Source organism: Hordeum vulgare, chromosome 1H, assembly GCF_904849725.1.
Source record: "Hordeum vulgare subsp. vulgare chromosome 1H, MorexV3_pseudomolecules_assembly, whole genome shotgun sequence".
NCBI lineage: Eukaryota > Viridiplantae > Streptophyta > Magnoliopsida > Poales > Poaceae > Hordeum > Hordeum vulgare.
The window spans coordinates 478,579,368-478,723,546 of NC_058518.1; the positions used below are offsets into that span (position 1 = coordinate 478,579,368).

A 144,179-nucleotide genomic window follows, 5' to 3' on the forward strand; every position below is an offset into this window, starting at 1 on the left:
GCCCCAAGTATCTGGCGGATAAGAAGGCGGGCAAAGAAAAATCAGGTATATTTGATATACATGTTATTGATGTGTACTTAACCGGCTCTCGTAGTAGTGCCTGGGTATTCGATACCGGTTCTGTTGCTCACATTTGCAACTCGAAGCAGGAACTGCGGAATAGACGAAGGTTGGCGAAAGACGAAGTGACGATGCGGGTAGGAAACGGTTCCAAGGTTGATGCAATCGCCGTCGGCACCGTGTCACTTCAACTACCATCGGGATTAGTGATGAACTTAAATCATTGTTATTTAGTGCCTGCGTTGAGCATGAACATTATATCTGGATCTTGTTTATTGCGAGACGGTTACTCTTTTAAGTCTGAGAATAATGGTTGTTCTATTTCTATGAGTAACATCTTTTATGGTCATGCACCGAATGTGAGAGGATTGTTCATATTGAATCTCGATAGCGATACGCATATACATAACATTGAGACCAAAAGAGTTAGAGTAAACAATGATAGCGCCATATTTTTGTGGCACTGCCGCTTGGGTCATATTGGTGTAAAGCACATGAAGAAACTCCATGCTGATGGACTTTTGGAGTCACTTGACTTTGATTCACTTGACACGTGCGAACCATGCCTCATGGGCAAGATGACTAAAACTCCGTTCTCCGGAACAATGGAGCGTGCAAGTGACTTGTTGGAAATCATACATACCGATGTGTGTGGTCCGATGAGCGTGGAGGCACGCGGCGGATATCGTTATTTTCTCACCTTCACTAACGATTTAAGTAGATATGGTTATGTCTACTTGATGAAGCACAAGCCTGAAACATTTGAAAAGTTCAAGCAATTTCAGAGTGAAGTAGAAAATCATCGTAACAAGAAGATCAAGTTCCTACGGTCTGATCGTGGGGGTGAATATCTGAGTTTCGAGTTTGGTACTCACTTAAGACAATGTGGAATTATTTCGCAGTTAACACCGCGTGGAACACCATAGCGTAATGGTGTGTCCGAACGTCGTAATCGTACTTTGTTAGAGATGGTGCGATCTATGATGTCTCTTACTGATTTGCCGTTATCATTTTGGGGTTATGCATTAGAAACAGCTGCATTCACTTTAAATAGGGCACCATCAAAATCCGTTGAGACGACACCATACGAACTGTGGTATGGCAAAAGACCAAAGTTGTCGTTTCTTAAAGTTTGGGAATGTGATGCTTATGTCAAAAAGCTTCAGCCTGAAAAGCTAGAACCCAAAGCGGAAAAATGCGTCTTCATAGGTTACCCAAAGGAGACAGTTGGGTACACCTTCTATCTCAAATCCGAGGGCAAAGTGTTTGTTGCTAAAAACGAAACTTTTCTCGAGAAGGAGTTTCTCTCGAGAGAATTGAGTGGGAGGAAGATAGAACTTGACGAGGTTGTCGAACCTCTCATCCCTCTGGATGGTGGTGCAGGGCAAGGGGAAACCTCTGTCGTTGCGACGCCGGTTGAGGAGGAAGTTAATGATGATGATCATGAAACTCCAGTTCAAGTTTCTGTTGAACCACGCAGGTCGACGAGATCACGCGCTGCTCCAGTGTGGTACGGTAATCCCGTCTTGTCAATCATGTTGTTAGACAACAATGAACCTGCAAATTATGAAGAAGCAATGGTGGGCCCAGATTCCAACAAATGGCTAGAAGCCATGAAATCCGAGATAGGATCCATGTATGAGAACAAAGTGTGGACTTTGGAGATACTGCCTGAAGGCCGCAAGGCTATTGAGAACAAATGGATCTTTAAGAAGAAGACGGACGCTGACGGTAATGTGACCGTTTATAAAGCTCGACTTGTGGCAAAGGGTTTTTCGCAAGTTCCAGGAGTTGACTACGATGAGACCTTCTCACCCGTAGCGATGCTTAAGTCCGTCAGAATCATGTTAGCAATAGCTGCATTTTTCGATTATGAAATCTGGCAGATGGATGTCAAAACGGCATTCCTTAATGGTTTCCTTAAGGAAGAGTTGTATATGATGCAACCCGAAGGTTTTGTCGATCCTAAAAATGCTGACAAAGTGTGCAAGCTCCAGCGATCCATTTATGGACTGGTGCAAGCATCTTGGAGTTGGAACAAGCGCTTTGATGAGGTGATCAAAGCATTTGGGTTTATACAAGTGGTTGGAGAATCTTGTATTTACAAGAAAGTGAGTGGGAGCTCTGTGGCGTTTCTAATATTATATGTGGATGACATATTACTGATTGGAAACAACGTAGAGCTTTTGGAGAGCATAAAAGGTTACTTGAATAAAAGTTTCTCTATGAAGGACCTAGGAGAAGCTGCTTACATTCTAGGCATTAAGATCTATAGGGATAGATCAAAACGCCTGATAGGACTTTCACAAAGCACATACCTTGATAAAGTTTTGAAGAGGTTCAAAATGGAACAGTCCAAGAAAGGGTTCTTGCCGGTGTTACAAGGTACAAGATTGAGTAAGACTCAGTGCCCAGCAACTGATGAAGATAGAGAGCATATGCGCTCCGTCCCCTATGCTTCAGCCGTAGGCTCTATCATGTATGCAATGCTGTGCACTAGACCGGATGTTAGCCTGGCCATAAGTATGGCAGGTAGATTCCAGAGTAATCCAGGAGTGGATCACTGGACGGCGGTCAAGAATATCCTGAAGTACCTGAAAAGGACTAAGGAGATGTTTCTCGTGTATGGAGGTGACGAAGAGCTCGCCGTAAAAGGTTACGTCGATGCAAGCTTTGACACAGATCCAGACGACTCTAAGTCGCAAACCGGATACGTATTTATTCTTAATGGGGGTGCAGTAAGCTGGTGCAGTTCCAAGCAAAGCGTCGTAGCAGATTCTACATGTGAAGCAGAGTACATGGCTGCCTCGGAGGCGGCTAAGGAGGGTGTCTGGATGAAGCAGTTCATGACGGATCTTGGAGTGGTGCCAAGTGCACTGGATCCAATAACCTTGTTCTGTGACAACACTGGTGCCATTGCCTTAGCAAAGGAACCAAGGTTTCACAAGAAGACCAGACACATCAAACGACGCTTCAACCTCATCCGCGACTACGTCGAGGAGGAGGACGTAAATATATGCAAAGTGCACACGGATCTGAATGTAGCAGACCCGCTGACTAAACCTCTTCCACGGCCAAAACATGATCGACACCAGAACTGTATGGGTGTTAGATTTATTACAAATGTAATTCACATGGTGATGTGAGGGCTAGATTATTGACTCTAGTGCAAGTGGGAGACTGTTGGAATTATGCCCTAGAGGCAATAATAAATGTATAGTTATTATTATAATTCCTGTATCAAGATAATAGTTTATTATCCATGCTATAATTGTATTGAATGAAGACTCATTTACATGTGTGGATACATAGACAAAACACCGTCCCTAGCATGCCTCTAGTTGGCTAGCCAGTTGATCGATGATAGTCAGTGTCTTCTGATTATGAACAAGGTGTTGTTGCTTGATAACTGGATCACGTCATTAGGAGAATCACGTGATGGACTAGACCCAAACTAATAGACGTAGCATGTTGATCGTGTCATTTTGTTGCTACTGTTTTCTGCGTGTCAAGTATTTATTCCTATGACCATGAGATCATATAACTCACTGACACCGGAGGAATGCTTTGTGTGTATCAAACGTCGCAACGTAACTGGGTGACTATAAAGATGCTCTACAGGTATCTCCGAAGGTGTTAGTTGAGTTAGTATGGATCAAGACTGGGATTTGTCACTCCGTGTGACGGAGAGGTATCTCGGGGCCCACTCGGTAATATAACATCACACACAAGCCTTGCAAGCAATGTAACTTAGTGTAAGTTGCGGGATCTTGTATTACGGTACGAGTAAAGAGACTTGCCGGTAAACGAGATTGAAATAGGTATACGGATACTGACGATCGAATCTCGGGCAAGTAACATACCGAAGGACAAAGGGAATAACATACGGGATTATACGAATCCTTGGCACTGAGGTTCAAACGATAAAGATCTTTGTAGAATATGTAGGATCCAATATGGGCATCCAGGTCCCGCTATTGGATATTGACCGAGGAGTCTCTCGGGTCATGTCTACATAGTTCTCGAACCCGCAGGGTCTGCACACTTAAGGTTCGACGTTGTTTTATGCGTATTTGAGTTATATGGTTGGTTACCGAATGTTGTTCGGAGTCCCGGATGAGATCACGAACGTCACGAGGGTTTCCGGAATGGTCCGGAAACGAAGATTGATATATAGGATGACCTCATTTGATTACCGGAAGGATTTTCGGAGTTACCGGGAATGTACCGGGAATGACGAATGGGTTCCGGGAGTTCACCGGAGGGGGTAACCCACTCCGGGGAAGCCCATGGGCTTTTGGGGGACACACCAGCCCTTAGTGGGCTGGTGGGACAGCCCCAAGGGAGCCTATGCGCCAAGATAAGAAAATCAAGGGAAAAGAAAAAAAAAAGAGGGAAGAAGTGGGAAGGGAGGGGGACTCCTCCCACCAAACCAAGTCCAATTCGGTTTTGGGGGGAGTCCTCCCCCCTTGGCTCGGCCGACCCCTTGGGAGTCCCTTGGACCCCCAAGGCAAGGTCCCCCTCCCTCCTCCTATATATATGGGGCTTTTAGGGCAGATTTGAGACGACTTTCTCACGGCTGCCCGACCACATACCTCCATAGTTTTTCCTCTAGATCGTGTTTCTGCGGAGCTCGGGCGGAGCCCTGCTGAGACAAGATCATCACCAACCTCCGGAGCGCCGTCACGCTGCCGGAGAACTCTTCTACCTCTCCGTCTCTCTTGCTGGATCAAGAAGGCCGAGATCATCGTCGAGCTGTACGTGTGCTGAACGCGGAGGTGCCGTCCGTTCGGTACTAGATCGTGGGACTGATCGCGGGATTGTTCGCGGGGCGGATCGAGGGACGTGAGGACGTTCCACTACATCAACCGCGTTCTCTAACGCTTCTGCTGTACGATCTACAAGGGTACGTAGATCACTCATCCCCTCTCGTAGATGGACATCACCATGATAGGTCTTCGTGCGCGTAGGAAATTTTTTGTTTCCCATGCGACGTTCCCCAACAAGGGGAAGGTTGCGTAGTAGACATCAAGCTCTTTTCTGGCGCCGTTGCCGGGGAGGTTAGCGCTTGAAGGTATATCTTTAGATCTTGCAATCGAATCTTTTAGTTTCTTGTTTTATCACTAGTTTAGTCTATAAAAGAAAACTACAAAAAATGGAGTTAAGGTTGCCTCATATGCTTCATATTTTCAATGTATTTCGTGAAAATGAAAATTGTGCTCAAGTGCTAAAAGAAGAATTACATAGAATTATTGGCATAAAATATGTGAATGATGAGCATGATTGCAATGTCGTTAGTATGAATTCTTTGAATACCCATGATGCTAATGATATGCAAAGCCACAAGCTTGGGGATGCTATGTTTGATGAAGATGATCTTTTTAGTTCCCCCACTTTGAATGATCAAATTTATTTTGATGAAAACATGCCCCCTATTTATGATGATTATTGTGATGATACTTATGCTATAAATAAGAGGGATGATAAAACTTGTCATACTCTTGAGTATCCTTTCACTGAACATCACTGTTTTAATGTGGAAACAAGTTGTAGTGCTCAAGTCTTTTACGATACTCCCACTATTAATCATGAGGATAAATTTGCTATTGTGGAGAGTAGTAAAATTTCTATGCTTGTAGATCATGAAAATAATGCTTTAGGTGCTGGTTATATTGTTGAATTCATTCATCATGCTACTGAAAATTATTATGACAGAGGATCATATGCTTCTATATATTGCAATAATATCAAGCTTCCTCTCCATGTGTTGAAATTTTTGAAGCTATGCTCGTTTTGCCTTCCTATGCTAGATGATTCTTGCTCCAATAAGTTGTTTGTTCACCAAATCCCTATGCATAGGAAGTGGGTTAGACTTAAATATGTTAGTCATATGCTTCATGATGCTCCCGTTATGTTTCAATTCTTATCTTCTATGTGAGCATCATTGAAATCATCATGCCTAGCTTGAAAGGCATTAAAGAAATGTGTTTGTTGGGAGACAACCCAATATGTATCCTTACTGTTTTTGTGTGTTTAATCATGTTTTATTGCTTTAGTTTCAATAAAGTGCCAAGTAAAGCCTTTATGATTAGTTTGGGTGATAGTTGTTTGATCATGCTGAAAAAGACAGTGCGCTCACGAAATTATTTTTCATTACTATCCAGAGAGAGATATTGAGCTGATTATTTTCTCTGCTGATTGATATGCAAATTTCCCTAATTTTCATAATTGTTTCAGAATTTTTGGAGGTGCAGAAGTATGGTTAGCATTCATATCATTACAGACGGTTCTGTTTTTGGTAGATTCTGTTTTCAATGCATAGTTTGCTTGTTTTGGTGTTTCCATAGATTATATTGAGTAATATATCTTGTGTAAATAGTAAGGTATAGTAGGCATTGTGTGAAAATAATTATGAGTCTTGTTTTGACAGTACCCAAGTGATTGATTTGCTCGTTATCATACTAACCCATCTCACGAAGTTCCGTTAAGTTTTGTATTGTGAAGTTTTCAAGTTTTGGGTAGAGTTTCGATGGACTATGGAACAAGGAGTGGCAAGAGCCTAAGCTTGGGGATGCCCAAGGCACCCCAAATCCATATTCAAGGACACCAAAGAGCCTAAGCTTGGGGATACCCCGGGAAGGCATCCCCTCTTTCGTCTTCAATCCATCAGTAACTTTACTTGGGGCTATCTTTTTATTCACCACATGATATGTGTTTTTCTTGGAGCGTCGTGTATCATAGGAGTCTTTGCTTTTTGTTTTGTCGCAGTCATCCTTGTTGCACACCTTTTTGAGAGGGGCATGCACTCATCGTGAATTTGCTAGAATACTCAATGAGCTTCACTTATATCTTTTGAGTTAGGCAATTTAGCTCGCATGTGTTTCACTTATATCTTTTGAGCTAGATAATTTTGCTCTAGTCCTCCACTTAAATCTTTTTGGAGCACGGCGGTGTCATATTTTGTAGAAATAAAAACTCTCGATCTTCACTTATATCTTTTTGAGAGTGCTCTCTCTGAGTAACTTGGTAATTGGCGTGTGCTATGAAATTAGTCCTAAATATGATAGGCATCCAAAGAGGATATAATAAAAACTTCCATATTCAAGTGCATCGATTAGTAAGAGAAGTTTGATTCCTCACAATTAGTTTTGATATATGGATATGGTAATACTAGAGTCATGTTAGTAGGGTGTTGTGAATCTAGAAATACTTGTGTTGAGGTTAGTTATTCCCGTAGCATGCACGTATGGTGAACCGCTATGTTAGGAAGTCGGAGCATAATTGATTTATTGATTGTCATTCTTTGTGTGGCGGTTGGGATCGCGAGATGGTTAACACCTACCAACCCTTCCCCTAGGAGTATGCGTTTAACACTTTGTTTCGATTACTAATAAAAACTTTCGCAATAAGTATATGAGTTCTTCATGACTAATGTGAGTCCATGGTATAGATGCACTTTTACCTTCCACCATTTCTAGCCTCTCTAGTACCACGCAACTTTCGCCGGTGCACAAACCCACCATATACCTTCCTCAAAGCAGCCACCATACCTACCTATTATGGCATTTTCATAGCCATTCCGAGATATATTGCAATGCAACTCCCACTGTTCCGTCTCATGACATGTGCCGTCACTTTCATATTGCCATTGCATGATCCTAAGATAGCTAGCGAGATGTTTCAACGTTATACGCTAAGCTAGACCGTTGCACATCCCGGTGCACTTGTGGAGGCATTTCATATAGAGTCATCATTGTTCTAAGTATAGAGTTGTGAGTAAATAAAAGTGTGATGATCATCATTATTAGAGCATTGTCCCATGTGAGGAATAAAAAAAGAGGCCAAACATGCCCACACAAAAAAACACACCAAAGAGCCCAAACAAAAAAAGAGAGAAAAAGAGAGAAGGGACAATGCTACTATCTTTTTCCACACTTGTGCTTCAAAATAGCACCATGTTCTTCATGATAGAGAGTCTCTTGTTTTGACACTTCCATATACTAGTGGGAATTTTCATTATATAACTTGGCTTCTATATTCCAATGATGGGCTTCCTCAAAATTGCCCTAGGTCTTCGTGAGCAAGCAAGTTGGGTGCACACCCACTAGTTCTCCTTTTGAGATTTCATACACTTATAGCTCTTGTGCATCTGTTGCATGGCAATCCCTACTCATTCACATTGGTATCTATTGACGGGCATCTCCATAGCCCATTGATACACCGAGTCGATGTGACCATATCCTCCTTTTTGCCTGACAACCTCCACCATACTCTATTCCACCTATAGTGTTATATCCATGGCTCACGCTCATGTATTGCGTGAGAGTAGGAAAAGTTTGAGAAAGTAAGAGTGCGAAAACAATTACTTGGCCAATACCGGGGTTGTGCATGATTTAAATTCGTTGTGTGGGGATGATGGAGCATAGCCAGACTATATGATTTTGTAGGGATGACTTTCTTTGGCTTTGTTACTTCAAAAGTTCATGATTACTTTGCTAGTATGCTTCAAGTATTACTGTTTTCATGTCAATAGTAAACTATTGTTTTGAATCTTATGAATCTGAATATTCATGCCACAATATATGTTAGGTAGCATTCCACATAAAATTTTTGGTCTTTATCACTTCCCTACTCGAGGACGAGCAGGAGTTAAGCTTGGGGATGCTTGATACGTCTCCAACGTATCTATAATTTTTGATGGTTCCATGCTATTATCTTGTCAACTTTGGATGTTTTATATGCATGAATATGCTATTTTATATATTTTTTGGTACTAACCTATTAACTCAGTGCCAAGTGCGAGTTTCTGTTTTTTCCGTGTTTTTGACCCTTTTTCAGACGGAGTCCAAATGGAATAAAACTTTCGCGATGATTTTTTTGGGACCAAAAGAGACCCGTGAAGCTTTCGAAGAAGCCCAGAAGAGCCACGAGGGAGTCACAAGCCCAGGAGGCGCCCCACCCCCCTAGGCCGCACCTACCAGGCTTGTGACATTCTCGTGGGCCCAACTGACGTAATTCCACCGCCATAAATTCCTGTAAATACAGAAACCCCCCAAAAGAAACCTAGATCGGGAGTTCCACCGCCGCAAGCCTCTTTAGCCACCAAAAACCAATCTGGAGCCCGTTCCGGCACCCTGCTGGCGGGGGAATCCATCTCCGATGGCCATCTTCATCATCCCGGCAACCTCCATGACGAGGAGGGAGTAGTTCTCCCTCGGGGCTGAGGGTATGTAGCAGTAGCTATGTGTTTGATCTATCTCTCTCTCTCGTGTTCTTGAGATGTCTTGATCTCGATGTACCGCGGGCTTTGCTACTATAGTTGGATCTTATGATGTTCTTCCCCCCTCTCCCTTCTTGTAATGAATTGAGTTTTCCCTTTGGAGTTATCTTATCAGATTGAGTCTTTAAGAACACTTGATGTATGTCTTGCACGTGTCTATCTGTGGTGACAATGGGATATTCATGTGAGTACTTGATGTATGTTTTGGTGATCAACTTGCGGGTTTCGTGACATTGGGAACCTATGCATATGGGTTGGCACACGTTTTGACTCTCCGGTAGAAACTTTGGGGCACTCTTTGAAGTTCTATGTGTTGGTTGAATAGATGATTCTGAGATTGTGTGATGTATATCGTATAATCATGCCCACGGATACTTGTGGTGACAATGGAGTATCTAGGTGACATTAGGGTCTTGTTGATATGTGTCTTAAGGTGTTATTCTAGTATGAACTCTATGATGGATCGAACGGAAAGAATAGCTTCGTGTTATTTTACTACAGACTCTTGAATAGATCGATCAGAAAGAATAACTTTGTGGTGGTTTCTTACCCGACAATAATCTCTTCGTTTGTTCTCCGCTATTAGTGACTTTGGAGTGACTCTTTGTTGCACGTTGAGGGCTAGTTATATGATCCAATTATGTTATCATTGTTGAGAGAACTTCACTAGTGAAAGTATGAACCCTAGGCCTTGTTTCCACGCATTGCAATACTTTTCGTGCTCACTTTTACCACTAGTTACCTTGCTGTTTTTGTAATTTCAGATTACAAAAACCTATATCCACCATCCATATTGCACTTGTATCACCATCTCTTCGCCGAACTAGTGCACCTATACAACTTACCATTGTATTGTGTGTGTTGGGGACACAAGAGACTCTTTGTTATTTGTTTACAGGGTTGCTTTAGAGAGACCATCTTCATCCTACGCCTCCCACGGATTGATAAACCTTAGGTCACCCACTTGAGGGAAAATTGCTACTGTCCTACAAACCTCTGCACTTGGAGACCCAACAACGTCTACAAGGAGAAGGTTGCATTGTAGACATCACAGTTCGCGGAAAAACGTCTTTGCGGGCCGGCGCGGACAGCCGTGGATGCAGACCCTCCATAACGGACTCGTAAACAATCATATTCGTCGAATATGCTTTTTCCGACCCCGCGCGGGCTGAAATGTCCCTCCCACCAACCGCTTCCGCTTATATGCAGGGCACCGCACGGGCGAGGGGGAAACCCGCGAATACGCAGGTTGGGGCCGAGATTTTGCAGCACCCCACAAAAATATTTACGGGCCGGGGCGGGATGCGGGGTCTGATCGGGCAGGTTTTTCCGCCCCAACCCACATTTTAGCGGTTATTTTCCGGATCGGGACGGGATGCGGGGTTTGCTAGAGTTGCTCTCAACACCGGCCATATACAGGCATATTAAGGCACGATGTGGTGAATCCAACCATCCATGCGTATCTCGATACGCATACCCAGTAGCACCGAAAAACAAAAGGAATGTCATGCATATTAAGGCAGAACTCACTAGTCTCTCCTTAATAATAAAGCAGCTATTGCTTCTGTCGTCCGTCATGAGATTGCCCCCGAAGTTGTAAATAATTACCCACCATGCCACGGGTAAGTAGAAAAACGGTTCGGGTTGAAACATTAGCCATCCTCTGTGGTTCATATACATGAAAATTCCATAGAAAATCACACGGGCAGCCTGGTGGCTAACGCCTCTCTCTCCTGCACGGGAGAGCGCGGTTCGATCCCACCTACGACAATCTTTTTTCCTTCACTATTTTTTACCCCCTTTTCTCTACGAATCCATAAGACTGTATTGGGCGAGTAATTCTTTGTTTATTTTTTCGGCAGATTAAAATATATTTTTAAATATTCATATCTTTCAAATATCAATTCTAAATCTAAAATATTACATATAAAAATCCATGAGAAAAATTTGTAGATTTTAAATATGCTATTCAAATATCAATTCTAAATCTAACATATTACATATAATAATCCATCAGAAAAATATGTAGATTTTAAATATGCTATTATCTTCCATGTTACTTGTTTTTGAAATTACATTTAGGTTGCCTATTGTATATATTTCCTTCGCCATTTATGTAAACAAATGGCTTAATTTGATTTTCATATTGTTTAAAATTGTGTCCATAAAGATTTTTAGAAACACCTTGAGCACACAAACAAATCACCCCACCTTTATTTTTTGTGCAACATCATTTATCATATTTTTCTTTACGAACAGGCCCACGAATCTATTAATAAACCCAACAAGATACAAAATAGCTCCCCACAAAGACAAATAATTACAACGAAGTACCTAAGGGGCCATTGAACTGCCGCATCCACCGGAATGATCCGAGGACGCACTGTCGTCGTCACCGCTACACATGACCGCGTGCGAATCTCCATAGCATACGGGAAGTCTCCCAACTTAGGTCTTGAGGATCAGCACCCCGACATAATGTGATCATCATCATTACAGATTATAATTATTTTCTCCCGTTGCAACGCACGTGCCCTTTTGCTAGTTTAAAACTAACAGACCGAAGCCTTTCCCGTATCGTCTGAAAACAAAAATCATGTCAGTCATGGACAACGCAAACACACGAATCACTACCACACGAATAGACACGGCTGCAGATTAGACCGAAGGACAAGCAACACCAAAAAAATGTTTATGAATTCAAAAAAACTATACAATATTTAAAAAAATGTTCATAAATTTCAAAATAATATTCACGACTTTCAAAAACAATATTCAAAAGTTTGAGAAAAATGTTCACGAATTTTAAAAGTTGTTAGTATCAAATTAAAAAAATGTTCACAACTTTTCAAAAACATTCACACATTTGAAAATAGTTTGCACTTTAAAAGAAGTTCATGAATACAAAATGTGTTCATATTTTTTTAAGAAAGCTGGGATAGAAAAGGGAAAAAATAGAAAAGAAAAAGAACAAAAAAACAGTTTAAGAAACTACCCGAAAATGGGGCTAATAGTCAAGGACGAGGCACGCTGGAGGTACATGTTTGATCTCTTTCCCCCGCACAGGGAATATGATCTTCCTACTGGTTGTCCCGCATAGTTGTATCCTCTTTTTTTCAAAAATCATTAGTTAAAGGTTACCCTTTAAAAAGGTCACTCACCCAATTTCTCAAACATTGATGAAGTACGCCATTTGTCGCAAAATAGGAGTTTCTCCGTTTTTTCATAAATTCATTTATTCAAAATATTTTATCTCTTGAACCGTGCATCTAAATATCAAGTATTTTTCATCGTTGAATTTCTCGCGTTGATCTTTGAAACAACTTCCATGTTAACATGTTTTAACAAACTTTTTTTTCTCAAAAGAAAAACCAAAATAACTGGATACCTTAAAAACTCACAAAAGATGCAAAGACCAATAAAAAGAAAAACCACAAAAGAAACAAGTACAAAAAGAGGAAGAAAAAATCAGAAGCCCAAAAGCACGATTACGTTTTCCCCCATTTTCGAGAAGCATATTTCTTCCACGAGAAGCAAATTTGTACATTCGACTCGAGGAAAGAAAACTTGTTGAAAACATACACCGTAGGACGCATGGTAATATACTTAGCCAAGGTGTGGTAACTTTTGATTAAAAAAGTCGTCAAACTTACCAACATGATGTCTAATTTTGAAGGTCTCACAATGACTAATTCTTCATGTGAAAACGGATTTTGAATCAAACTTATGATTTTAACTATAAAACATTTTAAAATTTCAAATTGGGAGAGGATGACGTTAGCTTTTATCTCTCGTGCATCGTGCATGTATGTGCATGTGGGAGAAGTTTGGAGAAATCATTTTTCTCCTCGGTTATTTATGTGTAGACAAAAGATGAGATCTGCCTTTGAAAGTCTCGTGACGATGAATTTTTTATGCGAAAAAGAATTTTGAATCAAACCAACGGTTTGAGTCACAAGACATTTTGAATTTCAAAATAAGGAAGAATGACATCAATTTTATTATCCTCTAGTAAATGCATGCTGATAAATATTGGGAGAAGTGCACGAGGAGAAGAGTGAGTCACTCTATACATGCATGTAATTAAAGGGAATAATGTTGCAATCTGGGCTGTAAAACTGACTCTCTGTGGCTTCATTAGCAATGATAATGGAGCAATGGGGGAACCCCTTTTATTCAAAAATATATATATTAAAGGGGATAATTTAAAACATAACGTCTGGCAGTTAGTTTAGTCTACTTTATTAAAATGTCTTTCCTGCAAAAAAATTGTAATATACTCTGTAGATTTAATATTTATCATTAAGAAACGGTATGCACATTATGTTTTGTACTCCCTCTGTACCTCAATATCAACAAGTATTTAAGAATGGATGGAGTAGTAAATTTAAATTTTGAATACAAAAATTCGAAATCGAAAGAAAAAGAAAAGGTATATGCTTCCATTTCCGCTGCCATTCGCTATCGGGCTTCGGCACACAAACTTCCTGTCACACGCGGCATAGAGCCCACCACTGTGCCGTTTTCACCATGGCCGCGACGAACGGCGACGGCCCTTACCTCGCGCCGGCGGTCGGGCGGCGGAGGTCGCGTCGCACCACCAGGCTTACGAGTGGTCACCGAGCTGCTGAGGTCGCGGCGCGCCACCAGGCAGCTAAGCGTGGGGCCGAGGCTGCTCGCCGACCCGCCACCGCGCCCGCGCCCGCGCGTCGGTCTCCGTGCGTGTCTGCCGCGGCGGCAGAGCTACCACCTTGTCCAGTAAGCGAGTGCTTGATCGATTGATTCAATCTTCTGCTGCCCTAGACTCTATTTCGGCGGGGCGCATGAGGCTGTCCAGCTCTCTGAAATTCTGAATGTCTGAAAGTGGGAGTGCAATTTTAGCTCACAAAGGTTCAGGCGAAGTTGTTTGTTCTCTTAGCTCATTCCACGGATCGATTCCCGTGATCTACGTGAATCCGTGTCTGCGAGTATTTTCCTTGTTAAGATTTCCCGGATCGCCGGTCAAATCGATCTGAGTTGGATTCAGGCATGTGAGGCATCTCGTCCATATCAAGTAACACTGTTAACGACACCCTAGTAGGCAAGAAATAGACAGCATGATATGGCCTGTAATCAGTGCCGGATGGAGTACCAAGCAATGTTTGGGGCCATTGCTTGGTTGATTTCGACTTTGCGAAATGATGTTATCTTCTAACAGCATGTTCCCTCTTCTCCGGTGCATAAAAATCATCGCTCTTTTTGTCGCAGTGGATGCTTCTCTATCCGGCAAAGCGCAGGGAGGGAGGCATGCCCCGTGCAAAGAGACGATTCAGAATAGGGTGAGAGAGCTTCAGCTTAATTTAGGTTGCTATATCAGGGTGGTTGTCAGTGGAGTGTCTTGGTAGTGCCTGTTGTGTAGGCTGCTTCGGCAGTCTCGTTGCTGCCTCTTGATTAGTTTTTCCAGCTTTTATATTGTGACGCTGGTCTTCCCACTGAATCTCCTGCTTTTCCATATAAAGCAGATCATTTGGCCTTTTTTCTGAGAAAGTAGATAACCTGATGTCCCAGCTAGAAAATGTTCTATATTTGGGGTGTGAGAAGCGTGTCTTTTTTTTAAAAAAAAAAAGAGGAACGGAGCCTCCATCCTCTGCATCAATCGATGCATGCAACCATATTATTAAGAAATTCAAAGGAACAACATAGGTCCAGAGAGGTTTGTAAGTCTGAAATAAAATTTGAAGATAATGAAATCTTAAAAATTTGCCACACCCGGGGTAACTAATATCAGACTACGATGCCTATACACCTAGTCTATTACTAGCACGCCATTCAAACCAGTTGAAGATAACCCGTGCGGCCATCTCCCATCAGTTGCATTCAGTATCCATAAGCTCCCTGGAGTCCACATGACTGAGTACGGATCCAAGAGGTTGCTCTGTATATGACCTGCAAAAAGTTATGAAATCTCTTGCCATTAAAAATGATGTCATTCCTGGTATTCCATATAGCCCAGAATAAAGCAGATATCCCAATTCTAATAAGTTTTGCAATTTTAACGTCCACTCCATTAAGCCACGTTGTAAATATTGAGCCCATACAAATAGGTGGGATCATATTAAAAGCTATATGAACAGTGCGCCAAAGTAGTTTTGCCAGAGGACATTCCAAGAACAAGTGTCTTATTGTTTCATTTTGATCACAATAACAACAATTAGATCTACCTCTCCAGCTACGTTTAATTAAGTTATCTTTGGTTAATACCACACCTTTATGTAGAAACCACATAAATTTTTTAATCCGTAGAGGTACTTTGATATTCCAGATATGTACTGATCTGGATACTGGTCCTATGTTGATCAGATCCATGTACATGGACTTTACTGAGAATACACCAGTGACAGATAAAGTCCAACGAACACTATCTGGTTGATGAGATAATTGAACCTGCGTAATTCTTCTAACCAGATGCAACCATGCCTCCCAACGTACTCCTACTAAAGCTCGCCTGAATTGCATATTAAGAGGTATTGATTGTAAAACTGTGGACACATAGTCCTGTTTACGTTGCGTAATATTATAGAGCATGGGATACTGTAATGCTAGCGGTGTGTCCCTCAGCCACGTATCTTCCCAAAATCTTGTTGAGGCACCATCCCCTACTATAAATTTCACCCTCTGGAAAAAATTATTCTTTATCTTCATTAACCCTTTCCAGAATGGTGAGTCATGTCGTCTAGTAGTAGCCTGGGCTAATGTTTGTGAAGTAAGGTATTTATTTTGAAGTATTTGAATCCACATTCCTTTTGTCTCTGTGGATAACCTATATAACCACTTGCTAAGCAAGCATTTGTTCTTTACTTGTAGATTTTCAATTCCCAATCCCCCCTTGTCCTTGGGTCTGCATATAATATCCCAACGTGCTAATCTGTATTTCTTCTTATCCTCGCTACTTTGCCAAAAAAGCGAGATCTATAAAAATCTAGTCTTTTCCGTACCCCTACCGGTATTTTAAAAAAAGACAATAGGAACATGGGTAAGCTTGTTAACACGGAGTTTATTAATACAAGCCTCCCTCCATATGACATAAGCTTGCCCTTCCAGCAACTTAGTTTCTTTTCAAATCTCTCTTCAATACATTTTCATTCCTTAATTGTTAGTCGCCTATGATGAATAGGAATCCCAAGATAGCTAAAAGGTAGTGATCCCATTTCACATCCAAATAGCTGTCTTATGCATGTTGCTCCTCTTTTGCCTTCCCAAAGCACAAGAGTTCGTTTTTGTTAAAATTAACCATGGGATAAGATAGCTGTTTATATCACAAACCGAACTCATGCACACGGAATTGCTCTATTTTCTTAATGTGTGTAATTTGGTAGCTAGTACTCCCCAAGGAATAAAATTTACTGCCAAGTGATCATTTTTCTTGTTTAACTATAGATTTTTACGAAGCAAAATATGTGCAACCATTTCATTAGGTGTGGCAAAAATATCTCTTCACTTCCACTGTCTAACAGAACAAATTTGAAAGTAGGGCCTGATATTTTAACTTTTAAGAAGGTGGGACTCAAGTAAAATGTTTGAAAAAAAGGGAGCGGAACTTAATATGAAGAGAAAACATTTCAAAAAGTATCATGTCTATAGGAATTAAACTGATAGCTACCATTCACATTGATTCTTGCCTCCCATGTGGCAATATGTATATTACTACTGTAAGTTTATCTCAGATACTTTCACAAAATCGTGCCATGTAAATTTCTCATCATTCTTAAATAACTTATTCCCCATGGCCCTACCTTGTGCCTTAGCAAGTCGAGTTTGTGCATATATAGAACAGCCTCCAAGTTTCCAATCCGACTCATAACCAAAGAAAGCAAGTTCAACAAAAATGTCACCCACTCAAAGCAAGAATAGCTCTCAGGATTTGCTCCAGGCTCAAGTTGACCTTTGGCACCATGCATTGGGATTTGTCAAGTCCATGGCACTCAAATGTGCAATGGAACTGCAAATCCCCAACATCATCCATCACAATGGTGGGGCTATGACTCCTTCTGAGTTGGCCACAAAAATCGGGCTCCATGCATCTAAGCTTCCCTGCTTACGACGACTCATGCGTGTGCTCACCGTATCATGCATCTTTGATGTCCAAGAATCCACCACGACAAACAAGGAGGCGGTTTATGTGCTTACCCCAACCACTTGCCTCCTCATTAGCGATGAAATTAAATCAAACTTATCTCCCATTCTGTCTTTGATGCTTGATTCAACTATCCTTGCCCCGTTTTTTGGCATGAACTCATGGTTCTTAGGTGATCACTCTACATCCTTGTTCAAAAAGGCTCACGGCCTTACCTTCTGGGAGATGGCTGACCAAAATGATTCTTACAATCAGTCAATCAACAATGCGATGGTTTCTGATAGTAACTTTCTCATGGATATCATCATGAGGGAATGTGGTGATGTATTTGTTGGTATAAACTCGCTTATTGATGTCGCTGGGGGCCATGGTGGAGCTGCCAGGGCAATTGCGAAGGCATTCCCGCAAATGAAATGCACAGTGTTGGATCTCCCTCATGTTGTTGCAGAAGCTCCCACTAACGACCATGTGTCGTTTATTTCTGGCGATATGTTCAAGTACATTCCACCTGCGGATGCTCTTTTCCTGAAGGTACACCCTTTAGATTTTCCTTCTTCCCTTCTCATAGATACACAGTTTACAGTAAGACGCCATAAAGTATGTATTTACCTTCTTGTAGGTACCAATTGAACAACTAAAGCAAGTTAACTAACTTATTATGAAAAAAATCAACAATTTCCGATATTATAGAGGCTAATCGTAACATTTTTTGCTGATGTACAACTTAGTGGGTTTTCCATGATTGGGGTGATGAAGACTGTGTCAAGATACTAAAAAAATGCAAGGAGGCTATCCCTCCCAGAGATGCTGGTGGGAAAGTGATAATCGTAGACATGGTGGTTGGATCTGGGCCAGATGAGATTGTTACAAGAGAAACGCAGGTTTTCTTTGATCTGTTTATCATGTTTCTCGAGGGGGTTGAGCGAGAGGAGTTCGAGTGGAAAAATATATTCATGCAAGCCGGGTTTAGCGAGTACAAAATTATATCCGTGCTGGGGGTTAGATCTGTTATTGAGCTCTACCCTTGAATGCTCCATGCAAAATTATGTGGAGCAATGTATTATATATCCACAAAACGGCATGAACAACGTGTGTTCTGTCTTGTTGTATGCATGTGGTTTGGTGTGGCGGACATGTTTACTGCCAGCTTATTGCATTTTGCGAGGTGTGAGTCTTTGTGACAATTGAATTACCCATGTCACTGTAATACATATATACTCCGTATATATGTGTAGCAGGTTATATGGACTCTGTTACGGCCGTGTTGTATCCAAATTACCATCTACAGTTGGGTTATATAATTTCTTTATTGAGATGATGAATGATATTGAGATCTTATGTCTATGTTTCAATGTCCACTCTCTTATTATTCAGCATCGGTACCTCGCTGATTCAATGTATGCATGATCAAGTGCAAGTTTTGTAGTTATTGTGAAATGTAGATAGTTCCGTGTGGTACTGATTGCCGACCCAACAAATTCTACAGTTCATGTATATTTTAGCAGTGGCCTATTATGTTCTATTGATACAGTATCCTTTATATTTTTGTTCAAGAATTTCACAATGTTTTAAATAGCGGGCTACGGCAAATAGCGGCGAGCCTTTAAATCAGCTATAGCGGGCTATAGCGGCATATTTATACATGATACCATTTAGCGGCACCCTCCTGAAAAGGCTATAGCGAGGCTATAGCGAGGCTATAGCGGGCTATTTAAAACTATGGAATTTCAGCATAAATGGTACCAATGCATAACCATTGTTTAGTTTCTCTCTGCATTGCACAAGTCACCATTGTTTTGGGTGTCTACATGCAATCACTTTTGCCGGGGAAGTTTACACGTAAGTTGTTCATGCAGCAATCATGACATCCGCAGTCTGACCAGCCTTTAGTTTTGAAGATGTCCTTAAGAGTAGTGATACCAACCTCACCTGCGATATATTTTGTTCCACTATGTTTGGTAGGGGAGACCACTGGCGGAGCTTCAGTAAGCATGGCCCATCCAGCCTAGAGCAAAAACAATGCAGGGTTCAAATCATAGTTTTAAATAGCGGGCTATGGAAAATAGCGGCGAGCCTCTAAATCAGCTATAGCGGGCTATAGCGGCATATTTGTACATGATATCATTTAGCGGCACCCTGCTGAAAAGGCTATAGCAAGGCTATAGCGGGGCTATACCGGGCTATTTAAAACTACGGTTCAAATTATATTAGGTCAATTTGAAAAAAATAGTGGACTTTTATTTATACCGGCTCGCCCATATTTTGCACTGTAGCTCTGCCACTGGCGGAGACAGTCACCTGGAGTACTGAAGACAACACGCAACACTACCAATCTCCGATGTCAACACTTTCTTCCTCCTGTAGATTTTTTCCTGGAGAATTGGGCTTTAATCCCGGTTGACAACGACCTTTAATCCTGGATCGTCAACCGACACTAAAGGGTGGGGATTAAAGGACCCTTTTCTTTAGTTCCGGTTTGCCACAACCTGATACTAAAGTCCCTCCACATGGTCGTGAGCGTGCGGCGGGGCTGTAGGACCTTTAGTCCCGGTTGGTGTCACCGGCCGGGACTAAAGATTTTGTGTTTTTTCAATTCTTTTCATTTTTTCTTTCAGATAATCGTTTTCTTTTTTAATTAAATTTAACTTCTCGACAAGAGGGTCGGTTGTAATTTCGTGTCCACATACATTCTAGATAAAAATATCTATGTTATCTTGATGGACATAATTATCATAAACATGAAATGAAATAAATAGTTATAAAAGATAATATACCACATGTGAATCACAAACCGGACGAGGGCCGACGGAGACCGATATCAAAACCATGGCAAAGTGAGTTACCCCACCCAGGGGTAGTTACCCCACGTGGTCCATATACTACCATGCGGAAGTATATATATACTAATTTATTATTTTAATTATTTCATATACTATATATAAGATTTTTCAAAGTGAGTTACATGAATTTTTTTTAAAGTTGACCCATAGTTTTTATTATATTTGTGAAATACGTATATATTTGTATGTAAAAAGAACATACACGAAATATGATATATACTATCAAAAAATAGTATATATACTACTTAAACATTATTATATACTACATACTACGCATATATACTCTTCAATTTAATAGATACTACATACAACATACAAAACGCAAGTGGTGGTAACTACCCTGGGTGAGGAATAGTTATTTTTCACCCTCTCTATTTTCATATCAATGCACCGTAATTTTATGTTTCATAAATTTTATCTTATTTCGTATGTAAAAGGAGACCGTAAGAAAAATATATAGATACCATAATAAAAAAATTTATGTCATGTAAAATTACAAACACAAAAACATAGTGTAAAATATACATAAAATGTGTTTTTAAAGTCTTATGACCTATATTTTTGTTTTCTTATGTCAAACTTTACGTAGTGAATCAGTATAAATGTAATTATTTGGATTTTAAATTTAATTTAATTATGAAACGATCGTAAGATTACCTTGGATGAAGAATAACTTATTCTGCATCCTTGGTAATGAATAGACTTTATACAAGTAAGAAAATTATACAAGTAACTATCTAAATCATACACGTAAGAAAATTATATATGTACAAGTAATTATCTAAATCATACAACTTAGATTGTTTTCACAAAAATGATAAGAACAAGAGGCACACCAAGGTGATGTCAGCGATGGGACGACGCAGATGATCGACGGTGATGAGGACGAGGACAGAAAGGCACTAAGTAAATCACACATACACATATGCAAACTAAGAAGTTAATCTGAGCTCAGAGTGCATATAAATCAAATAAAACTCACATAATTACTCCCAAACTAAAACCTATAAATCACTATACTTATAGAGCATGAAACGAGGTAAAGTAGCAGTAAGAGATGAAAGGATGAAGTTGCTAACCTTTTAAAACACTTGGGTAGATGGGTTACCTTCAATCTTAACAAATCTTGGTAAAAATAGAGGATCAACTCAAGCTTGGGAAAGAAAGAGAGAGGAGAGAAAGTTTGGATTCGAGGAAGGAGCCGAGCTTTATATAGGAAAGACTTTAGTCACGGTTAGATATATACCAACCGGGACTAACGGTCTATCTTTAGTCCTGGTTGATGATACCAACCGGGACTAAAAGAGATCCGGCAGGCTGCGGGCCGAGCCTACAGCAACCCCTTTAGTCCCGGACTAAAGCCCCCATTCGATCCGGGACTAAAGATGACCCTGTCCCCTGTCCGCTCCTAGCCGTTGGAATCGAGACTAATGCTCATATTAGTCCCGGTCCCAAACCCCGACCGGGACTAAACCTCCACACGAAAGGTCTATTTTTCACTAGTAAGGACACAGAAAAGTTAGGCGCCAATAGAGTCACATTATCAATGCTGCTTATTTGAGGTGCTCGCGATGATTGCGAGTAGGTACGACTCAACATGCGGTTATGATTGAGTCGAGTATGAATCTGCCTCTCTTGAAAAAGAAGAATGCTCATTAAAAAAGAAAATAATAAAACTGAAAGCAATATTGATGTGCCATCCCCGAATGAACCATTGTGACAGTGCAACTTAAATTAATATAGAATGCAACTACTAATAGTGAAAGTTTGGGATCTCGAATACTGTATACCTCAGGCCATGTTTGGATTCTCGTATCTCCAACAAATACACTTGTATAAAAAATACAGACCTCCGTCGGTCGTTTATATTTCAACTGAAATCCTTCACAACTCGGTAAGTTACATCCGTAAATTAAATACAGATGTGTTGGAATACCCCGATACCAAGCGCAACCTCAATAATTTTTGCATCACATAGGAAAAGATTGATGTATCAAGTATTAAAACAGAGAGCTACAACAACCAATCCACATGCTTGAGGACATTTGTTAATTATGCGTTTGTTGGCTTTGGGCCATGAGACATCATGGTGAAAGGGAAATTTGTTCAAATGTAGGTTGGTTGGCTATGGGCCATGAGACATCATGGCGACAGGGAAATGACTTCGGTATGGTATTATGCAATCAATTGGCATGACTCTCCTCGCGCACTGTCAAGGTCCTACATGGTGTTTTGTTAGGTGTGACGTGCAACTAGGTTGGGATATTGATAAAATACCCACCTCGTGGAGCACGAGTGCCAAAAAGCATTCACCAAATTGCTCATCCGTTCTGCTCTTGTAGCCATTTTCACACTTTCTCCTTTTCTAGAAACCTCGTGGAAACCGTGATGGCGATCCACTCTTAGATCATCGTACACCTTATTCTTCGGCGAATTTTTATAAGTCGGATTCTAATCAGCTGCTGACTGTCAAGAGTATCTTAGAATCTTTATCTTAATTTATTTTTTTCTGTGCGTATCTTTCATTAAAGAAAGGACGGGAAAAAGCCCCCATTGTACAAACTATTTGCATGCAAAGCTAGGCCCGCCAACCGAACAAATCAATAGGTAAACTATTCGCCTAAATCCCCTTCCGCATAGGGCAGTGCTCTGCGGCGTGCCGGCCGAAAGCTCACGTGGCCCGCACGATCTACCAACCCCGCGCGTCCACACCGTTGAATCTTCATGCAACATTTTTCTTCCGATGCAGCAAAATTTTGACGCGATGCAGGAATTTTTTCAACGGTTGCAACAAAAAACAAAATTTGTAGCAAAAAATTATCTACGTGATCGTAGCAAAAAAACAAAGCTGATGGTGCGTGGTAGCAAAAGTCAAACGCCGGTTGTAACAAATATTTATGTGACGTGTATGCAACTTTTTAGTGAACGGTTGCAGGAAAAAATGATGTCGGTTGTAGCAAAAGTAAAAAACATCGATTGTAACGAAAAATCCGACGAAGTAGAGTTGCAACCAAACATATATGCAGCTTTTTTACTGGACAAACACTACCAGAATAAGGCTAGTTGCCGACGGCCTAACCCCGTCGGCGTAGGCCCACAGGCCGTCGGCATAGGGCTACGCCGACGGGGGCCGTCGGCGTACCTCCGTCGGCAACTCAGACGTCGGCGTATCCAGTGGAGGCCGTCGGCGTATATGACTATGCCGACGGTGGCCGTACAACCCTCGGCTTAGATACACCGTCGGCATAGTTTTTTCACCTGACGGCCGTTAACGGCGACGTCGTTAGGCCAGCACCAATACTATGGCAGCACGTGGCACCACCTGGCAGCTCCTGGCGCGGTGCTACGCCGACGGTTAGGCCGTCGGCATACCTCCATCTATGCCGATGGCCTAGTGCTGCGCCAGGAGCTGCCAGATGGTGCCACGTGTCCATCATTGCCGACGGCCAAGTCGTCGGCGTACTGCTGCGCCAGGAGCTCTCAGATGGTGACACGTGTCCATCTATGCCGACGGCCTAACCGTCGGCGTAGTGCTGCGCCAGGAGCTACCAGATGGTGCCACGTGTCCATCTATGCCGACGGTTAAAACACAGGATATACAACATATAAACACAAGATATAGTTCAGCATAACATTTAGTTCAACATATAGAACACATAATATAGTTCAACATAGGGCACCGCTACCGCCAAGTTCAACGCAACAACATAATGACAAGTTCAGGACAACTACATAATAACAAGTTCAACAAAATATAAAGGCGGACACCACCACTAGCATAGTTCAACATAGACCACCGCTAACGCTACCACCACAGCCACCTCCTTGCGAGAGAGGAGTGATTGGGCTTTGTGGCTCGTGAGCGGAACCATCAGTAGGACCACCACCGGCGAATGATCCATCAGTTCCCTGCATTTTTTAAAAGAGATGGGAAAGCAATATATTATTGTATTGAATAAATGCTAAGTTGTGGTTGAATAGTTTGGTGATGTACTAACCGGAGTGCCATAGTATTCTGCCAAGAATTGTTCGAATGTAGGTGGCACTGGTTGAGGTCCAGGAGATGGTGGTGCTGGTGGCAGTGTAGGAACCTCCCCTCTTGACATAGAAGCAACCAGAAGCTCTGTTGTGCGTCTGTTGTGCTCAGTGACTGCTGCAACTCTCTCGTTCCAATCGAACTGTTGCCCACGTATGAAGTTCATGTAGGCCTAAAAATATGACATGATGGTACTCATAAAACATAGGAATGCGGAAAATAAAGGTTGAATGAAAGAAGATAAGAGGGAAAATACTTACAGAGTTCTGCTGGGCTAGCAGGGACAGTGCAGAGGACGTGCTGGAGCGGGGGCACGGGCGATTGCTCGTCCTCGGGTCGGTAGCGCGGATCTGCCTGTAGGAGACAGAAGGGGTGATCACAGAATCCAGAATCTTATGCCGACCATGACTCCTCGGCCCTATGCCGACGGCGGCCCTCTCGTCGGTATCCTCAAACATGGGCAGGATTCCGCTTCTGAAACTCCTGCGTGTATGCCATCAGGTTCTCCCCAGTATGGCCATAGTACTCACTCTCGCCGGCCTTGCGATTAGGCCGCACACGGGCAAGCGTCCACGACTCGATGTCTGAGAGCGACCGCTTCAATTTCTCCTCCTGCAACACCAAACAGAGGTTAGTGATACATAATAATACGGTAAAGAGAAGATTAAGAATGTTTCATGTACATAGATATACCTGAAGTTTCTTGTGGCGCCAGTGGTTTCGGTTTCCCTGACGGTGTGTTCCGTCGGTTCCGCGATTAGCCTTGTTTATCATGCTCATGGCAGCAAACTTTGCGTCCTCGCCGACCCACAAATCCACCAATCCCTCCCATCCATCACTTCCATAGCACCAATTAGGACGCACCTACATAAGAAGCATAATGGCATGTGACCACGAAACAATGAAATTTACCACAAACGTCGTAATGAAAAGTCTGTTATACTTACCGACATGTATTGCTCCTTAGTCAAGGTAAGGTCACGCTTCTTCACGTCATCCTTGGTCACCTTCTCGCTACATGCCACATGATAATATTGCGAGACGGCCAGAAAGCGAACCTCATGACGCCACTGACAGGCCTGCTTCCTCGCAGCCCGCAGCAAGACCTCATCGGCCTCGGCCTTGTGCTCCTCGAGAACTCTATAGAATTTCTACAGTTATTCATGAAACCAGAATGGAACAAGCCATGAGTTAAACGATGTGATGCTAAACTATGAAAGTAACTCAAGAATTGTGCTTCACAAGAGAACTTACCCAAAACCTTGATATCACGGCCTTAGTGGCCGTCTTATGGGTTGGGTGGTAGGCCGCTTTGTAGTGCTCCCAGCACGTGGCCAAAATCTTGTGCTCCTCCTTCTTTCGGTCCGGAGCAAAGATCCCCGGCCAAAACTTCTTCAACAGGATAGTGAGGATGCCGTTTGGAATACGACCACCTTCAAGATATTTCCAGCTACTGCAAAACAATGAAAATATTAGCATGTGTACAATCAAAATGATGTTATGTGTTAAAAATATTATTAAGGGCCACTTACTATTTCCCCTTGGGCTTAATGAGCCACTTCATCTCCTCGCTAGCAGGAGGATTTGGGAGTCGTGCACCACCTCCTCCTCCTCCTCAGAGGTTACCTCACTAGCGAAGGGTCGCGAAGACGACCCACCTATGTCGGTCACAGAGCGCAGTTTCTGGCCCCGAGACCGTCCCCCTGGGCCTCTCCCCCCACCACGTCCTCCTCGGGCACCTCTCCCTCGACCTCCCTGTGAGAAGTCATCGTCAAGTAGTCGGGAGGGGACATTACGGGGTCGACCACTCCGACTAACCTTCGCGACGAGTTTTTTTAGCAAACCAGTACCATCGGCCTTGCCTTTTCCCATACTTAGCGAACCTGCATTAAAAGAGAATAAAAAGTTAGTGTAATAATAGAAAAGACATATTAATAAACCATATAAAAAGACATATTAATAAAACATATAAAAAATACATATTAATAAACCATATAAAAAATACATATTAATAAAACATACAAATAAGACATGGAACATACATGTGTTAAAACCCATACGAATCATCACTGTTGTAACCGTTTCCTCGACCGGTCTCATCGTCACTATCACGCATATCATCTTCATTGTCTGACGTAGGTGCAGGTTCTTCCTCGTCTTCAGCGTATTCATTTAATTTCTCTAGCATTAATATGTCTTGGTTGTTCACAATGGTCTCGCCATCATCTCGTGCATCGTCATCATTTGGATCCACATCAACATCAGCATCATTGTATCGAACCACATCAACATCATCAAGTTGCTCACTCTTGATAGAACACTCCCTCGTATGTCATGGGGTTAATGTAGAAGTAGTCGTCATCGTCCGGGTCCGGTAGCTTACCATGTGGCGCCACCTTGAACACAACTTCCCAACCCTTTAGGTACTCTTTCTGGCATGGGTAGGGCAGATAATAAACTTGTGTGGCTTGGGTAGCCGCAATAAAAAGATCGACTCCTGCATAAACGGTGGATGGTTTTACTTCGACCAAACCAAGGGAAGGCGTATGTCTCAACCCCTCATATGGGTCAAACCATCGACATTTGAACACAGCTAGATTTAGGTCCTCGCCACCAAGATCGAATGACAGCTCGTATATTTTTCCTACCCTTCCGTAGTACTCAACTTCATTTTCTCCTGGGGTGTACACTCCTGTGTTTATAGTTTTGGGATCAGGCCGGCTATTCTGGTGATCCTCTGTATGGAAGCGATAACCATTCACATCATACTTTTCACATTTCATGACATGAGCGTTAAAACCCATGGAAACCCATCTCAATTCATCATCCATAGAGGTGTTCGGATCTTTGCCCTACAAGTGTAATTGAAATTGATGGGTGCATTAGTTCCATCAAGTCATAAATGTTGAACTAGGAATTAAGTTGAACTAGGGGAATGTGAAAAAATTACTTTATCCATGAACCAAGCAACAAATTTTTTCCTGCCAGAGGCACCGTTCCGTAAAAGAGTAAGTGCCTCCGCTTTAGTAGGAGGAATCATTCCCGTCCACTCCTCATGTAGGAATTGACTGAAAGAATATAATCGGTGTTAGAACGGGACTCATCCTCGAAGAATTTCATAAAGGAATGGTGTAGCGGTATTACCTCATCCACTCTTCCTCGACTTCCGTGATGTTGTGCAAGACATAGAACATGATGTCCTCCCACTCTTGTTCTGGCAAGTTATAAGGTTTCGAACCCCCAGCCCTTCCACATTGCCCGTTGAATAGATCGAGCTTGGGTTTATACTTGGGCTCTTCTATATTGTATCGAGACACCTTATTATGCAGAGTGGGAATGTGGTCGGGGTAGTATGATGTCCTAAGGTCTCACACCTCCTCTAGGATAACTGCCTCAGCTATGGAAGCTTCAATCTTAGCTTTGTTTCCACATTTCTTTCTAAGATGCTTGTTCTGTCTCTCAGGGCCGTACTGCCAACGATTCTGCACAGGCCCCCCCAACAATACCTCCTTCGCAAGGTGCAAAATGAGATGTGCCATCGGAGTAAAGAAGCATGGCGGAAAGATCTTCTCTAGCTTGCATATCAAGTCTGGTGCCTTCTTATGCAATTGTTCAATCACCTCAGGACATACTTCTTTAGCACATATCGTGCAAAAGAAATGGCTTAGCTCTGCAAGCACTCGCCAGACACGCTCAGGGACATAGCCACGAACCATCACCGGCATTATCCGCTCAATCCATACATGATAGTCATGACTCTTGAGCCCGGTCACTTTGCCCGTTGAAAGATTGACTCCCTTACTAATATTTGATGCATAACCATCAGTGAACTTCACAATGTGTTTGAGCCACATAAGTGCTTCCTTCTTTTCTGGCGGTTTAAGGACGAAGTCAGCATCTGGTTTGAACCAATTTGTTCGACCGTCTGTTGGAGGTCGCATGTTTAGACGTGGTCTATCACAAATTTTTTGTTGATCGGCTCTAGCTTTAACGTTATCCTTTGTCTTATCAGGAATGTTGAGGATCGTGGAAAAAAGGAATTCTGCAACATTCTTTTCGGTGTGCATCACATCAATGTTATAAGGAAGTCTGAGGTCCTTGAAATAGGGAAGCTTCGTGAACGGGATAATGTGAGTCCAGTTGTGCGTCTCACCATATCCCTCAAAGCGTTTCGCTTTGCCTTTTCCTTTGCCTTTGCATTTATCTGGGCCTTCTCCTTCACTTTCCCCTTTTCCTTTTCCTTTTCCTTTTCCTTTGCCTTTGCCTTTGCCTTTGCCTTCGCCTTTAGGCTTGAGAGCTTTTAGCTGAGCAAGAACATCTGCCCCAGAAAATGTTGGAATCTCGTTTACTTCATGGACAACCCAGCCTTTCGTGAAGTTCTTCTTGTCTTCCCTGTCTGGATGGTCTGGAGGGAGGAACTGTCGATGCATGTCAAAGGCTACATACTTGCCACCCTTCTGCAGCCAAATAAAAAGTAGAGCCTGCATGCACACTGGGCATGGCATCTTCCCACTTGTACACCATCCGCAAAATAGGTGATAACCGGGAAAGTCATGCATGCAATACATCAACCAAGCTTTCATTAAGAAGTTTTTTTGCAGATGTCGGTCATATGTCAACCTTGGGAAGTACCAACAATGGAGCAAATCATCCACCAGCGGCTGCATAAACACTCCCAAATTCTTTCCCGGGTAGTCGGGCCCCGGAATGATCAGCGACAAGAACATGGTCTTGCGTTGCATTATGACACCGGGAGGGAGATTGAGCAGAATAACAAACAGGGCCAGCAACTGTATGGATTGGATGACATACCATAGGGATTCAACCCGTCACCTGTTATCGCAAGCCTGACATTCCCGGCCTCGGCTGCTTCCTCGGGATATTCTTTATCGAATGACTTCCATGCTTCAGCTTGCGATGGATGTATGAATTTTCTTTTACCGTCCCTTTCCCCTTTGTGCCACTTCATCATTTTGGCAGACTCCTCCGTAATGAAAAGGCGCTGCAGTCTTTCTATGAAATGGAGATACCGAAGAATCTTCACTGGGATGTCTAGTTGCTTCTTGTCACCGTGCTCATCGACCACCTCAAGGTACCGAGAGGAACCACACTCCCTACAGTACTTGTCATCCGCATACTCGTGCCTAAACAAAAGGCAATTCTTCGGACAAGCATCTATTTTCTCATATTTCATAGACAGTGCGTTCATGATTTTCTTCGTAGCATACATGCTTTTCGGCAGTTCATGACCCTCAGGAAGGCTGTTAGCCCATACTCCCAGAAATGCTTCAAAGCAAGCTTGGGTACAGCCGTACTCAGCCTTGACTGCCATCAGTTGTGAGATGGCATCCAACTGAGAAATTTTGGCACCCGCATAAAGAGGTTTCTTTGATGAGGCCAAGACCTCCAAGAAGGCCTTTGCAATTGCCACCGGCTCCTCTGGTTCATTCTCTGAAGGTGTTGTATGTGTCGTCTCGGCAGCAAAGACATCATCTAGCATGTCTCTAACCCCATCATCCTCGTAACCACCGATGCGTTGTCGCATCACCTCCTCTCTACCACGATCCCGCTCGGCAAAGTTTATGGGCATATTAAAGTCTTCCATATATCCAAACGTGCGAAGGTGCACCGTCATTTCTCCCTTATCTCTACGGCGACGTCTTTCACATTTTGCACAGGGGCATTCTGGGTTAACTATCATTGGACAACGGAATATCTCCTTCAAGAACACATCGGTTTTCTCGACCCACTCTGTTGTCACTTGATTCCGACGGATAAAACCGTTGTACATCCACTTATTATCTGTCATCCTTTACTGTATCACGAGCCACACAACAAAATTATGGATTCATTAAATTTAATCACATACAAATTATGGATTCATTAAAGAGGTTTTATTTTCTATAGGGTTAACGAGAAAAGGCACTGAATCCACCTACATCTCTAATAGGTAAAGAGGGTCCTAATCCCACCCGAGGATGTGTAGATTGAGTACGTTCTCCATGCTCTATCCCGTTCCGAGACAAAATTTCGGCAGCACCTCCCCGTTGTTCTCCAGATACAAGTCTCGGCAAAAAGCTGAGAGAATATGCATCCGGAGAACAACGGGGAGGCGCCGCCGAAATCCTGTCTTCAAACGGGATAGAGCATGGAAAACGTACCCAATCTACACATCCCTGGGTTGTCCGTGGAAAACGCTGGACAATCCGAAACAATTGCGGTGATAAATATGCAATTAAATGCATATTTATCGATGCAACCATTTCGGACGGGAGACGCCTAGGTTACGCGACTTGACGTGAAAAGGAAATCCGGCGACATGAAAAAAACCCGGAGAATGAGGTGGGTTTGCATCTCACCCTCGGATGTAGAGGAAGTAGTCCAAAAGCAATAAGATGATCAAGGACCAAAAGTTGCGACAACGCTTATGAGATGCAACACCACAAAGTCTGCAAATTCCATAGAATAAAAAAATTAGATCATAGAAATCTTGTCAATCCACATTCTTCACATTCAGTAAACCAACATGATTCTTGCACAAATCTGAAACATGATGCACAATCAAAACTTCCGTTTATGCAGTTTGGTACACATTTCTCAGTCAAAAGATAAATAGCTATGAGTTCAAGCCTACATGCAAGAACGCATGTCCCTCTGTAAAGAAATATACGAAGTACAATAAAGGAAAAAAGAGAGAGATAGATTTTCTGATATAAGAAAATTGCTCTATAAGAAAAAAGAGAGACCTGCGACCTGCACAAAAAGAAAGGCTGGGGAGGGGCGGGGTCGGGCTGGGCGGGGCGGAGCAGTGGACGGCCAGGCCGGGCGGGGCGGAGCAGTGGACGGCGGGGAGGGGCCGGAGCGGCACAGCGGACGGCGGGGCGGGGTGGAGCCGTGGACGGCGAGGCCGGGGCGGGGCGGAGCAGTGGACGACGGGGAGGGGCCGGAGCGGCGCAGCGGACGGCGGGGAGGGGCAGTGGACGGCGGGGCGGAGCAGTGGACGGCGGGGCGGAGCCGGAGCGGCGCAGCGGACGGCGGGGCGGGGTGGAGCCGTGGACGGCGAGGCCGGGGCGGGGCGGAGCAGTGGACGGCGGGGCGGGGCCGGAGCGGCGCAACGGACGGCGGGGCGGAGTGGAGCCGTGGACGACGGGGCCGGAGCGGGGAGGGGCCGGAGCGCGACTGAGGCGAAGGAGAGGGCCGGCGGTCGCACCGGGGCGAGGCGAAGGAGAGGGCCGGCGGCGCGCTACTGTGGGGAGCGGGACTGGGATGCGAGAGAGAGATGAGTGGTGGAAAGGATAGGTTGTGGATGGATAAGACAAAAAAAAATTCACTCTAAAATTCACTCTATGCCGACGGTTACCTCGTAGGCATAGTTATTTTCACTCTAAAATTCACTCTCTCCCCGCCCAACCCACCCCAATATTCCCTCCGTGTCGGCCCGACCACGCTTCCACAAGTATAGGAGGGCGCCCACCGCAAAACCTCGCGGCATTGCTACCCCTCATGTACCACGTCCTATCTGACCCTGACACAGTCAACCGCCGAATCTAGCCCTTTGACTTCCGCCGAACGGGGTTTGACCGGTGGAAATTTTCACCGGTTTGCCATGCCCAGCCCATAGCTACACCCCCGAACACGGTCCCCGCCCAACCCACCCCAAGATTCCCTCCATGTTGGCCCGACGTGGTCGTTCCCTCCCTCCGTGACACGGCGGCAGCGATGCCCGGGAGGCGGCACACCCCGGAGTCGAGTGTCGGGTGCTTGCCCTTGCGACCACGCATCAACAAGCGTAGGAGCGCCCACCTCTACACCTGGCGGCATTGCTACCCCCCCCCCCCATCTACCCGTCCCGTCTAACCCTGACAAAGTCGACCGTCGGATCTAGCCCTTTGACTTTCACCGGACGGGGTTTGACCGATGGATCTTTTCACCAGTTTGCCATAGCCCAGCCCATAGCTACACCCCCGAACACGGTCCCCGCCCAACCCACCACAAGATTCCCTCCATGTCAGCTTGACGTGGCCGTTTCCTCCCTCCGTGACACGGCGGCAGCGACGCCCGTGAGGGGGGCACACCCCGAAGCCGAGTGTCGGGTGCTTGCGCCTGCGACCACACTTCCACAAGTGTAGGAGGGGCCCACCGCAACACCTGGTGGCATTGCTACCCCCCATGTACCCCGTCCCGTCTAACCCTGACATAGTCGACCGCCGGATCTAGCCCTTTGAGTTCCGTCGAACGGGGTTTGACCGTGGAAATTTTACCCGGTTTACCATAGCCCAGCCCATAGCTACATCCCCAAACACGGTCCCCGCCCAACCCACCCCAATATTCCCTCCGTGTCAGCCCGACGTGGCAGTTTACCCCCTCCGTGGCATGGCGGCAGCGATGCCCGTGAGGGGGGGGGTACACCCCAGAGCCGAGTGTCGGGTGCTTGCACCTGTGACCATGCTTCAACAAGCGTAGGAGGGCCTACCGCAACACCTAGCGGCATTGCTACCCCCCATGTACCCCGTCCAGTCTAACCCTGACATACTCGACCATCGGATCTAGCCCTTTGACTTTCACCGGACGGGGTTTGACCGGTGGATCTTTTCACCGGTTTGCCATAGCCCAGCCCATAGCTACAACCCCGAACACGGTCCCCGCCCAACCCACCCCAAGATTCCCTCCATGTTGGCCCGACGTGGCCGTTTCCTCCCTCCGTGACAAGGCGGGAGCGACGCCCGTGAGGGGGGCACACCCCGATGCCGAGTGTCGGGTGCTTGCGCGTGCGACCACGCTTCCACAAGTATAGGAGGGCGCCCACCGCAGCACCTGGCGGCATTGCTACCCCTCATGTACCACGTCCTATCTGACCCTGACCCAGTCAACCGCCGGATCTAGCCCTTTGACTTCCGCCGAGCGGGGTTTGACCGGTGGAAATTTTCACCGGTTTGCCATGCCCAGCCCATAGCTACACCCCCGAACACGGTCCCCGCCCAACCCACCCCAAGATTCCCTCCATGTCGGCCCGACGTGGCCGTTCCCTCCCTCCGTGACACGGCGGCAGCGATGCCCGGGAGGCGGCACAACCCGGAGTCGAGTGTCGGGTGCTTGCCCTTGCGACCACGCATCAACAAGCGTAGGAGGGCCCACCTCTACACCTGGCGGCATTGCTACCCCCCCATGTACCCGTCCCATCTAACCCTGACAAAGTCGACCGTCGGATCTAGCCCTTTGACTTTCGCCGGACGGGGTTTGAACGATGGATCTTTTCACCGGTTTGCCATAGCCCAGCCCATAGCTACACCCCCGAACACGGTCCCCGCCCAACCCACCACAAGATTCCCTCCATGTCGGCCCGACGTGGCCGTTTCCTCCCTCCGTGACACGGCGGCAGCGACGCCCGTGAGGGGGGCACACCCTGGAGCCGAGTGTCGGGTGCTTGCGCCTGCGACCACACTTCCACAAGCGTAGGAGGGGCCCACCGCAACACCTGGTGGCATTGCTACCCCCCATGTACCCCGTCCCGTCTAACCCTGACATAGTCGACCGCCGGATCTAGCCCTTTGACTTCCGTCGAACGGGGTTTGACCGCGGAAATTTTCACCGGTTTACCATAGCCCAGCCCATAGCTACACCCCCAAACACGGTCCCCGCCCAACCCACCCCAATATTCCCTCCGTGTCGGCCCGACGTGGAAGTTTACCCCCTCCGTGGCATGGCGGCATCGATGCCCGTGAGGGGGGGCACACCCCAGATCCGAGTGTCGGGTGCTTGCACCTGTGACCATGCTTCAACAAGCGTAGGAGGGCCTACCGCAACACCTCGCGGCATTGCTACCCCAATGTACCCCGTCCAGTCTAACCCTGACATAGTCGACCATCGGATCTAGCCCTTTGACTTTCACCGGACGGGGTTTGACCGGTGGATCTTTTCACCGGTTTCCTATAGCCCAGCCCATAGCTACAACCCCGAACACGGTCCCCGCCCAACCCATCCCAAGATTCCCTCCATGTTGGCCCGACGTGGCCGTTTCCTCCCTCCGTGACACGGCGGGAGCGACGCCCGTGAGGGGGGCACACCCCGATGCCGAGTGTTGGGTGCTTGCGCGTGCGACCACGCTTCCACAAGTATAGGAGGGCGCCCACCGCAACACCTGGCGGCGTTGCTACCCCTCATTTACCACGTCCTATCTGACCCTAACACAGTCAACTTCCGGATCTAGCCCTTTGACTTCCGTCGAACGGGGTTTGACCGGTGGAAATTTTCACCGGTTTGCCATGCCCAGCCCATAGCTACACCCCCGAACACGGTCCCCGCCGAACCCACCCCAAGATTCCCTCCATGTCGGCCCGACGTGGTCGTTCCCTCCCTCCGTGACACGGCGGCAGCGATGCCCGGGAGGCGGCACACCCCGGAGTCGAGTGTCGGGTGCTTGCCCTTGCGACCACGCATCAACAAGCGTAGGAGGGCCCACCTCTACACCTGGCTGCATTGCTACCCCCCCCCATGTACCCGTCCTGTCTAACCCTGACAAAGTCGACCGTCGGATCTAGCCCTTTGACTTTCGCTGACGGGTTTTGACCGATGTATCTTTTCACCGGTTTGCCATAGCCCAGCCCATAGTTACACCCCCGAACATGGTCCCCGCCCAACCCACCACAAGATTCCCTCCATGTTGGCCCGACGTGGCCGTTTCCTCCCTCCGTGACATGGCGGCAGCGACGCCCGTGAGGGGGGCACACCCCGGAGCCGAGTGTCGGTTGCTTGCGCCTGCGACCACACTTCCACAAGCGTAGGAGGGGCCCACCGTAACACCTGGTGGCATTGCTACCCCCCCCCATGTACCCCGTCCCGTCTAACCCTGACATAGTCGACCGCCGGATCTAGCCCTTTGACTTCCGTCGAACGGGGTTTGACCGTGGAAATTTTCACCGGTTCACCATAGCCCAGCCCATAGCTACATCCCCAAACACGGTCCCCGCCCAACCCACCCCAATATTCCCTCCGTGTCGGCCCGACGTGGCAGTTTACCCCCTCCGTGGCACGGCGGCAGCGATGCCCGTGAGGGGGGCACACCCCAGAGCCGAGTGTCGGGTGCTTGCACCTGTGACCATGCTTCAACTAGCGTAGGAGGGCCTACCGCAACACCTGGCGGCATTGCTACCCCCCATGTACCCCGTCCAGTCTAACCCTGACATAGTCGACCATCGGATCTAGCCCTTTGACTTTCACCGGACGGGGTTTGACCGGTGGATCTTTTCACCGGTTTGCCATAGCCCAGCCCATAGCTACAACCCCGAACACGGTCCCCGCCCAACCCACCCCAAGATTCCCTCCATGTTGGCCCGACGTGGCCGTTTCCTCCCTCCGTGATACGGCGGGAGCAACGCCCGCAAGGGCGGCACACCCCGATGCCGAGTGTCGGGTGCTTGCGCGTGCGACCACGCTTCCACAAGTATAGGAGGGCGCCCACCGCAACACCTGGAGGCATTGCTACCCCTCATGTACCACGTCCTATCTGACCCTGACACAGTCAACCGCCGGATCTAGCCCTTTGACTTCCACCGAACGGGGTTTGACCGGTGGAAATTTTCACCGATTTGCCATGCCCAGCCCATAGCTACACCCCCGAACACGGTCCCCGCCGAACCCACCCCAAGATTCCCTCCATGTCGGCCCGACGTGGTCGTTCCCTCCCTCCGTGACACGGCGGCAGCGATGCCCGGGAGGCGGCACACCCCGGAGTCGAGTGTCGGGTGCTTGCCCTTGCGACCACGCATCAACAAGCGTAGGAGGGGCCACCTCTACACCTGGCTGCATTGCTACCCCCCCCCCCCATGTACCCGTCCTGTCTAACCCTGACAAAGTCGACCGTCGGATCTAGCCCTTTGACTTTCGCTGACGGGTTTTGACCGATGTATCTTTTCACCGGTTTGCCATAGCCCAGCCCATAGCTACACCCCCGAACACGGTCCCCGCCCAACCCACCACAAGATTCCCTCCATGTCGGCCCGACATGGCCGTTTCCTCCCTCCGTGACATGGCGGCAGCGACGCCCGTGAGGGGGGCACACCCCGGAGCCGAGTGTCGGTTGCTTGCGCGTGCGACCACACTTCCACAAGCGTAGGAGGGGCCCACCGTAACACCTGGTGGCATTGCTACCCCCCCCATGTACCCCGTCCCGTCTAACCCTGACATAGTCGACCGCCGGATCTAGCCCTTTGACTTCCGTCGAACGGGGTTTGACCGTGGAAATTTTCACCGGTTTACCATAGCCCAGCCCATAGCTACACCCCCAAACACGGTCCCCGCCCAACCCACCCCAATATTCCCTCCGTGTCGGCCCGACGTGGCAGTTTACCCCCTCCGTGGCACGGCGGCAGCGATGCCCGTGAGGGGGGCACACCCCAGAGCCGATTGTCGGGTGCTTGCACCTGTGACCATGCTTCAACAAGCTTAGGAGGGCCTACCGCAACACCTGGCGGCATTGCTACCCCCCATGTACCCCGTCCCGTCTAACCCTGACATAGTCGACCATCGGATCTAGCCCTTTGACTTTCACCGGACGGGGTTTGACCGGTGGATCTTTTCATCGGTTTGCCATAGCTCAGCCCATAGCTACACCCCCGAACACGGTCCCCGCCCAACCCACCCCAAGATTCCCTCCATGTTGGCCCGACGTGGCCGTTTCCTCCCTCCGTGACACGACGGAAGTGACGCCCGTGAGGGGGGCACACCCCGGAGCCGAGTTTCGGGTGCTTGCGTCTGCGACTACACTTCCACGAGCGTAGGAGGGCGCCCACCGCAGCACCTGGCGGCATTGCTACCCCCCCCTCCCCATGTACCCCGTCCCGTCTAATCCTTATATAGTCGACCGCCGGATCTAACCCTTTCACTTCCGCGGGACGGGGTTTGATCGGGTTTTATAGCATGGACTATATATAACCTCGACATAGGGACAAGTTTTTTAAAAAACTGAATGTACGCGATGGTTAATCAAAATAAAGAAATATAGGGAAAAGATTTAAAAAAAAGGACCTACGCCGACGGTTACACCGTCGGCATACCAAAATAAAAAAATATATATAGGTATGCCGACAGTTAAACCGTCGGCATATCGAAATAAAAATATATATATGTATGCCGACGTTTAAACCGTCGGCGTAGTCAAAATTGGTATGCCCGAGGCCTGTTGCTTCCTCGGATTGATGACGTAGTATGAACCGCGGATCGATGGCGTGGAGCATCAGAGCTATGCCGACGGTGTCCGTTAGGGCCGTCGGCATATCTTTCACGGCGTCAAACGGTCGTTGGCCGTCGAGTAGTCGGGCCCGCGGATACACCGACGGGTCTGCTATGCCTACGGCCGCCGTCGGCATAAAGAGATCTATGCCAACGGCCTTTATACGCCGACGGTGGCCGTCGGCGTAGGTGAAGGTACACCGACGGTGTTTTGTACGCCGACGGTTGTCGCAGGCCGTCGGCATAGGGTCACATATGCCTACGGGGGCCGTCGGCATAGATTAGGCCGTCGGCAACTGGCTTTATTCTGTTAGTGAAATGTAGCAAAAAAAAATAACGCTTGCAACAAATATGACGCTGGTTGCAACAATTTAAACGAAAAAATGTTGCATGCCGAGTCAACGGGCGCGCGCGGTCGCGTGCGACCGGCCGAACGGTTCGGCTGGCGCACCGGCCAGAAACGTTTCCCTTCTGCATAACCGTCTGTGTCTTAGTGAGTAGACCGGTCATTTTTCACAAGCCATTGACTCCACCAGAACCTTTATTTGAAACTCCGTCCAGGGCCTCTCTTGTCCTTGTCTTAATTAGATTTCGAGTTTCTGGATAGAAATTATTTAAGCAGTGTCTATAGCATATTGTGGCAACGTATGGTTGTACATATACTGTCTGCCAAGTGCCAACGCAAACTGAAGCAGCACAAGCACACTGCATCGATCATGGCGCTGCCGGGGCAGAGCACCGATGACCAGGCCATGCTGGGCGCCGAGCACGAGCTCTGGAGAACCACATTCTCCTACATCAAGTCCATGGCGCTCAAGTCGGCTCTGGACCTCCGCCTCGCTGACGCCATCCACCACCACGGCGGCGCCGCCACCCTCCCCCAGATAGTCGCCAGGGTCATGGTGCACCCCTCCAAGATCCCCTGCCTGCGCCGCCTCATGCGCACGCTCACCGTCTCGGGCGTCTTCAGCGTTCAGCAGCAGGACGTCGTCCCGGCTGACTACTCCGTGAGCAACGGCAACGGCGCCGTCGTCGATCCCTTGTACACTCTTACGCCGGTGTCACGCCTCCTCGTCGGCTCGCAGAACTCGGCTTCCATCATGGCTTTCGTGCTCAGCCCCGTCCTCGTCACCCCTTTCCTTGGGATCGGCGCGTGGTTCCAGCACGCACTGCCGGACCCCTGCTTCTTCGAGGAGGCGCACGGCGAGGCGTTGTGGGAGATGTCCGAGCACGACGTGGCATTGGACACGCTGATCAACAGCGCCATGGTCTCCGACAGCCGCTTCATCGTGGACATCGCCGTCAGGGAGAGCGGCGACGTTTTCCGTGGGATAAGCTCCCTGGTGGACGTCGGCGGAGGCCTAGGCGCGGCGGCCCAAGTCATCTCGGAGGCGTTCCCGCACGTGGAGTGCAGCGTGTTGGAGCTTGAGCACGTCGTCAGCAAGGCGCCGACCGGCACCGGCGTCAAGTACGTCGCCGGCGACATGTTCCAGAGCGTTCCACCGGCAGACGCCGTCTTCCTCAAGGTACGTACGTACATGCTGCTTCTGCTTGGACCTTGGTCAAGAAACATCCACATCAGACTAATTAAGCATCTTGTCAATGTTCAACGTTATATCTCCATCATGCATGTTTGTTGTCTTCAGTCGGTTCTTCATGACTGGGACGACGAGAAGTGTGTCAAAATACTGAAGACTTGCAGGAAAGCCATCCCTCCAAGAGAGGCAGGAGGAAAGGTGATAATCGTCGATATAGTGGTCGGAGCAGACAAGAAGCACGGGGAGGTGCATGCCTTGCTCGATCTGTACATCATGTTTATCGACGGCATTGAGCGAGATGAGCAAGAGTGGAGCAAGATCTTCCTAGAAGCTGGTTTTAGCGACTACAAGATTATACCGGTTCTAGGGTTCCGGTCGATCATCGAGGTCTATCCATGAGACATTTGACGATTACGTGCTTGCGTGCTTCCCGTGCGTGCGAACGAAAATTCAGACCTTGACAATAGGTTGGGTGATACATTTTCTATCTATGATTGGGCCGATGGAAACTATGGAGATATTAATAAAGTGGAAGGATCGATGCTATCCCTCCTAGAAATGTTGAGCCAGGTGATAATCCTAGATATGGTGATTTTATCCCAGGACAAACAAGATCGTTGCAAGAGATACGTTTTATTTTGAGAGAATGGCGTTTTGGCTTCCGGGAGCCATGGAGGCCTTTATTTTTAAAAAATTCAAATTTAAATATTTATGGTTCAAAAAATTCTGAAACAAATATGCATGTATGTAAGGATGTAACCGACATGTGTGTAAAATTTCAGGTCAAAATACTTTAAAACGTGATCTGTACAAAAAAGACAAATTCATGGTCTGAAATGATGAATAGTAACATGTGTTAAACAGCCTCAGATTTGTCTTTTTTGCACAGCCCTCATTTTAACGTATTTTGTTCTGAAAATTTACACACTTGTCTATTATACCTTCATTTATCTATGTATTTTTTTTTCAGAATTTGTTGAAACATTAAAATACAAATTTTCACTGAATTTAAAGTTTGAATTTAAAGGCCTCCAGTGAGCTCGGAAGCCAAAAGCAATATTCGTTATTTTGACTCCTATAATGTATTTCTTTTACGTAAATCATGTGATAACGAGTGAACATTCGCAAACGGTTTCTGGCATGATTGCTCTATGGTTCGTTCGATCTTGCGCACGAATCTTAATGTTGTGACAACATGACAATGCTCGTGGGAGCATTGTTTGCTCCATCCATCCTACTGGGCAAATTACGTTAACGTTCACTTACTTTTTTTTAAGCGAACGAAACCTGTACCCGTGAAGTCCACTTTCTTTCCTTGCTTCTTTCAAATCTCATTCGGATGGCAACTTTTTCTTGCGTATATAGATGGAAACTTTGAACAAGTGACAATTTTGTCTGGAGCATGGCAACTTCCATGGGTAACATGACATTCTCCTCTCATGCAGCATGACAATTACTGAACACATGTGTGGTAACTTCTCTGCATAGCATGACATTTTTTTTCCTGCGTGTGGCATGTCAATTCCTGGACATGCCTGACAACTTTCTTCATTATACCATGGCAAATCTTTTTGCCATAACATGTCAACCCTCTTATGCTAGCATGGCAATTCTTGAATATATTTATTGTCTATACCATGGCATTTCTCTATACTATAGCATGACAATTCCAGCATGGCAATCCGTGATCTTGGGTCAAACTTCTAGATTATAGCCGGCTATTTCTAAACATATAGACAACTCTCCCATCTATGTCAGCGCAATTTCCTCTATTGCAGCATCTTCCATGTTCTAATATTTATGGAATGGTAATTCTCTCCACGCACAACATGGCAAACCCTGAACATATGACAAGTTTTCTCATTAATTAACTGACATTGTCACAGCATGGCAATCCTCTAAGGGTGTGTGAGAGAGGTGAACATACCATATGACCAACCATCACGACCACAGACTTCCTTTAGTAGTAAAGTTTTTTTGGCGTGTCAAGTTATTGGAAAGAGTTTGTCATGTTAATTAAGAAGAGGAGAGTTGCCATGTTAATTAATAGTAAAGCACATAAAAACCATTACAACCTGTCAATCAGGCACACACGAGATACATCACACACACCCACTCCCACTATGAAGATGAAATCGTCGAGGCTGTACATTTGGGTCGTCATCATCATTACTCGTCAAGCAAGTGATTTCAGCTTCATCGCAAACGGCATGACAAACTATGCAACCTAGTGCCATGGAACATGAGGCTCCAATCCAAGCAATCAAGCACATGTGCCGGCGACAATGCAACTCCAACTCTAACGGTATGACAAACTATGCAACCTAGTGCCATGGAACATGAGTACGATTTTAAATTGTCGGCTATTATCAGCTACAGCTGCCGCTATTGTTGTTTCGGCTATTTTGCCGTTATAGCCCGCTATAGCCTCAAATAGCCCAGCTATAGCCCCAAATAGCTCAATGAAAAAGCCAGACGCTAAACCCAATAGCCGACAATTTAAAACCTTGAACATGACAAAACATGCCACCGAAAGAAAATGAATTATTTTCAATGTTAATCATACATTGATTGAGATTTGGACAATGATATATCATGGTGAAAAGGAAATGACTCGCGCCTCATAAAAGAAAAGAAAAAGAAAGAAAAGGCGAATGCTTATTTTGTTTGGTTTGTTCAGTTATTTGATAAACCATACACTAGCTACGTCATAGTCGATATCCTAGATGGCGTCGATGTCTGTATTATATTGGCCAAATATCTGGAAAGAGAGTCCTGCCTAATCTCTATACATACGGTGCTTACGTCGACATAACCATATATAGTACCCTTCACGTGGAGCACGAGGTCGAAGCGTAATTTGCTGATGTGATTAAATTGTTTGCAGGTTGCAGCGGCTAGCTCATCTATTTTGTTACTCAATGCTTGGAAGCATTTTTATGTCTTGGCACACTTTGGAGAGCTTTCGATTTCTTTTAGAAACCATGTGGGAAACGTGATGGTGAGCCGTTGTGTGTTCTTCCCAGGACGCATATTTAGCATGTCAAAGGCAGTCAACAACCAAATCTATTTTGGATTTACCTTTTTAAGGCACATTTTTTGTGAGATTACTCCCTTCTTCTTAGTTTATTAGGCGCCCACATATTTCGAGGAGTTCCTCTAGTTTATTATTTGTGTTGTTGGTTAACCCACCACATATTTTGAGATTGAGCCATTTAATCAGCTTAAAATTTACACTGTTTTGAGTCAGAAAGATTTATTTTGATTTTTTTATTTAGTAAAATTAACACAGAGCTTATCATAAGTCATAAGTCCATGGTGGTGGTGGCATCTGAGTGATGGAGGCCATATGACACGGAGCAAGGACTCACGACTCCATCCCTGCCGTGCATAAGGTGTTTTTGTCGCGTCAAACGCTGGCTCTAGATCTAGCAGGTAGTCATCCGGTGCTTCGACCTATCACAACATGGCAGCAACGGCGGCAAGTATGATCTCAAGTTTGGTTTCTTTAGTGGTTCTTCCATTGCACTTTTTTGTGTTCCCCATACTTCAAGGGTGGCTCAGGAGGTCATTCAAAACTTACAAGGGTAGTGCAATTTGTGCTAATGTGGTATTTCATATAAACCTTCACTGTAGGCTTGAACGCAAAGTCGAGATGCAAAAGATAAAACTAGAGGCAATGACTTGATTGATTGAATTGGAGATTTTTGTTGTCCTTGCGTGCTCCAGTATACTCATTTTATTACATTTTTTCTAATTGATGAATAAGGTCAGATCTTGATTGATGAATGAGAAGTTGACTTGAAGAATGTAGTAACACCATAACATATAAAAATGAGCAATAAGTGAAGCCAAGTTTCAAAATTGAATAAATCAGCATATAAAATACAAATAAAGAAAATCCCAAGGCCATCTACATTGCACATGTTTTGTGGTTAGTATCACCACAATCATACCGCAAACTTTGTGATCATAATTCACCAGCGAGAAATGAGTTAACCAAGCATGCAAGGCTCCAAGACAACATCTTCGAGAAGGAATCGTCCCCCAGATGCCGATGTTGACTAGAACATTCACAAAATCAAACCTGGGGCTATCACCCACAAAGCCGAACTTGGAGCCAACATCTGACCAGAAAACAACATGAACAATCTGATCTACTCTCTTCATTTTTAAATATAAGTATTTTTAGAGATTTAATTAAGAGATAAAATATGGTGTAAAATGAGTAAATCTATACTTTAAAGTATGTTCATATACATCCGTATGCAGTCTTTTAGTGAAATTTTTAAAAAGAGTTATATTTATAAACGGAGCGAGCAGCTAAAAGGTTAAATTATGGATTTTCATCCAGAGAGAATGTAACCTTGGTGTCAACCTCCTTACCTCCATCCACTTCTCTACCAGAGCCTGCTTACACGTCAGAGTGAATTCTTCAGAAGAGAAGATGTCACCATTTTATATTAGCTCCCGATCGCTTTTACCGCACCACCTACGTTCAATTGTTCAGTTATGTTTTAGTATGACGGAGAGCTAGATTCCATCAATCTTAAAATGCAACTGCACATTCTCGTGATGAATATTAAAATCGGGGAAGGATTCAATCGCATGAGTAGTGACTGGTGAGACTATTTAGTAGACAGCAGTACTGGGGATGTACCAACAAGTACGAAGAGCAAAAAGCTAAGAAGAAGCACCCTGCACGTAGTACTCCATGGCGCTCACCGGCGACTACAAGCTCATCAGCACCGAGGACATGCTCCAAGGCCACGCCGAGCTCTGCATCCACGCCTACGGTTTCGTCAAGTCCATGGCGCTCAAATGCGCCATAGAGCTCGGCATTCCCGGCGCCATCCACGGCTACGGCGGCGGCGCCACGCTCGACGAGCTGGCCACCATTATCGCGCTCCCTCCCTCCAGGCTCCCGCGCCTGCGCCGCCTCATGCGCGTGCTCACCGTCTCGGGTGTCTTCTCTGTGCAACACAAGCAGCCGGACGACTCCGTGTGCGACGGCGCCGTCGTCTACGGGCTCACTTCGGCCTCCCGCCTCCTTGTTAGCGACGGCGAGACATCGTCGGGGCTGTCCCGCCTCGTCTCCCTCATGGTCGACCCGAACCTCACCGCGCCGTTCTCCGGCATGAGCGCGTGGTTCATGGACGACGAGCAGCCGCGCTCCTTCTTCGAGATGCACCACGGCGAGGACTTGTGGGACATGGCCGCGCGGGACGCCGCTCTGAGCAGGACGATAGGCGACGGCATGACCGACGACAGCCGCTTCGTCGTGGAGGTGCTCCTGAGGGACAGCCGCGCGCGCGACGTCTTCCGTGGGATGCGCTCGATGGTCGACGTCGGTGGCGGCACGGGCGCCATCGCAAAGGCCATCGCGACAGCGTTCCCGCAAGTCGAGTGCAGCGTCCTGGACCTCCCCCACGTTGTCGCGGAGGCCCCCGCCGACGGAGAGGTGCGATTCATTGCGGGTGACATGTTCGATTATATTCCCCCGGCGGATGCTGTTCTGCTCAAGGTAATTTCACATGTGTTCCATACTTACATTATTGCGTGTTGTTCCCTTGTTAATTGAAGCTTTATTGACTCAAATACGTCAAATATGGTATCAAGATGATACCAACACATTTCTCAAAAAAAAAAAGATGATACAAACCCATAAAGCTTATGCATATACACTTTACTATCGAGAGCACACTCGACATTTCCCGTGCATTAAGTTGAAATATTGAATGCACAAGACTACATGCACTTTGATTAATTATGCCACATCATATCGATCCTTATGTATTGTAGTCAGTGATGCACGATTGGCGAGACGACGAATGTGTCAAGATATTGCGAAGGTGCAAAGAAGCAATCCCTTCCAAAGAAGCGGGAGGGAAGGTGATAATCATAAACATGGTGGTTGGTTCTGGAATGTCAAAGGGCAAGGGTACTGAAAAGGAGGAGGCACAAGCATTGTACGATCTCTTCCTCATGGTTTTCGAGGGAGGCGAACGAGAGGAGGTCGAGTGGGAGAAGATCTTCTTGGATGCCGGATTCAGTGGCTACAATATCATACCAGTGCTAGGCATTAGGTCCATCATCGAGGTCTATCCTTAATTGGATACCTAACTTGATATGCAAGCATGGAAAATAATGCGCAAGCTTCATAGCCTGATTACTATCTATATTAATTTATGGTTTATATATGTATGTGCACTGCGTGTATGCCCTATTTGTCCATTAAGTTTGTGTGGGTTTAATTTGCTCAAAGTTGCATGTTTTGATGTTTGAGTCGGAGACGCATGTACTAATTTATGTATCTTGAAGTGTATTGCATATTACTGTAAATTGTTTCCATCAGTGTAATTTAGATGTGTTGATAAAAGTGTGATGATCGTACGATCATTTTTGACTCATCTTCATTACATAACATCCAAATGATCAAATTAATACAAGTACACCCATTGCCGCTTCGTCGTGGAGGTGCTCTTGAGGGACAGCCACGCACGCGACATCTTCCGCGGGGTGCGCTCGATGGTTGACGTTGGTGGCGGCACCGGCGTCATCGCAAAGGCCATTGTGGGAGCGTTCCCGCACGTCAAGTGCAACGTGCTGGATCTCCCCCACATCATCGCCGAGGCCCCCACCGACGGTGAGGTGCGGTTCGTGGCCGGCGATATGTTCGAGCACATTCCTCCAGCAGGTGCTGTTCTGCTCAAGGTAATTTCACATGCATTCGATACTTACATTGCATGTTACTACCTACCTGCACACCAAAGCCACCACCGCGGGTGCGACTAGAACACAAACGAGCCGCCCCGATGACGGTGTACGTGCCTGATTAAGTGGCTCAAATTGGGCTCGCCAGTAGTAGAGATTGGCCCTGCCACTTACGTGCCTGATTAAGGTCCTGTTTGGAACCACAATATATTATAATAATCTGGATTATGAAGATAGATTGTATAATCTGGTTTATAAAAATAATCTATGTGAACATGTTTGGAGGCCAGATTATATAAACTGTAATCCAGGTTTTATATTGTACACTGATATGTTTGCCCTCTCTTTTTTAGCTACAAAGGTAATAATCTAGGTGGACATGTTTGGAGGACGGTGGCGGTGGCAGTAGGTAATTATCTTCAAGTTTTCAAGGGTAATGTGTCATTAGTAATCCATAATCTGATTTTAGCTGGGGTAGAGTAGATTATGAGTTTTTAATAATCTGGCCATCTAGTTTTTATAAACTGCAATATAATCTGTCCTGTTTGGAGACATAATAGATTATAAAAACCGAATTATATAATTTGGGTAGTTCCAAACATGGCCTAAGTGGACATATTGATTGCACAATGCACTCTAATCAAATACTTCCTTCATTTCTTTATATAAGGTGTATCTATTTTTAATAAAATTAGATGGTGTCCCCCGCGTTGCTGCGGAAACTATGATAAACAAATGCATAAAAAAATGTTAAAAAAATTAAAACAGTTGTAAAAATAAATACAAGAATGCTCTCGGATTATATTCTAAAAACAATAAAGCATATGAAACATGCGACAATGTTGTATATAAATAAAAAATTATTTGCTTAATTGTCCAAGGTACAAATATATGTAGGTCATGATATAAAAATGTGTAGCATCATGATCTATATCCACACAAAAATTAATAAAACTAATTGACATGCATGACTATGAGGTGACATGGTTGTATGAATAGATTAATGCACAAAATATAACTTATGACCACATGCATGACTTGATGATGTTGTATGCTTGCATGAAGAGAAAAAATAGATAGTGGATTACAACTATTTAAGAATAGAGGATTTCACAATGTAAGGTACATTTCTTCTAATTTCTCGTAATTCCGTCGTTAGCCCTACAAAAAAAGGAAAGTATCTCTCTCCTGATTTTGTGCATCTCTTACTTTTTTAGTTAAATAATTTAGTCGCCACTAATCAATGATTTAGTCAAGGTTAATGTCGTCCTAACATGTATATAATTATATGCCTTGATCACTTTACCAAAAATAATACACCTTACATAAAAGAATAAAGGAAGCATGCCACATCATATTGATATTTTCATATTTCAGTCAGTGATGCATGATTGGCGAGACCACGAGTGCATCAAGATACTGCGAAGGTGCAAAGAGGCAATCCCTTCTAGAGAAGCCGGAGGGAACACTACTAGGCAAAACCTTATAGGCAGGACCTGAGTAGTAGCGCTGGAAGACATAAAATGTTGCTGCTAATTAGCAGTAGCGTTGATCCGGTTAAGCGCTACTACTAAAACCTTAACAGTAGCGCTGGATATATATCCAATGCTACTGTTAAAGGAGGCCCAACGAGGTGCACAGATGGTAGCGTTAGTAGCAACACACGCTTGTGTAAAGCGCTACCGATAAGTTGGATAGGAGTAGCGCTTTCCTTAAACCAGCGCTACTGATACGTATATCTTCTCCACCTTATCCAACCGGCCGCCCCTCCTACTCCCCTCTCCACTCCAACTCACTCTCCCCCCGCACCCTCCGTCGTCCGCCGCCGCCGCTGTTCCCGTCGCCCGTCGTCCGCCGCCGCCGCCGTTCCCGTCGCCCGTCGTCCGCCGCCGCCGCCGTTCCCGTTGCCCGTCGTCCGCCGCCGCCGTCACTCCTGGTGCTCCTCCTCCCTCCTCCCTCCTCCTCCTCTCTCCTCCCTCCTTCCACCCCCCGTCATTCAAGTTCATCAATGTTTTATGCAAAATTTAGAAATCCAAATGTTCCTACGACCAGAATGGTGCAGAAGGGATGAGAAGGTCGCTCCCTGTGGTCTCTCGGACTCTCTGTTTGGGTCTGTCCGTCCAAATGTTCTGTTTCAGAATGTGCATTTGATGTATTGTTTATTTGGTCATTTAGGACAGAAACCAGAATAGCAGTTAGGGCAAGAATGACTAATGAGATAAACCAGGATGTAGTAATTTCAGTGTGTAGATGAGGCAGCAATATAGGAAAAAAATGGCGCGTACATCTCAACATTCCACGTGCGCACACCAACTTTCATGAAAAACCGATGTTTTTTGTGCTCTGTCTCATGAAAAGCTCACCACATAGAAATGTGACACACATTTTATGTCTTGTACATATCTACAGATTTTTCATGTGTAGATTTTTCTTGTATATGCATTCGTGTGTTGCTCAAGTAGGTACTAGTTCCTAAAGTTTATCAGGTTCTTGTGTTGCTCAGGTGTCCCTGACATGGGTTGCTTGGATGGATGGATGGGTGAATTAATACATATATCTAGCAATGAAACATTAGTAATTATTGTCTACTGATTAAGTCGATTGATGCAAGGTGTTCATACTTTTTGCACAAAGTTACTTGCAAAGATAGCACAAGTCGGATGAACATATGTGTGTGATTGTAATGATCTTTTCCATTCTAGTTGCTTAATTTTTAGCATGATTTGTCTACAACACAAGTAAAGTTGCTGCAAATCTGCAACCTGGAATCAGTGTTTTTCTTGGAGATTGTACTGGCTTTTGCCATCAGGATTTTTTTGGCATTCTAGTTGCTTCACTTTTTAGCCACAAGTAGTTTATTTCCTTATGCTACATTATATTTCAATATAAATATAATGTAGTTTTTTACTGTTTTTAGTAAGTGTTTATTAGAAATAGTTTATTTAGTAAGTGTTTAATAGAAATAGTTTAATCGGTGAGGGAGTGTCCACCATATATGAGCGAAGAAGAATGCTGACTGTTGTCGTGGGGGTCGCTTCTCCTCCTTCTCCTTGTGCTAGATATTTGTTATGCACTAGGGGAAGTAGGAGTAGAGACCATCATCGACGGTCGAAAAATCGGTGAGGGAGTATCGACCATATATGAGAGAAGAAGAATGCCGACTGTTGTCGTGGGGTCACTTCTCCTCCTTCTCCTTGTGCTAGATATTTGTTATGCACTAGGGGAAGTAGGAGTAACGACCATCATCAACGGTCGAAAAATCGGTGAGGGAGTGTGATACGTCTCAAACGTATCTATAATGTTTGATGGTTTCATGCTATTATCTTGTCAACCTTGGATGTTTTATGTACCTTTTATATCTTTTCTGGGACTAACTTATTAATACAGTGCCAAGTGCCAGTTCCTATTTTTTCTGTGTTTTTGACTCTTTTCAGATCTGATTTTGGAACGAAGTCCAAACGGAATAAAATCCCGGAAATAAATTTTTCGAGAACAGAAGAAGATCGGGGAACTTGAGGGCCAAGGCAGGAGAGCCACAGGGGGCCCACAAGCCGTGTAGCCGCCATCAGGGGGGCGGCGGCTACCAGGCTTGTGGCCTCCCTGGTGCTCCCCTGACCTAGCTCTTTCGCCTATATATTCCCTAAAATCCAGAAAAAAATGAGGGCATCCACGGAAACACTTTTCCGCCGCTGCAAGCTTCCGTTTCTGCGAGATCTCATCTGGAGACCCTTCCCGGTGCCCTGCCGGAGGGGACTTTGGAGTTGGAGGGCTTCTACATCAACATCATCGCCTCTCCAATGACTCGTGAGTAGTCCACTTCAGACCTACGGGTCCGTAGTTAGTAGCTAGATGGCTTCTTCTCTCTCTTGGATCTTCAATACAAAGTTCTCCATGATCTTCATGGAGATCTATCCGATGTAATCCTCTTTGGCGGTGTGTTTGTCGAGATCCGATGAATTGTGGATTTGTGATCAGATTATCTATGATTTATATTTGAGTCTTTGCTGATATCTTATATGCATGATTTGATATCCTTGTAAGTCTCCCCGAGTCTTGGGTTTTGTTTGGCCAACTAGATCTATGATTCTTGCAATGGGAGAAGTGCTTGGTTTTGGGTTCATACCGTGTGGTGACCTTTCCCAGTGATAGAAGGGGCAGCAAGGCACGCATCCTGTTGTTTCCATCAAGGGTAACAAGATGGGCTTTTATCGTAGATATGAGATTGTCCATCTACATCATGTCATCTTGCTTAAGGCGTTACTCTGTTCTTATGAACTTCATACACTAGATGCATGCTGGATAGCGGTCGACGTGTGGAGTAATAGTAGTAGATGCAGAAAGTATCGGTCTACTTGTTTTGGACGTGATGCCTATAGATATAATCATTGCCATAGATGACATCACGACTTTGCGCGGTTCTATCAATTGCTCGACAGTAATTCGTTCACCCACCGTCTACTTGCTTTCATGAGAGAAGCCACCAGTGAACACTACGGCCCCCAGGTCTATTCACAACTATCGTCTCCACTTTCGCTTTTACTTTGCTTTGTTTACTTTTTGCTTTCAGTTCTCACTTTGCAAAAAATATATAAGGGATTGACAACCCCTTCATAGCGTTGGGTGCAAGCTCTTTGTGTTTGTGCAGGTACTTGTGATTCGACGAGCGCCTCCCACTGGATCGATACCTTGGTTCTCAAAACTGAGGGAAATACTTACCGCCTCTGTGCTACATCACCCTTTCCTCTTCAAGGGAACCCCAACGCAAGGCTCCAAGGCCCCGGGGAAATCCTTTGCATATTTGCCAAGGAAGTCCCTATAGGCGTAGCCCGTGACAGAAGGTTTCCTGGCGCCGTTGTCGGGGAAGGTCTGTTGTCGCAGTATGATGACCCACAAGTATAGGGGATCAATCGTAGTCCTTCCGATAAGTAAGAGTGTCGAACCCAACGAGGAGCAGAAGGCTCTGATAAATGGATTTCAGCAAGGTAATAACTGCAAGCACTGAAAGTAGCGGTAACAAGTGATTGTGTAGCGAGGTGAAACGTAGCAAGCAAAGAGTAACAAGTGACAAGTAGTAGCAACGGTGCAGCAAGTGGCCCAATCCCTTTTATAGCAAGGGACAAGCCTGGACAAAGTCTTATAGGAGGAAAAACTCTCCCGAGGACACACGGGAATTTCTGTCATGCTAGTTTCATCATGTTCATATGATTCGCGTTTGTTACTTTGATAGTTTGATATGTGGGTGGACCGGCGCTTGGGTACTGCCCTTACTTGGACAAGCATACCACTTATGATTAACCTCTCTCGCAAGCATCCGCAACTACAAAAGAAGAATTAAGACAAAGTCTAACCATATCATTAAACTAGTGGATCCAAATCAGCCCCTCACGAAGCAACGCATAGACTGGGGTTTAAGCTTCTGTCACTCCAGCAACCCATCATCTACTTACTACTCCCCAATGCCTTCCTCTAGGCCCAAATATGGTGAAGTGTTATGTAGTCGACGTTCACATAAAACCACTAGAGGAAAAACAACATACAACATATCAAAATATCGAACGAATATCAAATTGACATGACTATTATTAGCATGAGTTATCCCATGTCCTCAGGAACAAAAGTAACTACTCACAAAACATAATCATAATCATGATCAGAGGTGTAATGAATAGCATCAAGGATCTAAACATAAACTCTTCCACCAAGTAATCCAACTAGCATCAACTACAAAGAGTAATCAACACTACTAGCAACCTTACAAGTACCAATCGGAGTCGCGAGACGAAGATTGGTTACAAGAGATGAACTAGGGATTGGAGAGGAGATGGTGCTGATGAAGATGCCTCCCCTCCGACGAGAGGAGTGTTGGTGATGACGATGGCGATGATTTCCCCCTCCGGGAGGGAAGTTTCCCCGGCAGGATCGTCCTGCCGGAGCTCTAGATTGGATCTGCTCAAGTTCCGCCTCGTGGCAGCGGCGAAACCACGAAAAAGCTCTCTATTGATTTTTTCCAGACCAAAACCCTTCATATAGCAAAAGAGGGGGGCTAGTGGGCCGCCAGGCAGCCCACAAGCTTGCCCTGCGCCACCAGGGGGTGGTAGCGGAGTGGGGGCTTGTGGAGCCCTGGTGGCCCCCCTCCGGTAGTTCTTTCGCCCAGTATTTTTTATATAATCCGGAAAAAATCCACGTAACTTTTCAGGGCATTTGAAGATGTGTAGAATAATGGACTAGGATTTGCTCCTTTTCCAGTCCAGAATTCCAGCTTCGTGAATTCTCACTCTTCAAATAAACCTTGCAAAATAAGAGAGAAAAGACATAAATATGGTACCGCAAGTAATATAACAGCCCAAAAAGCAATAAATATCAACATGAAAGCATGATGCAAAATGGCCGTATCAACTCCCCCAAGCTTAGACCTCGCTTGTCCTCAAGCGAAAACCAAGTTCCATAAACATGTCCACATGTTGAGGGACTAAGGTGTCGATAAAACATAATACGGACACGAGGGCATCATAATCACACATAGAACAGCAATACATCATAAAGATTCTTATGGGAAAGTAACAATTCCTTCACAAAGCAAAGCATGAAGCAAAAACCTTACCGAGAAGTAACCAACAATAGTCCATAGTCATTGAAGCAATTGCAATTTATCACAACATCGGAAAGAGTCAAATAAGATCTTGTAAGGCAAACCCACATACTCAATCATCTCTTTCGTTTTCCACAATTGTTACAACTCACGTGGTACTCATGGTGTCAAAGTTTCAGCTGGACATAGAGGAAGATAGGGGCTTATAGTTCTGCCTCCCAACCACTTACCTCAAGGGTAAAATCAACAACAATAAAGCATAAGTACTCAACTACAAGTTGATATATGAATATAGATCTTTCCCAAGCATGTGACGGTAGCCAAGACAAAGGAAAAAAGGAATTGGTGAAGATCACCATGACTCTTACAAGGGTAAAAAGTAAAGGTACAAGCTAGGCCCTTCGCAGAGGGAAGCACAGGTTGTCATGCGCTTTTGAGGTTTGAATGTGTGTCCTCTTAGTGCGGAGGAACGTCACTTTATATTGCCTTCTCTGATAAAGAACTTTATTATACAGTTTGTCGCTTTTATGTCTTCCTCATCACAGGTTCGTACAAAGCTTATTTTCCACACACTAATAGATCATACATATTAGAGAGCAATTTTTATTGCTTGCACCGATGAAAAGTTACTTGAAGGTTCTTATTCAATCCATAGGTAGGTATGGTGGACTCTCATGGCAAAACTGGGTTGGAGGTTTATGGATGCACAAGTAGTATCTCTACTTGGTGCGGGAGTTTTGGCTAATATGAGGTGGAAGCAATAGTCACATGCTAAGGTATCTCTAATCATATAACATTGTTTGGAACCAAGCAAACACAATTCACGATGTTGTCTTCCTTGTCCAACATCTACTCCTAGGCATGTAATAGTTTGGTGAGTGCTCACAATTGTAAAAAGTGTCTAAGATGATATATTTATATGTGAACCTCTCTTTCCTTATTACTTCTTATTAATTGCAACAATGACTGAGGTCTATGTTGATTTATTCTCAACAAGTTTCAATCATCATACGTGTCATAAGTGAAGTTATCACTTTCCATAAGATCGTCTCATGATCTTTCATGCTATCGTTCTTTTCATACTTTTGATCATGGCACAAAGCAAATCCCTTGACTAAGACACTCTTTATTATATAGCTCGTAAGCTCGAATACATCGGGGGAGAGACAAAAGAAAAAGACTCAAACTAAAAACTAAAGACTTATTCCTCTAAGAAAAGAAATAAAAACTGAAAAGGAAAGAACTACAACAAAGGTAAAAGCAAAAGATATAAAGGTGATACGATACCAGGGCAACTCCCCCAAGATTGGCAGAAGCCAAGGGGATTGCCCATACCAATGCTTAGTTGTCTTCCTTTGGTTGTGATGGTGGTGTTGTTGTTGGAGTAGTCTGATCCTCGGTCTTCCAAGGCATAGGTGCTCCATCATGGCAGGATGAACGAGTCGCCGGAATCCTCAAATCTGCAGCCAACCTTATTGATTTAAATATGTACTCATACTCACAATTTTGATTCTGCAGGTCATAGATCTGGCCCTGAAGTTGGTCAACCCTATCGTAGAGCCTGGAGAGGTGTTTCCCAATATCAATGACATCCATCTTGTGATTGCTAGTGAACTCCATGATCATCGTGTGGTTGGCGTTGAGTCCACGCTCCACCATCCCTTAGCACTTGAAGACTTGTTGCTCCATTGCTTCGAGCCTCGTCTCCACGCTTCCGGTCTTCTTAGGCCTCTCAACATCACGGATGTGCAACATGCCCTCGCTCATCTTGATAGATTGAGGGTGTTTCAGCACTTCCGTGAGGTAGGGATTGATGACCTTCTCGAAGATCTTGTCCTTAGGAGCGTTTGGGGAAGTCATGATGATCTAGATCTGTCACAGAAACAAGCTCGAAACGAAAACACAGGAAAACTACGCGATACGGAGATCAAAACCTTCGGGCGACTATATATTGATTTTTTTCTCGGCCAGAAGGAGTCCTCCGTAAGAAAACGGAGTCCGGGAGGCACACGAGGTGCCGACAAGCTTGCCCTCTGCCACCAAGGGGGTAGGGGGCGGTGGCAGGGCTTGTGGCCGCCTCGTTCGCTCTCCGGACTGCTTTTTATTTTTCTAATTTTCCAAAAATTCCAAAACGGAAGAAATTTCCTATTGGAAAAGTATCGGAGTCCAATTTCTTACCGAAAGACATACATCTTCGTTTTCAAGGTCTGAAACAGGCTAATAAACATCCCTTATGTACTCCTCTGGAGTTATGACATTGATGATATTGGTCTCAACATTTATGGGAGTACCAGAGATGTAATGCTTGATTCTTTGCCCATTTACCACTCTAGGAAAATTTCCTTCCGTGTTATTGATTTTGATGGCACCGGAACGATATACTTCGTCGACAACGTAGGGACCTTCCCATTTAGAGAGAAGCTTGCCTGCAAAGAATCTCAAACGAGAATTGTATAGCAAGACATAATCACCTACGTTGAACTCTCGTTTCTGTATTCGTTTGTCGTGCCATCTCTTAACCTTTTCCTTGAACAACCTGGCATTCTCATATGCCTGGGCTCTCCATTCATCTAACGAGCTGATATCAAACAACCACTTCTCATCGGCAGGTTTAAAATCAAAGTTGAGCACTTTGATTGCCCAATAAGCTTTGTGTTCCAGCTCAACAGGTAAATGACAGGCCTTACCGTAAACCAGTTATACGGTGACATGCCCATGGGATTCTTATAAGCAGTCCTATAAGCCCATAGTGCATCGTCAAGTTTGCTAGACCAGTTCTTTTGAGATCTATTGACGGTCTTTTGTAGGATCAACTTGATCTCCCTATTACTCAACTCCACTTGACCACTAGACTGAGGAAGATAAGGGGATGCAACTCTATGGTTGACATCATACTTAGCTAGCATCTTGCGGAAAACACCATGAATGAAGTGTGAACCGCCATCAGTCATCAAGTATCTAGGGACTCCAAATCTTGGGAATATGACTTCTTTAAGCATCTTAATAGAGGTGTGGTGATCAGCATTTTTAGTGGGGATAGCTTCTACCCACTTAGTAATGTAATCCACAGAAACTAAGATGTGAGTGTACCCATTGGAACTCGGGAAGGGTCCCATATAATAAAGGCCCCAGACATCAAATGGTTCAATGACAAGTGAATAGTTCGTAGGCATCTCTTGACACTTACTGATGTTCCCTATCCTTTGGCATTCGTCACAAGACAAGACAAACTTACGAGCATCCTTGAAGAGAGTGGGCCAATAGAAACCTGATTGCAATACCTTATGGGCAGTTCTATCTCCAGCATGGTGTCCTCCGTAGGCTTCGGAATGACACTTATGCAGGATCTGTCCCTGTTCATGTTCAGGCACACAACGTCTAATAACACCATCTACTCCTTCCTTATAAAGGTGAGGATCATCCCAAAAGTAGTGTCTCAAATCAAAGAAGAATTTCTTCTTTTGTTGATAGGTGAAACTGGGTGGTATGTATTTGGCTACGATATAGTTTGCATAATCGGCATACCACGGTGCACTAAGTGAAGTGCGGATGACATTTAGTTGCTCATCAGGAAAGCTGTCATCAATAGGTAGTGGGTCATCAAGGACATTCTCTAGCCTAGACAAGTTATCTGCTACAGGGTTATCAGCACCCTTTCGGTCAACGACGTGCAAATCTAATTCCTGTAGCAGGAGAACCCATCTGATCAGCCTAGGCTTAGCGTCCTTCTTCTCCATGAGGTACTTAATAGCAGCATGATCAGAGTGAATAGTGACTTTGGAGTCAACTATGTAAGATCTGAACTTTTCACATGCAAACACGACTGCTAAAAATTCCTTCTCCGTAGTGGCATAGTTTCTTTGGGCACTGTCTAGAGTTTTACTAGCGTAGTGAATGACATTCAACTTCTTGTCAACTCTTTGTCCTAGAACAACACCAACAGCATAATCACTAGCGTCGCACATGATTTCAAAGGGCAAGTTCCAGTCAGGTGGTTGAACAATAGGTACGGTTATCAAAGCCTTCTTAAGTATTTCAAAGGCTTCCTCACAATCCTCATCAAAAACAAAAGGAACATCCTTCTGCAAGAGGTTGGTAAGAGGCTTAGAAATCTTAGAGAAGTCTTTAATGAACCTTCTATAGAAACCAACATGACCTAAGAAACTTCGTATACCTCTGATATCTGTGGGGCAACGCATTTTCTCAATTGCATCAACCTTAGCCTTATCAACATCAATGCCTCTTTCAGAGAACTTGTGTCCTAAGATGATACCTTCATTAACCATAAAGTGGCACTTCTCCCAATTCAAGACGAGGTTGGTTTCTTTGCATCTCTGTAAGACTCGATCAAGGTTGCTGAGGCAATCATCAAAGGAAGACCCGTAAACGGAGAAGTCATCCATGAAAACCTCGACGATCTTTTCACAAAAGTCAGAAAATATAGCCATCATACATCTTTGGAAGGTGGCAGGTGCGTTACATAAGCCAAAATGCATACGTCTATAGTCAAAGGTACCGAAAGGGCAGGTGAAAGTGGTTTTCTCTTGATCAGATTGTGCAACAGGTATTTGTGAGAAACCTGAATAACCGTCTAGAAAGCATAAGTGTGTGTGTTTTGATAGCCTTTCTAGCATTTGGTCGATAAACGACAAAGGATAATGATCTTTCCTGGTTGCCTTGTTCAGTTTCCGGAAGTCTATCACCATTCTATAGCCGGTAATAATCCTTTGTGGGATTAGTTCATCCTTATCATTAGGAACGACGGTGATACCTCCCTTCTTAGGTACGCAATGTACTGGACTTACCCAATCACTATGAGCAACAGGATAAATGATTCCTGCTTCCACAAGCTTTAATATTTCTTTTCTAACGACCTCTTTCATCTTAGGATTTAATCTCCTTTGATGATCAACAACTGGTTTAAAGTCAGGATTGGTTTTAATCTTGTGTTGACATAGAGTAGGACTAATACCCTTAAGATCATCAAGAGTATATCCAATAGCAGTGCGGTGCTTCCTTAGAGTTTTTACTAACTTCTTCTCTTCGCGCTCTGAGAGGAGAGCACTAATAATAGAGGATATATCTCCTTCTCATCAAGATAGGCATACTTAAGAGTATCAGGCAACTGTTTAAGCTCGAACACAGGATCACCCTTTGGTGGGGGAGGATCCCCAAGCAGTTCAACAGGCAGATTATTCTTGAGAATAGGATATTGTTCTAAGACAATTTTATCTATCTTATCTCTCTCCTCCATATGCATATCATTTTCATGCTCAAGCAGATATTGCTCTAAAGGATCCGTAGGAGGTACGACAATAGAGGCAAGAGCAATGATTTCATCTCTACCAAACGACTCTTTTTCATGGGGTTGCCTTCCAAACTTGGAGAAGTTAAATTCATGAGACACACCGTCGAAACTAAATGTGACGGTCTGCTTAATGCAATCAATGTGGGCATTGACAGTGTTGAGAAAGGGTCTACCAAATATGATGGGACAAAAGCTATCTTGTGCAGTACCAAGGACGAGGAAATCAGTAGGATACTTCGTCTTACCACTGAGAACTTCCACGTCTCTCACAATTCCCAGAGGGCAGATAGTGTCTCTATTAGCTAGCGTAATAGTGACATCAATGGGTTCTAACTCAGCGGGTGCAATCTCATCTTTGATTTCATCATATAGAGAACGGGGTATTGCACTAACACTAGCTCCAATATCACATAAACCATGGTAACAGTGATCTCCTATCTTGACAGAAACAACGGGCAGGCCAACTACAGGTCCGTATTTTTCTTTCGCGTGAGGTTTAGCAATTCTAGCGGAGTCCTCATAGAATTTGATAACATGCCCATCTATGTCTTCGGCTAAGAGATCTTTGATAATAGCAACACTTGGTTCAACTCTAATCTCCTAAGAGGGTGCAAGTGGTCTAATGTAACCCCTACGTATCACAGTTGGAGCTTTAGAATAATCCTTTATCCTAGCAGGGTATGTGTTGGGGAACGTCGCATGGGAAACAAAAAATTTCCTACGCGCACGAAGACCTATCATGGTGATGTCCATCTACGAGAGGGGATGAGTGATCTACGTACCCTTGTAGATCGTACAGCAGAAGCGTTAGAGAATGCGGTTGATGTAGTGGAACATCCTCACGTCCCTCGATCCGCCCCGCGAACAATCCCGCGATCAGTCCCACGATCTAGTACCGAACAGACGGCACCTCCGCGTTCAGCACACGTACAGCTCGACGATGATCTCGGCCTTCTTGATCCAGCAAGAGAGACGGAGAGGTAGAAGAGTTCTCCGGCAGCGTGACGGCGCTCCGGAGGTTGGTGATGATCTTGTCTCAGCAGGGCTCCGCCCGAGCTCCGCAGAAACACGATCTAGAGGAAAAACTATGGAGGTATGTGGTCGGGCAGCCGTGAGAAAGTCGTCTCAAATCTGCCCTAAAAGCCCCATATATATAGGAGGAGGGAGGGGGACCTTGCCTTGGGGTCCAAGGGACTCCCAAGGGGTCGGCCGAGCCAAGGGGGGGAGGACTCCCCCCCCCAAACCGAGTTGGACTTGGTTTGGTGGGAGGAGTCCCCCTCCCTTCCCACTTCTTCCCTCTTTTTTTTTCTTTTCCTTTGATTTTCTTATCTTGGCGCATAGGCTCCCTTGGGGCTGTCCCACCAGCCCACTAAGGGCTGGTGTGTCCCCCAAAAGCCTATGGGCTTCCCCGGAGTGGGTTGGCCCCCTCCGGTGAACTCCCGGAACCCATTCGTCATTCCCGGTACATTCCCAGTAACTCCGAAAACCTTCCGGTAATCAAATGAGGTCATCCTATATATCAATTTTCGTTTCCGGACCATTCCGGAAACCCTCGTGACGTCCGTGATCTCATCCGGGACTCCGAACAACATTCGGTAACCAACCATATAACTCAAATACGCATAAAACAACGTCGAACCTTAAGTGTGCAGACCCTGCGGGTTCGAGAACTATGTAGACATGACCCGAGAGACTCCTCGGTCAATATCCAATAGCGGGACCTGGATGCCCATATTGGATCCTACATATTCTACGAAGATCTTTATCGTTTGAACCTCAGTGCCAAGGATTCGTATAATCCCGTATGTCATTCCCTTTGTCCTTCGGTATGTTACTTGCCCGAGATTCGATCGTCAGTATCCATATACCTATTTCAATCTCGTTTACCGGCAATTCTCTTTACTCGTTCCGTAATACAAGATCCCGCAACTTACACTAAGTTACATTGCTTGCAAGGCTTGTGTGTGATGTTGTATTACCGAGTGGGCCCCGAGATACCTCTCCGTCACACGGAGTGACAAATCCCAGTCTTGATCCATACTAACTCAACTAACACCTTCGGAGATACCTGTAGAGCATCTTTATAGTCACCCATTTACGTTGCGACGTTTGATACACACAAAGCATTCCTCCGGTGTCAGTGAGTTATATGATCTCATGGTCATAGGAATAAATACTTGACACGCAGAAAACAGTAGCAACAAAATGACACAATCAACATGCTACGTCTATTAGTTTGGGTCTAGTCCATCACGTGATTCTCCTAATGACGTGATCCAGTTATCAAGCAACAACACCTTGTTCATAATCAGAAGACACTGACTATCATCGATCAACTGGCTAGCCAACTAGAGGCATGCTAGGGACGGTGTTTTGTCTATGTATCCACACATGTAAATGAGTCTTCATTCAATACAATTATAGCATGGATAATAAACTATTATCTTGATACAGGAATTATAATAATAACTATACATTTATTATTGCCTCTAGGGCATAATTCCAACAGTCTCCCACTTGCACTAGAGTCAATAATCTAGCCCTCACATCACCATGTGAATTACATTGTAATAAATCTAACACCCATACAGTTCTGGTGTCGATCATGTTTTGGCCGTGGAAGAGGTTTAGTCAGCGGGTCTGCTACATTCAGATCCGTGTGCACTTTGCATATATTTACGTCCTCCTCCTCGACGTAGTCGCGGATGAGGTTGAAGCGTCGTTTGATGTGTCTGGTCTTCTTGTGAAACCTTGGTTCCTTTGCTAAGGCAATGGCACCAGTGTTGTCACAGAACAAGGTTATTGGATCCAGTGCACTTGGCACCACTCCAAGATCCGTCATGAACTGCTTCATCCAGACACCCTCCTTAGCCGCCTCCGAGGCAGCCATGTACTCCGCTTCACATGTAGAATCTGCTACGACGCTTTGCTTGGAACTGCACCAGCTTACTGCACCCCCATTAAGAATAAATACGTATCCGGTTTGCGACTTAGAGTCGTCCGGATCTGTGTCAAAGCTTGCATCGACGTAACCTTTTACGGCGAGCTCTTCGTCACCTCCATACACGAGAAACATCTCCTTAGTCCTTTTCAGGTACTTCAGGATATTCTTGACCGCCGTCCAGTGATCCACTCCTGGATTACTCTCGAACCTACCTGCCATACTTATGGCCAGGCTAACATCCGGTCTAGTGCACAGCATTGCATACATGATAGAGCCTACGGATGAAGCATAGGGGACGGAGCGCATATGCTCTCTATCTTCATCAGTTGCTGGGCACTGAGTCTTACTCAATCTCGTACCTTGTAACACCGGCAAGAACCCTTTCTTGGACTGTTCCATTTTGAACCTCTTCAAAACTTTATCAAGGTATGTGCTTTGTGAAAGTCCTATCAGGCGTTTTGATCTATCCCTATAGATCTTAATGCCTAGAATGTAAGCAGCTTCTCCTAGGTCCTTCATAGAGAAACTTTTATTCAAGTAACCTTTTATGCTCTCCAAAAGCTCTACGTTGTTTCCAATCAGTAATATGTCATCCACATATAATATTAGAAACGCCACAGAGCTCCCACTCACTTTCTTGTAAATACAAGATTCTCCAACCACTTGTATAAACCCAAATGCTTTGATCACCTCATCAAAGCGCTTGTTCCAACTCCGAGATGCTTGCACCAGTCCATAAATGGATCGCTGGAGCTTGCACACCTTGTCAGCATTTTTAGGATCGACAAAACCTTCGGGTTGCATCATATACAACTCTTCCTTAAGGAAACCATTAAGGAATGCCGTTTTGACATCCATCTGCCAGATTTCATAATCGAAAAATGCAGCTATTGCTAACATGATTCTGACGGACTTAAGCATCGCTACGGGTGAGAAGGTCTCATCGTAGTCAACTCCTGGGACTTGTGAAAAACCCTTTGCCACAAGTCGAGCTTTATAAACGGTCACATTACCGTCAGCGTCCATCTTCTTCTTAAAGATCCATTTGTTCTGAATAGCCTTGCGGCCTTCAGGTAGTATCTCCAAAGTCCACACTTTGTTCTCATACATGGATCCTATCTCGGATTTCATGGCTTCTAGCCATTTGTTGGAATCTGGGCCCACCATTGCTTCTTCATAATTTGCAGGTTCATTGTTGTCTAACAACATGATTGACAAGACGGGATTACCGTACCACTCTGGAGCAGCGCGTGATCTCGTCGACCTGCGTGGTTCAACAGAAACTTGAACTGGAGTTTCATGATCATCATCATTAACTTCCTCCTCAACCGGCGTCGCAACGACAGAGGTTTCCCTTTGCCCTGCGCCACCATCCAGAGGGATGAGAGGTTCGACAACCTTGTCAAGTTCTATCTTCCTCCCACTCAATTCTCTCGAGAGAAACTCCTTCTCGAGAAAAGTTCCGTTTTTAGCAACAAACACTTTGCCCTCGGATTTGAGATAGAAGGTGTACCCAACTGTCTCCTTTGGGTAACCTATGAAGACGCACTTTTCCGCTTTGGGTTCCAGCTTTTCAGGCTGAAGCTTTTTGACATAAGCATCACATCCCCAAACTTTAAGAAACGACAACTTTGGTCTTTTGCCATACCACAGTTCGTATGGTGTCGTCTCAACGGACTTTGATGGTGCCCTATTTAAAGTGAATGCAGCTGTTTCTAATGCATAACCCCAAAATGATAACGGCAAATCAGTAAGAGACATCATAGATCGCACCATCTCTAACAAAGTACGATTACGACGTTCGGACACACCATTACGCTGTGGTGTTCCAGGCGGTGTTAACTGCGAAACAATTCCACATTGGCTTAAGTGAGTACCAAACTCGAAACTCAGATATTCACCCCCACGATCAGACCGTAGGAACTTGATCTTCTTGTTACGATGATTTTCTACTTCACTCTGAAATTGCTTGAACTTTTCAAATGTTTCAGACTTGTGCTTCATCAAGTAGACATAACCATATCTACTTAAATCGTCAGTGAAGGTGAGAAAATAACGATATCCGCCGCGTGCCTCCACGCTCATCGGACCACACACATCGGTATGTATGATTTCCAACAAGTCACTTGCACGCTCCATTGTTCCGGAGAACGGAGTTTTAGTCATCTTGCCCATGAGGCATGGTTCGCACGTGTCAAGTGAATCAAAGTCAAGTGACTCCAAAAGACCATCAGCATGGAGTTTCTTCATGCGCTTTACACCAATATGACCCATGCGGCAGTGCCACAAAAATATGGCGCTATCATTGTTTACTCTAACTCTTTTGGTCTCAATGTTATGTATATGCGTATCGCTATCGAGATTCAATATGAACAATCCTCTCACATTCGGTGCATGACCATAAAAGATGTTACTCATAGAAATAGAACAACCATTATTCTCAGACTTAAAAGAGTAACCGTCTCGCAATAAACAAGATCCAGATATAATGTTCATGCTCAACGCAGGCACTAAATAACAATGATTTAAGTTCATCACTAATCCCGGTGGTAGTTGAAGTGACACGGTGCCGACGGCGATTGCATCAACCTTGGAACCGTTTCCTACGCGCATCGTCACTTCGTCTTTCGCCAGCCTTCGTCTATTCCGCAGTTCCTGTTTCGAGTTGCAAATGTGAGCAACAGAACCGGTATCGAATACCCAGGCACTACTACGAGAGCCGGTTAAGTACACATCAATAACATGTATATCAAATATACCTGATTTTTCTTTGCCCGCCTTCTTATCTGCCAGATACTTGGGGCAATTGCGCTTCCAGTGACCCATACCCTTGCAATAGAAGCACTCTGTTTCAGGCTTAGGTCCAGCCTTGGGTTTCTTCGGCGGATTGGCAACAGGCTTGCCGCTCTTCTTCGAATTGCCCTTCTTGCCTTTGCCGTTTCTCTTGAAACTAGTGGTCTTGCTCACCATCAACACTTGATGCTCTTTACGGAGTTCAGACTCTGCGACTTTCAGCATCGCAAAATACTCACCGGGAGACTTGTTCATCCCTTGCATGTTGTAGTTCAACACAAAGCCTTTATAGCTTGGCGGCAGTGATTGGAGGATTCTGTCAGTGATAGCTTCTAGCGGGAGTTCAATCCCCAGTTCAGCTAGACGGTTTGAGTACCCAGACATTTTGAGCACATGTTCACTGACAGACGAGTTTTCCTCCATCTTGCAAGCATAGAATTTATCGGAGGTCTCATACCTCTCGATCCGGGCGTTCTTCTGAAAGATAAACTTCAACTCCTGGAACATCTCAAATGCTCCATGACGCTCAAAGCGACGTTGAAGTCCCGGCTCTAAGCCATACAAGACTGCACATTGAACTATTGAGTAGTCCTCCTTACGTGCTAACCAAGCGTTCTTAACATCCTGATCAGCCGTAGCGGGTGGTTCATCTCCTAGCGCAGCATTAAGGACATAATCCTTCTTTCCAGCTTGCAAGATTAGCTTAAGATTACGACCCCAGTCTACAAAGTTGCTTCCATCATCTTTCAACTTAGCTTTCTCTAGGAACGTATTAAAATTCAGGAAGACACTTGCGTGAGCCATGATCTACAACACAAATATATTCAAAGTGGACTTAGACTATGTTCAAGATAATTAGAGTTCAACTTAATCAAATTATATGCTAAACTCCCACTCAAAAAGTACATCTCTCTAGTCATTTGAGTGGTTCATGATCCACTTACACTATCCCAAGTCCGATCATCACGTGAGTCGAGAGTAGTTTCAGTGGTCAGCATCCCTATGCTAATCATATCAACTATATGATTCATGATCGACCTTTCGGTCTCATGTGTTCCGAGGCCATGTCTGCACATGCTAGGCTCGTCAAGCTTAACCCGAGTGTTCCGCGTGCGCAACTGTTTTGCACCCGTTGTATGTGAACGTTGAGTCTATCACACCCGATCATCACGTGGTGTCTCGAAACGACGAACTGTAGCAACGGTGCACAGTCGGGGAGAACACAATTTCGTCTTGAAATTTTAGTGAGAGATCACCTCATAATGCTACCGTCGTTCTAAGCAAAATAAGGTGCATAAAAGGATTAACATCACATGCAATTCATAAGTGACATGATATGGCCATCATCACGTGCTTCTTGATCTGCATCACCAAAGCACCGGCACGATCTTCTTGTCACCGGCGCCACACCATGATCATCCATCAATGTGTTGCCATCGGGGTTGTCGTGCTACTTATGCTATTACTACTAAAGCTACATCCTAGCAAAATAGTAAACGCATCTGCAAGCACAAGTATGTTAGTATAAAGACAACCCTATGGCTCCTGCCGGTTGCCGTACCATCGACGTGCAAGTCGATATTTCTATTACAAAATGATCATCTCATATATCCAATATATCACATCACATGATTGTCCATATCACATCACAATCATACCCTGCAAAAACAAGTTAGACGTCCTCTAATTTTGTTGTTGCAAGTTTTACGTGGTGACCAAGGGTATCTAGTAGGATCGCATCTTACTTACGCAAACACCACAACGGAGATATATGAGTTGCTATTTAACCTCATCCAAGGACCTCCTCGGTAAAATCCGATTCAACTAAAGTTGGAGAAACCGTCACTTGCCAGTCATCTTTGAGCAAAGGGGGTTACTCGTAACGATGAAACCAGTCTCTCGTAAGCGTACGAGTAATGTCGGTCCAAGCCGCTTCAATCCAACAATACCGCGGAATCAAGAAAAGACTAAGGAGGGCAGCAAAACGCACATCACCGCCCACAAAACCTTTTGTGTTCTACTCGAGAAGACATCTACGCATGAACCTAGCTCTGATACCACTGTTGGGGAACGTCGCATGGGAAACAAAAATTTTCCTACGCGCACGAAGACCTATCATGGTGATGTCCATCTACGAGAGGGGATGAGTGATCTACGTACCCTTGTAGATCGTACAGCAGAAGCGTTAGAGAACGCGGTTGATGTAGTGGAACGTCCTCACGTCCCTCGATCCGCCCCGCGAACAATCCCGCGATCAGTCCCACGATCTAGTACCGAACAGACGGCACCTCCGCGTTCAGCACACGTACAGCTCGACGATGATCTCGGCCTTCTTGATCCAGCAAGAGAGACGGAGAGGTAGAAGAGTTCTCCGGCAGCGTGACGGCGCTCCGGAGGTTGGTGATGATCTTGTCTCAGCAGGGCTCCGCCCGAGCTCCGCAGAAACACGATCTAGAGGAAAAACTATGGAGGTATGTGGTCGGGCAGCCGTGAGAAAGTCGTCTCAAATCTGCCCTAAAAGCCCCATATATATAGGAGGAGGGAGGGGGACCTTGCCTTGGGGTCCAAGGGACTCCCAAGGGGTCGGCCGAGCCAAGGGGGGGAGGACTCCCCCCCCCCAAACCGAGTTGGACTTGGTTTGGTGGGAGGAGTCCCCCTCCCTTCCCACTTCTTCCCTCTTTTTTTTTCTTTTCCTTTGATTTTCTTATCTTGGCGCATAGGCTCCCTTGGGGCTGTCCCACCAGCCCACTAAGGGCTGGTGTGTCCCCCAAAAGCCTATGGGCTTCCCCGGAGTGGGTTGCCCCCCTCCGGTGAACTCCCGGAACCCATTCGTCATTCCCGGTACATTCCCGGTAACTCCGAAAACCTTCCGGTAATCAAATGAGGTCATCCTATATATCAATTTTCGTTTCCGGACCATTCCGAAAACCCTCGTGACGTCCGTGATCTCATCCGGGACTCCGAACAACATTCGGTAACCAACCATATAACTCAAATACGCATAAAACAACGTCGAACCTTAAGTGTGCAGACCCTGCGGGTTCGAGAACTATGTAGACATGACCCGAGAGACTCCTCGGTCAATATCCAATAGCGGGACCTGGATGCCCATATTGGATCCTACATATTCTACGAAGATCTTTATCGTTTGAACCTCAGTGCTAAGGATTCGTATAATCCCGTATGTCATTCCCTTTGTCCTTCGGTATGTTACTTGCCCGAGATTCGATCGTCAGTATCCATATACCTATTTCAATCTCGTTTACCGGCAATTCTCTTTACTCGTTCCGTAATACAAGATCCCGCAACTTACACTAAGTTACATTGCTTGCAAGGCTTGTGTGTGATGTTGTATTACCGAGTGGGCCCCGAGATACCTCTCCGTCACACGGAGTGACAAATCCCAGTCTTGATCCATACTAACTCAACTAACACCTTCGGAGATACCTGTAGAGCATCTTTATAGTCACCCAGTTACGTTGCGACGTTTGATACACACAAAGCATTCCTCCGGTGTCAGTGAGTTATATGATGTCATGGTCATAGGAATAAATACTTGACACGCAGAAAACAGTAGCAACAAAATGACACGATCAACATGCTACGTCTATTAGTTTGGGTCTAGTCCATCACGTGATTCTCCTAATGACGTGATCCAGTTATCAAGCAACAACACCTTGTTCATAATCAGAAGACACTGACTATCATCGATCAACTGGCTAGCCAACTAGAGGCATGCTAGGGACGGTGTTTTGTCTATGTATCCACACATGTAAATGAGTCTTCATTCAATACAATTATAGCATGGATAATAAACTATTATCTTGATACAGGAATTATAATAATAACTATACATTTATTATTGCCTCTAGGGCATAATTCCAACAGTATGGTGGTTTCTCAGTGTAAGCACAAGGACCAACAGGATCACTAAAAGCAATGATTTTCTCCTCAACTAGATTGGTTTTGGCTATGTTGCTTTCTACAGGAGGATGATATTTAAACCACTTCTCTTTGGGAAGATCAACATGAGCAGCAAAATATTCACATAGAGAAGCTACTATCTCAGAGTCAAGTCCATACTTAGCGCTAAAATCTCTAGAAGTGTTTGTCTCAACAAAAGATTTAACTCAATCAAACTGGAAATTCATACCTGACTCCTTACCTTCCTACAGCTCCCAATCTTCAGAGTTGCGTTTGATTCTTTCCAATAAATTCCACTTGTGATCAATATCCTTCTTCATAAAAGAACCGGCACAAGAAGTGTCAAGCATGGTACGATCTTCATGAGAAAGCCGAGCATAAAAGTTTTGAGTGATGATTTCTCTCGAGAGCTCATGATTGGGGCATGAATATAGCATTGATTTAAGCCTCCCCCAAGCTTGAGCTATGCTTTCCCTGTCACGAGGCCAAAAGTTATAAATAAAGTTCCGATCATGATGTACTAAATGCATAGGATAGAACTTTTGATTAAATTCCAATTTCAACCGATTGTAGCCCCATGATCCAGTATCATCACATAGCCTATACCATGTCAACGCCTTATCCTTCAAAGATAAAGGAAAGGCTTTCTTCTTTACCTCATCCTCGGGCAAACCTGCAGGCTTAAATAAACCACAAACTTCATCTACATAGATCAGATGCAAGTCTGGATGTGAAGATCCATCTCCTGTGAAAGGATTAGCCAGCAGTTTCTCAAGCAAACCGAAGGAATTTCATAAAAGATATTTTCAGTAGGTACCTCAAGTTGAGGAGCAAATCCTCGTGCTTCCGTTCGTGGTGAAGATACCCTGAACAAACTCCTCAAAGGAATAGTTTCCATAGTGACAAGTGACAATAAATTTTAGGACAGTATATAAATGTTTCCTTACCAATTTCCAGTTACCAAAGGGGCTTCACTCCCCGGCAATGGCGCCAGAAAAGAGTCTTGATGACCCACAAGTAAAGGGGATCAATCGTAGTCCTTTCGATAAGTAAGAGTGTCGAACCCAACGAGGAGCAGAAGGCTCTGATAAACGGATTTCAGCAAGGTAATAACTGCAAGCACTGAAAGTAGCGGTAACAAGTCATTGTGTAGCGAGGTGAAATGTAGCAAGCAAAGAGTAACAAGTGACAAGTAGTAGCAATGGTGCAGCAAGTGGCCCAATCCCTTTTATATCAAGGGACAAGCCTGAACAAAGTCTTATAGGAGGAAAAACGTTCACGGGGACACACGGGAATTTCTGTCATGCTAGTTTCATCATGTTCATATGATTCGCGTTCGTTACTTTGATAGTTTGATATGTGGGTGGACCGGCGCTTGGGTACTGCCCTTAATTGGACAAACATCCCACTTATGATTAACCTCTCTTGCAAGCATCCGCAACTACAAAAGAAGAATTAAGACAAAGTTTAACCATAGCGTTAAACTAGTGGATCCAAATCAGCCCCTCACGAAGCAACACATAGACTGGGGTTTAAGCTTTTGTCACTCCAGCAACCCATCATGTACTTACTACTCCCCAATGCCTTCCTCTAGGCCCAAATATGGTGAAGTGTTATGTAGTCGACGTTCACATAACACCAATAGAGGAAAAAAAACATACATCATATCAAAATACCGAACGAATATCAAATTCACATGACTATTATCAGCATGACTTATCCCATGTCCTCAGGAACAAAAGTAACTACTCACAAAACATAATCATAATCATGATCAGAGGTGTAATGAATAGCATCAAGGATCTGAACATAAACTCTTCCACCAAGTAATCCAACTTGCATCAACTACAAAGAGTAATCAACACTACTAGCAACCTTAGAAGTACCAATCGGAGTCGCGAGACGAAGATTGGTTACAAGAGATGAACTAGGGATTGGAGAGGAGATGGTGCTGATGAAGATGTTGATGAAGATGCCTCCCCTCTGACGAGAGGAGTGTTGGTGATGACGATGGCGGCGATTTCCCCCTCCCGGAGGGAAGTTTCCCCGGCAAGATCGTCCTCTCGGAGCTCTAGATTGGATCTGCTCAAGTTCCGCCTCGTGGCGGCGGCAAAAGCACAAAAAAGCTCCCTATTGATTTTTTCCAGACCAAAACCCTTCATATAGCAAAAGAGGGGGGCTAGTGGGCCACCAGGCAGCCCACAAGCTTGCCCTGCGCCACCAGGGGGGTGGTGGCGGAGTGGGGGCTTGTGGAGCCCTGGTGGCCCCCTCCGATAGTTCTTTCGCCCAGTATTTTTTATATAATCCAGAAAAAATCCACGTAAATTTTCAGGGCATTTGGAGATGTGCAGAATAGTGGACTAGGATTTGCTCCTTTTCCAGTCCAGAATTCCAGCTGCCTGAATTCTCACTCTTCAAATAAACCTTGCAAAATAAGAGAGAAAAGGCATAAATATGGTACCACGAGTAATATAACAGCCCAAAAAGCAATAAATATCAACATGAAAGCATGATGCAAAATGGACGTATCACAGTAGCAGAAGGATTTCTCGCGCCGTTGCCGGGGAGGAGGATCGCTTGCCGAGAGAGATCAAGTCAAGATCTATCCAAGTAGGTGTCACAAACTCATCTCTTGCATTTACCTTTTTTGCGAGTTGCCTCTCGTTTTCCTCTCCCCCACTTCACATTTGTCGTTTTCATTTGCCTTTTTCGTTTGCCTTCTTCGTTGGCCTTTTCGTTTGCCTTTTTCCTTTGCCTTTACGTTGCTTGTGTGCTATGTGCCTTCAATATGCTTGCATCTTCGCTTGCTGAAAATCTAGTGATATGGATCCTCATCCACTTGCTAATCTCTTTAAGAGATCCACTTATTTGGAACCAATTGCTAGTAAATTGAGTGCACTTGACTATCTTTATGGAGTTTTGCTTGAGATGCGTGAATCTGAAAATCGTGATACAGAAACTTATGAAGTGATTCACGAGGGCTCCTTGAATGAAAAGCATGATTGCAATGGTTTCACTATAAATCCTATTAGTGACAATCATGCTAAAAATATGCAAAACCCTAAGCTTGGGGATGCTAGTTTTGCTTTGTCCCCTACTTGTTGCAATAATCATGATTGGGGTGATGATATTTCTTATGATCTTGAAAATTTGTTCAAGCCTCATGATGATTATGATATTTGCAACAATATTGAAAGTGGGATTGGAGAACTCATGACTTAAGTTGATGACAGTCCCACTATTTTTGAAGAGCGTCAACTTTGCATGCATGTGGATCATGAAAAGAATATCCTTTGTGATAGCTATTTTGTTGAATTTGAATGCGATCCCACATGTAATTGCTATGAGAGAGGAAAATATTTTGGTAGAAACTTTCATGTTACCAAATTACCTCTCGTTATGTGGAGATTGCTATTGTCTCTTTCTTCTTCCTTGCATATGGCAATTATTGGTTGTCTTGACAATCTGTTTTCCTATAAAATGCCTATGCATAGGAAGTATGTTAGAACTAGATGTGGTTTTCACATGCTTTAGGATTCTCTCGTTGTGCTTCAATACTTGTCTTTTGTGAGAGCATCATTGAATGCCTAGCTAAGGGTGTTAAACAATAGCGCTTGTTGGGAGGCAACCCAACGAATCTATCCTTTTTCTTTATGTTTTGTGTTTTCCACACTTTCATAATTCGGTTATGATTGTGTTTTTTGTGTTTATTTTGCGTTTGTGCCAAGTAAAACCGTTATGATTAGTCTTGGGGATGATTGTTTGGTCATGCTGGAAAAGACAGAAACTTTCTGCTCACGAAAAGAATTTTTTTTCTGTAAGAGATTTTGAGTTGATTCTTTTTGATGCTGAGTGCTACGCAAATTCTTCAGACTGTCGTAATTGTTCAGAATTTTTGAAGTACCAGAAGTATACGAAGTATACAAATTGCTACAGACTGGTCTGCTGTTAACAGATTCTGTTTTTGTTGAGTTGGTTGCTTATTTTGATGAAACTATGGATAGTATCGGGGGGTATTAGCCATGGAAGATTGAAAATACAGTAACCTAACATCAACATAAGTAGAATTTAAGTTTGATACAGTACCTAAGGAATTGGTGGTTTTCTTTCTTATACTAATGATATCACGAGTTTCTGTTTAAGTTTCGTGTTGTGAAGTTTTCAAGTTTTGGGTGAAGTTCTTATGGACAAAGATATAAAGAGTGGCAAGAGCTCAATCTTGGGGATGCCCAAGGCACCCCAAGTTGATTCAAGGATGCCGTAAAAGCCTAAGCTTGGGGATGCCCAGGGAAGGCATCCCCTCTTTCGTCTTCAAAACATTGGTAACGTTACTTGGGACTATATTTTTATTCACCACATGTTATGTGTTTTGCTTGGAGCGTCTTGTATCGTAGGAGTCTTTTATTTTTGTTGTGTCACAATATTCCTTGCTGCACACCTAGAGAGAGAGACATGCACTCACCGTGATTTTGTCGAGCTTCACTTATATCCTTTGGTAGACAATTCAGCTCACATGTGCTTCACTTATATCTTTTGAGCTGGTTGGTTTTGCTCTTTGTGCTTCACTTATATCGTTTAGAGCACGGAAGCGCGTGGCTTGGTAGTAGATCTATGCTATGAAAGTAGTCTCAAAATGGGTAGTTATCCAAAGGGATATGAAAACTTCCACCTTCATGTGCATTGAATAGTAAGAGAAGTTTGATTCATCTCAATTAGTTTTGAGTTGTGGTTGTGGTAATATTTAAGTTGTTAGTAAGTTGTTGTGGATCTAGAAATACCTGTGTTGAAGTTAGTGATTCCCGTAGCATGCACGTATGGTGAACCGCTATGTGATGAAGTCTGAGCATGACTAGTCTATTGATTGTCATCCTTTGTGTGGCGGTCGGGATCACGCGATGGTTTATACCTACCAACCCTTCCCCTAGGAGTATGCGTTGAATGCTTTGTTTCGATTACTACTAAAACTTTTGCAACAAGTATATGAGATCTTCATGACTAATGTTGAGTCCAAGGTTTAGATGCACTTTCACTTTCCACCATCACTATCTTCTTAGTGTCGTGCAACTTTCGCCGGTGCACAAAACCCACCATTAGCCTCCCTCAAAACAGCCACCATACCTACCTACTTTGGCTTTTTCAAAGCCGTTTCGAGATATATTGCCATGCAACTACCACCATGACATGTGCCACCACTTCTACATTGCCATTGCATGATCGTAAGATAGCTAGCATGATGTTTCCATTAATGTCTATGCCATGCTAGATCATTGTCACGGTACACTACCGAAGGCATTCCATATAGAGTCATCATTTCTCTAAGTTTTGAGTTGTAAGTGTGATGATCATCATTGATGGAGCATTATCCCATGTGAGGAAATAAAAGAGGCCAGCGAAGCCCATATACAAAAAGAGGCCAAAGATGCCCACCAAAATAAAATAACAAAATAAAAAAAGAGGCGAAAGAGCCCACCAAAACAAATGAGAGAAAAAGAGAGAAGGGACAACGCTACTATCCTTCCACACTTGTGCTTATTAAGCACCATGATCTTCATGATTGAGAGTCTCTCGTTTTGTCACCACCATATAGCTAGCGGGAAATTTCATTATATAACTTGGCTTGTATATTCCAATGATAGGCCTCCTCAAAATTGCCTTAGGTCTTCGTGAGCAAGCAAGTTGGATGCACACCCACTAGTTTTCCATAAGAGCTTTCACATACTCTTAGCTCTAGTGCATCATTTGTATGGCAATCCCTACTCATTCACATTGATATCTATTGATGAGCATCTCCATAGCTCATTGATATGCCTAGTTAATGTGACCATCTTCTCCTTGTTTGTCTTGCAACCTCCATCACATTCCATTCCACTTATAGTGCTAAAACCATGGCTCACGCTCATGTATTGCGTGAGAGTTGAAAAGGTTTGAGAAAGTAAAGGTGTGAAAACAATTACTTGGCCAATACCGGGGTTGTGCATGATTTAAATTCGTTGTGCAATGATGATAGAGCATAGCGAGACTATATGATTTTGTAGGGATAACTTTCTTTTGGCCTTGTTATTTTGAAAGTTCCTGATTACCTTGCTAGTTTGCTTGAATTATTATTGTCTCCACATCAATAGCAAACTATTGTTTTGAATCTAATGGATCTGAACATTCACGTCACATAACTGGAGTTACAAAGGACATCTATGCTAGGTACCATGAAAGCATCAAAAATTCATTCTTTATCACTTCCCTACTCGAGGACGAGCATGAGTTAAGCTTGGGAATGCTTGGTACGTCTCAAACGTATCTATATTTTTTTATGGTTTCATGTTGTTATCTTGTTAACCTTGGATGTTTTATGTACCATTTATATCTTTTTTGGGACTAACTTATTAATACAGTGCCAAGTGCCAGTTCATGTTTTTTCTGTGTTTTTGACTCTTTTCAGACCTGATTTTGGAACGGAGTCCAAACGGAACAAAATTCCCGAAATAAATTTTTCCAGAACAGAAGAAGATCGGGGGACTTGAGGGCCAAGGCAGGAGAGCCACAGGGGGCCCACAAGCCCTGTAGCCGTCACCAGGGGGCGGCGGCTACCAGGCTTGTGGCCTCCCTCGCGTCCCCCTGACCTAGCTCTTTCGCCTATATATTCCCTAAAATCCGGATAAAAATGAGGGCATCCACAAAAACACTTTTCCGCCGCCGCAAGCTTCCATTTCCGCGAGATCTCATCTGGAGACCCTTTCCGGTGCCCTGCCGGAGGGGACTTTGGAGTTGGAGGGCTTCTACATCAACATCATCGCCTCTCCAATGACTCGTGAGTAGTCCACTTCAGACCTACATGTTCGTAGTTAGTAGCTAGATGGCTTCTTCTCTCTCTTGGATCTTCAATACAAAGTTCTCCATGATCTTCATGGAGATCTATCCGATGTAATCCTCTTTGGCGGTGTGTTTGTCGATGTCCGATGAATTGTGGATTTGTCATCAGATTAATCTATGATTTATATTTGAGTCTTTGCTGATTTCTTATATGCATGATTTGATATCCTTGTAAGTCTCTCTGAGTCTTGGGTTTTGTTTGGCCAACTAGATCTATGATTCTTGCAATGGGAGAAGTGCTTGGTTTTGGGTTCATACCGTGTGGTGACCTTTCCCAGTGACAGAAGGGGCAGCATGGCATGCATGATGTTGTTTCCATCAAGGGTAACAAGATGGTCTTTTATCGTAGATATGAGATTGTCCATCAACATCATGTCATCTTGCTTAAGGCGTTACTCTATTCTTATGAACTTAATACACTAGATGCATGCTGGATAGCGGTCGACGTGTGGAGTAATAGTAGTAGATGCAGAAAGTATCGGTCTACTTGTTTTGGACGTGATGCCTATAGATATAATCATTGCGAGAGATGACGTCACGACTTTGCGTGGTTCTATCAATTGCTCGACAGTAATTCGTTCACCCACCATCTACTTGCTTTCATGAGAGAAGCCACTAGTGAACACTACGGCCCCCGGGTCTATTCACAACTATCGTCTCCACTTTCGCTTTTACTTTGCTTTGTTTACCTTTTGCTTTCAGTTCTCACTTTGCAAACAATCTATAAGGGATCGACAACCCCTTCATAGCGTTGGGTGCAAGCTGTTTGTGTTTGTGCAGGTACTTGTGATTCGACGAGCGCCTCCCACTGGATCGATACCTTGGTTCTCAAAACTGAGGGAAATACTTACCGTCGCTGTGCTACATCACCCTTTCCTCTTCAAGGGAACACCAACCCCTTCATATTTGCCAAGGAAGTCCCTATAGGCATAGCCCGTGATAAAAGGATTCCTGGCGCCGTTGCCGGGGAAGGTATGTTGTCGCAGTAGCAGAGTGTCCACCATATATGAGAGAAGAGTGTCCATCATATGTCGTTTATTTAAGTTCCTCAACCGTATTTATTAAGTCATTTATGTCATTTATTTAAAATTATTTGACAACTAATTTATTTTGACAACTTATTTTCATCCCCTCTCGGCGATTCTCATTCTCCTAGGGTTAGCGCCGCTGGCTCTTGCCACCTCCAGCGTCGCCACCGGCCACCTCCGACGTCGCCACCGTCCACCTCCGACCCTGCCCCCGCACGGTACTATCAAATTCTCATACTACCTCAAACTTGCAAACATGCACAATCATATTTGGTTAATTTGTCATATGATGTTGCCATGTCATATTTGGTTGAAACATTAAACAATAAGAAAATTTTCTTAGAGAAATTTGTCTCGGCTTCGACAATGCCCGGCCCGCATCCTCGTCGTCGAGTGGTTTTGGAGAGTCTGCTTGATAAGCGCCATGTCCGGGACTGGGCTCCGCCGGGCTGGCACTGGGAGGTGCTACCTTCCGGGGGGGGCACCTTGGTGCAGAATCCAGGTCTCATCGTTGACCCGGAGCTTCTTTGGTGGCGGTCGCGTGGGCCATTATCGGATACGAGGGAGCCGGCCCCCACGAAGGTGGCACGTCGTCGTGTCAGGGAGGAGGACGAGCACGTCTGTCGCTACATGGCTACGTTGGATGCTAGGTTCTCCAATACCTGGCAGGTTCTCCAGGGACATCACCCGAGCTATGATCCGGTGATGGTTCCTTATCTTTGGGTTGCCACCGCCTGCACCGTGAGACGTCAACTGGATCATTATTAGTGATATTGTTATATGAGTATGAGTTATATTCGTATGTGTTATATGAGCATGAGTTGTATGAGTATGAGTTATATGAGTATGAGCTATATGAGTATGAGTTATATGAGTATGATCTATACGAGTATGAGCTATATGAGTATGAGTTATATGAGTATGAGTTGTATGAGTATGAGTTATATGAATATGAGTTATATGAGTTGTTAAATGAGTATGGGTTATATGAGTTAAATGAGTATCAGCTACCGATAATCCGATCCCCATGATGTTGATATAGATGATGATGATGGAAATATTGTCGATGATGATGATGATGATGATGCTAAATACGTAGAGCTTGAAAATATTCTGAATATTCTGAATACTGCTAATATTGTCGATGATGATGCATTCTGAATATTCTGAATAGTGCTAATATTGTCGATGATGATGATGCATTCTGATGATGCAAATCTGTGAAAGCAGTAAAATTTAGCACTAGCGCGGCTTAGCAGCAGCGTTTTCTATGCGCAAGTGCTACTACTAAAGTTACCAGTAGCGCTGCCCGTACCGGTGCTACTACTAGTTTTTAGCTGTAGCACGATAGCAGTAGCGCTTGGACTAGCGCTACTGCTACGCATATATCCAACGCTACTACTAGGGTTTTCCCTAGTAGTGGAAGGTGGTAATCATAAACATGGTGATTGGTTCCAGAATGTCGAAGGGCAATAGTACTAAAAATGTGGAGGCGTAAGCATTGTACGATCTCTTCCTTATGGTTTTAGAGGGAGGCGAACGAGAGGAAAACAAGTGGGAGAAGATCTTTTTGGAAGCCGGATTCAGTGGCTACAGTATCATAACCGTGCTAGGCATTAGGTCCATAATTGAGGTCTATCCTTAATTCAACACCAAAATTGATCAGTAACCTTGGTAAATAATGGTCAAGCTTCCTAAACTAATTACTGCCTATTGCGCACTACATGTACACCCTACTTGATTGTTAAGTTTGTCCGAGTTTATAATTTTCTCGAACTAGCATGTTTTCATGTTCGGATCGGTGTGATGTATCCAGAGGTATTTTGGAGTGTATTGTGTGCTTCTTGAAAGTTGAAACTATGTATTTCGTTTTTGTTGAAATTATTTTTCAACGGTGCAATATAGACATGTTAATAAAACTTTGATGACTTCCTTATATATTAAGTGTACTTTTTTGTATTCTCTCGTGGAGGTGTTATTATGTTCATGTTGGTCTACCACATTGTCATCGCTGGATGCTTGGGGCAGCATCACAGGTTGTTAATTCATGTTCTTAACTGTTTTGTTCAGTGTCTTTCGATGTATTTTTGAGCAAAGATTTTGGCCAGCTTTAGTATGTTTTCTGGGTCGAAGCAACTTACAATTTCGGGACCTGATATTGAGTCATAAGGGCATCTTCAATGCTGAACCCTAAAACAAACATTGTATTTATACCGGTGTCTGGACATGGATACAGGAGGTGGTCACTCAACCATGTACATGAAATGTCCATTTTTATCAACTAAAAAGACAACATTTCATCAAATTATTTTGCAAATTAGCAGAGTTTGCCAATGTGTATTAAAGAACCTTAATAAACAATTAATCAGCTTGCTAATCATACACCTTCCGCCAAATGGGTTTGGTCATTTTCAATCCTTCCACCAAATGGCCAAATTTATTTGGAAATCTTCTGTCATTCCGCCAACGTGTGATAAAGAACCTTAATAGAAAATTAATCACCTTGTCAAATGATAATCATATGGCAAGAAATACACCTTCCGTCAAATGCCTAAATCTATTTGCAAAGCTTCTGCTAAATGCCCAAATATACAATCAACTTCCAGCTTTTGACATGCTAACCTTTCATCAATTAATAGCAACAATGTTGGTTTGTCATGAGGATGTCCGGACTTCCGTAATGCCTCCTTTTGTTTGCTTCCGATTTGCGAGAAAACAATTTTGCGGTACCGTGTTGGATGACAAATATGCCCAAAAAGTGTGGCCCGGACGGATGTGGGGGATTTAAGGGTTGCTTTGAAGATACCCTAAGAAGTACACGCTAGATTCGATTCATCAAGTCAATATGAAGAATTGAAAAGATACTTGTACACTAGTGTGCGTGACGGAAAAGATGGATGTGATAGTGGTTGACTCCCTGTGTGTAGATGGTGCCTTCAAGTATCATAGTATGGCTGGCAATTTGTAGGACCTCACGTTGACACATCCGTATATAACATTATATCAACCAGATGTATCTGTATTTGTCAGAGCCTACATATGTTCATTGGGGATCCGTTGAGCGCATCTTTCATTATGCTAAAGGGACCATTAACACTCTCTCAATGTCGGGGTCTCCCTCGACTCCTATCAGTATTTTCATGGAGGTTGATTGGGCTAGGTGCATTGATTACCAAAGATCAACATGAGGGTTTGCTATTATCCTTGGTCTCAATGTCATCTCGTGCAGCACAAAGAAGCAACACACGATCTCAAGATCAAGCACCGAGGCTGAGTATAAGGCACTAGAAAATGTGGTTGATGAAAATGCACCTGGAAGTTCTATGGCGTGAGTGTGACAATCTACAAGCAACCTACCTGACGTGGCTTTCATGCTCGAAAAAACACATCAATATCAATTTCCGTTTTGTATGAGAAGATGTGGCCTTTAGCGCATAAGGTGTTTGGTTAATTCCATGTGAAGATTAGTTGTGGACGCCTCCACAAAACCTCTTACACCGAAGAGATGCTTGGCCTATGCTATGAATTGGGACGGTCCCTAATTGCCACTCTATGGGTCAAAATGACTCGAAGCACAAATGGGGTCTCTTAATGTGCCGGCCCAAGGAACAATACCGAGCACTGCTCTCATTAGTTTATTTTAGCAGATTTTTCTCTTCTGGTATCTATTATTTTTAGTTCTTTTCTAGTTATTTTTTAAAATAAAACCCTATATTTTTAAAATGTTCACAATATTTATAAATTGTTTCTTGCATTTAAAAGACAAATCTCCTATTTAGAACATATATTGATGAATTGTAAAAATATTTAAAAATAAGAAATATTAATTCAGGAATTAGAGAAAAAGGTAAGAAGAAAAATAAAAAATAGAAAACCAAAATAAATAAAATAGAAAATAAAACTGAAACAAAGAATTGCAAGAAACAATTGGGAAAGATAGTGAATCAAAGAAAAGGCGAAAAAGAAGAAACCACGATAAAAATGAAAACATGGGCTACCCACTCAACCGCCTCCTTGTGCGTTTGTCATTGGGTGTTCAAGTATTTGAAAGATCGGCTCTGGTCTACGAATAAAGGATGGGTGGACAAAATTTTGTCGGCTACAGGTAAAGAAGTACTCCCTCTCTATCTTAAAATGACTGTCTCAATTTCGTACTAGTTCTAGTATACAGCTGTATTAAACTTAAGAAATTTATTTTGAAACGGAGAGAGTACTAATTAAATCAGTGGCTCAACCAATTCCGTTGCATCCCATGTCTTCTTTTAAATGACCACGGGGCTTGTGCGAGAGTTTAACATCTATGATTAAGGCTTTTTGGTAGGGAAGCATGAGAGGTCAACAAAAGCCGGACACTATGAGAATGCCAAAATACATGGAAGGCCTAGGTTTCCGTGATTTTTTTTAACTTGAACCTTTTGGCGAGGCAGGCATGTAGGGATTTGAAGTACCATGAGTCCTTAAATGCGAGGATCCTAAAGGGAGTTTATTTCCCAAATTCAGATATACTAACGGCTGATCTTGGGAGTCATCCTTCACTGGTATGAAGAGCAGTGGTGGAAGGGCGTGGCATTCTTAAGCAAGGTCTTATAGAAAGAATCGAGAATGCAGAAACTACGAGTATTTGGAACACAAACTGGAACCCGAGGTAAGAGAACATGCGCCCAATTGTATCTTTGATTCAGAACCCACCGCAGCCGGTTGTTGAGCTCATGGATCCGATGAATGCATGTTGGAATATATAGCTTGTCTGGCAGGTGTTCCTCCCAAATGATGCAGCAGCAATTCTCCAAATTCTGGAATGTACACGCATCGCAACATAGGTGATTTTTGGTCATGGGGCTTTGAGAAGTGTTAGAGTAAAACGAGATTAATGAAAGTGAACGGACGATTAGTCATGATTTCTATTGATTCTCAAGTATATATACATCTGGAAGAGGTGCAATGAAGAGGTATCTGTTCGGAGGCATCCCTCCAGAACAGGTGTCTATTGGCAATAGAGAGAGAGAGAGGAGACACGACTATTCGGGGTTGGACACATCCCTTGTCTAATTAATCTACTAATTAATTTCTAACACCCCCCCTTGTACAACACCGCTCCTTGAATGTTTCATCGTTGAAAGCTTCTTGCATATAGATCTTCCATCTTGAGAAATCTTCCAGATAATCTTGAGAGTCTCCCCCAAAAACCCTGTGGGAAAAATATGAGGAGAATAGAGTAGATATGTTGCTAAAACTCCTTCAAACCCAGTGGGAAAAATAAGGAGAAAATGATGCAACATATGATGATCATTGTCTCTTGATAACTCATATGAGAAAACCTTTGAAGAAGGAGAAAACTCATTGATAAGTTTATAGAATAATTAATATGTCTTGAGTACTTCCTTTAAAAACCCTGGTAGGGTAAATAGAAAGTATTACATATGATCTTTGAGAAGATATTGCCTCACTAAAAACCATTATGAGAAACTTGAGAGAAAACTCATAAGGGAAAAAGTGCAATCGTACATGCCATTGAAAACTCCTTTAAAACCCAGTGGAACAAATATAAGGAGAAAATGATATGGCATATATAGATACTTGTGTTTATATTATCTCGTTAAAAACCTTTTATGAGAAACCGTTAGGGAAAACTCATCAAGGGAAAAAGAGTACAATATATGCAATCTGATGATTGTTAATAGGTTATAGTTTGGGAGATTACTCCCCCTGAACTTTGCAAATATGGAGGATGTCTCATACCATTACCATTGACATGAACATGAGATTGTGTATAATCTGTTGGATTATAACAATATTTTGTTTGCAAATTATTTCCTCAATTTTCTATAATCCGCCAGGATAAGTAATTTCCGAGCAATGTGATTTATGATATTGCTCTTCATATAACCTATAGGTATTGAGTAACACAAGTGGAAGTATCTTGATAAATCAAGTTATGTGATTCTTATGAATCTCAACCACATGATTTTGAGTGTGGTTAACCATTCTACTTAGTTATGCATATTTTGCAATGCCTTTAGATAAAGCAATTATGTTAGAATGATAATTGGAAGTAACCATTAAAATCCATTTATATGACTTCCATGTGAAGGCTATTCCAACAAATTCAGTCATTTGATATGGCGTCATTGGGATCAAATAAAAAACCAATATCATTACATCATATCATGGTCATATCTTCTATTTCCTGATGAAAATATCCAAGATTTACTGTAATCTTCAGATATAAGATGATAGTACTTATATCAACCATATACCTTTTGTTGGGGGTTGCACTCCGAATAAAGATAGCGAATATAGTGTCAGGCCTAACATAGTTTGCAAGTATACGAGTGCTTTGACATTAGTGAAATATAGAACTTCAGGTCCTACTATCACTTCATTATCACCCCTATGTATGAATGGATTTCTACCTTATCAAAGGTAGTATGACCATATACGTCTTTTGTTATTATGATATATCCATGCTGAACTTCTCGTATATGTTTTGGATATATGTAGACTGATACGTATTCTTGATATAATGCTCAAGTTGTAAACTTAAGCTAAATTTGGTTGAATCCAAATTTTTCGTCTTGAGATGATTTTATGTATGTTTAGGTCTTGTAAAGACATTGATGATGAAATCATCGATATACACTAAGGTGATATAAGGAATTCAAATTTGGTATTCCTTTGTTAACACATAAACAATCATCATTAAGTAATCTTTCGGAAGAAGAAAATCATTTAGTCGGTAGTACCATATGATTCACGACTATTTCTAGTCATAGAGTGACTTATGAAGTTTTACACAATACATGTTGTGATTTGTTTTTGGATTCGGAAATGAAGCCCTTCAGGCACGTTAATATAGATTTCCGAAATGGTGACTCATATGAGTATGTAATCACTCCATCCATTAACTGCATGGATAATATTATTTGTACTGCCAATGACATTTATTATCGAAACTTAATTCCACTCATACCAGCAGTGTATGTTACATCATAATTTGATGTCGGGTCTCTGTGTGAACCCTTTTGCTACAAGCCTCGCTTTTTCACCACCTCATTGACTTTGTCTATGAATGAGAAGTTTTTAGTATTCCATATGGAAGATACTTATGCGGAGTAGGTATTATTGTGGTAAATACCACTCTTTGATGAGCGAGTGCTATTCTTCATTACTTGCTTCCTTTTATGTGAACCAATATGAGTACAAGAGGCACTCTACCATGGATTTTGGTTCAGGGCCCAAAAGGTTTTAGCAATTTGGAGAAGAAATATATGTCGACCAATGTAGACTTATGTTATATGATTCCAGAGAAATCAATGAAATTTGTGGAAATGTATTTATTTCTTTTAACTCCTTGTGATTTCCTACAAAAATGGAGTCAAGGTGTTTCAATGTCCCGGCACCAAAACATTTGTGCACAACTATGTCGGGCTTTGGATGATGAGCATCGAGTGAGGTGTCTTTCAACTTGATGTTGAATTACATTTACTGGTTAAGGATTTGATTTCCTCTATTTCCGCGGAAGCATATGCGAGATTATATCTAGTGTGGTCAGATTTCTCCCCCCTATTGCTCTCATTTGGGGAGAAGAGTGGTTTATCAGGTACCTCCACTCTTTCTGACACTTTACTGCAGGAATATAAAATTGGGTGACACCTTTGTTATCAGTAAACGTATGTGGCACATTAGCAATGAGTTTAAACTTCTAGTTTAGATTCTTTAAGTACGTGGATATAAGGACTGAATGTGAATAACATTTCTAAATTTTTCTTGGCATTCCTTGTGGTACTTATCTCCCCCTAATGCCAGAAATGTCCTTATTGCTGATGCAATCAGCATACGGGTTATGAATAATTTTGATTGACGAATAAATTTTTATTCCCCACATAGATCCCTAATTTTCTATGGGAGCCCATTGATGTATGCTGGAGTGGTGATATCGGTATGTAACCGAATTATCGCGGATAGGAAATACTTTGTTGATTTCCACGTAATTACTACAAGGGGAAAGTAGTATGCTATGCAGTTGGTATGATTTATATCATACTTACGGTCTGTAATGCCGTATTTATCTAGCATGAGGCTAGTAAATTACGATTCTATTAGTTTGGTCATATTATTAATTTCACTATCTTTGATAAGATATTGAACTAAACCATTTTGGGTATGTACATAAAGTATTATGTATAATCAAGCATTGTTTGTGAAATGAGTTCAACAAAGTTGTCCATTCGAATGGATTTATCCTTTGTTTAGGATAACTTGCTCTTACTTTGAGAATTTGAGCAACTGATTTAGTTATATCATTCATGGTTTTGTGTGACAAAAGAGACACACTGGAAATCATTTTATAAATGTTTCAATGAGTACCATGAAGTATCTATATAATACCACATAATGGTTGAGTAATCCACATATCTTCTGAATGTGTTCAAGGAAGAATGAGTGGCTCGTTTAGAATTGTAAGGTGAGAGTGCCTTAAATTAATTTCCCCTATCACACATGTGGTGCACATAAAATGTGATGATTTGGGGAATTTTGCAACTTGCTAAGTTGTGACCAATAGAATTGTCCATAATTTTCTAATCAACCCCAAACCAGGATTGTAAGGCTTATAACCAAATATTTTGTAAGATTTAGAAAATTATTTTGTACGCAACAAAACTAAGTATGAATTGATTCATACATTCAAAATTTATCAAATATAATGTCCAAGAAATAGGATATTGGACATTATACTACATGAAGTAGTACAACTATAGGCAAACAATATTTCGGGAATAATCGGGATATTACATGAGGTCTCCCATATTACTGAAAAATGAATTATGCAAACATATCATAGGCGCAAAAGAATTGATCATTCTTTTATGGCACTATAATTTTGGTTGTCCTTTTGATGAAGATTTGAGAACATCATTTACGAGAATATTTTCTGGTTATATGTTTGCAAATTTTCAAATATCCCAATGAACTTATTTGCCTTTCAATAAATTTGCGATGTGGTTTGACCATATGGTTGAGGGTTTGGTAATGATATGTACGATATTTAAATAACCACACATTTGACAAACTTGAGATTTGTCGTTGGTCGTTTAAAAATGACATATTCCCTATTAAGAAATAATTCCATCTTTGGTTGTATTTTAGCCTCCACTTTACTTTGAATACATCTTGGTTCTATTTTGTGACCAATGACTTGAATATTATTCACAATACTAGCAATAATTTCAAATAATGGAATAGCACCCGTTGGGTGAATCTGATGATTTTATGAAATTCCATGTTTCTTCATCAAGAAAATGGTAGGATTATCATAAGAAGATGTAAAGTGTATTGAGGGCTTTTCAACTAGATCTTCGGATGAAAATATTTGATCATGAGCTCTCAACTTAAAGTTGATTTTATAACTACCAAAATTGTAAGTTGCAATAGACTTGAGGCCTTTAATAATTATTGGGTGATCATTCCAAATGTGCTCATGGCAGCGTGTTTCTCTTAAGGGAAATATTCGAGGTGAATAAATATTCATCCATTATGTACTTAGTTTGATAACTAAGTGAAGTTGGTGATTTATAAAATGCATATGCACATATTAGCTATTAAGATAATATCCATGACACACATTTTCCCATGGTGGAGTTATAGTGGCAACAATGCCACATGTGGATATAATGACTGATGTTGTAAATCATCATACAATAAATAATATCACCTAACATGTACTTACTGTATTTGGAAGTGTCAACCATGCTTACTTGAAAATGCTAATGTATTTATTTAATTTACTTCTAGGAGTAAGTGTCATTTATGAATAAATGATTTGTTTGAGAACAATCATGGCCAAGGTGATCCTTGGTGAACCTCGGTGTATCCTTCAGTACAACACATCTGATGAAATTATTGCTAATATTTTGGACTTTATTTTGTGACTTTAGAGTCACTGCCAAAACATACAGACTTGCGTTCTTAACATTGGTTAGTCACTATGAAACTACAACCATGATGTGGTGTGGACCTTGCGAAAGTGTTGAGATACTCAATCATTGCCATGTGTTTTACCAATGTAATAGAAGGTAATCATACGTATATGCAAATATTTCCGTAGTTTGCTATTACATATTCAAGCAAAGTGTGCAAGAACAATATTTACTATGAGAGTAAAATATTTTAGTGAACAACAACAATAAATGCTTCGGAGGAGCAAATACTAGTACGACTGACGCCTTATAGCCATATGTTACCTCTATGGGTAAACCAGAGATAATTAATTTACCTACAGTAAATTTAAGACCATCATGGTTGATGTTGTAATGAATTTAGTAAAATTAATGGGCATTTCAAGAAGTTATCTTGAAACCATTAATGTGAATCTCAAATTGCTAAATATGACACCTTGAAAATAATCTCCAAAAATGAAGTAGATCTCGCGGCACTAGGGAGTATAATCTGATGAAGTTAGTAGACTCACTCGTAGTGCCTTATGTCATGACTTAGTAAAATGTGTGGGAGAGCACTTTGTAAAACAATCGTAATGTCGAAACGACAAAATATAGGCATTATCAATAGTGGTGATAATCTGCAAAGCCGTAGATCTACACACTACTTGTGATCCCAAAACATCAATTTGAAGAATTCACTATGAATTTTGAGTCAATATTTACAAGAAATTGAAAATTTCAATTGCAAATAAATGTATTAATCTCGACATGTAACGAACATGGAGATACATACATTCTGAAAAACATCGTACTTAACAAAAATACATTACTATTGTAATGAATAGTAATGATGTTGCAAACTTGATGTTCAAGTAAAAAGAACTTGAATTGTATACACCTCAAATTAAATGAGACGATCTGTATCAAGTTGCAAGATAATCCAACAAAGTAAACTAATATTTTGCGAGAGAATTAATCTCAATCGCAATCATATTTTTTCGCGAGGAAAAATATATTTTCTCAGTCGCAAATCAATATTGTTGTGCGAGAAAATTTAATCTCAATCACGAAAAACATGTTCTAGAGAATGTGGTAAGCACATTAAACATGTAAGTATCAACATACACATATTTCTGGAATTATAAAACTCAACAGAAAAAAATGAAAAAATGAATTCCTGGAGGGGAGAGGCCGGGCGCTTGGGCCTGGGCCGCCGCGGCCTTCGGCCGATCTGCCGCCTCCCGCACCGCATAAAGAGAAGGCGAGGGGTGGGGCGGTTACGGATAAGCACCATCGCTCGATCCCCCCACCACCTGCACGACGCGGTCGACGGGAAACGCCACCGCCGCACTCCCATGCACCTCCGCTCGTTCACTGGCTGGTCGCCGGCGGGCGCGAGCGCCCACGGCGGAGTCGGATGCAGCCACGGCCCGGATCGGCAGGCGCAGGTGGCCACGTCACGGGCGAGTGCGGCCACGGCCTGGGGGCGGCCGGGCGCAAGCGGCCACGACGCGGGCGAGGGCGAGTGTCGCATGGGTCGTGCTCCGCCGGAGGGAGGAGCGACGCGATAGCCGCGCCGCCGTGCTGTGGCTCGACGGCCCGAGCGCCTAAGGGCGCCTTGCCTCCTGTCGGGAGGCGCTTGATATCATCGTCTTAACATTATGGCTGTCGTCAAGTCGCATTGGCCGCTGCTTGTATTTTTATTACAGAGGATGTCGTTGCCTGTAGCAGTCTCTGCGTGAAGACCATTAAGTTCTTGGTATGGATTTATTTTTCAATCCGTCAATCATGGATGCCAATGCAATGTTCTGCCTTTATTCTGTCCGCCTTTTTTTTTGTTTTGATGATGCCTTGGCCCATGAAAAGATGTGAACATTGTCCAATTCCCTGGCCATTAAAGATAAAAACAAGGTTCAATCCATTGTGGTTACTTGATTGAAAAAAAATCATGACCAGTTTCTAGTTTTTGTTTGGAGTATGATCCATCAATTTCTTCTTTTGTGTTTGATCTCTCCATTCTGATTCGATGATGATCTTTGAATGGATGGAGGTTGACGCCCCCTGTTCATCCTTTTTCTTCTCTTCTCCTGTCCGGCCAAATCGCTCGATCGGAGAACAAAGTGCGTGATAACGTGTTAGAGTAAAACGGGATTAATGAAAGTGAACGGACGATTAGTCCTGATTTCTATTGATGCTCAAGTATATATACATCTGGAAGAAGTGCAATGAAGAGGTATCTGTTCGGAGGCATCCCTCCAGAACAGGTGCCTGTTGGCAATAGAGAGAGAGAAGACACGACTATTCGGGGTTGGACACATCCCTTGTCTAATTAATCTACTAATTAATTTCTAACAAGAAGAACGGAATTTTTATAGTTTGTTCCGCATATAAAATAATAATTGTTGTTTTCTGTAGTTGGACCTACACGAGACCATTTATATAAGCCATTTATTTTAGCATCAAAATTCATGCAGGCACATTTGTCTTTTTTGTTTCTCTCAACTGAATCAACATATAAATTTCAAATTTTGCAGGACAACAAAACTTTCTAACAAGAATGTGGAAAAAAACTTTCGAATTTTTTCATGCATTTTAAATGCTTAAAGTAATTTTTTAATAAAAAAAATCTCCTTTTTGTATATCTATCTCAAACCAAAAAATCTGACTGTTTTTTCAAATATTCTTGTTAGAAAGTTTGTTTGATCTGCAAAGTTTGAAGTTCATATGTTATTTGTTTGAGAGGAACAAAAAAAAAGAAATTTCCTTTTAGTAAGTTAATGGAGCGCACATATCTCAAAGCAAATGTTGAAGGGTGAGGATAAAGGGCTTCATGTAGGACGAGCTACAAAGAAACTTTACCTAAAATAATTGACGCATACACTAAACCGAGACTGGACACAAGTACAGTGTCGCAGAGATCGTCCTCAAGCATCTCAGCACTACACACAGCTTCAAAGTGAAGCACGTAGCAATCGGATTACCCTCGTATGCAGGAGCCATGCCTCCATTGGTCTTTGAAGCAATTAGTGTTGCTGCACCAGCGGGTGTAATTTGACTTCCAAAGATGCATGCTACTACCGTCATGACACTATTGCACCACAAGCGGACGCCGCGCGTGGCTGGAGGTCTCCGATGGTGCGGTGAGCACAACATAAAGATAATGGACATGCATGCGCGCGTGTGGCTGCGAGGCGTGAAAGAGAAATAACGAGTTAACCTAACGGTCATGATCATGCCAATCTAGCGGCTAGGGAGGCGGCTGATTCCGGTGTGGGATCATCCGGTTGATTCCTAGCACTGACCATAAAAATATCACCACGTGAAAAGCAATTGTTTTAAATACACTTTGCCATCGATCAAAATGGGTCAAATAACAGCCAAATCAGTCCCCACGGGGTAAATGTGTGGGGATCCAACATAAATGGACGACGGCCAGTCGCGCAAATTGAAGCTCCCTACACAGTGGCCAGATCAACATCCACTGCATCTCCATCGATCTGGCATCTATTGATTGATTGATTGATTCCCCACGGCTGCTACTTGCCACTTGGGCAGACGATCTGTTGAGTAAATAGCATAAAATTATTATAATTCAGAATATGATTTTAAAAAACTATTGGTTTTTATTTTTCCACTAATAACTACTAACTCAGTGGTCGACTGTTTAAAAAAACTAAATATCCATTGTTAAAAAACTAAACATGTTTATGATAGGTCGAACCCACATCTAAACGATCCATCTATTTGATCATGTGTTTGACTGTTAACTCACATGTTAGTTTCGTCTTCTTCTTCTCTTTCTTCTTCCTATCTATCTCTTCTTTTCTTTCCCCCGTGTCTCCCGAGCTAGCGATCCTCCCCTCCCCTCCCGAGCCGGCAACAACCCTCCTTCCTCTCCCCTCCCCAGTGTTGGAATTATGTGTCCTGCAACTATATTCAAATAATAGGAATTGCTAATATTCGGAATACCTCATTATGGAATTATATATGTATTTATACATGGAATTACTTTACATGATTATCGTGGAATTATTACTTGTTGGAACATACTTAAGTTATATACTTAAGGAAGCTGGTCGATTATCACTGGAATACAATATATTATTTATATTGGAAAGACTACCCGGGTACAGTGATGATCGGAAGGAGCTAGATCGTATAATTAGATTACAGCCCTAATGTTGATCTACATAATTAGAGGAATTTACACTCTATTATGGCGCGTTGCTCACAAGCGTGTGATCCGGGGACATAAACGGGTAGAATCCGTTAACAGACAAATATGATCGTGGTTGGTAATTTGATCTGGACTCTATTCCGGAAAACTAGTTAAAAAGACTAGGAATCTTATCTGTATAAGAGGTGGACTCTTTAGAAAGACAGTATAAGAAGATCCCTACCCCCTAGCCTCAGATATGCGAATTGTGAGCGGCACCACGGATAAGCGCAGAGGAATAGGGGGTAGACCAAAAACCCTATCTTACTAACACCCAGCCTCCCCATGGTCGTGGGAGGTGCTCGTCGGAGTGGATGACAGCGGTCGTAGAGAACGGCATGGCATGACGGTCGGCATAGGCGAGGCAGGGCACGACGACAGCTGCAGGAGAGGCAACGCATGGTGGTCGGGTAGGTGAGGCTGGGTGTGGCAGCGGCCGCAGGCGAGGAACGACATGGATGGCAGCATCCACTGGGCAGGCAGGGCATGGAGGTCGGCGGAGACGACGAACGATGTGGATCTGGCCGCTGCGCGCATGGCTCGTCGGCCGCATGCGATGCATGGTGTTGATCCGGTTGTTGCGAGCGTGGCTCGCGGCCTGGAGGAGGCGACGTCGCGGCTCCAGGCAGAGTGCTAGGGATCGAGCTACTGGCTACGGCGAGTGCACCTCCTCTGCATCTTTGGACCTGGTTGCTTTTTTGCAAAAGTATTGCAGGGACCTGATTAAAAACTCACAGAGACACGATTCCTTTTTCAAAAAAACTTTCAGCGACCTGATTGCTTTTTTAGACCTTGATATGTGGGCCCCACATGCCAGTTAACGGTCCAACACGCGATTAAATGGACGGGTCATTTAGGTGTGGGCCCGACCTCTCATAAACAGGTTTAATTTTGAAACAACGGTTGATATGTGGGCCCCACATGCCAGTTAACGGTCCAACAGGCGATTAAATGGATGGGTCATTTAGGTGTGGGCCCGACCTCTCATAAACAGGTTTAATTTTGAAACAACGGGCATTTGAGATTTTTTGGTGGTAGACCAAAAACCCTATCTTACTAACATTGGCATCATGAGCAAAGGTTTTCGATCCGCTGGCGTCGCTCGAACATTAATATCCGTTGTCATCGTTGCATTACCTCCGACGTGCAATCAAACATGGAACTATTGGAGGCTCACGATCGTTGTATTTCGAAAAGATCGATGGATCGACGATGACTCGTACTCTATGGCTCTCGGAGTCAACACTCGATCGTGCAAGAACAGGGCTTGTGGAAGGGCATGTGCTAGGTTTCTGCGTCGTTGCTCCGGCAGCCGTCGCCGCGATCCTAATCTGCTGCGTAATCTACCGCCGGTCGCATCTATTCCGCTGCGTACTCGCCATCATGTCGACCGGTTCTCCCATGCCATTGCATCCCACACAAGGGGCACATGATTCGAGGCGGACTAGTACAAGTTGTTGGATCATTTCTTCTGAATAATTTACGCGGATCAAGAGATCAAACAGCAGGCGCGCTGCACCACAGCTTGCTGGAAGTTTTGCACGTTGATTAAGGAGGAAGACTAGTATTCTTTGTTGCTGTCAAACAACAATGACTTGGATCACCGAAGGAATAGAGGAATTTCTCATGTCCCCACGCTAGCCTTGCTCTATCCGTCCACGGCGATAGACCCTGTTGGTTCCACGACCACATGTTCTCGCGTCATGATTTTTTGTCTGCTCGGGCGTCCACGTAAACGGAATCGATGGAAGCTAGCATTACACCTAATCTGGAAGGAAATTTCGATTGATTAATGGTCGGTGGCTGCAAGGATCGAAGCCAAGGAAATCTGAGGAAGGCTATTTGCTATATATGTTATGATAATTTGCTGGAACAAGCCGGTTCTTTAGTTGCGCACTATGGGAAGTCTGCACGTGAGCAGTTTTCTCATCATCAAGTTTGCAAATCAGCCAACAAGAATGGCAGCAAGGAATAAACTCGTACGCCTACGTGTCTACATGAAGTCCACGTCCGCAGTTTTGTCTATGGATCAACTTATATAACCTGATCTGGGATGGAAATCACAAGGCTATTGTTTCTTGGTTATCTAGATACTTGTGTGCACCCTGATCTGGGATGGAAATCACAAGGAATTAATCGGCGTAATTTCAGCATATGTCTTCACCTAATATACAATTGAAACTCTCCGAGGGCAGGATTTGACTAAATATTACTGGTTTCACCTTGAAGAGGAAGATATGATATTTTATCTATGCAATTGGAAAAGAGGAAGGTATGCTATAATTCGTATGCATGGATTTTTTTTTCACTTGCCATTTTTAATGGTTGCGTTGAGCATTTGTTAAAAGTCATATACTTCCATGCAAGCAATTTTAAGGAAATGCTAAAGTTAAAAGAAAACTTGAAATTGGAAATTATGCCCTCAAACTCCGTTTTGGAGGAAAATTATTATTGATGGACATGTTATTGTGCTAACCTTGTATGAGAAGGAATTGAAAAAAAAAGTGTCTATTATGTCATTCACTTATTTATGAAGGAAGATGGGAACCACTCCGTGGAAAATGGAGGAAATTTGCTCTCACTTGATGTATCAAAGGAAAATTTATATAGTGTGTGTTTTGTCATTGCTGCTAAATCTTATACACTTTGGGATTGGGAATTTTGCCAAGGAACTCCCTGGTGGAGGAAAAGTATTATTTTTATAGGACACTCTATGCAACTTTAGTGTGAAGGTATTTGATTTATTGTTATATCTTTGGAATTTATTGATTATGACATACTATTTGGAAAAGGAAGAGTGGAAATATTGCTCAATGGTTAAATCAGTGCATTATGGATTTTCACACAATGGTCTATATATCTTTCTTGATGTCCATTGGAAGTTGACAAACAAATTTGTTTATTTGGAGTAGATAACTCTATATGGAGGAATACCGACAATGGGAACACATGCTTGGAATTTATTATCTACATCATCAACGACTTGGTCACATATCTTGGAACTAGATGAATAGGCTTATTGATTCTGGAATTTTAAACTTTAGTGGGAGGACTTTGGTATTTTGTGAAGCATATATACTGGACATTTTTACTGGCACACCTTTTATTAAGGTGGAAGGAGATTACAAAAGGAAACTTCACATCATTTTTTTATATAGTTATGGTATTTTTTTCCCACTCCCACTAGAGGCTAGATTATTTATTTTATCTCATTCATTGATAACTGGACTTGATATGGTTATGTTTGTACTATTTAAAATACAAGTTGGAATGTTTTATTGTGCTTGTCACATTACATACTGAAGTGGAAAATCAGTTGATTAAAAGATATCAAAGTTTTAACAACTGATTGGTGGGGGAAAGTACACTTCAGGAATATGTCAATTGGACATGAAAAGAGCATGGAACTATTCACCATTGTAATAGATCGTACACTCCGCAATTAAATGGAGGAATTGGATACTTTTACTACCATTTGTTTTTTGGACGAAGCATCGCATATATACTGTTGGTTGTCAATATCGCACAGTCACTTGGTGGAGAATTCTTAATTACTACAAAGCACACACCAGGAATTTTCATGGTTATTCTAGTGGATCAAGTGGTATTTTCTTTTTTTATGTGGAAAAGGAAAATTGGTGGAAAGTAGGAACACAATTATTTTTATGATCAAGGGTGGAATTGATGACAATCATACTGGAATATAATCTTGACCCCAAGGAAACTCCCAACACCGACATGCTTAGGATAAGTGGGAGGAATTAACTTGGAATGTCATCTATGGATAATTGTTATGTGTTTTGGGGGAAAACTCACTCTATATTTTGGAGGAAGTCTCTTGAGAAGACTCGAATTTTTTGTCAATGTCAACTATGGGTGGAAGAAATGCGAGAAGGAATAAACTCATTGAGGAATTATATAGTTTGGGAACTTATTATCATACCAAGAAACCGCAAGCCCATTGTTTGTAAATGTTTTTATTCATTTGTGAGGAAATTTGACTCACTGGAATATTATAATGTCACTCTTGTTATTCATTTCTTCACACAAAGGGAAATATACTTTGTGGAAACTCTCTCCTGGAATTTTGGGAAAGAGGAAGTAAAACATAGTTTGCTAATTGAATACATTATTGTATGGTCTTATAACAAGCTTCACATCAATGGAATAGCAGGTCATATGGTTTTCTAAATGAAGCAAGGAGGTCATCAACAAATGTAGGTATAAAATATTTTGCTTTATTATTGTATACGTTAATATTGTTTTGTTGTTTGCAATGATAAAATCACATTGATGGAAGTGAAAGCTTGGTCATGTTTTAACTTTCATATGAAAGGAAGGTTTGAAGCTTCCTATGTTTTGGGAGTGGAACCACATAAGACATGTTTCTTGAAATGTTTTTATGGAAAATTGCAAACTTGTTAAAGTACCTGAAACCAAACTCAGTGAGGAATTATGCTTGAACTCCTGAGGAAAAAGGCATAATACATGGTGTTGAAATCTACTGTATCTTCGTTATACAATCGTACCTTAGCTTCCGGAATTTATGTTGCATTCAAGTAGTGGAAGGAAATACAAGAAGCTAAGGGAATGTCACACATCATATTAGATTGTGGAAAGTGCATCACAACATGTCACTTGTTAAACACATTGAGGAACCTATTATTGTACCTACGAGATGAGAAGCAAGTCCAGGTACGCATATTCAATCTTATTTTTTGTAGTACTAATATGGTGCAGGTTCACTGACTAAAGTCAGGAATTTCATTCAAACAAGGTCACTTATGGAACTTCATTTACTGATTGGATTTGATATTCACGTGGTTTTGAAAATTTATTCATCATGGTTATCATATATTTTAACTCAATGTGGAATTATTCATAGTATTGATATATGTGACTGGAAATAATTGATGCGGAATTTTACTTGAGGAAACAAAATACTCAAGGTGCCTCTAAAGGTGGAATTGCACTCGAGGAAATAATACCCGAGACGCCGCACACAGGTATGCTGGAATAATCAGGCGGAAACTAAGGTCTCTAGTAATCTTAGGGGTCACAACAAGGAAACATATTGAGGGAATATATCACAATATATATTTATGGAGTTTTCAACATAGTTTAATATGATTGTTGGTCCCTTGACTAAGCTTCTTAGTCAGGAGGTATTTGGCAAGCATGTTAGGGCTATGGATTTACGAATATTTGAATGATCGTTTTGGACAAGTGGGAGATGTTGGAATTATGTGTCCTGCAACTATATTCAAATAATAGGAATTGCTAATATTCGAAATACCTCATTATGGAATTATATATGTATTTATACATGGAATTACTTTACATGATTATCGTGGAATTATTACTTGTTGGAACATACTTAAGTTATATACTTAAGGAAGCTGGTCGATTATCACTGGAATACAATATATTATTTATATTGGAAAGACTACCCGGGTACAGTGATGATCGGAAGGAGCTAGATCGTATAATTAGATTACAGCCCTAATGTTGATCTACATAATTAGAGGAATTTACACTCTATTATGGCGCGTTGCTCACAAGCGTGTGATCCGGGGACATAAACGGGTAGAATCCGTTAACAGACAAATATGATCGTGGTTGGTAATTTGATCTGGACTCTATTCCGGAAAACTAGTTAAAAAGACTAGGAATCTTATCTGTATAAGAGGTGGACTCTTTAGAAAGACAGTATAAGAAGATCCCTACCCCCTAGCCTCAGATATGCGAATTGTGAGCGGCACCACGGATAAGCGCAGAGGAATAGGGGGTAGACCAAAAACCCTATCTTACTAACACCCAGCCTCCCCATGGTCGTGGGAGGTGCTCGTCGGAGTGGATGACAGCGGTCGTAGAGAACGGCATGGCATGACGGTCGGCATAGGCGAGGCAGGGCACGACGACAGCTGCAGGAGAGGCAACGCATGGTGGTCGGCGTAGGTGAGGCTGGGTGTGGCAGCGGCCGCAGGCGAGGAACGACATGGATGGCAGCATCCACTGGGCAGGCAGGGCATGGAGGTCGGCGGAGACGACGAACGACGTGGATCTGGCCGCTGCGGGCACGGCTCGCCGGCCGCAGGCGATGCATGGTGTTGATCCGGTCGTTGCGAGCGTGGCTCGCGGCCCAGAGAAGGCGACGTCGCGGCTCCGGGCAGAGTGCTAGGGATCGAGGTACTAGCTACAGCGAGTGCACCTCCTCTGCATCTTTGGACATGGTTGCTTTTTTGCAAAAGTATTGCGGGGACCTGATTAAAAACTCACAGGGACACGATTGCTTTTTCAAAAAACTTTCAGCGACCTGATTGCTTTTTTAGACCTTGATATGTGGGTCCCACATGCCAGTTAACGGTCAAAAAGGCGATTAAATGGACGGGTTGTTTAGGTGTGGGCCCGACCTCTCATAAACAGGTTTAATTTTGAAACAACGGGAATTTGAGATTTTTTGAAACAGCCGATCCCTGAGTTGATACTTATCGATCAAAAATTAAAAACCGGTAGTTTTTTAAAACCATAGCCCGACTTATAGTAATTTTATGCTACTTACTCTGCTCTGCTACTCGTACTGTGACGAATCAGTGGAGCGAAAGGTCATCTACGTAAAGCAGCCAGTAGACAGTCCGACCGTCGACCGGTTAATTGACCATCTGCATACAGCAAGTTGGCAGCCAATGAATGTGGATAAAGTAGCAGGGAGAAAATCAGGTGACAGATGAGCTAGAACATATATTTAACGCAGCACGAGTATAGTGAGGTTTTTAGTTTATCTGCTTTAATTCGGAGCAGCTAGCTAACATGTACTTGTAAAAAGGCAGCATGCATATGGGTGTATCTAATTACTTTTAACTTGTCGACCAGTTTACCAGATCTACATTAAGAAAGGAGCATGTTTATTTCGAGTAGCTAGAGAGTGGAGAATACTAACGTAGCTATCTTACCCGGAAAGAAAAAGAGGAGAGAAAAAAAATAGCTATCTTGAGGAAGCTAGTGGAGCATAGAGGTGGGTGGGTATGTCCTGGAAATAGCAAGTTGGCTTGTATTAATACCTTTCATTTGAAGAGATTGGTGTCATACCTGCAAAAAAAATATCGGGTGCAACTTCGGAGTAGGAGCATTTACAACCTGACTCCTCAAATTGACCTGACGAATACAAGCCCATGGACAAAACAAGAGAAAGAATTTTTTTTGACCCAACCAAAGCCTTGAAGGCCTCTCGATTGTTCGGCACTCCTCATACCCAACCCATATATGGAGGCAATATGAGAGGTGCTAGACATGTCAGGTCAGTTTTTTTTTCTTTTTTCTTTTTTTTCTACCACCATCCTCATCAATCACATACATGTGACTGGTGTATAGGTAAAGATGTGAAGGATATGGTTGCATGCACAAGCAAATAGGGACTCAAAACGAACACATTCAAACACTCATCGGTTGTGTTAGAGGGGTCAAAATTGCCCACTCGGGCTGCCCTAAGGGACCACCTATTTGTCATCAGGTGACTGAAAACACATTTGGTTTATGTTGTTTTTGTCAGAGCTGTCGGATTGAAATCTAATGGTTGTCCTACTTTCTTCTTTCTCCTCTGCTCCAGCCATTCCAAATTGTTCATCTTTTTTCTCCTCTACTCTCAGGTCGCCCAAGCATAATTGCTCGCTCCCGCTCCCACACGACCAGCGGGGCCTGCCTTGCCCTGCCCGAGGCACCTCCTGCATCATGTTGTCGCTGCCTCAGGCCACCACCTAAACTCGTCAAGTTCCATCCTCGATGACCTCCCCACCACTCCCATGTATCTGAAACCGTTAACCTCTAACTCACCTCTACGTATGGCGTTGTTGTCGTGTCGTCCCCAACTCTATGCCACTCCTGGCTCAACGTCGTCGGCGTCCTCGCGCCTTGTTCTTTTGAATGCTTAGGAGTTTTTTTTATTCCACTCAGCTTAGGAGGCTAGGAATAGGTTCGGCCATGTGAGACTTTGCTCTTTGCCAACGTATTGTGTGTGTGTGTGTGTGTCTTAGAGTAAATTACAAAAAACCATCATAATTGTGCAAAAGTCATCAAACACCCACCAAAATGCATGTTTTCTGCTGGTTTTTTTCCTGAACAATTAATAATTTTGATCCAATTATGGTCGTTTTTTGCAATTTACTCGTGTGCCTCATTCTAGTTGAGCAAAGACAACAAAAATGTCCTAGTTGTATTTGTATCCCCTTAATACCTCATTTGAGCCAATAAACTCATCCTTTATTGGAAAAAAAAAACGCCTCATCCGAGAAATTTAGGACCAAATAATTGAAGCTTGCACTGATTTTCCTGTAAAATTTTCCCAAAAAAAAAAAAAGGACACCGGTACCAGCTCGTCCTGCTCTTGGAAGAATATTTGTTAGTTCGAACTTCGAGGTAGCTACTCTTGCGTTTCGCATGTATCACATTATGCACAGAGGGATTTTCCTACCTCAGATGCTGCGTCAGTTCTTACAAACGTCGGACGCTTATTTTTATACTGTATCTTTGTGTACCACGAGCGGCACGACGTCGATCTCTATATAAAGAAGCAACGATTTGATTCTCCATGTACCACCAAGCCAAACGTAGGGAAGTACAAGCACACTGCACTACTGCACCATGGCACTCACCGTCAAGAGCACATGCGACCAGGCCCTGCTCGAGGCCGAGCACGAGCTCTGGAGAACCACATTCTCCTACATCAAGTCCATGGCGCTCAAGTCCGCCCTGGACCTCCGCCTCGCCGATGCCATCCACCACCACGGCGGCGCCGCCACCCTCCCCCAGATAGTCGCCAGGGCCACGGTGCACCCCTCCAAGATCCCCTGCCTGCGCCGCCTCATGCGCACGCTCACCGTCTCGGGCGTTTTCAGCGTCGTCCAGCAGCAGGACGTCGTCTACCCTGCTACCTCCTTGAACAACGGCACCTGCAACGGCGGCGGCGCCGAGCCCTTGTACGCCCTCACCCCGGTGTCTCGCCTGCTCGTTGGCTCACGGAACCTGGCCTCGATCATCACCATGCTCCTCAGCCCCAACTTCGTCACCCCCTTCCTTGGGATCGGCGCGTGGTTCGAGCACTCGCTGCCGGACCCGTGCATCTTCACGCAGACGCACGGCGAGGCCCTGTGGAAGATGGCCGACCACGACGCCACCTTCGACGCGCTCATCAACGACGCCATGGTCTCGGACAGCTGCTTCATCATGGACATCGCCATCAGGGAGTGCGGCGAGGTCTTCCAGGGGATAAGCTCCCTGATGGACGTCGGGGGCGGCCTCGGCGCGGCAGCTCAGGCCATCTCCAAGGCTTTCCCGCGTCTGGAATGCACCGTCATGGACCTCGGCCACGTCGTCGCCAAGGCACCGGCTGGAACGGACGTCAAGTACGTCGCCGGCGACATGTTCGAGAGTATTCCACCGGCAGACGCCGTCTTCCTCAAGGTACGTACTTCTACAATTTTCTTCGTCAAGGCTCCTGTTAGGTAGCCGTAACGCTGAACGAACGTCCTAGTCGATCGCACCAGCGTGGGAGCTAAAGCTACAGGAGTTTGATGGATCTACTCCCTCCATTTGTAAATATAAGTCTTTTTGGAGATTTCACTAAGTGACTACATACAAAGTAAAATGAATGAATATATACAATAATGTATGTCTATATACATCCATGTGTAGTTTTTTAATAAAAATTTTAAAAAGACATAAATTTAGGAACGGAGGGAGTAGCTCTGAAGTTAAAAGTACAGAGACAAGACAAACTACCCTGATAATTGTAAGGTTGATACAGACGTAACTACGTAAGTTAAGCCTTGAATACAAGAGATAGCGATATAGCTAGTCTTACCATTAAATTCAAAGAACTTTAATTCAAAATAACAATGAATGTATAGCTCTTTTGGAAAATTGCCAACATACTTATTAGATAAATAAATATCCAAAATTGCATCTTGAAGATGGCCTCCATGTTTAGAACGGAATGGATCATATATAACTCATCAAGCGGACTGTAAAAAGAAAAAGCGGACCATGTAACTATTTTCTAAATGGCCAGTAAACCAATAAGTAGTACTCCATCAAAACCGCGACATTTATTTTGGATTCGAGGGAGTATTAGTTTTCTACTAGCTCTTAATGTAAGTCCTTTTTCAGTGGGTACTACATGACTGGGGCCACGAGGATTGTGTCAAAATACTAAAGAACTGCAAGAAATCTATTCCTCCGCGAGAGAAAGGAGGGAAGGTAATAATCATCGACATAGTCATCGGAGCCGGACCATCACACGTAAATCATCAAGAGCTACAGTCGATGTTTGATCTCTACATCATGATTGTCGATGGCATCGAGCGAGATGAGCAAGAGTGGGAGAAGATCTTTCTTGAAGCTGGGTTTAGTGGCTACAAGATAATACCAGTTCTAGGTTTCAGGTCAATCATCGAGGTCTACCCGTGAAAGTGGTTTTGTGAGTATGTGTGCAGACATGGATGTTTATGGAAACCGAACAAGGGTTTGGTTGATTCGACCCAAGTATCGGGTCTGATGTATGGTTACATCTTTCATGTACCTGTTAAATTCATGTATGGAAGCCCTAAATTACTCCATGTTCCTTGTTTGTAGGGCGGGTTTGTGTTCTTATGTCCTCTATTTGACTAAAAAATATGAGTTGTATCTCACGACAAGCGTATAATCAAATTCAAAACTATGAGTTGTATTCCACGACAAGCATATAATCAAATTCTTATCTGAATGAGTTGCGAAATGTATATTTTTGTGTCATACAACTTCTATGTTGGTCAAATCAGAAACCTAAGAACATACATACGCTATAAACCCGAAGGAGGGTAGTACATTGGATAGGAAAGGACAAAATGAACGCGAGGAGGGATTGGTCAAGTCTCGCTCACACACGCAGGATTGGCCGGAGTAGTAGAACAAATTCTAACATAACCCGGGTCTCCCCCATGACTCCCTTCCTTCTTTGCCGCCGCCGCCGCCTTCTCTCCTCTTCCTTGGTTCACCAGGCACCGCCACTGCTGCCCCCGTCCTTCCTCGTCACCTCTAACCGCTCCATCCTCTTCCCAATTTTGGCCTTTGTAGTTCCATATTTGTCGCGAGCCTCCGACGCGGTCACCACCATCGGTCTCGAAGTGGTCGATGACGACAAGGACTGGTCATGTACCCTGACAAGATGTGTGCTATGGAATCCCGACGTTGCACTCTCCTCGTTGTGATCTGTTGCCGTCCGCTTCCCACTTCTCCTCTGGCTTTGGGGTTTTTTTTTCTTGGTAGTGGAGTAATCGTGATTCAACTTTTGGATCTGGTTGCAATTCAGGAGTGTGGTTAGCGAGCTTAGAATGGAAGTCGAGATGATGGTGTTGAGCGCGGATGGGAATGGTGACATGCGAACGTGTGTGCTATGACCCAACAATATGTTTAGCCGGGCGATTCAAGGTTGGTGAGGTTCGGTGCTGAATGTGCAAGGTATAAATTGGGTATGATATTCGAAGCAGTCACCCCAATCGAGTGGTTTCTCAAGGCAGTCAACATGCTCGGTTTCGTCGACACAAGTTACGTATTTCTTATTCGATCTGTCTATAGAATGTAGATATGAATTACTTCCTCTTCGACTTTTATGTAGATATGTAGACCGAGCAGCTGGTCGCGTGACAGGCAGGAAGATGAAGATGGAGATTTTGGTAAAAAGAACAACAACTATTACTAGAGTCATGGACGAGTATTTCAACACGGACAAGGTATTGTTTTCTTAATAAAGTTAACATTTTATTTACAAAGTTAAATTTTTTTTCGTAAGCTTATTTTCCTATGAACGTGAATGGTAATCATTGGATAACTGTTCTCATGCACAACACTAAGAAAGAGTTTCAAGTTCTTAATTCACTTGGTTCAATTGACAGAAATATTCGTAAAACCATTCACATTCTGGTAAGTTTTCTTTTCTTCGTTACATACTTTGTACCGCGTCTTGCAATATGTATGATGATAACGTTAAATTTATTTTTATCAGAAAGCGCAAATTGCTATAGATATTGCGGTTGCCAATAAACAAGTTGAAAGTAAATTTCCTGATGTCTCTACATAGCTCATTGTGGAGTATGAAATGCCAAAACAAACTGATGGGTAAGTCATAAATGCTATCGAATATTGTAACAAGCTTAATTCAATCATTACCTAACATAACGCTTTTTCTTAGAGTTTCTTGCGGGTTGTTCGTTCTGAGATGTATCGAATATTGGGATGAAGAAAAGTGGACATCTACATTTGACCAGGACGAAATTAATGAATCAAGGAGTAAAATTCTTGTTGAACTTATATTTTCAGAGGACAACATTGTTGAGAAAGTGAAGAACAAAGTATTGAGACTTATTTCGCGAGATTAAGTTGTAGAACACGGAGGGTTTTTGTCCCGTAGAAGGTTTCCCTGATGTGTTCGATACTTATTTGAATTGTAATGATACAATATACTTTGAAAGATAATTTGTTTGGTATTTCATGAAATATGTTCGTATTGATTTTATGGTCATGATTGTACGTACCATATGTGTTTTTTATGGTAGCGACGATCTGCGTCAGCTCCGTCGCTGTGTTGTTCTGGTCGTCGCTGTGCTGTCCCAACCCGTGTAGCGACGATCTGCGCCAGCCACGTCGCTGTGTTGTTTTGGTCGTCGCTGTGCCGTCCCAGCCCCTCTAGCGACGACCTGCGCCAGCCCCGTCGCTGTGTTGTTCTGGTCGTCGCTATGCCGTCCCAGCACTGTAGCGACGATCTGCGTCAGCCCCGTCGCTGTGTTGTTCTGGTCGTCGCTGCGTCGCAACGCCGCCAGCCCCCGTCGTTGTCGCCGTGCACAGTCGCTGCGTCGCTGTTGCTGTCGCGTCGTTGTCCCAGTCCCAGTCCCGTCACGCGCACCCGACGTCATGTAAAAAATATATAAATAACCCGTCGTGGGCGACAGATGGATTCGACCCGGTGACCTGGCGGTCAGTTTATATAAAGGCACTGGGCTACCGCCGCTGCGCCAGCGAGCATGTTTATATTAACGCCACGTCGTGTCGTACATAACGGCGGTCCAGCGGCCTCGCGTCGTACATGACGTCGGTGTTGGAATTATGCCCTAGAGGCAATAATAAATGTATAGTTATTATTATAATTCCTGTATCAAGATAATAGTTTATTATCCATGCTATAATTGTATTGAATGAAGACTCATTTACATGTGTGGATACATAGACAAAACACCGTCCCTAGCATGCCTCTAGTTGGCTAGCCAGTTGATCAATGATAGTCAGTGTCTTCTGATTATGAACAAGGTGCTGTTGCTTGATAACTGGATCACGTCATTGGGAGAATCACGTGATGGACTAGACCCAAACTAATAGACGTAGCATGTTGATCGTGTCATTTTGTTGCTACTGTTTTCTGCGTGACAGGTATTTATTCCTATGACCATGAGATCATATAACTCACTGACACCGGAGGAATGCTTTGTGTGTATCAAACGTCGCAACGTAACTGGGTGACTATAAAGATGCTCTACAGGTATTTCCGAAGGTGTTAGTTGAGTTAGTATGGATCAAGACTGGGATTTGTCACTCCGTGTGACGGAGAGTTATCTCGGGGCCCACTCGGTAATACGACATCACACACAAGCCTTGCAAGCAATGTAACTTAGTGTAAGTTGCGGGATCTTGTATTACGGAACGAGTAAAGAGACTTGCCGATAAACGAGATTGAAATAGGTATGCGGATACTGACGATCGAATCTCGGGCAAGTAACATACCGAAGGACAAAGGGAATGACATACGGGATTATACGAATCCTTGGCACTGAGGTTCAAACGATAAGATCTTCGTAGAATATGTAGGATCCAATATGGGCATCCAGGTCCCGCTATTGGATATTGACCGAGGAGTCTCTCGGGTCATGTCTACATAGTTCTCGAACCCGCAGGGTCTGCACACTTAAGGTTCGACGTTGTTTTATGCGTATTTGAGTTATATGGTTGGTTACCGAATGTTGTTCGGAGTCCCGGATGAGATCACGGACGTCACGAGGGTTTCCGGAATGCTCCGGAAACGAAGATTGATATATAGGATGACCTCATTTGATTACCGGAAGGTTTTCGGAGTTACCGGGAATGTACCGGGAATGACGAATGGGTTCCGGGAGTTCACCGGGGGGGCAACCCACCCCGGGGAAGCCCATAGGCATTGGGGGAGCCACACCAGCCCTTAGTGGGCTGGTGGGACAGCCCACAAGTGCCCAATGCGCCAAGAGAAGAAAAATCAAGAGGAAAGAAAAAAAAAGGGAAGGAGGTGGGAAGGGAGGGGGACTCCTCCCACCAAACCAAGTCCAACTCGGTTTGGGGGGGGAGTCCTCCCCCCCTTGGCTCGGCCGACTCCTTGGGGGTCCTTGGACCCCAAGGCAAGGCCCCCCCTCCCTCCTCCTATATTTATGGAGCAATTAGGGCTGATTTGAGACGACTTTCTCACGGCTGCCCGACCACATACCTCCACGGTTTTCCCTCTAGATCGCGTTTCTGCGGAGCTCGGGCGGAGCCCTGCTGAGACAAGGTCATCACCAACCTCCGGAGCGTCGTCACGCTGCCGGAGAACTCTTCTACCTCTCCGTCTCTCTTGCTGGATCAAGAAGGCCGAGATCATCGTCGAGCTATACGTGTGCTGAACGCGGAGGTGCCGTCCGTTCGGTACTAGATCGTGGGACTGATCGCGGGATTGTTCGCGGGGCGGATCGAGGGACGTGAGGACGTTCCACTACATCAACCGCGTTCTATAACGCTTCTGCTGTACGGTCTACAAGGGTACGTAGATCACTCATCCCCTCTCGTAGATGGACATCACCATGATAGGTCTTCGTGTGCGTAGGAAAATTTTTGTTTCCCATGCGACGTTCCCCAACAGTCGGTCCAGCGGCATCGCGTCGTTAGTAACGTCGGTCCAGCGGCTACAGCGACGCTCAGCGACGGTACAACATAATATCAACACTATTAATATAAATCAGAACATCATAATTAAGAAAACACCTCAAAAATGTCTCATAGATAAATATATAATAGATTTTTAGTACAACGCATAGCGACGGTACATTTCTCACATCACACAAAATATAATATTTCAAGTACAACTTAATTTTATTAAAATAACAAATGTCTCATATTGTCTTCTTTTAACAAATGAAGCATCATGTTTATCGTTCGTACCTACATAATAAATATAAAATATTTGTTAGAAAATAAAGTCAATAAAATACATCATTTGAAAAACTTAATTTGTGTAAAACGTACCTTTTACTGCATGTTGCCTTGTTACGATCCGGATTGTGACATAGGCTGCACAAAGGACCACAATATTTTTCGTTAAAAGATTTTGGTCTACCATTTTTCGTAACTTCTGGACCACCTTTCTTGGTTTTTTTAGGTGCATCCTTGGACCTTATATTCGCATGATCACCAATAGTACCTCCACTTTCTTCAGGTGCATTTGCAAATCATCCTCTTATACCTTCTCTCGCCTATCATTTCTTCAAGTGGGATCTTTCTCTGTAATATTATATTGTCCAGACACTTCATCAAATCATCGAACAAGAAGGTATCATTTGATGCAACACGCAAAGCTTGTGCGCCTCTTATGCTAAGCCTACTATACCGAGAACGTTGTTCTTCCCCTGACTAACCCCAGCCAAACAGATCACTCTTGCGCTGCGCATGCAATCCATGTCTCGCATGTTTCGTCAACCGACATAGCACACAACAATTTGGTATTTCAGACAATTTAAGAACATTCACCAGCACAAAGAAAATATGTTTGCAAGGCAGCCCTTTTCGAACCATCCTTCCACAACTACATGATATCGTTTCATCTGAGTTACTTGGTTCATATATAACATCATACCTGAACTTGTGATTATTCTGCCATGTGACAATATAAGTAGACCGCTGAACTCCCACAAGCGTCTCAAATATCTCCAATTCTGCCAGCTTCAAAAGATCTTTTTGCAGAATATAAAAATTAGCTGGAGTGAAAACAAGGGCAGCATGATCCTCAATAGCCTTATATGCAGTAATTGATGGTGGAAGTGACTGATTAGCAGTGCAATCATCTTCCACCTCGTTCTCACGTAGGCGATCTAAACAGTTCTCATAATGTACTACCAGATCAACAATAGTCATACCATAGTCCAAATGGAGATGAAGGGAGGAGTTCAGACTTTCGCTTCTCTGATTGCTACGCATACCAAGAAAAAATCCATCTGAAAGATATGACGTTGTTCATAGTGTCTTCTTTCTGTACATCCTGTTAAGCCACTGTTCAGTTTTAGGTGTCTTCCACCTAACAATGAAAGCATTCCATCTCTTCTCAAAGTTGGCGGGCGAGGTCGCATAATAAATCAGTGATTTGAACTTCATAAATGATTTGTGATAAAGGTGCCTCTGCATATTTTTCTCCACATGCCATGAACAAAGAGGATGGAAAATATCCGGAAGAACAATACGAATAGCTCGAATCATTGAAGCGTCTCCATCTATGATTACTGATTTTGGTTTTACCTGACAATTTGCTTTCAGAAAGGTCTCGAGCAGCCACACATAGGTTCCTTCGGTCTCGCCGGACACAATGGCGCAAGCAAACACGGTGGTGCAACGATGATTATTAACACCGACGAATGGGATGAACGGCATACCGTATCTGTTCATCTTATACGTGCTATCAAACACAACCACGTCTCCATAATCCTGATAGTCTCGCCTAGACTGTGTGTCACATCATAACATGCCCTTCAATCTCCCCTCTTTATCCAGCATATACTCAAAAAACAAGTCCGGATCTTTCTCCTTTCTACTCCTCATTATACCAATCGCCGTGTCAGCATCACCTTTAGCAAGGAGCTTCCTTTTCTCTCTGCAACATAGGTTGTACACATCACGCCTCACAAGTCCGCATTTATCATACGAACCGTATCTGCTGATAAAGTTATCAACTATGATGTGCTTTCGGATCCCCTTCCTTGATAGCGCTAAAATCTCCGCCTTCTGGAAATCATCTACCCGTCTATGTGACCACAAAAATGGCACCTCATCGGTCGAGCGAGGTCATGGTTGTGCTCATCAAAAAATGCCGCGACGAACCAAACTCCACGAGCTTTATCCAGTTTCACCATCAAGTGCGCACCGCAATCGCAACGAGCCTCCCTCCTTAACCTGCGGATGCGGCCATCCATGGTTATGAATTTCCTCCGCCGTCTTCCTCCTCTGAAGCAAACAAACCGCCTGAACCTTATAATTCCTGCAGGACCTTTTCCTCGTTTCACCTTCTCTTTCCTGATGCCGAACCCACGCTCTTTCGCGTGATTGTTGTAGAACATGTACGCATCCCCTTGGGATTTAAATGTTATTTCCATAACCTTACAATGCGTATCCAGCATCTTTTCCAACTTCTCAGTCTCCGCAATGTCAATCTCTACTTCACCATCATCATCGATACAATCATTTATGTCCTCCTGAAGAAATACATAAAAAAACCATGAGAGTTATCCTCTATCATAATCTAGTTCACACTACTGGTTACCGTACAAAAATGGTTGAACATACCTGATTTACATTATCGTAGAAAGAGTCATCCTTATTATTTTTCGCATTCTCAACATCCACATCTTCCTGTACAATAAATACACACATGAAATAAACATTGTATTGTATTTTACAAACTTAAAAATCTAAATATATATCACTTATGTTTTCACTGCATGTATCATCTTCATTATTTTGAAAATCCTCCGAAGGTAAATTATCATATGAAGACCATGATTCATTGGTGCTATTATAATCATCATCATTAATAGAACTGTTGTGTTGTCAGTTGCATCACCGGTATCTATATCATACTCATCCTTCGAATAACCAGTGTACTCCTCCATTCAAACACGTCAAGCACTATACAACAGTAAAGATATATAAAAAATTACAATTAAATTTTTGTATAAGACTCGGTTTTATTTCAACAGCTTAGGTCGCAAACCTACGATGACTCCGGCGGCAAGGGATGATCCTTGACGGGGCGGCGGCTTGGTGATCGGGAACGAGGTGGCGGAGTGGCGGTCGGGAACGGGGTGACGTCGTGGGCGGCGATTGCCAGGTGGTCGGCAGTGGTGAACGTGGACGGGTCGGCGGCAGAGTGGTTGCCGGGAACGGGGCGGCGTCGTAGGCTGCGATGTGTAGATGGGCGGCACTGGCGAACGCGTGGACGGGGCCGGTGACAGGGTGATCCGCAACGACGTCATGGTCCGGAACGGGGCGGTGTCGTCGTCGGCGATGTGGAGAAGGTGCGGTGGGGGCCGATTGTCACGGGCGTCGGCGGCGGCGAGGTCAACTGCGGGCGACGTGAATTTGGTCAAGCGACGGGCTGGCCCAGCATGAACGACGAGTCAACCGGGGGTCGGGGGTGTAGGGTGCGACGTGATGAGGCGACGGTTTTCCACGTCAACGGTGCCGACGTGGCAAGGTGGGCGGGGAGGGCCAACGTGGCGGCGTACGTATATACATTACGTGAATACGTTTGAAGGAAATGACCTTTCTATCCTTCTACGTTTTGTGTGTGTGTGGGGGGGGGGGTATCGAAGCGGGGCTCATGAGATGAAAGTCCCGAACGGCGAACGCGAAGGTTGGTCTGCAGCATAGATGCAAACCACCAGGTGGCGATACTCTGAAAATCAATACGGATGGCAGTTTTCAGCCGGCAAGCCGTAATGGAGGATACGGCTTTGTGATTCGGGATAAGGAAGGAGAAGCTGTAGGCGCAGGGGCGGGCGGGCAGGCTGGATTTCCTGCAAGACTCGGTACAAGCAGAGGTTGAATCTTGTGTTCAGGCCTTACATGCAGCACAAGGATTTCATTCTGGAAATAGATTCAAGGGAGCTGGTTTCAGGCAATTACCATGACCGCATGCGACTACGATCTGTCTACGAAAGGAGTGTTATTCCGAGAGATCAAAGCATTTGTTGGACTCAGGACTGGTTGGACTTGATTTCTGTTCGTTTCGTGCTATGCATGTCCCAGGCTTTTTTTTTTAGAAGATTGTCACAGGCTTTGTAATAAGGTAGCTGACGCCCTCGCTGCGTTCGGTGCAAAGATGGACGTTGATCCCCAGGCCCTTTGGCCGGGAGGCGCTCCTGCTTCCGTACAGGACTTGGTGGCCAGCGATTATGCTGTGTGCATTTTGGTTAATGGAATAAAAACAAGTTCCATGTCAAAAACAAAAACAAAAAACTTGTTGCTGTTGGTCAAGTAATATAGGCAATTGCTTGGCACACACACAAAAAAACTAAAATACTGCTGTTTCTAGGGCGTGCATGTGTGATGGGTTCTTATGTCCTATATTCGACCAAAAAGTATGTGTTGTATTTCATGACAAGCATACAATTGAATTCGCGTACGAATGAGTTTTTGGCATGTCTACTTTGCTAAACACGAGGTAGTACATGTTTTTAACGGTCTCACCTCGGTGAAATATTATGCATTTGCAGTTGTTTAGCGGGAGGTAGTGCATGTTTTTTTTTTAAATGGTTTTATTGCTCTCGCCGTAAAATGTATTTGCAAGAGTTGTTTACCGTTCTGCTCTATTTCAAAAACCCATGAGAAAAGGAAAAAAAATAAAAAAAATGACATCAAAGAGAATACTCCCTCCGTCCCAAAATAACTGTCTCAAGCTTAGTATAATTTTATACTAGAGCTACTACAAAGTTAAGACACTTATTTTGGAACGGAGGCAGTATAAGACCTTTTAGAGATTCAACTATATATATACTACATACAGATGTATGTAGTCAGGTTCACTCATTTTGTTGAAATCTGTGATGGGCCTTAGGCCCATAAGACAATTCCATAAATCTTCAAGGGCCCATGTAGGTGGTGGCATGACAAGATGGTGGTAGAAAGTTTAATTAGTCCCACCTCGCTAGTGAAGAAGAAGTTCGACCCCTTTATAAGGGTCTCTCTTCTACATGCTATTGAAGAGTGAGAAGAGAAGAGGCCCTCGCGCATTCCTCCTCAGTCGCCCGCCTCACCAAGCCTCGTCGTTGCGCGAATGAGCCGAGCCGAGCTCATACCTACGCGCTTTTTTTGCCGGTTAGGAACGTAGAATACGGAACGGATGCGCCACGATCTGAGATGCCGGTTCGTGGGCTGTTACCGACTCGGACGTGGGTTCAGCCCACGTCTCTCCACCTGACCGCCTATATAAGCAGGGCTAACGCCAACCCTAGGCGTCACGAGATCAAATCGCCTCTGCCTGATGCGCTCGTTCCTTTGCTGCTGCTGTCGCAGACGACTCCGTCCCGTTAACCGCGTACACGGTCGACGGGAGAGCAAGCCTCCAAAACCCCGCCTCTCCGGATCATGTACGGGAGAGGGGCGATTGGGTTTTTGGGGAGCGATCACACGACTGCTCGTCTCCTTCCGTCTGCTTCGTCTACGTCCGAGTCGCCCTCGTCATCGCCATGTCTTCACCAAGTGAAGTCGACCGTCTCGTCCACGAGAAGGCCAAAGCCAAAAACAAGGTGGCAGAGGATGCTGCCGCCGCCAACGCTGCTGCTAAGGCCAAATGGCCGATCAGAGGGTATAACCCGTTTATCCGGCTCCTGTTTATTTCTGCCCTAGTAGTACTAGCTATATGCGTAGTACTTGCTGGTATGCTCCATAATCAGTGTGTCATGAATCTAGTCAATGACATGTTAGTAATTATTTTGTGGATTAGTCTATTTGGAAAATTGCCTATTTACTCAACAATCCAAAAACCTAATGTGTATAGGAATTTTTCGAGTAACGGTTTTGCTGTTGCACTAAAACCGGATAAGTTTACCGGTACTTATTTCAAGCATTGGCAAACGAGAACCACCTTATGGCTCACATTATGAACGTGTTCTGGGTAGCCAGTGTTACTCCTATGGAAACAATCACTCCTGAACAAGAGAAGGCGTTCGCACATGCCACCGTCTTATTCCTTGGAGCAGTTTTAAGCGTGATCGAAGATAAGCTGGTTAATGCATATTTACATGTGCATGTTTCCAAAGGGTTGTGGGAGAGAGATGTATGTTATGGAGCAGTTCCATGATTACAAAATGGTTGAGAACCGTTCTGTACTGGAACAAGCTCATGAGATAATATGCGTTGCTAAAGAACTTGAGGTTCTAAAGTGCGATTTACCAGGCAAATTTGTTGCGGGGTGTATAATCTCTAAGCTTCTGAATTCCTGGAGGAACTTTGCTACCACTCTGAAACATCAGAGGCGTGAATTCTCAATAGAGGATATCATCGGCCATCTGAGTGTTGAGCAGAACTCGAGAGCAAAGGACTCACAAGGAAAAACGGTCAAAGGTCCTTCTGCTGCCAACATGGTACATTAGAGGAACTTCAATTCCCACAAGCCCAAGGGAAATAATTATGTCCAACAGAATACCGACTTTAAGAAGAAGGGTAAGAAGACCTCCAAGAAGAACAAGAAGGGAGACGGCTGCTTCAATTGTGATTCTGAGGAACACTGGGCCAGTAAGTGCACAAACAAGTACAAGAAGTCAGGGCAGGACTCCAAGTCTGCCAATATGATTGTGAGCAACAATGAAAGTGGTGCATCTGGGTACGGTAATTTGTTTACTATATTTTCGGTTTGTCAACCTACCGATTGGTGGTTAGACACACGTGCAAATATTCATGTGTGTGCTGACATATCATTGTTCTCTTCTTACCAGGTCACAGGCCGAGGGTCCATATTGATGGGGAATGGCGCGAGTGCTTCTGTTCTTGATGTTGGCATGGTCGATCCAAAGTTTACTTCGGGAAGGATAGTGCAGCTGAAGAATGTGCAGCATACCCCCGCCATCAAGAAGAATCTTGTTAGTGGCTCCCTTCTGTGTAGAGAATGGTTTAAGTTGGTCTTCGAGTCTAATAAAGTAGTTGTTACGAAATATGGACTTTTTGTTGGAAAAGGTTATGAATGCGGAGGTCTGTTCCACCTTTCCCTTGAAGATTTTTGTAATAAAGTCATGAACAATATCCATGCGAGTGTTAATGAATCTGAAGTTTGGCATTCACGTCTTTGTCACATAAGTTTCGGTGTTATGTCGCGGCTAGAAAAATTAAATTTAATCCCGAGTTTAACTTTAGCCAAAGGTTCTAAGTGTCATTCGTGTGTGCAAGCAAAGCAACCTCGCAAGCCTCACAAGGCTGCACAGGAGAGACACTTGGCGCCATTAGAACTCATACATTCTAATCTTTATGAGATGAATGGTGTGTTGACTAAAGGTGGAAAGAAATATTTCATGACATTGATAGATGATTCCACTAGATATTGCTATTTATATCTGTTAAATAATAAAGATGAGGCTCTACACCACTTTAAAATCTATAAGGCAGAAGTTGAGAATCAACTTGAAAAGAAAAGTAAACGAGTCCAGTCTGATCGTGGTGAAGACTACTTCTCGAACGAATTTGATTCTTTTTGTGCAGAACAGGGCATTATTCATGAGAGGACGCCTCCCTATTCACCCCAATCAAACGGGGTTGCCGAGTGGAAACACCTACTCTAACTGATTTGGTTAACGCCATGTTAGATACATCGGGTTTATCCAAGGCATGATGGGGGAGGCTTTATTGACTGCATGTCATGTCCTGAATAAGGTTCCTGCAAAAGATAATGAAGTCAATCCCTATGAGGAGTGGTCAAAGATAAGGACGACCCTCTCGTACTTACGTACTTGGGGCTGCTTGGCAAAAGTCAATGTGCCGATCCCCAAAAAGCGTAAGCTTGGACCAAAGACCGTGGACTACGTTAATTTGGGTTAGGCTAAGAATAGCGTTGGCTATAGATTTCTAGTAGTGAAATATGAGGTACATGACGTGAAGGTCGGTACAATTATGGAGTCAAGGGATGCTACATTATTTGACAATATTTTTCCCATGAGAGATATGCAAAGCACTTCTAGGCAGGAATCTGAGGAAACTCGTGAGCTTGCCATTCCTATGGAATATTATGAACAAACACATGATGAAAATCCTGAGGAGGATGAAGAGGAAACCCTTGGTAGGGGAAAGAGATAAAGGACTACAAAGACTTTGGTAATGATTTCTTCGTATACCTCATGGATGATAATCCCACTTCTATTTTAGAAGCGTATGCATCTCCAGATGCTGATTACTGGAAAGTTGCAGTCTGTAGCGAGATGGGTTCCATCATGGCTAATGGGACATGGGAAATTACTGATCGTCCCTATGGTTGCAAACCATTGGGATGCAAGTGGGTGTTCAAAAGGAAGCTTAGGCCCGATGGTACGATTGAAAAGTACAAGGCTAGGCTTGTGGCCAAGGGCTATGCCCAGAAAGAAGAAGAAGATTTCTTTGATACTTATTCACATGTTGCTAGACTGACCACCATTCGAGTACTATCTCATTGGAGGCCTCGCATGGTCTTCTCATGCATCAAATGGACGTGAAGACGGCTTTCCTGAATGGAGAGCTAAACGACCAAATCTATATGCAACAACCAGATGGCTTTGTGATAGACGGTCAGGAAGGAAAGGTGTGTAAGTTGCTGAAATCTTTATATGGTCTGAGACAAGCACCTATGCAATAGCATGAGAAGTTTAATACAACTCTGACATCTGTTGTCTTTGTTGTTAATGAAGCTGACAAATGTGTATACAATCGCCATGGTGGGGGCGAAGGAGTTATATTGTGCTTATATGTTGATGACATACTGATATTTGGAACGAACCTCAAAGTGATTGAGGAGGTTAAGTCTTTCTTGTCTCAAAACTTTGAGATGAAGGACCTTGGGGTGGCTGATGTTATCTTGAGCATCAAGCTTTTGAGAGATGATGAGGGTGGGATTACACTTCTGCAATCCCACTATGTTGAGAAGATTTTGAGTCGTTTTGGATATTCAGACTGCAAAATTTCTCAAACACCATATGATCCTCGTGTGCCGATTCGAAAGTTCAAAGGCACACCTATAGATCAATTGAGGTTCTCTCAAATTATTGGTTCACTTATGTATCTAGCTAGCGCAACGAGGCCTGACATCACGTTTTCTGTGAGCAAACTTAGCCGGTTTTTTGCCAATCCGGGCGATGTTCATTGTTGTGTTGTTGAAAGAATTATGCGCTACCTGAAAGGTACTATCAACCACGGACTTCACTATACGGGATACCCATCGGTACTTGAAGGTTATAGTGATGCGAATTGGATCTCTAATGCTGATGAGATGAAGGCCACTACTAGGTATATGTTTACTCTTGGAGGTGGTGCTGTTTCCTGGAGGTCTTGCAAGCAAACGATCTTAACGAGATCGGCAATGGAAGCAGAATTAACAGCATTAGACACATCTGGTGTCGAAGCAGAATTTCTTCAATATCTTTTGATGGACTTGCATGTGGTTGAGAAGCCGGTTCCGGCTATCCTTATGAACTGCGATAATCAAACAGTTATTGTCAAAGTGAAAAGTTCAAAGGACAACATGAAGTCCAGTAAACATATAAGAACGAGATTGAAGTCTGTCAGATGTTTGAGAAACTCCGGAGTGATACCGTTGGATTACATCCAAACGGCTAAGAATCTAGCAGATCCCTTTACTAAAGGGCTATCACGTGTTGTGATAGATAGTGCATCGAGGGAGATGGGTATGAGACCCACATGAGTTGCCATGGCAGTAACCCAACCTATATGATCGGAGATCCCATGAAGTAGGACCTGGGAAAACAAGCCAGTGGTGAACTGAGGAGAGTAACTTTACTAACCCACCCCGTTGGAGATGCAATACTCTCGGATACTGTATGGTAGGATGACTACTGTCTTAATGTGTTCTAAAGCTTATGTGCAAGCAAGATGCTATCCTACAGAGCGGTCTTTGGAGGAACACACCTATATGAGCCCGACTGCGGGTCACAATCTATGAGATTGGGGTGATCTCTAGTAAACTCATGAATAGGTCAGGGGTGTGACTAATATGCTCCTCACAAGGCATCAAGCCTTCGGTAGCCTAGTACTAGTAAGACTTATGGTAAACCTTGATGGGGAACGTCGCATGGGAAACAAAAAAATTCCTACGCGCACGAAGACCTATCATGGTGATGTACATCTACGAGGGGGATTTCAGATCTACGTACCCTTGTAGATCGCACAACAGAAGCATTAATAAACGTGGTTGATGTAGTGGAACGTCCTCACGTCCCTCGATCCGCCCCGTGAACCGTCCCACGAACCGTCACGCGATCCGTCCCACGATCCACTCCGATCTAGTGCCGAACGGACGGCACGTCCGCGTTCAGCACACGTACAGCTCGACGATGATCTCGGCCTTCTTGATCTAGCAAGAGAGACGGAGAGGTAGATGAGTTCTCCGGCAGCGTGACGGTGCTCCGGAGGTTGGTGGTGATCTAATCTCAGCAGGGCTCCACCTGAGCTCCGCAGAAACGCGATCAAGAGGAATAACCATGATGGTATGTGGTCGGGCTGCCGTGGCAAAGTTGTTTCAAATCAGCCCTAATACCTCCGTATATATAGGTGGGAGGGGAGGGGCCTTGCCTTGGGTTCGAACCATTCCGAAAACCCTCGTGACGTCCATGATCTCATCCGGGACTCCGAACAACATTCGGTAACCAACCATATAACTCAAATACGCATAAAACAACGTCGAACCTTAAGTGTGCAGACCCTGCGGGTTCGAGAACTATGTAGACGTGACCCGAGGGACTCCTCGGTCAATATCCAATAGCGGGATCTGGATGCCCATATTGGATCCTGCATATTCTACGAAGATCTTATCGTTTGAACCTCAGTGCCAAGGACTCATATAATCCCGTATGTCATTCCCTTTGTCCTTCCCTATGTTACTTGCCCAAGATTCGATCGTCACTATCCGCATACCTATTTCAATCTCATTTACCCGCAAGTCTCTTTACTCATTCCGTAATACAAGATCCCGTGACTTACACTAAGTCACATTGCTTGCAAGGCTTGTGTGTGATGTTGTATTACCGAGTGGGTCCCGAGATACCTCTCCGTCACACGGAGTGACAAATCCCAGTCTCGATCCATACTAACTCAAAGAACACCTTCGGAGATGCCTGTAGAGCATCTTTATAGTCACCCAGTTATGTTGCGACGTTTGATACACACAAAGCATTCCTCCGGTGTCAGTTAGTTATATGATCTCATGGTCACAGGAACAAATACTTGACACGCAGAAAACAGTAGCAACAAAATGACACGATCAACATGCTACGTCTATTAGTTTGGGTCTAGTCCATCACATGATTCTCCAAATGATGTGATCCAGTTATCAAGCAACAACACCTTGTACATAGTCAGAAGACCCTGACTATCCTTGATCAACTGGCTAGCCAACTAGAGGCTTGCTAGGGACAGTGTTTTGTCTATGTATCCACACATGTATCTAAGTCTTCATTCAATACAATTATAGAATGGATAATAAACGATTATCTTGATACAGGAATTATAATAATAACTTATTTATCATTGCCTCTAGGGCATAATTCCAACAGTCTCCTACTTGCACTAGAGTCAATAATCTAGCCCTCACATCAGCATGCGAATTACATTGTAATAAATCTAACACCCATACAGTTCTGGTGTTGATCATGCTTTGCTCGGGGAAGAGGTTTAGTCAGCGGGTGTGCCACATTCAGATCCGTGTGCATTTTGCATATATTTACGTCCTTCCCTTCGACGTAGTCGCGGATGAGGTTGAAGCGTCGTTCGATGTGTCTGGTCTTCTTGTGAAACCGTGGTTCCTTTGCTAAGGCAAGGGCACCTGTATTGTCACAAAACAGGGTTATTGGATTCAGTGCGCTCGGCACCACTCCAAGATCCGTCATGAACTACTTCATTCAGACACCCTCCTTAGCCGCCTCCGAGGCAGCCATGTACTTCGCTTCACATGTAGAATCAGCTACGACGCTTTGCTTGGAACTGCACCAGCTTACCGCACCCCCATTAAGAATAAATACGTATCCGGTATCTGACTTAGAGTCGTCCGGATCTGTGTCAAAGCTTGCATCGACGTAACCTTTTACGGCGAGCTCTTCGTCACCTCCATACACGAGAAACATCTCCTTAGTCCTTTTCAGGTACTTCAGGATATTCTTGACCGCCGTCCAGTGATCCACTCTTGGATTACTCTGGAACCTGCCTGCCATACTTATGGCCAGGCTAACGTCCGGTCTAGTTCACAGCATTGCATACATGATAGAACCTATGGCTGAAGCATAGGGGACGGTGCTCATATGCTCTCTATCTTTATCAGTTGCTGGGCACTAAGTCTTACTCAATCTCGTACCTTGTAAAACTGGCAAGAACCCCTTCTTGGACTGTTCCATTTTGAACCTCTTCAAAACTTTATCAAGGTATGTACTTTGTGAAAGTCCTATCAGGCGTTTCGATCTATCCCTATAGATCTTAATGCCTAGAATGTAAGCAGCTTCTCCTAGGTCCTTCATAGAGAAACTTTTATTCAAGTAATCTTTTATGCTCTCCAAAAACTCCACGTTGTTTCCAATCAGCAATATTGTCATCCACATATAATATTAGAAACGCCACAGAGCTCCCACTCACTTTCTTGTAAATACAAGATTCTCCAACCACTTGTATAAACCCAAATGCTTTGATCACCTCATCAAAGCGTTTATTCCAACTCCGAGATGCTTGCACCAGTCCATAAATGGATCGCTGGAGCTTGCACACTTTGTTAGCATTTTTAGGATCGACAAAACCTTCGGGTTGCATCATATACAACTCTTCCTTAAGGAAACTGTTAAGGAACGCCGTTTTGACATCCATCTGCCAGATTTCATAATCGAAAAATGCAGCTATTGCTAACATGATTCTCACGGACTTAAGCATCACTACGGGTGAGAACGTCTCATCGTAGTCAACTCCTTGAACTTGTGAAAAACCCTTTTCCACAAGTCGAGCTTTATAAACGGTCACATTACCGTCAGCGTCCATCCTCTTCTTAAAGATCCATTTGTTCTGAATAGCCTTGCGGCCTTCAGGTAGTACTTTGTTTTCATACATAGATCCTATCTCGGACTTAAGGCCTCCAGCCATTTGTTGGAATCCGGGCCCACCATTGCTTCTTCATAATTCGCAGGCTCATTGTTGTCCAACAACATAATTGATAAGACGGGATTACCATACCACTCTGGAGTAGTACGCGGTCTCGTCGACCTGCGAGGTTCGACAGGAACTTGATCTGGGGTTTCATGATCATCATCATTAACTTCCTCCTCAACTGGCGTCGCAACAACAGGGGTTTCCCCTTGCCTTGCGCTACCATCCAGAGGGATGAGAGGTTCGACAACCTCATAAAGTTCTATCTTGCTCCCACTCAATTCTCTCGAGAGAAACTCCTTCTCGAGAAAAGCTCCGTTTTTAGCAACAAACACTTTGCCCTCAGATTTGAGATAGAAGGTGTACCCAACTGTCTCTTTTGGGTAACCTATGAAGACACACTTTTCCGCTTTGGGTTCCAGCTTTTCAGGCTGAAGCTTTTTGACATAAGCATCACATCCCCAAACTTTAAGAAACGACAACTTTGGTCTTTTGCCATACCACAGTTCGTATGGTGACGTCTCAATGGATTTTTATGGTGCCCTATTTAAAGTGAATGCAGCTGTTTCTAATGCATAACCCCAAAACGATAACGGCAAATCGGTAAGAGACATCATAGATCGCACCATCTCTAATAAAGTACGATTACAACGTTCGTACACGCCATTACGCTGTGGTGTTCCAGGCGGTGTCAACTGTGAAACAATTCCACATTGTCTTAAGTGAGCACCAAACTCGAAACTCAGATATTCACCCCCATGATCAGACCGTAGGAACTTGATCTTCTTGTTACGATGATTTTCAACTTCACTCTGAAATTGCTTGATCTTTTCAAATGTTTCAGACTTGTGTTTCATCAAGTAGACATAACCATATCTACTCAAATCGTCAGTGAAGGTGAGAAAATGACGATATCCTCCGCGTGCCTCCACACTCATCGGACCACACACATCGCTATGTATGATTTCCAACAAGTCACTTGCACGCTCCATTGTTCCGGAGAACGGAGTTTTAGTCATCTTGCCCATGAGGCATGGTTCGCACGTGTCAAGTGAATCAAAATCAAGTGACTCCAAAAGTCCATCGGTATGGAGTTTCTTCATGCGCTTTACACCAATATGACCTAAACGGCAGTGCCATAAAAACATGGCGCTATCATTGTTAACTCTAACTCTTTTTGTCTCAATGTTATATATATATGTGTATTATCACTATCAAGATTCAATATGAACAATCCTCTCACATTGGGTGCATGACCATACAAGATATTACTCATAGAAATAGAACAACCATTATTCTCTGACTTAAACGAGTAACCGTCTCGCAATAAACAAGATCCAGATATAATGTTCATGCTTAACGCAGGCACTAAATAACAATTATTTAAGTTCATAACTAATCCTGATGGTAACTGAAGTGAAACTGTGCCGACGGCGATTGCATCAACCTTGGAACCATTTCCCACGCGCATCGTCACTTCATCCTTTGCCAGCCTTCGCTTATTCCGCAGTTCCTGTTTCGAGTTGCAAATACGAGCAACAGAACCGGTATCGAATACTCAGGCACTACTACGAGAGCTGGTTAAGTACACATCAATAACATGTATATCAAATATACCTGATTTTTCTTTGGCCGCCTTCTTATCAGCCAGATACTTGGGGCAGTTGCGCTTCAAGTGACCCATACCCTTGCAATAATAGCACTCCGTTTCAGGCTTAGGTCCAGCTTTGGGTTTCTTCGTCGGATTAGCAACAGGCTTGTCGCTCTTCTTCGAACTACCCTTCTTTCCTTTGCCGTTTCTCTTGAAACTAGTGGTCTTATTCATCATCAACACTTGATGCTCTTTACGGAGTTCTGACTCTGCGAATTTCAGCATCGCGAACAACTCGCCGGGTGACTTGTTTATCCCTTGCATGTTGTAGTTCAACACAAAGCCCTTATAGCTTGGCGGCAGTGATTGAAGAATTCTGTCAGTGATAGCCTCTTGCGGGAGTTCAATCCCCAGCTCAGCTAGACGGTTTGAGTACCCAGACATTTTGAGCACATGTTCACTGACACACGAATTCTCCTCCATCTTGCAAGCATAGAATTTATCGGAGGTCTCATACCTCTCGATCCGGGCATTCTTCTGAAAGATAAACTTCAACTCCTGGAACATCTCATACGCTCCATGACGCTCAAAGCGACGTTGAAGTCCCGGCTCTAAGCCATACAAGACTGCACATTGAACTACTGAGTAGTCCTCCTTACGTGTTAACCAAGCGTTCTTAACATCTTGGTCAACCGTAGCGGGTGATTCATCTCCTAGCACAGCATTAAGGACATAATCCTTCTTCCCAGCTTGCAGGAGCAACTTAAGATTACGAGCCTAGTCTACAAAGTTGCTTCCATCATCTTTCAACTTAGCTTTCTCTAGGAACGTATTAAAATTCAGGGTGACTCTCGCGTGAGCCATGATCTACAACACAAATATATTTAAAGTGGACTTAGCCTATGTTCAAGATAATTAGAGTTTAACTTAATCAAATTGCTTGCTAAACTCCCACTCAAAAAGTACATCTCTCTAGTCATTGAGTGGTTCATGATCCAATTCCACTAGCTCAAGTCCGATCATCACGTGAGTTGAGGATAGTTTCAGTGGTAAGCATCCCTATGCTAATCATATCAACTATATGATTCATGATCGACCTTTCGGTCTCATGTGTTCCGAGGCCATGTATGCACATGCTAGGCTCGTCAAGCTTAACCCGAGTGTTCCGCATGTGCAACTGTTTTGCACCCGTTGTATGTGAACGTTGAGTGTATCACACCCGATCATCACGTGGTGTCTCGAAACGACGAACTGTAGCAACGGTGCACAGTCGGGGAGAACACAATTTCATCTTGAAATTTTAGTGAGAGATCACCTCATAATGCTACCGTCGTTCTAAGCAAAATAAGGTGCATAAAAGGATTAACATCACATGCAATTCATAAGTGACATGATATGGCCATCATCACGTGCTTCTTGATCTCCATCACCAAAGCACCGGCACGATCTTCTTTGTCACTGGCGCCACACCATGATCTCCATCAACGTGTCGCCATCGGGGTTGTCGTGCTACTCATGCTATTACTACTAAAGCTACATCCTAGAAATATAGTAAACGCATCTGCAAGCACAAACATTAGTTTAAAGACAACCCTATGGCTCCTGCCGGTTGCCGTACCATCGACGTGCAAGTCGATATTAACTATTACAACATGATCATCTCATACATCCAATATATCACATCACATCGTTGGTCATATCACATCACAAGCAAACCCTGCAAAAACAAATTAGACGTCCTCTAATTGTTGTTGCATGATTTACGTGGTGACCATGGGTATCTAGTAGGATCGCATCTTACTTACGCAAACACCACAAAGGAGATATATGAATTGCTATTTAACCTCATCCAAGGACCTCCTCGGTCAAATCCGATTCAACTAAAGTTGGAGAAACCGACACTCGCCAGTCATCTTTAAGCAACGGGGTTGCTCGTAGAGATGAAACCAGTCTCTCGTAAGCGTACGAGTAATGTCGGTCCAAGACGCTTCGATCCAACAATACCGCGGAATCAAGAAAACACTAAGGAGGGCAGCAAATCGCACATCACCGCCCACAAAAACTTTTGTGTTCTACTAGAGATTACATCTACGCATGAACCTAACTCATGATGCCACTGATGGGGAACGTCGCATGGGAAACAAATTTTTTCCTACGCGCACGAAGACCTATCATGGTGATGTCCATCTACGAGGGGTATTTCAGATCTGCGTACCCTTGTAGATCGCACAGCAGAAGCGTTAATAAACGCGGTTGATGTAGTGGAACGTCCTCACGTCCCTGGATCCGCCCCGCGAACCGTCCCACGAACCGTCCCGCGATCCGTCCCACGATCCGCTCCGATCTAGTGCCGAACGGACGGCACGTCCGCGTTCAGCACACATACAGCTCGACGATGATCTCGGCCTTCTTGATCCAGCAAGAGAGACGGAGAGGTAGATGAGTTCTCCGGCAGCGTGACGGCGCTCCGGAGGTTGGTGGTGATCTAATCTCAGCAGGGCTCCGCCCGAGCTCCGCAGAAACGCGATCTAGAGGAAAAACCGTGAAGGTATGTGATCGGGCTGCCGTGGCAAAGTTGTTTCAAATCAGTCCTAATACCTCCGTATATATAGGTGGGAGGGGAGGGGCCTTTCCTTGAGGCTCAAGGAGCCCCAAGGGGTTCGGCCGAAGGGGGGGAGGAGGAATCCTCCTCCAATCGTAGTTCAACTAGGATTGGAAGGTGGAGTCCTTCCCTTCCTTCCCACTTCCCCTTTTTTTTCTTTGATTTTTTCTTATCCTGCGCAGGGGCCTTTTTGGGCTTGCCCACCAGCCCACTAAGGGCTGGTGTGGCACCCCTAAGGCCTATGGGCTTCCCCGGGGTGGGCTTCCCCCTCCCCCCAGTGAACATCCGGAACCCATTCGTCACTCCCGCTACATTCCGTGTAATGCCGAAAACTTTCCGGTAATCAAATGAGGTCATCCTATATATCAATCTTCGTCTCCGGACCATTTCGGAAACCCTCGTGACGTCCGTGATCTCATCCGGGACTCCAAACAACATTCGGTAACCAACCATATAACTCAAATACGCATAAAACAACGTCGAACCTTAAGTGTGTAGACCGTGCGGGTTCGAGAACTATGTAGACATGACCCGAGGGACTCCTCGGTCAATATCCAATAGCGGGACCTGGATGCCCATATTGGATCCTACATATTCTACGAAGATCTTATCGTTTGAACCTCAGTGCCAAGGATTCATATAATCCCGTATGTCATTCCCTTTGTCCTTCAGTATGTTACTTGCCCGAGATTCGATCGTCAGTATCCGCATACCTATTTCAATCTCGTTTACCGGCAAGTCTCTTTACTCGTTCCGTAATACAAAATCCCGTGACTTACACTAAGTCACATTGCTTGCAAGGCTTGTGTGTGATGTTGTATTACCGAGTGGGCCCCGAGATACTCTCCGTCACACGGAGTGACAAATCCCAGTCTCGATCCATACTAACTCAACGAACACCTTCGGAGATGCCTGTAGAGCATCTTTATAGTCACTCAGTTACGTTGCGATGTTTGATACACACAAAGCATTCCTCCGGTGTCAGTTAGTTATATGATCTCATGGTCATAGGAACAAATACTTGACACGCAGAAAACAGTAGCAACAAAATGACACGATCAACATGCTACGTCTATTAACTTGGGTCTAGTCCATCACATGATTCTCCCAATGATGTGATCCAGTTATCAAGCAACAACACCTTGTACATAGTCAGAAGACACTGACTATCCTTGATCAACTGGCTAGCCAACTAGAGGCTTCCTAGGGACAGTGTTTTGTCTATGTATCCACACATGTATCTAAGTCTTCATTCAATACAATTATAGCATGGATAATAAAAACGATTATCTTGATACATGAATTATAATAATAACTTATTTATCATTGCCTCTAGGGCATAATTCCAACAAACCTTCTTTACGCCAAACTGACAATTCAAGACATAGTCCATTGTTCAGTTGTAAAGGGGTGTAGTTTTTGCTCTAGGTGAAGCTCAACCTTAACATGTCTTTACTGAAATGCTGGTATATCAAAACAGTGATTGAAACGAAGGAACACGATGTGCCCTTGAGATCTGGTGAGGGATTGTTGAAACTTTGTGATGGGCCTTAGGCCCATAAGACAACTTCAGAAATCTCCAAGGGCCCATGTAGGTGGTGGCATGACAAGGTGGTTGTGGGAAGTTTAGCCTCACCCCGCTAGTGGAGAAGAAGTTGGACCCCTTTATAAGGGTCTCTCTTCTACATGCTATTGAAGAGTGAGAAGAGAAGAGGCCCTCGCGCACTCCTCCTCCGCCGCCTGCTGCGTCGTGTCGCGCCACGCCACGCCGGAATGAGCCGAACCGAGCTCATACCTACTCGCTTATTTTTGCCGGTCAGGAACGGGGAATATTTTACGGATGCGCCACGATCTGAGACGTCGGATCATGGGTTCAACCCACGTCTCTCCACCCGGCCGCCTATATAAGCAGGGCTAACGCCAACCCTAGCCGTCCTGTTCACCGCATACATGGTCAACGGGAGAGCGGGCCTCCGAAACTCCGGCTCTCCGGATCCTGTACAGGAGAGGGACGATTAGCTTTTTGGGGAATGATCACGCGACTGCTCGCCTCCGTCCGTCTGCTTCGTCTACTTCCGCGTCGTCCTCGTCCGAAAAGAAGGCGGCAGAGGATGTTGTCGCCGCTGCTAAGGCCAACTGGCCGATCGAAGGGTATAACCCGTTTATCCCGCTCCTGTTTATTTCTGCCCTGGTGATACTAGCTATATTCGTAGATGTTTCTGTTATATGCATACTACTTGCTAGTATGCTCCATAATCAATGTGTCATGAACCTAATCGATGTCATGTTAGTAATTATTTCGTGGATTAGTCTATTCAAAAAATTGCTTATTTATTCGACACATTTTACTCCAGATATAGTCTATAGTCAAATCTCTAGAAAGGTTATTTCGAAACGGAGAGAGTACATCAGTAGCATCAGGTTCCATAAGCACAAGCAGATGTTCAGAAGGCGACTATTTATAAGAAGCAGCATGGAGCGTCAGGTTTGCCGGGAAAAGAAAAGGTAGCATCAAGATCCACGCAAGTATGCTAAATAGAATCTAGAACTAAGAGAGCAGCCTAGGTGAAATTACAGACGGTTTCTTTAACCAGGGAGCACGAATTGCCCGACACTACAATGCAGCCGAAGGAACCAGACCTTGACGGCCATTGCACTCCCGCCCGCAAAGCACAGCAGCATCTACATCAACGTCAACATCACATCCCCAGAGGAGCAGCAACGATGGCACGCATAGCGCTAGGAGCATGGTGGCCGCGCCCGAACAAGTCGAGCACCCGCGGGTCGGCGCAATCCTGTTCATCGTTCGAATTCCCTTCATTGGCGCCACCATCCCCACCTGCTCCTCCCACTGCCTTCTGATCAGTCAGGGAGAAACCAAACAGCCTGCAGTTGCTCCGCCCGACGACGACGTCTCTGGCAGCCGCCGATCCAGGCCTACTGCCGTCAGTGCTCGCAGGAGTCGAGGCCTTTATCCATTCTTCAAACCGACGGCATCCCGTTCCCGTTACGCTTGGCCTTTGGCGCTGTGCGCACGGCCAAGTCTTCTCCGTCTCCCTCACCATCTCCATGGGACGACACTGGCCGCCATACGCACCTATGTAGCTGCTGGTTCTGCTTTCCAAGTCGAACTGCGGGACCGTCGCCTGGTTGAACATCAGGACAGAGGAGGGAGAAGATACTTTCGCCGCCGCCACTGCCGACGGTGTGAACTGATTGAGAGGATATCCTTGAGCTGCAGGGGACAATCCAATCGGCGCCGCTGATCGCTGCGTGTAACCAAACGGGCCAGCACCGCCGTGCTGCGTGCGGGCGTCAAAAGCACTTCCTTGGTAGAAGCGAAGTGCTTGAGACATTTCTTGACCTTGCAAGACCTCTGAGAATCTGACTGACTCGCCGAAGCCTGAGGAATGGTAGGGAAACTCAGAGCTCTGCTGCGGGATGTAGTTCCGTACATTTGCGGAGAACCGAATGTGATCCGGAGGTCGAAACCTTGCCACATCGGGTGACTGAGAGCGCCCAGCACCCTGAGTCCTAGAACCCATCAACAATTCTTGACCTTGCAAGACCCTGTGGAAGTTTCCTGCTTCCATCGAGTCCAAACAACCATTTCCATCTGCAAGTTTGATCACATGGATAATTGGCAAATGGCACAATTGAGCTAGCATATATCAACAGATGTGTGCCTCAAGCCGTTGGACCTACCCGTAACTGGAGCATCCAAATTGCCTTGAGGAAAGTACAATTTAGCTCGCTTCGAACTGGATGCTGACAGACAATCAGTGACTGAAATCGAACCACCAACTCTCTCGATCTCCCACGGAGAAACTCTACGTTGGTGGTTGCAATGAGTGCTATCGTCCCATCGTACCTGTAAACACATGAAAACAAAACAAGACTTCACTTTAGTGGAAATTTGAAGATCATGACTTTTTAAATAACTGTAGAAAAAACTGTACAGGTAAAATGTATCTGCAGTGATACATTACAAAAGGGAACTTCCTAAAGGTGATTGATATTTTCCATTTTTCAGCTCAATGTGTTATGAATCAGATATCACATATGGATCGCAAGGGCAACCCACCGCCTAAGCTCAGTTTCGAAAAGGATTTTACTTTGAGAGTAGACTTTTGACAGTTGATAGGGTTAATATTTGCTCTGATATTTAATTCAACTTAGCTTCTACCACCCTATCGTAACACTTTGCATACATGTTCTTGTGCCCTTATACCCAACTATTATATTCACTATTAAATACTCCCTCCGTCCCAAAATAAGTGTCGTTGATCTAATATAAAATTTGTGCTAACTTAGTACATATTTTGCAACACTTATTTTGGGACGGAGGGAGTACCTACCTGGTCCAAGTACTATTAAAATTCAAAAAGTGCACCGAGTCTAATTGCAATTTAGATAAAAAAGAGCTACCGGGTCTCTGAAATACTAAATACTTAATAGTGAGAGGAGCTCATTTCACTAAGAGTTGGAATTGCGCAGTCTTTATTTCAGAAGAAATAGTGGCAAAAATTTCTTGAACATGATGGTCATGAATATACAATTGAAGACCGCCAGAGTTGAGAACTATAACAAATATCTCACTCAAATGCATACCATCAGGCATCTCCATTTTGATGCAGGCCATCTTATGGGGTCTACTTCACTAATACCTGAAATCAATCCAGTAGACCTGCAGAACAAAACAAAAAATTCAAAAGACTGATGTACAACAAGCAAATTTTCAGTTGAGCTAAAGGACAGAGACCTCTCATTTGCATCATCACTCTCATTGGAAACTTTAAATCTCATTCCAATGGAAAACGTATGGTTTAAGCTCTTGGAGAATCTCCAATATGGCACTATAAATTCTGACGCTCCACTCCTGCGAAAGGATGAAAAACTAGAATTATTTAGTTGACTAGCTATTTTAATACTTAAAAGGCGTCGAAAAGTAGAAGAATAAAGGTCCATGAACTTTCATATGCATGTGAAAAATAAAAGGCGAAAGGACCATCAAATTACGAAGCCGGAATAGCATAGGACTTCAAATGATTAATTAAGTTCGCTAACTTAATGTGCATTGCTCGACAAACCTTGGGTCGAAACAAACATGGAAAATACTTCTATTTTCTAAGGAACTGGCAACAGCAGATAGTGTGTGCAACTTTGAGTCATTAGTGTTGACCGCTTCAAAAAGAGCTTCGTTTCTGAGCTGAACCGCTCTCCTTACACCCAATCTCAGTTCACCATCATCACCTCTGTACATAAAAAATGAATGCCTATGCCAGTGAGAAGAGTGTAGAAAACATAAAAACATTCATCCATTAAACTTGCCAGATGCTTACCGAAGAAATAAAACTGCATCCCCGGAGACTAGTTTTTTCTTGTTGACAAAAGAACTCCATCCAGTTGTCAGAAGATGCCTACGGGGTTGACCTGGAATTCCAGAAAGTATTTACATCCCATCAAAATTTGAGAAAATGTGACATAAACATACCAAACACTGCTAGTAAAATGAGTACTACTCCCTCCGTCCCATAATATAGGACATAAACAGTTTTTTTGTGTGTGTTTTCCACAGGTTGCACGAATAGGCAGTGGCGGAGCTATGTTTGGGCCGGGAGGGGGAGGGGGGCTGTTGCCCCCCAGCCTTCGATGAATTACCGAAGGATTTTTTTATAGGGAGGCTTAGATTAGATTTTTTTTAGCAGCTACAACAAAATTCTGCAAGTAATAATCATGAAATGTTCCACACCTCTATAGATATGGCGGAACCTCCACTGCGTGCCATGCAAGTCCTTGGCAACGAGTTCTTGAGAAGGCCTGACCTGCTTGTAGTCCTACAAAGAATCGAAGAACCGGAAATGGTCAGATCAGCAAATACAACTGAACATACGATTGTGCAGGTTACACTAAAATTATTTCCAAGCGCCTCACCAGATGTGCGAAACAGTCCTCCGCAGCCCGGCGAGGAACAGAGAAACCTCCATGCGTGCTCGTGTCAGAGGCAGTGAGGGTCTTGCAGAACATGTGAGGCATGCGAGGTTTGTTTTCTCCATCGCCAGCCGCCATCTCGTCCTCCCCCTCTTCGGATCCACGCTCACGGACGCTTTGCCTGAACATCTGAAACCAAAAGAGGAACACTTGTTACACAAAGCAATGAACAGCATTTTACCTTAGTATGCCCCCAACAATGCAAGTGCTGAGCAGCTAGAATCGCAACTCTGTGCCATATGTATTCAGGCCTACGGCTATGGCAGGACAGGTGTATCCATGCTCTGATGTACTCCCTCCGTTCCTAATACAAGTCTTTTTAGAGATTTCAAAGCAAACTACATATGGTTGTGTGTGTGTGTGTGTGTTTAAACAAAGTGTACTACTCCCTCCGTCTCAGTTTACAAGTCTGGCACATATACTTAGGTCGTCAATTTGATCAACTTAATGAGAGGCATATATAACAAAAAAATATATCATTAGAAACTTTAGATGTTATATTTTCTAATGATATAACTTTTATGTTAAACAATATATTTTATATAAGTTAAATCGACGATCTAGATACACGTGCATGCCGGAGGAAGTACTACTATTGTTTCTTTTAGAGGGAAATAAGTGTAACTTGGCCAAAGTCATAATAAAGACTCACATCCAGAAGCAAAAGATGAAGAGAAGTAATTATTCAACGATTGTGTACTGGCAGCAAGTAGCAACTGATATGTACCAAAGTTAAATGTTGCGCTTGGAACATTAAAATTAGACATAGACTCACATCCATAAGCAAAAGATGAAGAGAAGTACCACCTCTGTTCCATAATGTAAAACGTTTTTGCAGTTCGTCTTATATTATGGGACGGGGTTAGACATAGACTCACATCCATAAGCAAAAGATGAAGAGAAATACCATCTCTGTTCCATAATGTAAGACGTTTTTGCAGTTCGTCTTATATTATGGGACGGAGTTAGACATAGACTCACATCCATAAGCAAAAGATGAAGAGAAATACCATCTCTGTTCCATAATGTAAGACGTTTTTGCAGTTCGTCTTATACTATGGGACGGAGGGAGTAATTAGTCAACGATTGTGCAGTGGCAGCAAGTAGCAACTGATACCAAACACCAAAATCAGTCTTCATCAGCACGAACTAAATGCAAGTGGAACACGGAAACAAGCGAGCCTATAGCACAGTCTTCATCAGCGAGCCTATAAAAGACAATGATGTATGGGAGATGATGGTATTCATCTTTGAGGTTCCGAAATTTCACTGCTGAAAACCATATTCCTCTGGTCGCACGAAGTATAAGTGCAGGTGGAACACGGAAACAAGCGAGCCTATAGAACAGTCCTCATCACCAGCAGGCCTCTAGATCCCCAAATGGAAATGGGAGCAGCCCACCACAGCACGTGCGATCGATCTAACGGCGAGCGGCTGACAGTTGAGAGATTGAGGCGGCGGCACTCACCTCGGCCTCCGCCACCAGCGCGAGCCGCGCGTACACCTCGTCCGTCGCCGCGTCCGCCTGCAAGCACAGCAACGACCACGAGACTTGGTTTCAGAAGAAGAAGAAGAAGCGGAATGGCCGGACGAAGCCAAGCCCACACTCACGCATAGCTCGACGCCGACGACGCGGCACGCCACGTGGGGCGGCACGTGCGCCCGCCCGGCCGGCGCCGGCGCATCGCCGCCACCGGCCGCGAGGTGCGCCTGCGGGAGGTAGACGACCGCGCTCCCGCGCCTGGGCAGCGCCACCCCCGGCCCCGCGCACGCGTGCCACAGCTCCCCGCACACCGCCCCCGCCGTCTCCCCGTCCTCCTCCACGGTGTTGAGGTCGATCCCCATCGCTCTCTCTCTCTCTCCAAGCAACGCAAGGCTAGCTATACCTCCGGCACGTTAATGCTGTCGCAGCGCGGTGGTGGAAGGTGGATGGCGGTGCAGAGTAGCGAGTTATGGTAAGCAGCAGCACTAGCAGCGGTGGCGGCAGCGGCAGGATCAATGAATGCTGCCAGTGCCAGGCCCTCCCCCGCGAAGCTGACGAACGCGTCGCGCTCTAGCCATGTCGCTCTGCGCCTCCCGTCGTCCCCACTCACCACCCCACCGCGGTCCACTGACTCTCCCCCCGACGCTGGCTGCTGGCTGCGGCGGTCGCTGTTCCTCGCCCGCCCGCTCTCTCACTCTCACTGTAGCGCTGCGGCTGCCCCCCGCCAGTGCCGTGTCGTGCGGCGCCTTTATGAGGACGGGGCCCTCGGGCTTGGCTCGCCGGCTTTTTTCCAGTGGTCTTTGTTTGTTTGCTCTGCGCGTCGGGGTCCGGTCGGGTGCTCCACTGTTCCCGCACAGGATGAGAGAGAGGGAGGGCCGGGGGTGCCTCCTCGGGCCGGGCGTCGGGGCAAAGTTGCTTTCGTGAGGGAGGCTGCTTGTCTATTTGCGCTTACGTTGTGCCGTTGGGGAGAGAGGCCAGGCACCGGCAGTGTCACTGTCACGTACTGCCGCAAATGTGTATCGCTTGCTTTCCTAATGGTACAAGAGTGTGGTACGTACGTGGTTTATAAACTTTATTGGTTAAAGGGTCGGTCGTGGCAACTCGTTCCGACTGGAGGAAAGGGGGGAAAGGCTCTTCTGCTAAAGGAAATGTGTTCTCTTCTTTACTACTTCCTCCGTTCCAAAATTCTTGTCTTTAATTTGTCTAGATATGAATGTATCTAGTCATGTATTAGTATTTAGATACATCCATTTTTAAATGAAACTAACATAAGAATTTTGGGACGGAGGGAGTAAAAAAAAAGAGGCTAGGGTACTCCTACTTACTCTGATAATCAGTTGCTGGTGGCAGTGATGACCATATACTAGGTGAAATGGAGTACGTAGTAGTAGTGTAGGCTAACCAGTGTGAAAACGCATGCCTCCATCTGAAAACGAGAGCTCCCTCTACATCTAAGGGTGTGTTTGGTTCAGGAACGAAGTGGAACGGAATGTCATGATTCCATTCTAGTGGATGGGTCGGTTACGTCCTTGTGTTTGGTAGTAGCGACTTAAAAGAACGGGATGGTTACATTTTGATGTTTGGTTAGGGATGGAATGGAATGGATTTGTTCATCTTCCTCTGCTGCATCTCGTCGTCGCCATCACTGCACGCCATGGGAGAGTAGAGATGATGGGGATGCGGCCGGTGCTGCCGGCGAGGGGAGGAGGGACTGGCCGGCAGGGAAAGGAGGGACCGGCCGGCGGGGAGAGGAGGGACCGGCCGCTGCTGCCAGCGAGGAGAGGAGGGACCGGCCGCTCCTGCCGGCGGCGACGAGGGCGCGGCGCGGCGGCGACGAGGGTGCGGCGGCGACGAGCATGGAGTGCAGTAGAGGGAGATGCAATAGGAGAGCCACAAGGCGTTTCGCGTCGTTCCACCGATTTGAAGGAACGAGTGCATGACGGATCTATCTGGACCGAATATTCTCTCTACGGGAACAGTGGGTTCCAGATCGTTTTCAATCCAAACACAAGAACAGGGTCTAGGGACGGGTCGGACCCGTGACATTCCACTTGATGACTCGAACCAAACACACCCTGAGTATATCTTGTTGGGGTCGGGACAGGACGCGACGCGTGGACCAAAGAAAAGTCATTGTTTACGTGGGAAAGGTGTGTCACGCGGGAAGGGAACGACGCGACGAGTTCACGTGACCAAAGAAACGGAGCACAACCACCGGCACGGGCACTAGTATAGCAAAGCAGAACGGGTCCGCCGCAGCGGTCCGTTCGTCGACGGCCAGGCCAGCCAATCTTGATGGCGCCGGGGCCCGGCTGCTGCTGCTGCCGCCCGTGGTGGTGTGGGGGCGGCGTGACGGGCCAACCAGTTGGCGTTGGCGACAAGAGAGCCCGGGAATACAGCCGAACCGAGCCCGACCTCACCCAAGATACCCCGCTTTTTCCTCCCTCCCTCCCTCCCTCCCTCCCTGCAAGCAGCGGTCCAGCCACACAGTCAAGAGCCGAGGAGCGCGACGTGCAAAGCAGTCGGGGCGTCAGCAGCAGGGCCCCCGTCACGCACGTCCTCCCGCCTTTAACTCGGCCAGCGGCTCAGCCGGGCGCCCCCCCGAGCGGTCGTCGGTCGATCTCCCGCTTTTCAATTCTTTTCTTTCCCCTCCGCTCGTGCCCGAAGCCGCTGCACGCCGTGCGGCCAAGCGGCGTGCCGTCTGACTGTCGTGTGTGCGCTTGCTTTCCCGTGTTGGCGCGTCGGGTGACAGGACGCGGAGGGAGGGCAGCAGAGCAGAGCAGAGCGGGGAGAGGGAGAGGGAGCTCGGCTTTCCCGGGGGTCGTGTCGAGTGCGTGGTCGCTAGCTAGTACTAGTACTACCTACTACTCTACTACTACTACTAGGAGTAGTACTGCCACAGTCTGACGCCGCTGCCTCTGACTCGATGGTGCTCTGGGGGGGTTCACGTGCCCTGCCCGGCCCGCCCGGAAAGACGAGAGCCGACTGCCCAGCCCCCAGGCTTTGCTGCCATTGGGCTCGGCCGGCTGGCTCGTCGGATGCTGCCGCTGTTCACCGGTCAATGCGACAGTGGAGAGTGCAACAGTGCTTTGATCTTGGTTACAGTAGCGACTGGCCTGTGACGGGACGATGGCCATCAAGACGAGTAGGGCCCGTCTCTGTGGCGGTGAGTGGCCGTTTGTTCTAATGCCAAATTCGTTGATTAAGAAGAAGAAAAACATAAGACTGTCTGTAATGGTAGTATCATATGTAGTATCATGCATGTTAATTAGGCAATTTTGATGAGGTGGCATAGAATTAAATGAAGAAAGAGAGAGTTGAGTATCATATCATGATACCGTATCATATTAAATGATGTGCTAGTAGTATGTGTTTTGCATGGTAATAAATGAACTATGCTATGATACTAACATATGATAATATGCATTACAACCAGCCTAAAAGTATCATAAGCATGATACTAGTATATGATACTACCCATTACAACCAGCCTAAGAGCACAACTCCAAGGCGACCTCATCGTCCGTGCTAAAAGAAAAAAGGTTCAATGCGTCGACCCAAATGAACGCGCGTCCGTTTTTCATCCACTGACGATCCTTTTCGGTCCAATTTTAAGTTTGATTTGGGTCGGCACGTACACAAAGCAGACGCGGACGATGTCGTGAAAACGAGCCTCGCAGTAGATGTTAGGGTATGAAATGAGAGGGAAGAGTCCTAGCTACGACGAGTTTGTACACACGATGTATGAGTTCAGGCCCCTCTCGTGGAGGTAACAACCCTACGTCTTAATGCTCGGGAGCTCTTGTCGTGTGGAATATGTGTGTTACAGGGGATGCGAACCCTTGTGAGACAGGGGAGGGGTGGCTTATATAAAATGCGCTACCCCTCATCAAGACCGGACAACCAAGGGGTCGATTAGTGGAGATAAAGGCACGCGTTACTGATAACGTACGTCATAAATAATACTTATGACGACCAGTCGAATGCCCGCTCGTTGGCCTCCCTGAAGTGGCTTCTAATCTTCTGTCGTCGATTGGCTTTTAGTTCTTTCGAGTGAAAGGCCTCCGTCGAGTGAAGAGAGAAAGTTTGTGAGTGGATGTTCTACCGAGTGACCCATGCACCATGGCGAGTCAGTCGGGGCCTTCGTTGTAATCTTTAAGTCTTTAATGTAGTGTCCTTGGGTAGGACATGTAGGTCAGGCCTATGACCCTATTCTAGGTACATATCCCCATCATTAACCCCGTGAATGGATCGAGGTTCGAGTAAGAAAGGGGTCGATGCAGATTCTGACGAGACATGCAAATTCCGAATGCACTTCACGGCTTAGCAGAAGTGTGCGTCAACTGGAGTCTTTGTCGTTCACCCTGGTCGGTTTTGTCTCGAAATGTGTCCGGGTGACCTTGAGCATGGAAATTGATCCGAGTGATCAACATAGTCCATTGATGCGACGGGTCGCTTCGTGATGTCCGAATTTCACGGGATTCGAAAATTTGACAAGCGCGTGTCGTGCGGCGATGACGCAACGACCAAGGCAAGTGGGAGCACGACGCCTCGATTACCACATCGTCCTTATCACCACGTATCGCGCTTCCTCTTTTATCGGGATATACAGATATCTAGCGGGCCCATAGGTCAGCGACTCACTCGGGTGGCTATAAAATGGGATGGCGCAAGGGTTGGCATAGTATTCCTCCTCAATCTTCACCTCTTTCTCCACCACCTCCGCTTCACGGGCACCGCTCAGATCTGTCGCCGCCACCACCATTGCGATGATGAAGGGGAAGAGAGGGAAGCTAGAGCACGCCAAGAAGGAAGGCCAGGGGTGGAAGCCATCGGGCGACCGATCTACAGCGCCATTGGGGTGGATCCAGGGGGATTTCCTCCCGTCGGCCGTTGAGGAGGTGAACGTTCTGAACCTTGTCACCAACAGGATTAATAGCCGTCGATTCATGGAGGTTGTCCGGGGGAGAAGTCGAGCTGGAGTCGCGCGAAGGTGAGAGAGTCCTTCTCCTCACCCACGTCGAGCGAGGTTTTTCTTTGCCTCCTCACCTATTCATCCGCGGATTCTTAAACTTCTTCGGTGCTCAACTCCACCACTTTCCTCCAAATACTATTGCATACCTTGTCGCGTTCATAACATTGTGTGGATGCTTCTTGGGTTGTTTCCTTCATTGGGGATTGTTCAAACATATCTTCACCATACGTTTCCAGTCGGTAAAGAAAGCCAATCCTAGTGATAGTAGAACCCACGTCTTCCAGCTGTGTGGTGGCCTGGGGCTCCAGAAGAAGAGTAAGAGTGCATTTCCGCAGATGACCCTTCCTGAATCTGTTCGGGGCTGGCAGTCGACGCGTTTTTATTGCAAATCTCCCAATATGTCGACTAGCCTCCCCCCTTCACATTGGAGCGACCCACCACTCCCACAACGCTGACGGTGTCAGAGGAGGAGAAGATCCAGGTAGGAATTCTGATGAATGTAGTAGTTGATCTGATATGTGGTGGAATTACTGGAATGGACCTATTAGAGGTGTTTCTTGGTCGGCGAATCCAGCCCCTTCAAGCGAGAGACCACACCATGTGGCACTACTCAGGCCCCGAGAACACCACTCGGTCACACCCAGAGGAAGTCTTGGAGGAGACCGTGGCTTAGTGGCTCAGAAGCATCACCAGAGCCTGTGACAACCCTTTGGGAGCCAAGCGAATCTTGCCTTACTCCGCTGAGAACCCGCCACCAAACTGTTGGGGAACGTAGTAATTTTAAAAAAAAATCCTACGTCACACAAGGATCTATCTATGGAGAAACCAGCAACGAGCAAAGGGGTAGAGCATCTTCATATCTTTGAAGATCGCTAAGGGGAAGCGTTGCTAGAAGGCGGTTGATGGAGTCGTACTCGCAGCGATTCAGAACACGGTGGATTCCGATCAATGCACCGAACAACGGCGCCTCCGCGTTCAACACACGTGCAACCCGATGACGTATCCTACGCCTTGATCCAGCAAGGAGGAAGGAGAGGTTGAGAGAGAGCCAAATTAACAAAGTTAGAGAGGTAAGAACACCATATGATTCCACTGTTGGGGAACGTTGCATGGAAAACAAAAAAAATCCTACGCGCACGAAGACCTATCATGGTGATGTCCATTTACGAGAGGAGATTTGGATCTATGTACCCCTGTAGATCGCACAGCAGAAAGCGTTAAGAAACGCGGTTGATGTAGTAGAATGTCTTCACGTCCCTCGAACCGCCCCACAAACCGTCTCGCGATCCGTTGCACGAACCGTCTTGCGATCCATCTCATGATCTGTTCCGATCTAGTGCCGAACGGACGGTACCTTCGCGTTCAGCACACGTACAGCTCGATGACAATCTCCACCTTCTTGATCCAGCAAGAGGGGGCGGAGAGGTAGAAGAGTTCTCCGGTAACGTGACGGCGCGCCGGTGGTGGTGATGATCTACTCCGGCAGGGCTTCACCTAAGCTCCGCAGAAATACGATCTAGAGGAACAACAGCGTGGTATAGGGTCAAGCAGCACGTGGCAAAGTTGTGTCTCAAAAACCCTCAATACCTCTAGTATATATAGGAGCGAGGGAGGGGAGGAGGCAGCCTCAAACCCTCAAGGTTTGGCCGAAATTGGAGGTGGAGGAGTCCTACTTTAATCCTACTTGGAGTAGGATTCCAGCTTCCCACTTGGAAACTCTTTCCACCTTGTGTTTTTTCCTTCTCAAACCTTATGGGCCTTAGTAGGAACTTATTCCAGCCCACTAGGGGCTGCTTTATCTCTTCCCATAGCCCATGAGACCCCTTGAGGCGTGACACCCCTCCCGATGGTCCCCGGCACCCTTCCCGGCACTCCCGATACACTACTGATCAGCCCAAAACTTTTCCGGTGACCAAAACAGGACTTCCTATATATAAATCTTTACCTCCGGACCATTTTGGAGCTCCTCGTGACGTCCTGGATCTCATCTGGGACTCCGAACAAATTTCGGTTACCAACACCTATAACTCAACTATACCGAAACGTCACCGAACCTGAAGTGTGCAGACCATGCGGGTTCGAGAACTATGTAGACATGATCCGAGACACTCTTCGGTCAATATCCAATAGCGGGACCTGGATGCCCATATTGGATCCTACATATTCTCGGAAGATATTATCGGTTGAACCTCAGTGTCAAGGATTCATATAATCCCGTATGTCATTCCCTTTGTCCTTCGGTATGTTACTTGCCCGAGATTTGATCGTCGGTATCCGCATACCTATTTCAATCTCGTTACCGGCAAGTCTCTTTACTCGTTCTATAATAGAAGATCCCATGACTTACACTTAGTCACATTGCTTGCAAGGCTTGTGTGTGATGTTGTATTACCGAGTGGGCCCCGAGATACCTCTCCGTCACACGGAGTGACAAATTCCAGTCTTGATCCATACTAACTCAACGGACACCTTCAGAGATACCCGTAGAGCACCTTTATAGTCACCCAGTTACGTTGTGCCATTTGATACACACAAGACATTCCTTCGGTGCCACTGAGTTATATGATCTCATGGTCATAGGAACAAATACTTGACACGCAGAAAACTATAGCAATAAAACGACATGATCAATATGCTACGTTCATAGTTTGGGTCTTGTCCATCACATGATTCTCCTAATGATGTGATCCTGTTACCAAGTGACAACACTTGTCTATGGTTAGGAAACCTTGACCATCTTTGCTCAACGAGCTAGTCAACTAGAGGCTTACTAGGGACAGTGTTTTGTCTATGTATCCACACATGTATTTGTGTTTCAAATCAATACAATTATAACATGGATATTAAACGATTATCTCGAACAAAGAAATATAATAATAACTAATTTATTATTGCCTCTAGGGCATATTTCCAACAGTCTCCCACTTGCACTAGAGTCAATAATCTAGTTCACATCACCATGTGATTTCAATGAATCCAACACCCATATAGTTCTGGGGTGTGATCACATCTTGCTCATGAGAGAGGTTTTAGTAAACGATTCTGAAACTTTCAGATCCGTGTGTTCTTTACAAATCTTTATGTCATCTTATTTATGCTGCTGCTACGTGCTATTCGGAAATACTCCAAATATCTACTCTACTATACGAATCTGTTTCACTACTCATAGTTATTCGGATTAGTGTCAAAGCGTGCACCGAAGTAACCCTTTACGACGAATTCTTTAACCACCTCCATAATCGAGAAAAATTCCTTAGTCCGTTAGTTACTAAGGATAACTTTGACTGATGTTCAGTGATTCAATCCTGGATCACTCTCTGTACCTCTTAACATACTTGTGGCAAGGCACATATCAGGTGCGGTACACAGCATGGCATACTGTAGAGTCTACGGCTAAGGCATAGGGACGATCTTCGTCCTTTCTCTTTCTTCTGCCGTGGTCAGGCTTTTGAGTCTTACTCATATTCACACCTTACAACACAGCCAAGAACTCTTTCCTTGCTGATCTATTTTGAACTTCTTCAAAAACTTGTCAAGGCATGCATTTCATTTGAAAGTTCTGTTTAGCATTTTGATCTATCTCCGTAGATCTTGATGCTCAATGTTCAAGTAGCTCTATCCAGGTCTTCCTTTGAAAAACCCCTTTCAAACAACCTTTATGCTTTACAGAAATTCTACATTACTTCCGATCACCAATATGTCAACCACATATACTTATCAGAAATTCTATAGTGCTCCCACTCACTTCTTTGGAAATAAAAGTTTCTCATAAACCTTGCACAAACCCAAAAGCTTTGATCATCTCATCAGAGTGTATATTCTAACTCCGAGATGCTTGCACCAGTCCGTAAAAGGATTGCTGGAGCTTTGCATACTTGTTAGTATCTTTAGGATCGACAAAATCTTCTGGTTGTATCACATACAACCTTTCCTCAAGGAAACCGTCGAGGAAACAATGTTTTGACATCCTATGTGCAATATTTCATAAATAGTGCAGCAACTACTAACATAATTCCAACAGACTTTTAGCATCGCTATGAGTGAGAAAGTCTCATCATAGTCAACTCTTTGATCTTGTCGAAAACATCTTTGCGACAAGCCGAGCCTTTCTTAATGGTGAATAGTCACCATCATCGTGTCTTCTTTTTAAAGATCCATCTTTACTTAATAGTCTTATTTCCATCAAGTAGTTCTTCCAAAGTCTACACTTTGTCTTCATACATGGATCCTCTCTCGGATTTTATGGCCTCCAGCCATTTGTCGGAATCCGGGCCCACCATCGCTTCTCCATAGCTCGTAGGTTCATTCTTGTTCAACAACATGACCTCCAAGACACGGTTATCGTACCACTCTGCAGCAGTATACGACCTTGTCGACCTACGAGGTTTGTAGTAACTTGATCCGAAGCTCAATGATCACCATCATTAGTTTCTACTTCAATTGGTGTAGGCGCCACATGAACATCTTCCTGCGCCCTGCTACACACTGGTTGAAGTGACGGTTTACTAACCTCATCAAGTTCCACCACCCTCCTACTCAATTCTTTCGATAGAAACCTTTCCTCGAGAAAGGACCCGTTTCTAGCAACAAACACTTTGCTTCTGGATCTGAGATAGGAGATGTATCCAACTTTTTTGGATATCCTATGAAGATGCACTCATCCGCTTTGGGTTCGAGCTTATCAGACTGAAACTTTTCCACATAAGCGTCGTAGTCCCAATCTTTCAAGAAACGACAACTTAGGTTTTTTCAAACCATAGTCTATACCGTGTCATCTCAACGGGAATACGCGGTGCCCTATTTAAAGTGAATGCGGTTGTCTTTAATGAATAACCCATAAACGATAGTGGTAATTCGATAAGAGACATCATAGTATGCACCATATCAAATAGGGTGTGGCTAAGAAGTTCAGACACATCATCACACTATGGTGTTCCGGGTGGCATGAACTGCGGAACAATTTTCACATTGTCTTAACTGCGTACCAAAAACTCGTAACTCAGATATTCATCTCTATGATCATATCGTAGACAGTTTATCCTCTTGTCACGATTATCTTCACTCTGAAATAGTTTTGAATCTTTTCAATATTTCAGACTTGTGATTCATCAAGTAAATACTCTTGTATCAACTCAAATCGTCAGTGAAGTAAGAACATAACGATATCCACTGCGTGCCTCAACACTCATTGGGCTGCACACATCAAAAAATGTATTACTCCCAACAAGTTACTCTCTTGTTTCATGTAGCATGATCTGCATTTCTCAAGTGATTCAAAATCAAGTTAGTCCAAATGATCCATCTCCATGGAACTTCTTCATGCATTTATACCAACAGGTATGGTTTGCATGTCTCAAACGTTTTAAAAATGAGTGAGTACAAAGATCCATCGGCATGGAGCTTCTTCATGCATTTTATACCAACAAGACCCAAGTGGCAGTGCCACAACTAAGTGGTACTATCATTATTACTTTGTATCTTTTGGCACCAATATTATGAACATGTGTAACACTATGATCGAGATTCAATAAACCATTGAGGGTAATTATTCAAGCAAATAGAGTAACTATTATTCTCTTTAAATGAATAATCATATTGCAATAAACACGATCCAATCATGTTCATGCTCAACGCAAACACCAAATAACAATTATTTAGGTTTTACCACCAATCCCGATGATAGAGGGAGCGTGCGATGTTTGATCACATCAACCTTTGGAAACACTTCCAACACGTATCGTCACCTCGCCTTTAGCTAGTCTCCGTTTATACCGTAGCTTTCATTTCGAGTTACTAATCACTTAGCAACCGAACCGGTATCCAATACCCTCGTGCTACTGGGAGTAGTACTAAAGTAAACATCAATATCATGTATATCAAATATACTTCTGACGACTTTGCCAGCTTTCTTATCTACCAAGTATCTAGGGTGGCTCCGCCTAAGTGACCATTCCCCTCATAACAGAAGCACTTAGTCTCGGGTTTGGGTTCAATTTTGGGTTTCTTCATTAGAGGAGCAACTGGTTTGCCGTTTCATGAAGTATCCCTTCTAGCCCTTGCCCTTCCTGAAACTAGTGGTTTTACTAACCATCAACAATTGATGCTCCTTATTGATTTCTACTTTCGCAGTGTCAAACATTGCGAATCACTCAAGGATCATCATATCTATCCTTGATTTGTTTATAGTTCATCACGAAGCTCTAGCAGCTTAGTGGCAGTGACTTTGGAGAATCATCACTATCTCATCTGGAAGATTAACTCCCACTTGATTCAAGCGATTGTTGTACTCACACAATCTGAGAACATGCTCAACGATTTGAGCTTTTCTCCTTTACTTTGTAGGCAAAGAATCTTGTCGGAGGTCTTATTCCTCTCAACAAGGGCACGAGCATGAAATCTCAATTTCATCTCTTTGAACATCTCTTATGTTCTGTGACGTTTTCAAAATGTCTTCTCCGCCTTGCTTCTAAGACATTAAGTATTGCGCACTGAACTATCATGTAGTCATCAAAAGACGTGTACGTCAGATGTTCGCAACATCCATAGACGATGCCCGAGGTGCAGCACACCGAGTGGTGCATTAAGGACATAAGCCTTCTGCGCAGCAATGAGGACAATCCTCAGTTTTACGGACTCAGTCCGCAAAGTTGCTACTATCAACTTTCAACTAAATTTTCTCCAGGAACATAAAAACAGTAGAGCTATAGCGCAAGCTATATCGTAATTCGCAAAGACCATTAGACTATGTTCATGATAATTAGTTCAATTAATCATATTACTTAAGAACTCCCACTCAAAAAGTACATCTCTCTAGTCATTTGAGTGGTACATGATCCAAATCCACTATCTCAAGTCCGATCATCACGTGAGTCGAGAATAGTTTCAGCTGTAAGCATCTCTATGCTAATCATATCAACTATATGATTCATGCTCGACCTTTTGGTCTCATGTGTTCCGAGGCCATGTCTGCACATGCTAGGCTCGTCAAGCTTAACCCGAGTGTTCCGCGTGTGCAACTGTTTTGCACCCGTTGTATGTGAACGTTGAGTCTATCACACCCTATCATCACGTGGTGTCTCGAAACGACGAACTGTCACAACGGTGCACAGTCGGGGAGAACACAATTTCGTCTTGAAATTTTAGTGAGAGATCACCTCATAATGCTATCGTCGTTCTAAGCAAAATAAGGTGCATAAAAGGATTAACATCACATGCAATTCATAAGTGACATGATATGGTCATCGTCATGTGCTTCTTGATCTCCATCACCAAAGCACCGGCACGATCTTCTTGTCACCAGTGCCACACCATGATCTCCATCATCATGATCTCCATCAACGTGTCGCCATCGGGGTTGTCGTGCTACTCATGCTATTACTACTAAAGCTACATCCTAGCAATATAGTAAAGGCGTTTGCAAGCACAAACATTAGTTTAAAGACAACCCTATGGTTCCTGTCGGTTGCCGTACCATCGACGTGCAAGTCGATATTAACTGTTACAACATGATCATCTCATACATCCAATATATCACATCACGTTATTGGCCATATCATATCATAAGCATACCCTGTAAAAACAAGTTAGACGTCCTCTAATTGTTGTTGCATGTTTAACGTGGCTGCTATGGGTATCTAGTAGATCGCATCTTACTTACGCAAAAACCACAACGGAGATGTGCAAATTGCTATTTAACCTCTCTAAGGACCGCCTCGGTCAAAACCAATTTGACTAAAGTTGAAGAAACCGACACCCGCCAGTCATCTTTATGCAACGAGGTTGCATGTCGAGTGATGAAACCAGTTTTTCGTAAGCGTACGAATAATGTCGGTCCGGGCCGCTTCAATCCAACAATATCGCCGAATCGAGAAAAGAGTAAGGAGGGCAGCAAATCGAACATCACCGTCCACAAAAACCTTTGTGTTCTACTCGAGATTCCATCTACGCATGAACCTAGCTCATGATGCCACTATTGGGGAACGTTGCATGGGAAACAAAAAATTTCCTACGGGCACGAAGACCTATCATGGTGATGTCCATCTATGAGAGGAGATTTGGATCTACGTACCCTTGTAGATCGCACAGCAGGAAGCGTTAAGAAACACGGTTAGTGGAACGTCTCACGTCCCTCGAACCGCCCCACGAACCGTCTCGCGATCCGTTGCACGAACCGTCTTGCGATCCATCTCATGATCCGTTCCGATCTAGTGCCGAACGGACGGCACCTTCGCGTTCAGCACACGTACAGCTCGATGACAATCTCCACCTTCTTGATCCAGCAAGAGGGGACGGAGAGGTAGAAGAGTTCTCCGGCAGCGTGACGGCGCCGGTGGTGGTGATGATCTACTCCGGCAGGGCTTCGCCTAAGCTCCGCAGAAATACGATCTAGAGGAAAAACTGCGTGGTATGGGGTCGAGCAGCCCGTGGCAAAGTTGTGTCTCAAAAACCCTCAATACCTCTAGTATATATAGGAGGGAGGGAGGGGAGGAGGAAGCCTCAAACCCTCAAGGTTTGGCCGAAATTGGAGGTGGAGGAGTCCTACTCCAATCCTACTTGGAGTAGGATTCCACCTTCCCACTTGGAAACTCTTTCCACCTTATGTTTTTTCCTTCTCAAACCTTATGGGCCTTAGTGGGAACTTATTCCAGCCCACTAGGGGCTGCTTTATCTCTTCCCATAGCCCATGAGACCCCTTGGGGCGTGACAACCCTCCCGATGGTCCCCGGCACCCCTCCCGGCACTCCCGGTAAACTACCGATGAGCCCGAAACTTTTCCGGTGACCAAAACAGGACTTCCTATATAAAAATCTTTACCTCCGGACCATATCGGAGCTCCTCGTGACGTCCTGGATCTCATCTGGGACTCCGAACAACTTTCGGTTACAAACACCTATAACTCAACTATACCGAAACGTCACCGAACCTTAAGTGTGCACACCATGCGGGTTCGAGAACTATGTAGACATGACCCGAGACACTCCTCGGTAAATATCCAATAGCGGGACCTGGATGCCCATATTGGATCCTACATATTCTCCGAAGATCTTATCGGCTGAACCTTAGTGTCAAGGATTCATATAATCCCGTATGTCATTCCCTTTGTCTTTCGGTATGTTACTTGCCCGAGATTTGATCGTCGGTATCCGCATACCTATTTCAATCTCGTTACCGGCAAGTCTCTTTACTCGTTCTGTAATACAAGATCCCATGACTTACACTTAGTCACATTGATTGCAAGGCTTGTGTGTGATGTTGTATTGCCGAGTGGCCCCCAAGATACCTCTCCGTCACACGGAGTGCCAAATCCCAGTCTTGATCCATACTAACTCAACGGACACCTTCGGAGATACCTGTAGAGCACCTTTATAGTCACCCAGTTACGTTGTGACATTTGATACACACAAGGCATTCCTCCGGTGCCAGTGAGTTATATGATCTCATGGTCATAGGAACAAATACTTAACACGCAGAAAACTATAGAAATAAAACGACACGATCAATATGCTACGTTCATAGTTTGGGTCTTGTCCATCACATGATTCTCCTAATGATGTGATCCCGTTATCAAGTGACAACACTTGTCTATGGTTAGGAAACCTTGACCATCTTTGATCAACGAGCTAGTCAACTAGAGGCTTACTAGGGACAGTGTTTTGTCTATGTATCCACACATGTATTTGTGTTTCCAATCAATACAATTATAGCATGAATAATAAACGATTATCTTGAATAAATAAATATAATAATAACTAATTTATTATTTTCTCTTGGGCATATTTCCAACATCCATTACATAAACAAAGAAAACGGTACATAAAGACCGTGCTTTATCAAGATCACGAGAGAGATATAGAGCTCAAACACATAGCTACTGGTACACACCCTCAGCCTTGTTGGTGAAGAACCCCCTCCTCGTCATCGAGACGTGAGGATAATGAAGGTGGCCTCAGGTGATGATTTTCCC

General features: G+C 44.4%; 6 protein-coding genes, 1 long non-coding RNA gene and 1 pseudogene across 8 annotated transcripts; 5 read left to right on the forward strand and 3 right to left on the reverse strand.

Annotated features, from left to right (window-relative positions):
• Positions 1-14,987: 14,987 nt before the first annotated feature.
• On the reverse strand, positions 14,988-21,604 carry LOC123447181. 2 transcript variants are annotated; one of them, XR_006631478.1, is made up of 3 exons: positions 21,373-21,604; positions 19,378-19,458; positions 14,988-15,265 (listed from the first exon to the last, which is right to left on the reverse strand). It is a non-coding gene; the product is annotated as an uncharacterized LOC123447181 (long non-coding RNA). The 2 variants fall into 2 exon arrangements; XR_006631477.1 differs by having other exon boundaries at positions 19,383-19,458; positions 21,373-21,591.
• Positions 17,145-18,805, forward strand: LOC123447172 (acetylserotonin O-methyltransferase 1-like). Its single transcript, XM_045123756.1, has 2 exons — positions 17,145-17,984; positions 18,182-18,805. The coding sequence occupies exons 1-2, from the start codon at positions 17,205-17,207 to the stop codon at positions 18,479-18,481; spliced, it is 1,080 nt and encodes a 359-aa protein (XP_044979691.1). The 5' UTR covers positions 17,145-17,204; the 3' UTR covers positions 18,482-18,805.
• A 16,539-nt stretch (positions 21,605-38,143) lies between the features above and the next one.
• On the forward strand, positions 38,144-39,653 carry LOC123416281 (O-methyltransferase ZRP4-like). Its single transcript, XM_045106788.1, has 2 exons — positions 38,144-39,082; positions 39,203-39,653. The coding sequence occupies exons 1-2, from the start codon at positions 38,204-38,206 to the stop codon at positions 39,491-39,493; spliced, it is 1,170 nt and encodes a 389-aa protein (XP_044962723.1). The 5' UTR covers positions 38,144-38,203; the 3' UTR covers positions 39,494-39,653.
• Positions 39,654-43,715: 4,062 nt separating this feature from the next.
• Positions 43,716-45,454, forward strand: LOC123416297 (acetylserotonin O-methyltransferase 1-like). Its single transcript, XM_045106789.1, has 2 exons — positions 43,716-44,618; positions 44,897-45,454. Exons 1-2 carry the CDS (start codon positions 43,809-43,811, stop codon positions 45,203-45,205), a joined length of 1,119 nt encoding a protein of 372 aa, XP_044962724.1. The 5' UTR covers positions 43,716-43,808; the 3' UTR covers positions 45,206-45,454.
• Positions 45,455-45,538: 84 nt separating this feature from the next.
• LOC123416313 lies at positions 45,539-76,906 on the forward strand (annotated as a pseudogene).
• Positions 76,907-97,992: 21,086 nt separating this feature from the next.
• Positions 97,993-100,140, forward strand: LOC123416329 (O-methyltransferase ZRP4-like). The gene is made up of 2 exons (XM_045106791.1): positions 97,993-98,871; positions 99,577-100,140. The coding sequence occupies exons 1-2, from the start codon at positions 98,053-98,055 to the stop codon at positions 99,874-99,876; spliced, it is 1,119 nt and encodes a 372-aa protein (XP_044962726.1). The 5' UTR covers positions 97,993-98,052; the 3' UTR covers positions 99,877-100,140.
• Positions 100,141-106,221: 6,081 nt separating this feature from the next.
• LOC123401231 (protein FAR1-RELATED SEQUENCE 5-like) lies at positions 106,222-107,418 on the reverse strand. Its single transcript, XM_045094974.1, has 3 exons — positions 107,047-107,418; positions 106,531-106,955; positions 106,222-106,357 (listed from the first exon to the last, which is right to left on the reverse strand). The coding sequence occupies exons 1-3, from the start codon at positions 107,131-107,133 to the stop codon at positions 106,222-106,224; spliced, it is 648 nt and encodes a 215-aa protein (XP_044950909.1). The 5' UTR covers positions 107,134-107,418.
• A 16,791-nt stretch (positions 107,419-124,209) lies between these two features.
• LOC123447192 (auxin response factor 14-like) lies at positions 124,210-129,932 on the reverse strand. The gene is made up of 10 exons (XM_045123776.1): positions 129,369-129,932; positions 129,226-129,282; positions 127,701-127,886; positions 127,519-127,603; positions 127,109-127,199; positions 126,857-127,021; positions 126,529-126,645; positions 126,378-126,453; positions 125,472-125,637; positions 124,210-125,382 (listed from the first exon to the last, which is right to left on the reverse strand). The coding sequence occupies exons 1-10, from the start codon at positions 129,600-129,602 to the stop codon at positions 124,466-124,468; spliced, it is 2,094 nt and encodes a 697-aa protein (XP_044979711.1). The 5' UTR covers positions 129,603-129,932; the 3' UTR covers positions 124,210-124,465.
• Positions 129,933-144,179: the final 14,247 nt, after the last annotated feature.

Coding starts and splice junctions, on each gene's coding strand:
- LOC123416281 (XM_045106788.1), top strand. CDS start 38,204: ATGGTTGTACATATACTGTCTGCCAAGTGCCAACGCAAACTGAAGCAG. Junction 39,083..39,202: donor CAGACGCCGTCTTCCTCAAG/GTACGTACGTAC, acceptor TGTTGTCTTCAG/TCGGTTCTTCATGACTGGGA.
- LOC123416329 (XM_045106791.1), top strand. CDS start 98,053: ATGGCACTCACCGTCAAGAGCACATGCGACCAGGCCCTGCTCGAGGCC. Junction 98,872..99,576: donor CAGACGCCGTCTTCCTCAAG/GTACGTACTTCT, acceptor GTCCTTTTTCAG/TGGGTACTACATGACTGGGG.
- LOC123447172 (XM_045123756.1), top strand. CDS start 17,205: ATGTCACCCACTCAAAGCAAGAATAGCTCTCAGGATTTGCTCCAGGCT. Junction 17,985..18,181: donor CGGATGCTCTTTTCCTGAAG/GTACACCCTTTA, acceptor TGTACAACTTAG/TGGGTTTTCCATGATTGGGG.
- LOC123401231 (XM_045094974.1), bottom strand. CDS start 107,133: ATGTGTGTATTTATTGTACAGGAAGATGTGGATGTTGAGAATGCGAAA. Junction 106,956..107,046: donor TCTACGATAATGTAAATCAG/GTATGTTCAACC, acceptor GTATTTCTTCAG/GAGGACATAAATGATTGTAT. Junction 106,358..106,530: donor GACCTCGCTCGACCGATGAG/GTGCCATTTTTG, acceptor CCTATGTTGCAG/AGAGAAAAGGAAGCTCCTTG.
- LOC123447192 (XM_045123776.1), bottom strand. CDS start 129,602: ATGGGGATCGACCTCAACACCGTGGAGGAGGACGGGGAGACGGCGGGG. Junction 127,200..127,518: donor GTTCCGCCATATCTATAGAG/GTGTGGAACATT, acceptor CTGGAATTCCAG/GTCAACCCCGTAGGCATCTT. Junction 125,383..125,471: donor TTTGGATGCTCCAGTTACGG/GTAGGTCCAACG, acceptor TCAAACTTGCAG/ATGGAAATGGTTGTTTGGAC.
- LOC123416297 (XM_045106789.1), top strand. CDS start 43,809: ATGGCGCTCACCGGCGACTACAAGCTCATCAGCACCGAGGACATGCTC. Junction 44,619..44,896: donor CGGATGCTGTTCTGCTCAAG/GTAATTTCACAT, acceptor TATGTATTGTAG/TCAGTGATGCACGATTGGCG.